Raw genomic sequence first — 144,179 nt, 5'->3', positions numbered from 1 at the left:
CCCCAGGTCCCTTTCAGATGTGGTGCTAGCACCACCAAGCCTGTAAGTTTGTTGTGGATTTTTCCTCCCCAGATGGAGCACTTTATACTGCTCAGTGTTTTACATGCACCTAAACTTAATGCGCATTTGCCTAATGAACATTAAACTGATTTAGACATGCATCTAGAAGTGCATGCACTAAGGCACATTAACACAGTGTAAGGACCGACTTGGGACTAAAATTAGTCCCAAGTCAGTCAACATACACAGAAGGTATGTCTACACATGCTTTTACACATGCCTAAATTTAATGCACATTAGCCTAATGTGCATTAAGGCAATTAGGCATGCGTCTATACATGCATGTGCTAAGGTGCATTAGCATGGGTGTGTAGACCAATTTGGGATTAGAGTGAGTCCCCAGTCAATGAACACGTACTGTATTAGTGTGCATTAGCATATCTACACATTCGCTAATGCAACTTAGCTATTTGAGCATAAATTTGAAATCTGCTTTATGCAGGTACCAAATTTAGGCTTGAATAGCCTAAAATCACCATTTTTAAGTCGCATTAAGGAGCGTATATGTAGGTGTGTGCCTTTAACATCCCTTAAATTAGGCTAGTGCACATTTAATGTGCATATGTAGACATGCCCAGCATTAATCACCTTAGCATAGGGGCGGGCAAAATATGGCCTACGGGCCAGATCCATTCCACTGGGCCATTCTATCTGGCTTTCAGGGGCCCTACAAAATTTAGAATATTAATATTAATCTGCATCTGGCTGCCTGTTAAAGATGACAGGAGCCAGCAGAAGTAGGACCTAGGGGAAGCTGGAGGCAGGACTAAGCGACCACAGCAGCAATTCCAGCCCAGCCCAGTTCCCCCACTCCCAACCAGAAGCCCCTGCCTACCAGAGGCTTCTGGCCTGGACCCTGGGGCTGTTCCTGCCTCACTCTGCCCGAAAGAGAAATTCAGATAAGAGTGATGGGGGGGAGGCAGAGGAGGACCATGGGCGATGACCCCAGTCCTCGGGCCTGGCCAGCTCCTGCCGAGTTCTGCAGTCATGGCCATGCAGCCAGGAACTATGTGGTGCGGGAATGCTGCAGTAGCAGGCAGGATGGAGGTGAAACTGGCAGCAAGAGGGGCTGGGGATGGGAAGTGGCAGTGAGTGGGTGTGTGGGAGTGCAGCAACAGCTGGGTGGGAGCACGTGGCCCATATTGGTGTGCTGGGCCAGGGCCGATGGGGCCCAGAGCTGTCAGCAGCGGGAGTGTGGTGGTGGTGGTGGTAAGCGGGGGACTCCCGCAGGCAGCCGCGGTGCTGTCAGCAGTGGGGAGCCGAGTGGTGAGTGCCAACCAGAGGTTGGCAACCAGCCGCAGATGCTGCCAGCAGCATTGGCGGTGGTCAGTGGTGATCACAGACCACCTGCAGACACTACTGGCAGTGTCAGCAGCAAGGGGAGGAGGGTGGTAAGCAGCAACCACCCGCAGGCACCGCTGGCAGTGTCACCTTTTCACAGGGGGTACACCGCCACTCAGGGTGCACGTGCACCCCCTATGCATCACCAATGCTCAGAAACACTTTCAAACAATCTAGGAGAGGAGATGAAGAATAATGCCATATCCAAGTACAACAGCCAGAGGATTTGGTAAGACAATGTGATTGTCTTTGTTGGAGATTGGCCAGGCTGTCAAAGGTTAGTTTTATAAAGGTTTTTATGGCCTATCAAGCAATGATAAGGAGGAATTACAAAATGCACGAGAGGAGAATACACTGGGCCAAATTGTCTGCTGACAAAACTCCACTTAAGTCACTGGGATTACCCCAGTAGGGAATATGCCCCACAGCCCCTTTTAAATACAAGTCAGTTTAAAAGCTTCTATTGATGGAGAAAATGAAATTAGAGGGAGCAATTAAATATTATATGTTCTACAGCCAACTGGAAATTGTCTTTGATATCAGAATCCAGCTGTGCCAATAAATAAAACATTAATGGGAAGAATATGAAATAAAAATATTTTTTTAAAAAGCTCCTGCTCACTGATGGAAAACTAGATGAATTTCACCACTCAGCTTCTTTCACTTGCAAATCAAGCTCCATCACCTCTGCCAGACCTATTGGAATGAAAGCTTCCCAAAGTTTGAGGGATATACTGGTTGCTTTGGTGTTGTTTTAGAGATTCTCCCCTGACAATAGAACCTGATGCCTTTTTCTTCCATGGGGACTTCTCTTCACCATCTGTAATTTAATTTCTATTTATTAAGCATTATCTACTGTGCTTGTCAGTGCAGCACCTGAATATCTGGAGTTGTGTCAATTAGCACACTAACTGGGTATATTGGAATTATCCCACCTATGCTACCAATTCTAATCTATGATAATGATATTCCTCCAAGTCAAATTTACTAATTGTCATGATTCTAGAGAAAAGCCTAAACAGAATCCCAATGCCATGTGCCCTTGGATTTATATCACTGGCATCTGGATCTGGATTTTCTGGCCTGAAACCATTGCTATTATATTATGAAGTAGGGACTCTTGCAGCGACCTAATAAAAGTGTCTACCTAGATGTTATGGCCTCCAAATTCTTTTGAAAAATGACAAGATCGGAATTTCAAAATGTCAACTGCATTTTGTAAGATAAAAAATAAAATAAACCTCTTCTCCACTATAATGAGGTACCATTTTTTCATCTCTCTTCCTCCCCCTCCCCCCACAACAAAACACTTTAACCTATGCTAATAATTAGAAAAATATTCAGCTTGCTGGATCACTTGGATGGAGAGTCATCACAAATTTGGCATCAAGAAATGTACAGAGAATGAACTAAAACGCAAGGTTTCCATTCAATATATCATAGGAAAAATGTTTTATTAAGAAAGTAGATTATTAAATTTGAGGGAGTTTTGGTGGTAGAGATTTTTTCAAGACAGCAAAAGGTTTTCTAAGCTCATTTTAGGAATGGAATGGAAATTGGTGAAATGCTCATACAAACAGATTCAGTCTAGTTGTCTTGTGTCAGATCAGGAGTAAGAGTTTAGGAAATGAGTACTTAAAAAATTAATCTCCTTCATCTATATCTTGAAGCCTAAATTCAGGACTTGAAATTTTCCAGCATAGTTAGCATCCAGCAGCACACAGAGAAAGGACCTATATTTTAAAGCCTGGGCTAGAAACTGCTAGGTTCTTCTCCTGATGCTGACATTGACTGTCATCACAGATGGTCCCATCATAAATGTTATTAAAGCTGCTAATCTGCCTTACAACATTTTGTGGTTTAATTAGATAATGTTTGTGAAACCAGGCTGCCAAAAAAAACCCACTATAGAGCTTGCAGAGAGAGAAAAAGGGTGGCTATATATGTGCTCCAGGGTAGGGGCCAGCATTTTAATTACAACAGCTCTCAGGGGCTGCTGTAATTAAAATGCCAGCAGCATCTCATGTGTTCAGTGTCCCATGTTTCAAAACGGTCATGGGAGTGCTTTTACTAAAGTAGTAGCCCACATAGCTCAGTGTCCTACCCAGCATTCAAAATGTTCCATAAGTAACAGACCTTGACCTTTATCCAGGTCTCAAACCCCACTCCGAGTCTAGATCAGGGCTGTTCTGAACCCAGCAGGTGGCTCAACATGGTGGCCCATAGTGGCTTGTGAGTGGCCTACACATGAGAATGCTGCCCCAAACTCTTTGCAGGACTTCCCATACTCTCTGCTTCATGGAACTGCTCTAGGGCATGGCATTGCTGTTGGCAGTCACCTCCTTTCTCTTCTGGGTCCAGGATGGCTCAGACAAATGTTGGCAGACCCTCAGCATGTTCTGTCTTACATCTCTACACCCCAAAATCGCTCCTTTCCCAGCTAAAAGACATCAACTGCCAAACCCTACCCATGCCCCTCCCACCAGCCTCTCCTCTTTTGGCTAGAGAGTGTCACGAGAGCCCTGAGCTCCCCTATACACCTCTATAGTGTAATGACTGAAGTTGTAATTTAAAGATGTTTCCTTCTTAAGGAGACTGAGAAAGTTGATAACATTAGTAGCTAGTTAGTGAAAGACAGACTATGGGTCTGCAGAGGTTGCTCCACAATAAAGTTCATTGTTTCTTCCCATTTCCATATACCTGTGTTTATTAAACCTGGTGACCACTACATGGGGTTAGCAGTGGCAAATGAGACAGAATATGAAAGAATTTGAGTTCCAAAGTAAAGAAGTTGGAAAGTGAGAAGAAGTAGAGTGATACAGCCACTCGTAAAGACAAAGGCCACTGTAAATGATCTTCCTGAAAGTTATAGTCAAAAGATAGTTAGTCACAAAATTTTTGCAACTTCCACCTGCCCTTCTGGTGTTGGGCAATGCAGCAGAGAACTGGAGGGCATTCAGACAAGGGTTTGAGTAGTACCTAGTAGCCACATGTGACAGCTGAAATTATGTCTGTGTGATAAAGGTGCTTGCTGAAGGCTCTGTGAAGATTAGATTAAGTGTTTTTCTATATTTGTTTAAATATTAAGCTATATGTTGTTGCTAAAAGCCTAATTAAAGTTTAAGATGTAGTGAGGCCTTGTAGAAAGTAAGGTCTAGTAAATTTAGCAAAGCCTAGAAGTAGTAAGGCCCTGTGGCGCAGTTAAAATTACCTGATCAAAGGAATGCAAGGCTTGTACTGCTATTGGTCAGTCTAAGGACAGTTAAAGTAAAAGGAATCTGAGTGGTTGTACATTATCAGTACCATTCAGAAGCTATAAATTAGCTGAAATATCTGGAAACCACACAGAAGAAAGATACAACTCTGTGAAAAGGATTAGTTAGCTGTTGCCTGGATCAGTGGGCCCGTGGACCTCGAGGAGTCCAAGAACTGAATTCCGGGGTCCTTCCCGGTACCTCTCGGACAGTGCTAATCAGAGACACCCGACTTCACTGAACTTTGTGGAAAGAGAAACTTCCTGTGCATCAGAGGAGACTGACGATAAGTTGCCGATGCGAAATGTTTGTCTGTCATTATTTGTCTTGTTACTATGCATAGTAGTGTTTTTGTTAAATCAATGAACCTTTCTTACCTTTCTAACCCCAATTATACTCTCAATCCCGAACCCTCTGCAGGCAGCTGGAACAGCACATAAAGAATGTGGCCAGAGAAAGCCACCACACAGGATGCAATTTTGAATGGTAAAAAGCCATCTCAGAAAGTGGAAGTTTCCACTGGCAAAAAGAATGCAGCAAGAGAGCAAGCAATTAAACAGATGTGTGGTCGGTGTTAATGACATCATGGTTTCAAATGTTGTGCTGCATTTGGAAAGCTTTGTTCTGTCACAAGAGGGACTAATTCCAGGTGCTGCAGCTCCCAAACATAGAAACCTCAAGAGCATACAGTTAAGAATATACCAATAAAATGTATGTAGATATGGTTGAATCAAGCAAAATCAATGAGAGGAACTGGAATTTGCCAGTGGAAGTAGAAGGAACAATGGTTTAATTCAAATTGGATGCTGGAGCTCAAGTTAGTACTTTACCAGAGCATGAATGTAGAAAATTCAAGTTGAGACCAAAAGCAAGTCAAACAATCATCAAAATAACCTTGTATTCAAAAACAAACATACTAGCAAAAGGATAGATGCATTGCTAGCACCCAGTATAAAAATAGAGTTTACAAACTCTCACTCATTGTGGTACCTAGGGAGGTGACACCAGTTTGTGTCTGGCAGCTTGTGGGAAACTAAATCTATTTAAATGTGTGCTTGCAGCACCAGAAGATGCAATACTCATGCCTTATGATGATCCTCTTGGCTGTCACAGACCAAATCTCAACAGTTTTCTTAGGAAGAAACCAGTTGTTCCAGAATGCAAGAAATAACTGTATCCTTATGGAAAGAAATGTACCTATGGATACAAATGCAAATACTATCAGACAGAAAGAGAAAATTAGCCTCAGTGACCTGCAGGCATCCTGGTTTTTTCCAATTTAAAAAAATCCCTAAATTTTGGTTTAAAAAAAAAAAGTAACCCCAAATCCAGAGTTTTCCATGATTAAAATGAAACACTACTACGTAGTGAAACATGATGTTTCACCAGGATCCCTGGTGATCTGTAGCCAATGACCTTTGTCCTGTGTGCATAAGGAAGTTAAGCAGATCCCAGCATAAGGACTCAGATGTATCAGGACTTAAATGACAAACTTCCAGAAACTTGATCTGATACTTTGTCAGTCTGCAAAGAAAAAGAAGCTTCCTGACTTGTTAAAGGAGTTGCAGAAAAGGAAGACTAGGAAAGTGAATGGCCTACTAGCATGTCACTCTGAAACTTTTCCTCTGCAGATGGGCGTTAATTGACTTTTGTACGTAGTTTTGAGAGAGAACATATAATGATAGAAGTTAAAACTTAGAGATGCTCCCTAACTACAGAGACTGAGCAAATTGGTAATTGGGAGATGGTCCCTCAGTTAAATAGTCAATTAATTAGAGAGAGACCAAGGGTTGCCTACCGCTCCACAATAAAGTTTGTTGTTTAGTTCTTCTCGTGCACTTATGTGTTTATTGAACCTGGTGATCATGACATAGGGGCAGGACCTGTTGCTGTCCTGCAGCCTTTGGTGGATTCGAAGTTGGACAGTTCTGGTCCAGATCACCAAGTAAAAATGTTAGGCCTCCCCAAACCATTTGGCTGTCTTCTCTTAAGACCCTAGCAGAGAGTCATTAGTCTCTTGCCACAAAGTTGTCCTTATGCTTTTTATCTTAAAGTCCTCACAGGAGGGGAGCCAAGAACACTTAAGACACCTGAGAAGATTTTTCTAGGTGTTCAGGAATGAGTACTTTAATGAGTAAGTAAAAACTTTTTCCCCTTCCTTCCCTGAACCCTAAAATAACAATTCATATATAGCTATCATTCATACCAACATGTCACTAAAAGATTTGTATATAGGTAGCCCATGCAAATGAAGTTCTTTATGGCACCTGGCTGACATTACATTTTTCATTCATTATATGTGAATATTATATCACAAATCATAACATGCCAGCTGGTCACATGTTAAAATTATTGGAAATACTGCCACACCATGAAGAAGTTATTGTTTCAATGAGCAATTCTTTGTGGTTAATCCTCCAATTTTATCCATGGATAAACTGATTTAAAGTCTGGCATGTTACAATTTGCCATGTATAAAGTGTGATGAATATAATATCTGCCAGGAGCCTACAGCAATTTTTTTTTTTCACCTATAGAGTACTACTTTTCCCTCCTGGCCATAGGATTTACATATATTTATTATTTACCAATTGGTCAGTAACATGAAGGTCCTTTGAAATAAATAAAGGCTGGAATTGTTAACTGCTTGAGCATTTCCTGGTCTGACATTTGGAAAAGGATGTACAAGTACTTTGCATACTCTGTACTTTGTAGCCCGCTATGAGCTATGCTGCAGATGTTCATTTCCATGGTGGAAAAATAGTAGTGCAATGCCACAGTTTAAGTTGCAATGGCAAACTCATTCAAACTCTCTCCTTCCCCCCATTAGTAGCTTTTCATAACCTTTCCAAACTACCATTTAAGTGGAAATATCAAACTGATTTCTAGCCCCCAAGTGAAGCTTTCTGAAGATCTAAGAACATATTCATAGGAGAACAGGGCTGGAAGGGACCTCAGACAATCATCTAGTCCAAACTGCTATTCAAAGCAGGATTGCTCCTGACTAAATTGTCCCATCAAACTGTTTGCTTAATCTCTTAAAAACTTCCAAGGATGGAGGTTCAATAGCCTCTCTGGGTAGCCTGTTCCAGTGCTTAACTAGCCTCATAATGGGAAAGCTCTTCCTAATATCCAACCTAAATTTCCCTTGCTGCAATTTTGTTCCTTGCCTTTTCCCCTGTAGCCACAGAGAATAATCTATCACCATCCACTTTATAACCACTCTTCAGGTATATGAAGACTGTTATAAGATCCCCTTACAGTTTTTTCTTCTCTGAAATAAATAATACCAATTCCTTATCTTTTCCTGCTAAATCATCTTTCCGAGATCTCTAATGTGGGAAGGAGAATTTCACTGATAAAGAAGGAGCCCTCTGAATGTAAACCAAGGAACAATTTAATCCTAGAAGTGTACCTCAGTTTTATAGTTTGATTTCTCTGAGGACTAATATGGAAACCAGAAGATGACAGAAAAGCAGGAATCTCTAGCAGGGTACATCCTGCAGAGCTGGCATCCTCCATGCTTTTTCCCCACTACGCTACTACGGTTTGTACTCACTCACTCTTACCTTAAAGAAGCAATCCTCTTCATTGCTCTGTGTCCCCACTGAGTCTCAAAAAATATAAGATTTCATGCTGGGAGATGCATCTGGGAATAATGTGAATGAGCCTGTACATGTCTCTGTGCTATAGCTGCACATACCATCAGTTCATTCAATTGCAATGCTGGAGTCTTCCATTGAACTGAACAGGAAGCTGAAAATGACGGCTTATATTCACTGTTTCTTTATGTCCTTGATTTTTGCTTTTGTAAAGGTACTGGTGGAGCAGAAGAGTGGTCACAAAGGAAGGAGAAAAGGGACTGGAATGTGAAAAGGGATGATTAGCTGAAACCAAAGGGAAGCAGAGGCAGGGGCCTATAAACCAGATCTCCAGCCAGTAGGTAAAATCCAGGTCACAGATTCTGTGCAATGCACAGCAATTGCATTCTTGCCAAAAACCCTTCAAGCTATTCCTGGATCTGTTTACCTGAACTTTTGTGTAGCTGTTCAGTCCTTTACAAAAACCTTCAAGCAAAAAGCCCAATTAAAAAAAGCCTGACAAATCCTGATAAATTTGCATACACATTAACCGAACACAAGGCCACAGCTTAGTGTCTATGGTACAATGTGTGATACCAGCTATTCTCTTTTTCCATTTAAGGCATTCTACTATGATCATCTCTATGACCTTTTTAAATGTTTTCTGAATAGTTTTTTTCAGTTGTGCATAAAACATGCTCACCCATTGTTTTGAGCTCATTTGGCTCAAAAGTAATTTACTTTTCAAACTTTAATTTTGGGGCAGCTGTACTTCCCAGTGTTTTGTTGAGTTCTAGCAATGAAAATAAGTTCAAAGAACACATTACAATGAAGTATTTTCCCCAGTGATTTACATGCCTCATGAATGCAATTATTTGGGAATATAAAGACAATAACTGTTGACACTTAAAATTACAGAGCCTTTCCCATGTCCTAGAAAGTCAGGGTTGCTATCAGGAATCAATGCCTAAATGTTCCTAGGCTATGGACACACAAAAAACAATACAGGCCCTGCCCCAAATGCTTCATAGTCTAAACACGAGCTGTCTTCCCAGACTCATGGCTCACAGAATGTCTTGACTTGCTGTGATTAATATCTGGGTCTTAAAAGATGTTTTGCACTGAATTTCTAGCACTATAATAGACAGTTATGACAGGGAGCAAAATACAGTTCAAACCTTTCCTCCTTGAAATTCATATGTCCTTTCATAGTAGCAAATTATCTGTTTTGTAATAGCTGCCACAGATTAAAAATAACTTTAGTGGCTATTTCAGTATACAACAGTTTAGCAAAGTTTCAAAGGTTAGATGTAAAGGCAGATGTTCTGAATATGTCATTCTTTAATTGCAAATATAAATTTTCTTGTGAAAACCCTCAAAGATTGAACAGTGACCCTTTGACCACCACAGGCTTTCTGAGCACATTATCTCACTTGTCCATACAATTTACTACAAGAAACTACAGATAAACCATTTTGACTCTCAAGGCAAGGTGATCAATGCATTATAAGCATTAATTAAGACATTCAGAATGCGTTACTTCCACTGATCTTAAACTTTGTAAGAAAATTTCACCTTGAATTTCTTGAATTAGTTTTACTGCTGTCCCTGTCCATGGATTCAATAACGCTAGGTCAGAAGGGACCTCAACAGATCATCGAGTCCTACCCCCTGCCCTGGGCAGGAAAGAGTGCTGGGGTCAGATGACCCCAGCCAGATGCCTATCCAGCCTTCTCTTAAAGACCCCCAAGGTAAGGGACAGCACCACCTCCGCTGGAAGCCCATTCCAGATTTTGGCCACCCTTACCATGAAGAAGTTTTTCCTGATGTCTAGCTTAAATCTGCTCTCTGTCAGTTTGTGATCATTGTTCCTTGTTACCCCAAGAGGCACCCTGGTGAACAGAGCATCTCCAATCCCTTGCTGCATCCCCCTAATGAATTTTCAGGGGACCACAAGATCACCTCTTAGCCTTCTTTTTCAGAAGCTGAAGAGGTCCAGGTCCCTCAGTCTCTCCTCATGCTCTGTTTTAGTCCTTCACTTTCCGCAAACTTCAAGATAATTGGTTGGAATGTGTTCCCAAGCATGAACACTAAAAAAGTTTCTAATAATATGGAGTAAAAACACAGCAAACAAAACAGGAGAGTGAGACTGAATTATTCCCCAGAAATAAACAATGTCTTGATACCTGTATTCAGGCTTTGTTTGGGCCCACTGTGGCTTTGCCGGGTCTCTGAGAGAGTCCTTCAAAACCAGCCCAGGCTCCCTCCCACTAGCAAAACCTGGCCTTCCAGTTCCTCACACTCTCTGGTTCTCTGTGGCCCTGACTCAAGGAGCTAGCATCCGGTTCTGCCCCAAGAGGAGTTTGTCTTGATGGGGAGACCCAGCCTAGCCCAAAGCTTCAAGCAGAAAACAGACAACTCAGCTTCAATAAAGACATTTACTGGGGCAAAGGCTACTTAGCCAGATTTTCTCTGCTCCCTTCCAGGGTGAAACAGTTCCTTTATCCCCAATCCAGCCCATATAGCTCAGAGTACACCCAGATTACTCTGTTGTTCTGTTCCCAGCAGGCACATCTACATGAGATGCTATGTCACCATAGCAACATAATTTGTCACTACGGTGACGTAGCATCAGTGGGTATGAACCATGATGCCGACACTGCTGCACAGAAGAGTCGGAAATGACCCATGTGCTGCTGGGACTGCACAGTAATGGCTGTTACAGTGCAGTCATTTAGTCATTTAAAGCACTTGCTTTTACCAGTACTAAATGACTCTGCAGTAACAACTGTATAGTCAGGGGCACATGTAGATGCACCCAGTATCTCCAGCTCTCCTCCTGGGTTTCCAGTGGAGCTCCCTCTCCATTGTTATGTTCATCTTATTCAACTTTCCCCTTAGAGCCCTTAGCCTTTAGACTCTTATTCTAATTCTATTTCCAATCCCAGTCCCAAGTACAGAAGAGGAACTTGGGCAGGGCTGAGAAATAATATAAACACCTCTGCAGCTTGCTAAAAGCCAACATGAGTTGGGGAAAAGAAGGAACTGATTGCTGGTGATGAAAACAATATGGCATGTTTATTAGCAGTAATAGCCTTTGAGCTATGTTCTACATTTGTCTCAGAAGGAAGTCAGGCTTCAAGAGGGAAGAGACTTGAGGGTGGAGAGATGTGATAGCCAATGGTTACCCACAGACCATGATTCTGCTGATTCACCAGCCAAATTCTTCACATGTACTGGGCTCAGCTGCCTAAGAGGCTGCTGCAGAACTGAGGCTGCAGAAGCAAATGCAGACTGGCTTTTCTCACATCACTGCAGATTTGGCCCTGTGGATCTTGATTTTCTTAAGCAGGAATATATTGAAAATAAAAATATCCATTTGGCTCTGGGAAACTAAATCAAGGTTTAGAACCATTCATTAGGTCATTTTACAGCTGCCTGTTCAACATATTTATTGTCAACCAAACAACAGACCACATTTCATCTGTAATGTATTAGCCATGCCCTAAAGCAACAGTGATACGGCAACTGTAAAAAACTTATTAGAGCTTGACTTGGAGGAAAGGATTTTTCATGCCAAACATGGTTCATAAATTTTGGAAGTTTGTGACTCCAACCTGAAAAATGCCAATCACTTTTTGAGAAGTATTGAGCACAAAAATAGAGGAGAGTTAAGGTGTTCAGTGGCCCAGAAGTATTCAGTATCTGAGTTGGTTGAGCCTTTAATTAGATGCAAGCATGGAAATATACTGATTTCATCACTACTTTTGACCCCCCGTAGTTATAGACTATGATGTACCAAGGATTCAAAGGTAAAGGCTCAGAGGGACCTAATAGCTAATAGTCTAGAGTGGCTAATGCATACCAGACTTTGTGGTTAACTGTACACCAAGGAGTGATATGGTTAGTATTACATCCAACTACCTTTAACTCCCTAGCCCAAATGACTGGATACCCAGTCATAGCTTTGGAATGAAATCAGAACAGGGCTTGAACTCATGCCTCTAGAACCAATAGCAACATACCTTGACCACTTTGCTATCACACCCCATACTAATAAATAAAAGCTCAAAGTTTCTAGTCTATATGCTTCCTCACTTCAGGATTAAACTATTACAAAAGGTCCTTTTTTCTAAGCTGGACGTAAGTATTGGGCATTGAAAACTGAGGTGTAATGTTGGCTGCCTTCTTAGGGTGCACAATGGATAATGCTAAACAGTCTACAACTCAATAATGCTGAACTGTCCTTTGGACCTCATGGCCAATGGTCATGAAGACAAATGAATATCAACAGAATTTTGCAGAGGTTTTAGACCTGTAATATCAGGACCTCGCTATGCATCTGCCAACTCAATACTGATGGGATAAGCAGAGCCAGAAGTAAATGTTTATCCAAAATTTTGACAAAATGTCATTGATGACCTTGCCCTTCAAGAAACTCATACTGCCAATGATCATCAGCTACAAAATTGAGGTGAAATCTCTGGATTCAGGCTGGCAATAGTGGGGGGGGGGGGGGAATCTCTGGATTCAGGCTGGCAGAATCTATTAATCATTACACCTATGGTGAGGCAATTTAAAAATAGCACTGACAGCTATTGTATCAACAAGTCATATGAACAAGCTGCACTGAAAACATTTACATAGTTTGTCCACATTTCTGACTTGACAATAATTAATGTGTACAAACCACCTGCCACTGTATGGCCAACTCCTGTCTTACCTCCTTTACCTCACCCAAGCATCATCATAGGTGACTTTAACAGTCAACATAGTCTATGGGGATATCACCACAATGACCAAAATGGGATTAAACTTCTGGATTGGATGAAGGGAGAAGACCTTGTATTAGTCCATGATGCAAAAGATAGCACTACTTTCTACTCAGCCTGCTGGCAACAAGACTATACACCTGATTTGTGTTTCACAGTGCAGAACTACCAACAATACAACCCTTGTATACACCACAAGGTTCTTTACAACTTTTCACGTGGTCAGCATAGGCTGATTTTATATTCAGTTGAAATTCAAATTTCAATCAAATCAATTCCAAAGCCCAGATGGAACTTTAATAAAGCTGACTGGATCTCCTTTGCTAAACAAACTGACTTTAATATAAGATGGATAAAACCCACAAGCGAAAATTATGTGAGATTTGTGGGAGTAATAAAAGGAGCAGCTGAGAGATGTATCCCAAGAGGCTTTAGAAAAAAAATACATACCAGGGTGAAATAAAGACTGCCATCATCTTTATAAGAAATTTAAAGAAAATGGCGATTCTACAACTGCCACTGAGATCTTACAATCTCTGGACAAGGCTCAAAGAGAAAAATGAATACACACAACAGAAAATCTTAATGTCACCCATTCAAGTAGGAAGGCCTGGGTTGTATTACATCAATCAGGCTCAAGCACTGAAGTTTCAAGACCCAAAATCCATATTAGATTGAAAGCAATAGCCAATCATATCATTTCTCTATCTAAGGCTCTAACTGACAAGCTTTTTACAAGACAAAGTGAAAAGCAAAGAAACACTACATTGCATCATCCTCTTCCTTCTCCTAACCGTTTACTGTACATGAGATGCAAAAGGCCCATAAAGGAAGGTGAAGCTGCAGGCATGGATGAGATATTCCCAGAATTCTTAAAATTCTGTGGCCCAAAAACTATTCAATGGCTAGTGAAGTTTTTGTTTGTTTGTTTGTTTGGTTTTGGGGGGGAGGGGTTTAACCAATGTTTTGAAAACTGGAAGATTACCAGCTTTATTTAAGAGGACAAAAAATAATAGCTATAGGAAAACCTGGTAAGGATCCCAATAAAACTGAGAACTATCACCCACTAGCTTTATTAAGTGTAACTTACAAATTAGAAAGAGTGATAAATAATAGAATTTTTCAGACTATAAATGAACATAGTCCCCCTGAGCAAGCAGGGTTAGCACCAAACAGAGGAAGCTGAAATCAAATCATGGCCCTAAGTACAAAGACAGAAAATGGCTTTGAAAAGTCACTAAAAACTATAGCTAGCTTCCTTAATCTCTTGGCTGCATATGATACAGTCTGGAGACAAAAACTCATCTTAAAGTTTTTGGACATCATACCTTGTCTTAAAATTGCTAATTTATTAGACAACATGCTTAGCAATAGATGGTTCCAGATTTTTTCTGATAGCCTTAAGAGTAGACCACATAAATTGAACAATGGACTCCCACAGGGATCAGCCCTTGTGCCTCTGCTGTTTAATCTTTATACTCATGGCCTCCCAGGAAGCTCCTCAAGAAAATTCACATATGCTGATTAGGGGTACGCTAACAAAGATTTACTTGGCTGATACCGATAGTCAATTATTAACTAGCCATATCAGCTGATATCAATCCAATAGCTGATTTACAGAAATGCAGCCCAGCAATATGGAAAGCATCACCTTGCCAGTAAGTCTGTGGTGGGGAAAGGCATGGGGGAGGGAAAGGAGAGGGGCAGATTGAGGCCTCCATGGTGAGGGAGTGGGGCTGGAGCTGGGCAGGTGCTGCCCAGCCAGGGTGGTGAATGTGACCCTGGGGTGGGGAGTGGGACAGAGCAATGGGTGGCTCATCCAGGGGGCACAGGGAGGGTGGGAGGCTCCCTGCCACTGTATGCACCCCCAGGGGAGGCATGGGGAGCATGTGCCCCACCCCCCAGATTTATGTGCAGGGTGAGGGCAGGCTGCCCGCTGCAGGCTCAGAACCAGGGGCTGTGCCAACATCTTCCCAGCAGGGGCAGGCCAGGCTCAGCTATGCAGGGTGAGTAGTGGTGGTGGCAGTGCTGGGAAGGGTGTCTATGTGGGGGCTATGGGGAATTTTGGGGTGGCTTTAGTCCTCCAAGTCCCCTCCAGTGCCACCCCTGCTTGAAGCACTCTGGTCTGCTGCCTTTTCCTCACAAGCCACACCACACAAGGGAAAGGCAGCAGACCAGAGTGCCCCAAGCAGGGGTAGCACTAAGGGGGAGTTTGGGGGGCTAGAGCCATCCCAAAATTCCCCATAGCCCCCACATAGACACCCCTCCCAGTGTTTCTACCACCACCACTCACCCCGTGCAGCTGAGCCCACACTGCTTCTACCAGGAAGAGGCTGGTGCAGCCCTGGCCCTGAGTCTAGAGTGGGCAGCCCACCCTCAGCCCATGCACAAATCCAGGGGGGCACGTGCCCCCTTGTCTCCCCCAGGGGTGCATGCAGCTGCAGGCAAAGAGCTCCCCCCCCCCCCCATCTCCCCCTGCCAGAGAGCTGCCCATGACTCCGTCCCGTTCCTGGCTCCAGGGGCATATTCACTGCCCTGGCTGGGCAGGCAGCACCTGTCCCAACCCCCCTCCCTCCCTCACTGTGGTGTTGGCTACAAATATCCAACTCGGGATCCTTAAAATTCTGGTTTATTAGGTGGATTGAAACACTGTAATGAAGTTAAATCATAAACCTTGGGGCTGGTCCCCCTCCCCACACACATGCACGCACACAGTAGTGAGCTACAAGAGTCAGGTATACCTATCCCACAGGTGCTGGAGTCTGCCATCGATGGCCAGTCGAGGCTTCTTTCAGCGTGCTGTTATCCTCCAGAAGGGGGTCGCTGGCTGGTCCTTCTGGCTGGACAGGTCGGATGCTGGTCAAGTTGGAGATCAAGAGAGCGCCGCTGAGGGTCACTTTTCACTGCTTTTTATCTGTCCTTGGCAGACTTTGGTGACTCCCCAGTTTTCAGGTTTGCCCAATCCAGGGGTCATTGACCCTCGTGAGACTTCCCCCTTGGTGGCTACTGGATGGCATCTGTCAGCCCCAGGGGTCGCCCGCATGTGCATGCAGGTTTGGGAGTCTGTTGATGAATTTTGAATAGGGCTCTGGGAACAGTCAAACTGGAGACATTCAGCCCAGAAGTTGGTCCCCAGAGTTGATTAACTCAGACCAGGGCTTCTAGTCCTTGAACAGTGATGTTTAGAGATTTCCCGGTTGCTACATTGTCTCCTATTGTCTTCTGTTGGTTGCTCTGCAGTTTTCCTAGGTGTTTGCTGCCTGCTACTGTGTTACACATTCAATCACTGATTCACTCGCTCTTTCAGGGGCCTGCCTGATACAGGGAAGTGGCACTTTGATTCCTGCCCTTGTTAACTTTGTTACAATGTATAACTTACTTCTGAAACTAAACACATTTAGTTGAAAGGTGAAGAGTATAAAATATAAGCTACAAAAGTAATGCCATGGCACACAAATAGATAAAAATACCAAAATACAAGGGGAGATACAAAATGCACACATACAAACTTTAAAACACAATTCCGTATCTTATACTGAAAGGAAGAGGAAGGAAGAAAAGGTAGAAGAAGAGAAACATATCCACAGAGGGGAGAGCAAATGCAGGCAAGAGGAAAAGGGGGCTTTCTGCTACAGTGGGGGCCTTGATCTGTCCCAGTATGCCGCTTCCCCCCACAGACTTACTGGCCAGATGCTGCTCTCTATGCTGTGGGGCTACATTCCTGGTCATGTGCATGCTGCAGCTGTGCACATGCATGCAGCATTTATTGGTGACATTATCAACTACACTTGCCAAAAAAAAGCCAATATCCGATAATGTTAATTTTTCTTTTATTGAGGCCAATCCAATATGCCACTGATATATTGGTGCACCTCTAATGCTGATGACATAGCCCTGGTTATGCAACAAGTTTGTTTATCCAGAACAGAAATAATACTCACATGTGATCTGACTACTTTAGATACCTACTTTAAACAATGGTATCTGCACCCAAACCCTGGGAAAACAGAAGTGGCTACATTTAACTTGAACAATAAACAAGCTAATTATAAACCCATTTTTGTTTTCAGAAACCAGCTCCTACATTATAATATTTCTAAATATGTAGGAATCACCTTAGATAGAACACTGTCCTATAAAAATCACTTAACTATGACAGAAGCTAAAACAATATGCTGTGACAGAATCTTAAAAATCCAAATAATTTGCTTCAGAAACTCACTGGGACTTTTGGGGACCTGATGCTGATGCACTAAGAACAACAGTTTTACTGTTGGTCTACTCTTCAGCAGAATACCATACCCCAGTCCGGTTAAGCAGCATTTATACTGATAAAGTTGACATACAACAGCCAAGTAATGCCAATTGTTACCAGAACAATCTGATCCACTCCTCTTCAATGGTTCCCTATTCTTAGTAACATATCATCCACCATTAAGAAGAAAAAATGCCTTAACTAAATTATGGACTAAAATAAAAAATAACCCACAGCTGCTTATACACGAATATCTGTAATTAAGCCTGCCACATCCAAGATTAAAATCTAGACATCTCACTTGGAGAACAACAATTCAACTTGAGCAAAACTCATTTAGCATCCAAGACGCCTGGACACAAGAGTGGCTCAATTCACCCCTTAATATAGAAATTATTATTACAAATCCCATCGTTAGACCATCTGGCTTTGATCTCCCTAGACATCTGTGGTCTTCTCTAAACTGAATAAGGACAAGAGACTGCAGATGTAGATTCCTGTTACATCAATGGGACTGGATTAGCTCACCAAACTGTGGTTGTGGTGACCCTTCTCAGACTTTGAACCACATTACCTCTAAATGCCCTCTCTGTGCATTTAATGGAACTCTATTGGATTTGACAATACTACACCTGAGGTAATGAGCTGGCTGCAACACTGAGACATAAAATTGTGAATATGTTTTTCCGTGCTTTCTGATCATTGTATCGTATGTTAAAAGAAAAAATGAAAACTGGAAAAGAAAAGCAATGTTGAAATGGAATTATAGTGAAAATGCTTGAAAAATATACACTTAACTATTGTGTATGCAGCAAGCAGTCACTGTCATCACAGGCATATTTAATGTGTGCATTTCTGCCTGCCAACTGATCTGGAGCATCATTGCCAGGTTTGAAGGAAACCATACAAGTTTTTTAATAGTACAATAATGCATCCAATAACTCATTTTTCCATAATAAAGCATGCTTTACCATTCTATGCACAAATATTAATATAGCATGCAGCTAGCAAAAACTCCAACAAAAGGAAAGAACAAGTAGCAGCCTATAATCCTGACATTTCTATTTTCCAGTATATGCCTTATTTTTCATGACCTACTTAGGGACTTATTACATAGTAATTTTGGGCAGCTCCTGGAGCTCTTAGTACCTGCATTATCCACATATTAACACCTGAAACTAGTTTGAAGCACTCATTAGGTGACTCAAAGTTGTGCCATTTCACAGCATGATAATCTCTGATGCGTGTTACCTAGCTCATTTTACACTAAGGTGTAGCCACTCTAGGCTAAACCTTAGTATAAACACCCTACCTGCCTCCCTCCCCTACTGATTTGGATTGGGCCCACTGCCTCTGCCCACCCTGTCCAGAACCCAAGATCCCTGCTCACTGCCCCTCCCCTCCACCTCCCCCCCTTATGAGTGGCTACCCACACTGTTTGCCCCAGGGAAGCAGGCAGGGAAGGGTTAACCTGCCTGCCTGCCGCTATTGCTCTGGACCAGATTCATGCCAGAGAATAGTCCAGCAATGGTGGTGATGGAGGGGAGAGGGAAGGCAGCCAGGTTAACCCTTCTCTGCCTGCTTCCCTGGGGCAGACAGTACAGGCAGTCACATGTAAGCAGCTTCAGGGGGAACCCCAAGGGACAGGGGGAGCCCTAGAGGCAGGGGGAACTAAGGGAGCTCTAAGGGGCAGAGGGGAAGCCTGGAATGGAGTTGTGGGGGAGGGGGATATTCTTATATTTCAGTCCTCCAGGCCCCTTCTGACCTGAAGTGTGACTAGGGTGGCCATCCTAGAGGACAGTCTGGTTGTCCTCTGTCCTCCATTGATATGAAACCGGGCACCTTTATGGCCTCTGTTTATCTTGAAGAGAAAAATAGAGGACATAAAGGCATTGGGTTTCATATCAATAGAGGACAGAGTAGCAGAACTTGAATGTCCTCTATGATAGCCACCCTAAGTGTGACTGCTCCAAACTTAAGATAGCACTAACTCTGATCAACATTCATGCAGCTCACAGAGTACCATGTAACAAGGACTTTACCGTGCTTGGACTGTGTGCTGAGTGTGCCATAAGTAGGAATAGAGAAAGTGTGCAAAGATCACCCAAGTCTACCAAGGATGCATGTGATCTAGGTATTTGTATCCATGTGTATAGATATCTAAGTACCTATGCACGTGGATATTATATGAACACTGCCTTGTTGCGAGGCAGTTTTTCTTGCTTGCTGGCTGTGTCTACATGAGACATTGACTGCAAAGTAGCCTAATACTACTGTGCAGCAGTGTTGCTTCATGGTTTTGCCATATGACGCAACTGCGCAGTAGCATCATGTGGCAAAAACTGTGAACTAACACTGCTGCACAGTAGTATTAGGCTATTGCGCAGTAACATCACTAAAAAGCCATTTATCAGCACTATTGAATAGTAACTTGGGTTACTGCATGTTATGCACAAGTACTAAATGATTGTGCAGTCAATATTATAGTACAGATTTACTGTAGGAGACTTTAAACTGAAAATTCCACAGGGATAAGTAAGCACTTTGATCCCAATGGATTTGTGCACAAATAATCAGGAAAGGAATTGATTCTGGAGTTTAGATATACTGGTTAATAGGACTGTGCAAAACAGCTTGTTTCATTTCTATTTTGGATTCAGCCATTTCGGAGGGACAGTGATGTCTTTCGGTGTTTTGGATAACTGTTCCGTTTCAATTTGGCCAAGTCCGTTTTGGAGTTTCGATGCTGTTTTGGCACTGATTGAGGGATTCAGATCAGCCGGGGTGAGACAGGCACAGCTGGGATCCCCCCTCCCCCCCATGCTTGGCACCCATGCAGCAGCTGTCTCATCACGCAGGCTCAGCAGGGCTCTGCACGCTGTCTGGGAGCTGGAGCGGCTCCACCAGTCAGCTGAAGGTCAGCACCACTCAGCCCCAGTGGTCCCAGCTCCCAGACAGTGCACAGTGCCCTGCTGAGCCAAGTTGCACCCGAGCCACAGGATAGTTGCTGCATGGGTGCCAGGTAGGGCAGCAATCCCTGCTGCCCCCCACTGCCCCATTCTGCATGGGGGAGGCTCTGCCATGAGCCCCCAGAGGTCCCGATCACTGCTGCTGCAGCTGGTGAGTGAGGGGCTTTTTTTAAGTACTCAGAGGCTGGGGTCAGGTGGAGGATGGGGCTGGGCAAGGCAGCCATGGGGGCTTCTCCTGTGGCTCCTCCAACTGTGCCTGCCTCTACCCTGGTGGGGGAGCCACAGAAGAAGCTCCCATGGCTGCCCCATTCCCCACCCAGCCCTAGCCTCCTAGCACTTTAAAGGAGGGCTGCGGGGCTGTGCTGGACTCTTCCCAGGGGGCCAGGCCCCCAGATCTGCGCACATGATGACAGCAGGCTGCCATCCCCCCAGAGCACTGGGATTGGAAGGGACCTCAGGGGCAGATCACAGTCACTGGCCAACTACAGATGTCAATATCAAGGCAGTCCTCCCCCCTCTTCCCCCTCTCTCTTCTGAGTTTCTGTTTCCCTGCAAGCCCACCTCCAAAATATTCTGAAACATCCAAAACACTTTGGATGGTTTTGTTTAGTTTTGGAGACTTCCGTTTCATTTCAGATTCAGTGTTTCGGGTGCTGAAACACCTCCAAAATGAAATGGCTACCGAAATTTTGTGCAGCCCTACTGGTTAACTAACTAGTTTAGATAAACTAGATATATAGTTAGATATAGTTTAGAGAGAGAGACTTTATAGAGTATAGTTTAGATATACTGGTTAACTAACTTCCCACATTCCAGGTTCTTTGCACTGAACCCTCTCCTGAAGATAGGTGCCCATGCTCTTTCTTTCAAAAATGGAGAAGTCAGTACTTTCTCTCAAATGAGAACTGCTGGAGTCTCCCTTCTGCCCAGCAGCTTGGTGGTTAGAGCACCTACTCAGAATGTGTCACCTACTGCATTCATTTCCAAGTATTCATACTGTTCAGTTTCCACCTCTGACTAAGGAGGTCCTAGTTAATTTTTGAAGTAGTAGAGCTACATATCATGTTCATTTTCACAAGGAAAGGAAAGTCTATCTGAGCATAACAGCTCATCAGGCTGGGATGATTAGGTCAGCAGTTTTCATAGCCAACAGCACACAAGGAAATGATATGTCCAGCACCACATCTGGCCATCGTTTATACCTAAATCTGAATGACCAGGTACAACGATGCATGGGGGAACACAGCCCTTGGCATGAAGCCATAGCAGGGCTTTAACTCTAGCATCCAGAATCATAGCAATACAGCTTAACCACTCTGTCTTCACCCTGCTTCAGAACAGCCATGTAAAATCTCTGTTTTCAATGTGTTCTTCCCTCTCAGATGAAAGGGAGAATAAAGCTAAATCAGGGTTTACTCTGAATTTAATAAGGAAATCTAATTAATGAATACAAAACTTAGGGACCATCTTTGAAGCTGCTGTTGTCTGGAAGGTAGCTTCAATTGTGCAATTAGCCCAGGTTACAAGTAGTAATGGTACATAAAGATAAGCTGCTGTCATGTCTTTCTCCAGTGTTCTAGTGACTGTCAGATTTTTTCCCCTTCACCATTTGCCTCATAGAGCTTTTTTAACATTTTTCCTTGTTTTTCCTTTAATAACCATATTTAGGGATAAATCCTGTCTTCAGTTGCATATACAGAACTTGCACAGCATCTGATGAAAATTGACTGCATATTTGAGGGCAGTGGATACTGCTAGGAAATTTCTTTGGTTCATTTGATGTTCAGAATTTGAGTAGCTCCCTTATATGGTCACAAAGGGGAAATGTCTGTTCTCTTTATCTTAAATCCACAGAGTCACTCAGTTCACCAAATGTCAATGCACAAATAACATGCTACCAGTTAGGGAATCCACCATGCTTTATGACAAACTACTTAGAAAAAAAATACATTAATAGATATAGTGCTATCAGGACACAGTAGTGGTTTGGGTGTGTGAGGTATGGACATTTTTTTTGTTGGGTCACTGAGCTAACTCAGCTGATTCTTTCTGAACTAACAATACGGTACTCCCTTGTGTGTTATTCCTTAATTCTACAGAAAGTAGAGGAAGTATTGTTCAAGGGTTAGAGGAGGGTCCTGGGCACTGGAATACATGGCTCAGTGATTGCAGTAATATTGAAGGAATTAATCCCCTTATAGGAAGTATGAGGAAGAATGGGCCAACGGTTAGGGCATTAACCTAACACTTAAGAGTAGTACCTCTAGTCCAATCTGCTGGCATCAGCTTGAGGATCTGGTCATTTTTCTCACTTTGCAGAAGTAGGAGCTGCTGCCAACGCAAGCACTGGGACTGAAGGTTAGAGACTCACTCATCATGATTAATGAAATACAGCTCTAGTACTTGAGTGTGATAGGAGGTGTCGTTCATACACACCCCCTCCCCCTGCCGGGCTGACTTTAACCACGGAACAGCCCCTAAGCCAACCTCCACAGCCTACTCAAGAGGCTAGCATTTTCAATCTAGACCTTGCCCCTAGTGTGTACAAAATTCAAACCATTCAGCATCAATTTGAATTACACCAATACTGTCGGAAACTTGCACTCCAGCAGCTCTGTCTAATTTCAGACAAACTAGACTTGTCCTGGTATACTCAAGCTATCATTGAGCACATCTACACAATAATTACAGCACATTAAGTTTAGTACCTGTCATAACAGGTACTAACTTGATGCGCCATAATTGGTGCTACTGCACAGCAGTGCCAATGCATGGTTTTTACATGACACTAATATGCAGTAGATTAATTCTGCTGCACATTAGCATGGCTTTCACTGTGACATGCTAATGTGGAGTAGAATTAGTCTACTGTAGATATGCTGTAGATGGTTCTTCTGCTAGACCTAGATGGTCATGCCCCAAAAACCTGGTGAGATGCACCTCACCTCACTTCAGGTTCTCACTACTGAGCCCTCTCTTGGAAGTAAGTGTCTACACTCTTTCTTTCAAGAATGGAGATATCCATCATTTCTCTCAAATGATAGCTGCTGGAGTCCCACCAATAGCTTGGTGATTAGAGCACTTACTCAGAACTTGTCACTTACTGCATTCACATAGGAGAATTCATCCTCTTCCATTTCTACCCTTGCCTAAGAAGGAACACCTTTAGCCTCCCGGGATAGTGTTTTACTCACCATCCTGTTGGCTATGCTGAGGTGAGAAGCACTCTCATTCTTTCTTGTTGATTCTGATCTGTGCTAAATAGAATAATTCAGTATTTATTGATCCAGAAAGAGAGTGAGAATGTATGAATGAGCATTACTTTCTAGGCTGATGGGCCAGACATGCACATAGAGAAAAATGCAAATACAGTCATTAATCTCTGGAACAGGGACTGCAATCCTAGTCTCTCTTCCTTGCCTTCCCTCCCTCTCCACCCACCCTGAATGCTTTCACCATTACTGTATTTATTTATAGCCCAAACCCGTAGGCATGCTGTGAGAATACCTACTAAGTAGGACCTCTCAAGTAAATTAGACAGGGGAACATCTAATTTGTGGATCTTCACAGGGCCTATATATGATGTCAGAGGAATAAAAGATGAGGTGGTTATGCACATGCCCAGAAGCAGAATGTTAAGCAGCTGGGGAACTTATTCCAAAATTTGACAGTAATCCACAGAGTTTGGGCACCAGACTTAGGCAGCAGTTTAGCAGTTAGGCAGGTTTTCAGCACCTAAGTCTACTTGGGGATATAGCCCTTACCCTTTCTATCTCTCATCTGTACAATGGGCATGATAGTGTTTCTCTGTCTCACAAAGGCACTGTGAGGTTAAATACATTAAAGGTCATGAGGTATTCATATACTATGGTAACAGAAGTGATATTAAGAACAGAAAATAGAAAATAGCAGGTGCAAAGTAAAGCAACACAATTCAGCAAAGGGCTCTAAATTACAGGTACAAAAAGTCATATAATTTCCAACTGTTAACTTAGCATGATACAGTAGAATCCATAATGCTGCATATCACTTGACCTAGAAGTTGTACTGAAACATTTCTTTTTTCACTCACAAGAAACACCCTTTAATAAATATAATACATTGCTGGGAATGCGAATTCACATTAAAATCACCCTTTTGTAAAAGCAGCCTACCTAAAGTGATGAGCTATCTGTAGTTAACCTTTTCCTAACCTTTGCTGTTATACAGCACATGCAGATTACTGCATTAATGTACAAGATATTCAGTAAAATTCAGGCTTATCGTGCAAGACTGGAGAGCTGCATTATATTAGATACTAAACATAAAACAGTTCAGGCTTTCAGTCCCAAAGAACCTAGGAAGAAGAATCATCTTTAAAACTTACCTTATTAATTTGTCATTTGAAAATTGAGTTGCATTCCCAGTGCACATCCTCACATGCAGGTGCATGGGCTTGCAGTGGAAAAAAAAGTTGTGGCACAAATTTGTGCCGGTTCTTTTTGCCATTGTGCATGCACTTGCACATAAGTTTTGGTGCAGGGCAAAGTGCCCTGCTTTAGGGAAACTGCCATTTCCCCGCTCCTTCCATCTCCTGGCATGCTGGAGGAGCCAGAGAGGATCTAGAGGAGGGGAGATGCTCTGGCCAGAAGTCAGAGCATCTCCCAGAAGGACTGAGCCTCCACGTCTGCTGGTGCACACTCCAATGGTATATGCCGCTTTTTTGCAGCAGCAGTTTTTTTTTTTTTTGCTACCAGGATTTCCTGGTAGCAACTTTTGCCCCCGAGCTGCAAATTTCCAGTGTGGGGCACATCTCAATGTGCCAGGCATGCAGTTTATAGCAGTACAAAAAGGTGTGCAGTGCCACAAACCACACATGGCTGCATGTCTGGATCTGGCCCCCATTTCCAGAAAAAGTGATATTAAATTGCGTATCAGGCCTGACTCTTACTGGCTAGAAACTATGATTCCTGTTTCATGGGAAATTTTAAAAATTGGAAAGAAGAGAAGAGAAGAGCAGCTCATTTACACATGCCTATTAATGCACAGCAATAAGCTCTGGAGTGCAAGGTGTACATCTGCACGTGTCCAGGATCGCAGCATGCCGAGCCAAGGCAGAGCAGCTCCAGATGGTAAGTGGCCCCTGTGGTCAGCTTGCCAGCCTGGGGCTGCTCCCCAGGGCTCAACGTGCTGGGGGGGGGGGGGGGTTAGGGCACAAGGGTACCCCAGTCTAAGGCTAGCCAGCAGGCAGCCCCCACACTGAAGCACTCACATGCTCTGGCCAGCCCCTGCAGTGTCTACACACGTGCTGCTGCAGAGTTTTTTACTCCACAGCAGGAGAATACTTGTATTTACAAGTAATACTTTGCTGTGGAGTAAATTAGTTTACTCCAGCCTAGTAGGGGTGCACATGTAGACACCAAGATGTTTACTGCGCACCTAACTATTTTACTCAGCAGTAAATATTTTGTGTAGACATACCCAAGAAAGAGCTTTTGTTCCAAACTGGCATGGCATTTCAGAATTTCCTGTGGACTGGAAATTCCAAAAATGTCATTCAAAAAACGTCAACATGTTCTGTGTTTTGGCTTTTGCCAAGCGTTTTCAAACCTCCCAATGCTTAAGGAGCCAGGGCAGCTTGCCAGACAGGAAGGTGGACTGGGAGCTCTGGGATGCCTTGTTTTGAGTGTACTCCACATGGGCCATTTGTAGACGACACTTTAAAGAGGGTTTAAAGCGGATTAAATGCCTTTGGCACCACTTTAATGACATTGCTGTTTGCACATTTGGCGGCGTATTGTGCATTAATTCCAGCCACTGTAGCACATTCGGCCATGTAATATGCCTTAAATGACTTAAATGACTTTGGGGTGCTGCAAAGTAAAACACCTCCAAGGAGTTTTAGTTTCCTACCGTACAGCCATAGAGGGAAACACTGGGCTCCGTGTGGCTCAGGGACTGTGCAGGCAGCCTGGCAGCAGCCAGAAAAGGCAGACTCCACAGAAGGAAAAATTTTAAAAAAGCAACAAGCCTGATCTCCCCCTCCCTTGCCTCTTCCCCTCGCTGGAGCCTTCTTGCCCCGTATGCAGGGGCCCGGTGCTTCCCTCCACAGCTGCGATGCCCCCCAGGACTGCCTGAGGAAGCACCAGCCCCCCCCCCCCTCCTCACAGCTCAGAGACTGCTCTGCCCACCAGCAGCTCGCTCTCCCTTCCCTGCCACTGAAGAGGCAGGTAAGGATTGGGCTTCAACAAGGTGTACACAACACAGGGGTTTACTTCACCCTAAATTAAAGCAGTGTTTTTAGAAAACTACTGCTTCAATTTAGGGAGAATTAAACCCCCGTGTCATCTACAAATGGCCATAGTGAGCTGCCTCAAAGCTGGGAGTATGGAAACAAGCACAGCTCTGCAGATAACACTTAAATATTCTTGTAGAGTGCTTAGACTTTGTCAAACTGGCATTTTCTAGTGGATAAAAAAAAATACAGAAACCTTCCTGCCAACTGTACCTTTAATTTTGTTGCTAAAACTGTGAGATGTAAATATATTAAATCTGCATTTGTGAATCTAAAGTTATTTTCTGCTGAATCTGCTACTGCCAATGCAGGTATAGTTTTACCTTATATTTACTATATATTCTGTGCCTATCAGCCTGGAAACCCTTTTTCCTACACTACGGCTGGTGTCAAAGCCCTGGGACAAACGTAACAAAACCAATTCACAGTTTCTGATATACCAAGAAGCAAAAAACATCTCTGATTTTTGTCTAGTTAGCTAACTAAATGTCTCCAGAGATGGACATTAGTATAAAAAACAAACACCAGTCTCCTTGAGCCCACATGCACAAATATACATCCTTAAAATCTTATTCAAAACACAAATGTGTAACAGTGATAACAATTTACTATAATCTAATAAGTACCAATAGCAACATTATGGGCCCTTAGCAGCATTATGGATCCTGCAAAATAGTTATAAATCCCAGCACAGTATCTGAGTTGCTCACAAAAAACTCATGAATTTGTCTTTGCAATATACCATGAAGTGTTATGGAAGTGTTATCAATATTTTACTGATGGACCCAGAAGTATACCAAGTGAAGCACAGCAAGTTTGTACCGAGTCTCAAATCTACATTTATGAGCATTTTGGGGCAGGGATGGTCATTTTGTTTTCTGTTTGTACAGCTTCTAGTACTATGGGTTCTTAATCCATGTTTGGGATTCCTAGGTGCTCTGATAATACAAATAAATAAGGCAAGGAATATTAATTACCTAGGTTTCCTGAGTTTAATTCAATTCTTTAACCGCTGTTCCATCCCTACCCCCTTACTGGCCTTTCTTCTTATTCTCACTGGACTAATAATAAATTACTGTTAAAATCACCAGGAAGGTGGTATGATCTAATGGCTATGTAGGTGGTGAACAGAAAATACTGCCCAATATGCAAACCTTACTCGTTTTACTAAACCTTGTCCTTCCACCTCCCTTCCCTTTCCTATCTCTCTGCTTCATCCTTTATCCCACAGTTTCATCTTATTGCAGTTCTAATTTCAAAACATCTATCCCACTGGGATCTTGATTAGGGGTCTTTCTGCTACTGTAAAAAGATGACTCAGGAGTCAGGGAGTTGGTTTTACTCATTCTGCCCCTGAGTTGGTTTGCAAGTAACTTCTGAATCTCAGCTTACCTGCTTGCAGAGTTATGTATCTGTTAGATCTCTACATAAAATGTACCACACTGTAATCCCAAGCACCCAAAGCCATAAAGGTGAAATCCTGACATTGATAGAAGCATTGTTATTGACTTATATGGAGCCAAGATTTCACTTGCAGTTACTAGTGCAAAACAACAAAACACAAAAAATGATACAGTTAAAGAAAAAAACAAACTTTCTGCTCTAAGGAACGTTAAAGGGTTAAAGAGGAATCCCATAAAAAGGTATGAATATTTATCCCCTGCTGGAAACAATGTCACTGTTTTTATTACTGCTACTTCAGCCATGAAATCAAAAACCAGGCTTCCTAAATGTTCTGGCACCCAGTCCAGGTCCTAGTGAAGAAAATGAGAGTTTTCCCACTGACTTTGATAGGTTATGGGACTGCTAATTTAACAAGCTACTTATCTTTTTGCCCCACTCAGAAAAACTTGGCTAACAGGTTGGTTAGTTTGAGCTACATCCTACAAGGACTTAGGCAGAATGCAAGTGCCTACATCCAAAATAGCAATCCCAAAAGCCCCCACACATCCGTCACCTAACCCTGAAGGTGCCAAGTCTCCATAGGTCTTTTCACTCCTCCGGGGATCATTGAGCTGTTTCTCTGCATATGCCCAGAAGTGTTGCAGTCTGATGAGTAGCTCAGTGTCTTTCTCATGCTTAAGTTCAGTCAGGATGCAGGCATTAGGAGTTTCTTCTGTCTGGAGCCTGATCCTATAGGCACCTCCAGACCTAGGAAGAGACTTTTGGGATTACAAATTTATACACTGAAATCCTGCCTAAAAAGGCACACTTAAAGGTAACAAACAGGGCAAAACTTCCACTGAAATTAGTTGAAATTGAGGTGCCTGACCCCTTTGTGGGTCTCCCCTATCTTTTATTGGATCTCCTTCCCAAGTCCCAGAAAAGGACAGACTTCAGACCATCTCTTGTCCTCAGTGTTTCCTGTTGGCTAGTTTTAGATGGCTCTGTGCTCAGTGTGTTCACTGTTTTGAATCCCGTTCTTAGGCACCCCATTTTCTCCATGAATTGTGTTGGGAATCTGGTTGCCTCATTCATGTTTCTAGCTACTATTACCAGAAACTAGAGTTACACAGTTAAGAGAGCAAAGTTAGCTAAGAAAAAGTGTCTCATTTTAGATACCCAAGTCCGTTATTGGATCTGTTTCTTGCTGAATTAACATCATGGAACAACTTCAACAAGGCCGTTCCCTCAGTCTGAAAACAAATATATGCTAAGCACTGAGGCCCCCATGATAAACTCTGAATTACTAAATTGATTTTCATTTTAAAGTGCAATCCATAATACTATGGCATTTCTTAATTAAATGAAGATTCCTAATACTTATATAACAGCTGTAGAAGTGCCAGGGCTATTAAGTGGGTGGGTTTTTTTTTTTTTTTGGTTTCTCTGGACAATATTCACCAAGAACTGCTTGCAATATAATTTATTAGTGGCAGATGCAACAGAATTGATTTAGGAAAATAAAAATCTTCATTTTCAGTTCTCATCATCAGTGGATGATATCTGCTATCAGATGAGGGTATCATAAAAAACAAATTGCTGTTCATAAAAGTGCTGACAATGTTTATGACTAATTGATTTGAATGCAAAAGAAAGAGAAATTCTTTTGCTGCTATATTTTATATTTTGGGCCCTTCAAAAAAAAACAACACTTTTTTTTGCTAAAATATATTAAGACAAATTAACTACGCATTCTTGTTACTTTTCTTATATATTTCAGAACAGTAAAATAGAGAAAATTGTCTTAGAGCCAGTTATTGCATGGCGCTCCAATAGAAACCATGGCATAAATGTAATAAAGAGGAAAAAGTCTGCTATTTTGTGTCAATTTCACTTGATTTAAATATGTAAATACGTAAAACCTGAAAAAATTAAAGAAAAGCTGATTCTGAGGAGGGGCAAGAAGCCAGTTCTCAATACACTGCAATTACCGATATCATCTGTGCCTCAGTTTCCATTTCTGTAAGAGGGAAAATATTTTCCTGCCTCCTATGGCTGTTGTGATGATAAATCCATAAACATCTGGGAAGTGCTCAAATACTATGGTAATGGAGGCCTAAACCATGCCTCATAAACCTTACTGTAAACCATGCCTCATAAAACTTAGTGTAAATGCCTTAAAAGTTCTTTGTTGTAATCTAAGGACTTTATTTAATCACATGGATAACCAAGCTTGCATTAGCTCTAAATTTAAACTTAAGCCAAAGCATGAAAAACTCACTGAAAGCATATGTTGTGACCATTTGAAACTGCAGCTCTCTGGGGATTTTCAGGGAGGTCCAGTGCTTCCTGCATCTTTGTTAGCACCGTACTTAGACTCCTAGCAGACTGGGGAGAACATTTTGTATAAGGCCCCCCTTCACCAGCAATAATGATAATAATAATAATCATTATTTTCACCATTTTGGGCCCCCCTTTCTGTCTGGGCCCTGGGTGGCCGCCTGTTTTGCCCATGCCTGTGTCCAACCCTGGTCTTTGTTGCTCCATATATCTTCTAGTGATAACCTTGCTCCATCAAAAGATGTGCTTCCATTGCTTTCTTACCTGTGATGTCCCCCAGTCTTTCTTGTTTGTCTGGAAGAGCACAAAGGCAAAGCAGATATAGTCAACCTTATCTTACATGTAGAAGTGTCTACAGATTGGCAGGGTATAATGCTCTAGAGAGCAGCTTTCCTCTAATCTTTCCTCAACTTGCCATGCCCCCTCTTTCAAACTGTAGAAAGAAACCTGGTTCCTCTCTCTGGCAGCATTTAGCTTATTTGGAGGAATTTCTTCTATTTTCTGTGTCTTAGTAGAAATTTTACAAGATGTATGAAGAGGATTGCTGATCTGTTTGTAAAAAAAGAGGCCTCATTTGGCTTCACTGGAACATCACTGATAACACTGGGATTGTGACAGGAACATCCAGACATCAAATGGGCTTTTTTGTCTTATTTTCGAAAACAAAGGGCAAGCTTGTTATGCAGGGGAGTCAACTAAATAAGTTCCCCTCACCCAAATATAGTATGACCTACTTGCACCAGGAACCTGGGTGCAAGCAAGGATCAGCAGATTTTATCAGGATACCCTCTCCCCCATAAGCTAGTGGGCAAAGCAGAAAGAGAAGTGAACAGAGCTTCACTAGAGGTGAGTTGGTACAAAGAGGAGGAAGTGAGCTTCAATCTATACAGGGCTTCAATAATTTACTCCCCGTAGTAGGGTTCCTTCTTGGAGCAACTCAGTTATTTGCTACTTCAAATGGTGTCACACTCCACCCCTAGAGAGCATTACAAATACCGATTGTGTCTACATGCGACATTTACTGTGAAGTTGACTAACTGCACAGTAAACGTCTCAGTGTCTATACATACACCTCTATTAGGGCGCACAAAACTAATAAACTCCGCAGCAGGGTAGGACTTGTAAACACCAATCTGGCTATGCTTCAGTGCAGAGGCTGCCTGCTGGCTAGTTTATAATAAGCTCTGCATGTTAATGCCGCATGTTGCTTCATTAATGATTGCTGCATTAATAGTTGCTGCAATAATAATTGCTGCATGTTAATGACATGTGTAGACATGCCCACTGTGTAGCACTCGCTTTGCACAGCTTATGCATATACTTTCCTCCTTTAATGGAACTGATACATAGCCACAGTTTAAGGTTATTAAAAATAGAGAGAAAACTCAAAATAACATAGTCGGTCTTAATACATATGCTGCTGGCATGCATGCCAACAGAATGTCTGACTTTACCAAAAGCTACCTACAAATGGAATAAAAGAGCCCTCTATACAGGGCATTGTGGGCATGTCTACATGTGTGCTTTAATGTGCGGTAGCCTACTTTACTGCACGTTAAAGCAATATGTAAAAAAAAAGTGCTAATTAGCTACTGCACATTAAGCATCATTACAAAAGTGTGCGCTTGCACTACTGAGCATTAGCACAGCGTAATATGCATTTATTTAGTACCTCAGGTTGGAGGTGCTAGATTTAATGCACATTAGTAAATGTGCATTAATGCACATGTAGACACATCCATTTATATGCAATACCAAGTGCCATAAAGCAGGGATAAACAGCATCCTACTTCCCTGAACCAGAGATAATCAAGTGATATTCTTCAGACAGCTTACTGACTAAAGTACAGTGGAGTTTGTTATTCAACTTAAGCAATATATCTTTTTTACATCATTTGACCTGCTTTGTGGAAGGGCTGAACAGTTGCTACTGAGTGAAATATTTGAGGAATTAATTGCATGAGCAACTATTCATAAGGTACTCTTTATATATTTCAATTGTATCTATTGAAAAAAAAAGGAACCTAAAGCCAGGTTCTTATAGCCTTACTCATACTGAGTAGCTCCATCAACCACAAGTAAAGTCAAGGGGGTTATTCACAAAATGAGACGTTAAATCAGTGGGAGTAAGGTTACTGGAGGTTGGTCTTCATTTTAATTTATAATCCAATACTTAAGTTTTGGATCAAATCCCAAATGGAAATTACCCACACGCACAAAGGGATCAACTCTTATTTTAGATAATCTAAGAGCATGATACTGCTTGACCCAAATACAGATCTATGCATTCATTAATGGACTTTTGCTAATGCACATTAAATTTAGTACCTCCATTGTGAGATACCAGAAAAAGGTACATTAGCCTGTTTTAATGTGCATTAGCAAAAAACACACTTGTTGTGATGCTTTAATGTGTATTAAAATAGCTAAGGCGCATTAAAGCACATGTGTAGATGTGCCTACAAACTAGAAGCTGATTCTGAAGTTCTTACTCAGGCAGTGCTCTCCGCTCTCTGCCATGAAGTGAGTGAAAATCTTTTCTGACTAAGGACTGCAAGACTAGTTCCAGCTAGGTTTGTCTAATTTGATAGTTGCACTGGTATTTCACTTCTCTGCAATTACTGTGTGGTTTAGGAATCTGCTTCTTAAAAGCATCATATTCACTTCTCATCATACACTAGAAAGGACTCTTCTGCCCAGTGAAAATGAGCAAGTATAACGTTACAGATTAGATGCTTGTTGTTTAGATCAATTAGGTTTTTTGGTAATATTTCATTCTTTTGGAGTAACTGAGCGTGAATATCTTAACCAGCTCACAAGAATTGATCAAAGATACATTTGGACAAAAATGAAGCTTAAAAAGCCCTTTTCCTTCCTTCTTTAAGTCAGGCTACCTTGACTTTTTTTCTGTGTACACCTTTAGGTAATTTACAGTGGAAGCAAACCACAAAGTGAATTGTAAAGCCATAAAACTTTTACTTTTTATGACGTATTAACGACACACAATATGTTATAAACAGGCTTACTCCAGTCTTCAACATTATAACAAACAATAATAGAATCCTGTTCTTAAAAATTAATTGGTCCTAATTTAATTATTTGAAGCACATTACATTCAAAAGTATTTTTATAGAAATCACCTGCCTCCATTAATTTAGAGGAAAATATACTTACAAGTGGATTTTTGCTGTGCATCTTTAAACCAGTCAGGGTGAGTATTTGTTTATATCTAATTCGGAGGAAAAGAATTAATACTCTTGTGAAGCATACAATCAGCTAAATAATTGTGAATAGAGGTAAAATCAAATCATAGGGAAATAGCCTGTTTTCAAGTACAGTGCTATACAAATCAGATGTTTAGTCCCTTCATGGATCCTTTCTTGGTCCATTAGGAAAAAGTAAAAAATAAAGCTACTCTTTCTTCCATGTTTGTATCATTACAGAACAATTTTAAGGCAAAGAAATTACTTTTAAGGCACATGTCAGCTCTTCCATACAAACATTACCAACACTAAAATGTAACAATTAATAACCTCTTCATTTTCAGACTGCCAGTTTCATAAAGAAAAATAAAGGGAAAGGACTGTATTTACTGCAAACTAATCTAATTTAAAAAGCAGTGCAATAGTGAAATGTACATTCATGTACTAGGAAACCATTCCAAGCTGAGCACAAAGCATCAAATACAGACTTTTATGTTGGTGAAAAAAGATCACTTTAAATGAAGCTGTCCAATATCTCTGAGGTAGCCTGTGTACTATGTCTTCCTTTGGTTGCTCTGGAAAGTATAGTTTGTTCAGATTTAAAAAAAAACAACGTATTTAGCTTCACTGCAATCTCATACAAACCACCAGAGCTCGTCTCACTTCCTTATATATCATTTTAAAAATCAATTCTCCATTTTGCAGAAAACTATTTGAATTGTTCTCACCTCACCTATTTGTATTATTTTCTAATATTTGGGTGTGCATTGAACCAAGAGGGTTATTTACAAACTATCAGTGGTTTACACAGCTTGAAAATGAGTCTTAATACCTCTTCTTTAAATAGTGTAAACCTCCAAACCTGTTCATAATTTGAAACCTTCTTTCATCAAAATAAAAAAAATAAAGGCAGTTAAGGAGTGTGAATTTAAAAATATCCATAAAAAAAAATGCTCACATTCATAATGGGTTACATGAAGTAGTCTAGTTCTTTCTTTTCACAACTCCCATTTGAGTGGACCCTAAAAGTAAATTGTTTATTTAATCAACACCAAAACTTTAACCACTAAAGACCTGCTTGATTCATTGGCGAGGGTGGGTTTAAATGAGCAGAGAATTATCAAAAGTAGATTAAACAATTTAAGAGGTTATTACTTGTACTTGTGCCATAGAGATATCAAGTGAGGAAGGTCTCTGGGCACCTTCTTTATAGAACAGAGAACATTAAAAAAAAAAAAAATAGGTATCTGCTGATTCAAAGCTATAGATTCAATTTGGCTGCTTCAAGATGCCTGCAATATTAGATTAGTTTTCATCCCATTTCAAAGAGTTGTTTACTATGGAAAGGTTTGAGAGGCAGATGCCAAATCCTACTGCCTATGGAGGGGGCGATATGCACAATAAGATGGAACAGCATTTCCCCCCCCACAGACAAGCACACTTTGCAGCGCGCAGTGGGGTAGGGGGGAGAGGGGGAGGACAGGACTGTTTGATTCTGCAAATGTTTGGCTGGGCTTTACATGCAATTGGGATTTTTTTTGTCTATTGATGAATGCATGGAGGCCCCACAGTCTTTCAACCTGCCCATCAAATAGTTATTAGATTTTGTAAATCCACTGGGGGAAAATTGTTTTAATCGTTCCTTAAAAAAAGAATATTAAATCTTAATCCAGAAGTACAAATACCAAAAAGAAAGAAAGAAATGCTAATATTGGAGCAGATCTACTTTCATCGTATTCACGTCTATCAGTGAAAAATCGGCTGTGTAGGTTTCTCTTTAAAAATAAATGCAAAAGACTTAGTTGCCCTAAGACTGTAACATTGAGGGATTTAGAGACCACCGTGATGGGGCGATCCCTGTTCCTTTGAACATCTGCATGGCAGTGTGCATTCAACTGCACGTGGGAATTGGAGGCACCCTGAGACCAACACCCAAACCAGCCCCTGAGAAAAGCCCCTCTGTCAGGTACTGAGAGAGAGGGGAAAAGAAAATCCCAAGGGCACATGCAGTAGAGCTGGCAGGGGATTTTTTTAATAGTAAATTGGTTGGAAAATGTTGATTCACTGGAACTGAAACTTTTGGTGGGAATGTGCCAGGACTTTGAGCCCGGGTTCCCGACAACAGAAGCAAATGTTCTCACCACCACATTATCCTGTAGAGGGTGGTGTGCTCTTCCTTTTTTGTGAAAAACTTCCAAAGGTCTAGGTTCATCCTGATGGGGAAAACTGGAAGACAAGAAAACCATTTCCTGCTCAGCTCTATATACAAGAAGGACTGTGAGGGAAAGGAAGCCCCTAAGCCCCTGCTTTCACTTAAGCCCTGCGTAAAATCACCATTGAGAAGGGTTTAGAATAACAAAGGTTTATTTAGAAAAGAGTTTGGATTGTTCTCTAGGATTTTTTTTTTTTGGCAAACACGTAAATCCTCTCAGCTATCAAAGATGGTCAGTGCCTGTTTGCTGGCATCTTCTTCATGTCTCTCCCCACATCTCACCAGTAAAATCTGTTTGCCTCTTGGGAGGAGCACGCCACATGTCCCAGCTGCTCTCACTGCAAATAAATACCCAAATCTCCCAGTGCCGAACTCCAGCAGCTAGTCCCCTCTTTTGACCTCCAGCAAACTTCACAACCCCTGACAGGTCATCCTCCCCCAAACACAATGCCCCACCCTGACCCTTCCCTGTTCCTCCAGGGTCACTACAGCTTCTCCTCACTCCCCTTCCTCACTGCAGCAACAATTAACTGCACTTCTTTCCCCTTCACTTCAGGGTCAGTGCACACACACGGCACCCCCCACGCTGCTTCCTTTTTATTTTTCACTTTCCATCCCTGCTCCAGTGCTCAGACCCTCCCTTCCTTTTCACTCCAGCCCAGCCCAGACCTCTCACTTCACTCCAGCTCATCTAGTGTAGCCTCCACCTCCTCTCCTCTCCACTTCGATCCAGCTTAGTGCAGATCCCCCTCCCCACAGCTCTCTAGCCTGTACAAAGCTCTCTGTTCAAACTGAACGCAAACTCCTCTCTCACCATCCCCACCATCCCCTCAACTCCAGCTCAGAGTGCACATCCCTTCCTCCCTTTCCAGTCTGCCCAGTGCAAAGCCTTCCCAACCCCCTTCTTTGGTTCACTCTAACACAGTGCAGATCCTTCATCTCCATGCCATGCCTGCTCAGTGCAGGCTCCTTCCCCCTTTCACTCCACTCTGTCTCCGGGCAAACCTGTTCCCCTCCCTGCTCTGGCTCAGTGCAGACCTCTCCTCCATCTGCACCACCCCAACCTAATGCCTGAAGTTTTTCTTCTTCTTTTTGAAAAGGATGTGTTTGAAGGACCTGCGGAAGTCCTGGTTGAAGATGGTGTAGATGACCGGGTTGAGGGAGCTATTGCAGTACCCAATCCAGAAGAAGAATTTGAAGAGAGTCTCAGGGACCGCACACGCATCTCGACAAATGCCGTAGAGGCTATAACTGAAGAAGAAGGGGAACCAGCACACCACAAAGACCCCCATGACCACTGCCAGCACAAAAGTGAAGCGTTTCTCCCGGGCCTGAGTGACCTTCTTGCGGCAGATGCTGCTGCGCTTCCTGCGGCGGTGGGAAGAGAAGAAGTCCACGGAGCGACTGCTGGTGCGGGACAGGCGGCTGGAGTGCTTGGAGGAGTAGGAGCAGGAGAAGGACTGGCTCTTGCTGCTCTTGCGGGGGTGCTCTTCCCTGCTCCGTCTCCTCCTGCTCTCCGAGGTGCTGCTCTCCTCCAGCTCAATGTCCTCCAGCTCGGAGGCCTTGCGCCACTGGTGCACTGAGTAATGGCCGTTCTCACCGGGCTGCATCCTCAGAGAGGTGCAGCCCCCGGTGGCCCGGCTCAGCCCATTCTCAGTCTGGGACGAGCCCTCGGGCATCGTGCGCTTCTCCGAGAGGGTCCTGGTCCTCAGCTTGGCCACACGATAGATGCGGACGTAGACCAGCACCATGATGAGACAGGGCGCGAAGAAGGAGCCGATGCACGAGGAGAGGATGTACCAGGTCTCGTCGTTGAGCTTGCACTGGGGGAAGACGTCCCCGTCGGGGTCCCGGTACATGGAGATCAACGGGGGGAAGGAGATGACGGCCGAGATGAGCCACACGGTGACGATGACGCCCTTGATCCGGCGGGGCGTCCGCTTGAGGTTGTACTCCACGGCCTGGGTGACGGACCAGTACCGGTCCAGGCTGATGGCGCACAGGTGCACGATGGAGGAGGTGCAGAACAGCACGTCCAGCGCCAGGTAGATGTTGCACCACGCCTTGCCGAAGTACCAGTAGTCCATGAGCTCGTTGGCCAAGGAGAAGGGCATCACCAAGGTGGCCACCAGGATGTCGGCGCTGGCCAGGGACACCAGGAAGAGGTTCTGGGGGGCCCGCAGCGCCCGGCTGGTCAGCACCGCGATCACCACCAGCACGTTGCCCACCACGGTGAAGACGATGAGGAAGCCCACCACGGCGGCCAGCGCGGCCACGGCGGCGGGCGAGTAGGGGGCCGGCGCCGGGCGCAGCGGCGAGGCGGAGGGCGCGGCGGAGGCGGAGGCGTCGGGGGGCCCCGCGCTGGCGTTGAGCGGCGGCAGCACATCCATGGTGGGGCGGCGGGCGAGCGGGCGGGCAGACTGCTACGCCCCGCAGCCCGAGCCCCAGCCGCCGGGGCCGCCCCGCCAGGGCGGCGGCGGCTGCTGCATCCCCGCGCCGCGAGCCCCGGCCCCGCTCCGCTCCGCTCCCCGCCTGTCCGCCCGTCCCTAGCTCGGGCGGTGCCGCTGCTCCGCGTCTAAGTCGCCGCCGTCCTCCCGCTCCTGGTTAAATGAACGTCCCGGCGCCGCTCCCCGCTAGAGGTCAGTGTGGCCGCGCCCGGAGCCGAGCCGCCAGCCCTCCTCGCCCCGCCTCTCCTCTTCCCTCCCGCAGCCGGGGGACTCCGCCGTGCCCGCACCCGGGACGGGCTTTGCGGGAAGCGGGATGGGGCTGCTGTGCTGGGGGATGCTGGCGCCGGGACGGCAGCCCTGGCGGAGTCCAGAAGTCGCGCTGGTGGAAGGCGCGGGCGGCCGGGGGCGAGGCGGTAGCACAGAAGCAAGGGCGGCGGCAGCGTCGTTGTCTGTCCGGAGCAGCCCTCTCCGCTGTGCCCGACTCCTACACGCTCTTTAAGGCAGGACTCCTCTCCCTTTTTTCTGTTGGCTGTGCGTGGCGTGCGGTGCTGGAGACTTTGTCAGTGCTTTAAGGACAATATCGCCGTAGGCGACTGGTAGGAGGTGCATGTTTCCCCCCCCCCGGCAGGGCCGGTGCCTCCCCTGACGCCGGTGGCAGGGCTGGTGCCCCTGCTGCCGGGGCCGCTGCTGCTGGCGGCTTCTGCAATTGCCCCCCTAGATGCAGGAGGCCCCCGTCGCTCACACATATAGCCTTCCCCGCGCTCGTCTCACGGACTTCATGTGAGCCAGCCTTTGAGCTCCGTCCGCGCTACCATTTAGGGCAATGGTGGCTGAATTCGGAACAAGATCTAGCTTAAGAGTCAGCCGGGGTGACAGCCTGTACAGATGTATTAGCTGATAGCATCATGCCTGACCTCTTCCCAGGGATTAGAGCCAGATCCAGGAAAAGGCTCTGGTGTCTAAAGCAGGATGTAGGTGGAACTGAGGTGCCAAAGTCTAAAATTGCAATGCAAAAAACCCTTCCATTAAGCCTCAGAGTAAACCAGGAGACATCTGAACTCACCTGTTCTTCCTCAAGATCTGTTTCTGTGTATACCCTGAACTGCCTTCAGTCCAAATAGCTCAGTACCCGTCTCCAAGTAAGCACTGGCAGGCTCCAAAAAACAAAGCATTCCTCTACTTAAGTCCCCTGGGGGATCAGTAGATGGGCTCTGAAGCACACCCTGCCAGGACTGGATGCTGTAATAGTGGCCACTCTTATTGCAAACCCAGATGGAGGGAAGTGAGCTCATGAAAGCTTATGTTATACCCATCTCTAATTTAATTAATCTGAAAGGTACACATTTAACATGGCTAACTATGTCTCTGTCATCATTCTGCCCATCACAGAACTACAGAAATGGCTCTGGTTGGTCCCTAGGTGTTATTGTAACATAAATAGTAATAAATCAGGTGAACTCCCATCTTTATATATAAGCTCTTAGTGGTTAGAGCTCTCCTACACCCAATCCTGTTCTAACCCCACATCTCCCACTTCCCAAGGGAGTGTCCTGGTCACAGTCAGGCCCTGGCTTGGGCTCTGCATGAGGCACGGGGGACATTGCCCGCAATTCCTGTTGAGGCCCCGCCATCATGCAGAAAAGTATTCAAAATTCCTTGGGCCAGAGACTGGCTCTGTTGGGAGGTGTGAGAGATGGATTCTGGCCTCTCCTCTCTGGCCTGTTTAGGCATTTTATCCACCGACTGATGCATATAAAATACCATGTCCATGTCTAGGGAAATGCCCTTGTTTTTCAACTCTTGTCCAGTTCAAAACATAAATCCTACAATCAGAATCTGCAGTCTCACCCAATTGCCCTGGGCACAGCTTCAGTGCTGAGGGAGATGGGAGAAAGAAAACAGGGCTATTACTTACCTCTCTGGATCCTGGAGTGAATTTTAGGTATAAGTTAGAACAGGCCTATGCTCCACTGTCAAGAGTTGTAGCAGGCTGTTCTTCCAAATGAGGATAGTCAAACACACGGGCAGGTCCCACAGGAGCAGAAGAGAGGGTCTTGCTCAGTGTGTTCTGCATATTGGACCCCAATTCCTCCACCCACAACTAAAAGTAAAATTAGATATTTATGAAACATCCTAAGCTGATAGCTGGGGTCATGACATCCACCAAGCCAATGAAGAATTGCCAAAGTCAGTTCTCCCAGTCTCTTTTAAGTGAAATCTCAAAGGTAGCAATTAGTGTCAGATCTTTGGGCCCATTCCCACCTGTCCCCAATCTTCAAATCCTGCTCAGCCCACTGTGACAATAATCCTATTAACTTCAGTTGAACTGCTAAGGTGGGTAAGACACACAAGCAAGATCTCCATTTGGTTTAGAATCCGAGGACTATTAGCATGCCAAACAGGCTCAGTTAGCAACATGAACCTGTTTGCTTCTAGAAATTTTTCAAATGAGTTGTGAAAACAGTGCTCTACGCTGTTAATTTTATTATGGTATTTTTCACTTAAGCCATTTGGGTGGGCCTTGCTTGAAATCTTTGATAGACTGTAGTGCATGTGCTAATAAGCCCACTATGGAAAACTTTTTGGCTAAGATCAGATGTGACTGGTTTGGGACTCAGGGCACCAGGGTTCTCAGTTCCTATCTTTGTCACAGGCTTTCTGTGTGATCGGGCACAAGTTACTTAGGGCCACATCCTTTTAGCCACTGCCACTTAAGTATGGTCTTCTTCCACCCTGCTCAGATCCCTGCAAAACCAGTCTGGCAAAAATATGGGTGGGTTGTCTTCTTCACTGCTTTTTTGTAACTTAGTCTTAAGGCTAAGTTGGAGATAAGTTACAAAGGTGGTCATGCTAACACTTTTCCAGGGACTCAAGCAAGGTAGAATCATGCTGAAGTACCTCAGTGATACTTGGAAGCCTACTAGAAGGGCCTAGATAGAATAGGATCTGGTCCTTGCTCTGTCAGTATTTGAGTCCTGTAAAATGGAGATAGAAGCATTTTCTCCATTTTATGGTGAGTTAGTGAGGATAAAGGCATTAAAGATTCAGAAGCACCTGGTTACTACATTAAGTACCTAAGATATCTGGGGGTTGGAAGGGTCAAGCAAAAAAAGCAGTATATGAAAATCTACTGCTAGCTTCAAAAGAAACTAGAAAAAAATTTCAAAAGCTCAACATTAGGATGAAACTTTTGAAACAGAAATAAGTGAAAATTAAAATTATTGATTCAGTCTTAAAGTCTTACTTTATCATACTTTGGGGACCATGAAGCAAAGAAATTTCAAGATCCTTATAAAACAACTTGAAGAAATTAGATTAGAAAAGCATGAAAAGACTTCTGAAAAGGCAAAACAAGAAGTATCACGGTAGAGAGAACATTTAAGTATCTGCTTAATATTAAGTATGTTAGCCCCATTGGCTTCAACTGGCACTACATATGTGCTTAATTTTAAGCATGATTTGCTGAAGCAGGTTTGAATTATACACATGAATTATATATCATGTTCTTAAGTACCCCTGGGAATCAGGGCCAGCTTTCCCTGGAGATGAAAATGGCTCAGCGTGAGAGTTTATTTGCAATTTTCCAATAAAGTTTTTTTTGGAAACAAATATAAATTTAGCAAAACTGAAACTGTTGCAAAGAACCAGTTGGTTTTGACTCTAAACATTTTGAAAAATAAAGTATTGAAATCGTGGGGAAGTTGTTTTGGCATTTTCTAAATGAAAAACTTGTTTTCTAGTTTCAAAATGATGTCTCATTTTAAAATTTAAGATGATGGCAATACATCTTTAAAAATGGTTAAAATACCAGTGAAACATTCCCAAATTATTAAAACAAAGTGTTTCAAGCAATATAAATACAAGCTTTTTTTTTTTTTTTTTTGTTGGTTTTTGAACATTTTAAAGATTTTGACTTTTTGTCCCAATTCAGGACAGAAAACTCTTGATTTTTCCATTTGAAGTCAAGGCAAGGACATTTTTCACTGCCTTGGAATTTTTCCTGAGATGAGAGAACCGCTTGCTTCTTGGTTCTGCTCAGCTCCAGCGAGGGAGTCACAGCACCTAGAAGAGAGGAGCTTTTATGGGTGATTTTCAGATATACTGTGCACCCTGCATAGATCAGTGAGTGTGCTAGGTGCACACAGTACCTCTGAAAAGGCAGACCTTTAAGAATTACATTAAAACCCCTAAGGTTTCCGTTACTAGTAAGATTCAAGGTTTCTATTTTAAATCCCTAATTACATGGATTCAGGGTTTTGGTCTGTGTCTGCCTCTCTCTAATCCATAAGCTTTTAAGCAAGAAGCTTGTTAAACACAGCATGAACCTTAAGGTACCATATCCTGAGAGCCATTCCCATTACGAGTTGTTTTAGGTATACAGCAGTCGGTTCAGGAGCATAAAGTGTGACTGCATGTCTTATTCTATCAATTTGGAAAGAAAACATTGTCTGCTTCACTTGCCATATATAGTCACAGTAGATTGTTTCACTTTTTTTTCTTAGGTATGCTTTTTACATACAGAAGAGGTCCTGGGGAAGCCAACAAGGGAAGCTGCAAGTAAGGATTACTCATGTGAATTAAAGTTGAAGAATCAGGCTCCACTTTGCTCTTGGGGACATTGCATGACTAGTCATCCAAGCTGAGGCTTGTGATTTATTATTATGTATGTTCAATAACACCTAGGGACGAACCAGAACCATTTCTATAGTGCTGTGGTGGGCAGAATGATGAGACATAGTTAGCTATGTTAGATGTGGATCTTTTAGACTAATTAAATTAGAGAAAGGTATAGCATAAGCTTTCATGAGCTCACTTCATCAGATGTTATGAAATGACATGGACAAAGCAGTGTATAGAATGGAGAGAATGATTTGTATACAAATGGTAGGAAGGGAAGGGGGAATGGGACTGGGCAGAAGATGCCAAAGACCCATCATTTCTAGGTGCTGTTGAAACGCACATCCTAAGCTGAAGTGCTTTCAGACTTAACAGAGCAGACATAGAAAGGGGGGAAGAAAGAAGATATTTCCATTTTAAGGGCACAGAGACTGATTTGTCCAAAGTCACACAAGGGCAGAGCCAGGACTTACTACTTGAGACCAGAACTTTATGGTCCCGGACCAGTGGCTTGACAACCCAAACCTTTTTTACTCTGTTTTTTACTCCTTTTTTATGTTATTCAAGTGCTTTTATCTTTTCTTTGGCTGGAAAATGTGCCTCAGATTAAATTGTGTCTTTTTAAAGGTATATTCAGTCTCTAGCATCTCATTTCAAATCCCCAAATGCAGTAGATAACTGTGAAATATCTGGGTTTTTATATCTAGACAGAATGGTTTTTATTGATTTAAAAAATGATTGGCAAGTTATTTTTTTAATTTTCCAAACCTGACACTTGACCTCCCATTTGATCTAACAATTTTTTCTTTAAATTGCCATTTTGGAGATATGGAAGTTGCTTTTTATGATGGTTGTACAGCAAAAGCTTTGTTACCTGGCACCCATGAGGAATCGGGGGTGCCAGATAACAAAATATGCTGGTGGCATACCATGGCTGGTGCCATGGTGGGCACTTCCAGTTTTCCTTTTACCTTTCAAGCTAGTATGCCGGTTAATAGAGCGTGCCAACTTGTAAAGTGCCGGATAACACGGCTTTTACTATATATGCTAAAGTGATTGTACTGTGTGTGTGTGTGTGTGTGTGTGTGTGAGATTTAACTAGTTGCTTATGTATATAATACCTTAGAGTTCCTACCTCTTACTAATACTGTCAGCTATGATTTATCGGATGAGATACTTGAATTAATGGTCCTTTGGTTTGAATGAAAAAGAACTGATAGCACACTGATTTTAGAGAAGCTTTGGCTTTGGAACACAGTATCTGTACACATTTGGTACACTTTGGTCCTCAGAGGTTTAGGGAACACTTTCATGTCTGGGATGTGGGGTGGGGTTATTCTGACCACTGAGTTAGGGACAGACATTACACATAAACTGGTTTAAGTGATCAGAAACTGGTTTAAACCTGTAACAGAACATAAGTTCAGTGCACACAAACCAGTTTCAAAATGGCTGTAATTGTTTTAAGATAAACCTGGTTGAATGTAGTATCAGACTTAACTGATTTGGGTCAAGCCGGTTTATGCAATATCTGTCCCAGACCCCTTCCTGGTCTCAGTTAAACCAGAGTCCCCTAGCATCCCAGATGTTTTGCAGCCTTGGACTGTCTGCTCCAGAGAACAGGGCTGACCCCACCCCTCTGCCCCCTAGCCAGAGCTTCGGTGGAGACTGCGGGCACAGCAGGGTCTGCCTTGCTCCCCCCCGCTCCCCCCATTGCTTGCTGCTCAAGCAGGGATTCCCCCCTCCCTCTCTCCATCCATCCCATCCCCCATAGCACAGACCCCAGCCCCAAAAACCCTGGGCATATGGTATGCTAGCTAATGCAGAGAGATGTCTATATGTGTGTGTGTCTCCAATTTCACTGGAACAGGCAGACAAAACAGTGTCCACTTAGTGCTTTTTGGAGCTAATCAACAGAGAAGCTGGTAATGTCCCTTTGTTCCTTCCTTGGAACTAATGAGAGAGGCTTTTGTTTTGTTGATGAGCTGATAAAAGCTGTGTTATCAGCCCCCTGCTGGCTCTCTCACCTGTCAGGTTTGCAGACAGCATGAAGAAGCAGAGAGAGGAAGATTGAAAAGCTCAGTATCATCAACAGATGCATGCACTGCACACCCCACTTTGCCTCAGAGTGCTAGCTGGGGGCTGCAGTCTGGCAACACTCCTGCCCCTTCAGGAACAAGCCTGGAAAAGCCTGGGATTGTGCAGGAAGGGTGGGGGGTAAACCCCTCCCTCATCATAGCATCCTGCCAGGGCCTGGCCACGCTGCCCCTCAGCTCAGCTCTGTGGAAGGGATGGGAGGGCTGCTTTAACACCCCCCAGGTTTTAGCTTGAGCCACTGCAGCCATGTGCCTGCATTTTTTCAGTCCAGAGGGAGTGTTGGTGTGATTACAAACTGATTCAGCCTAGCCAGGTTAGATTAACCTGCAAAGATTGAATCAATTCAGGCTCAGTCTTTTTGAATGTCTGTCCCTAGCCCTGACAGAGCTCTCCTCACTCTGACTGCAGCTACTTTGCTGCAGTTGCTTCAGCAGCAGCATGGGCTTATATTGCTGCTGCTAAGAAACATGTAGCAGCACAGGCTCCCTGGGGCCCTTCCTGGTGCCCTATTCTCTCCTCTCTCCAACCCCTGGGCACAAAGCTGTGCCTCCAGTGGCAAAGCCTCCACTGTGGGGCATCATTCCACCCCTCTGGCTGCCAGATGCGCTGTTGAGTGCAGGATTGCACTTACACAGCTCCTATGGCTGGGTGGGGACAGTGTAAAATGGTACCCACCATGGCAAAGACTCCTGGGGTAAGTGCCATATTAGCACCCCCTCTAAGTTGGCACCTGCAGCTGGACCCCCCCATCTCTCCCACCAGAGTTATGCTACCAATGGTTTTGATTTGCTGACTTTTGAGGCAGGCTGGAAGGCCTCTATGTTCTCTCAGAATTTCAAAGAAGGTCTGGGTTGAATAGAGTATAAAAGAGTATGGAGTATAAGATAGGGGTATAACATTTCTTACAAAAAACTACTTGATTCAGAGAATACTAGTATTACTACTTGATTCAGAGACTACTACTTGTTCAGAGACTTTGAATTCACATACAGGAGATAAGATACAATTTGGAGGAATGCAACAAAGGCTTACACTAGTCAGGTAACACAGTACACATGGAAGCAGTTGAAAACTGCAGTTATCTCAGTGACCAAGAGTGACCCATTGAACAAAAGTAGATAACCTTCTGGCCCCCTGAATAATAGTCATTGATATTAGAGGGCTCTTTAAATTATCAGACAAAGACACAAAAAGACTGTGTGTCTGGAAATCGAAGTCAACAAAGTTTATCTTGTAGTTGTACATTTTTAACAGCTTACTAATATTGTAGTGAATTCAGCTTTTTTAAAATCTTTCTTTCTGAAAAAATGGTTGGGATGTAGAAAGCAGTGGGCCAAATTCTGAGGCCTGTATTACACAGGAAATCAGAGTGTATGATCATAAATGATTTCATATGCCCTTACTATCTGTGAAATAAAAATCTATGAAATCACATGACTGTATGGTCCCCAGCCTCCTAAGACTAACTATATGACCCAGAGTCAGATACTACTGTTTTCTTGTACTGAGAGTGAATGTTATAACACCTTAACCCTGGGCAGTTTCCAGCATTGAATTTCACAGGCAAGTCGTGACAAAGTCACACAAGCTGGAATTTGAAACAATCAATCTTGCTTGCATTTCAGCCTAGAAACAGATGTAATAATTTCATTCTCTCTGTATTAGCTTGCCTTGACTTAAAATAAGCTGGTATAAAATGTTCATATCAATAAAAACTGAAGTATGCAAATACCTAAGACAGTCAAGTTATATGAGAACATGCTCCACTAGCAGTAGCATTTATACATTTGTATATGCATGTGCATACACACACATGCGCACACTTGATACATTTGAACTAGAGTTGTAAGATCTGGAAAAGCATTGCACTGAGTTACCTCCAGGCATAACTTTAATCAGCATGATAGTTCTACTTAGAAAAATTAAAACCCCAGGAAGACTCCCAGACAACAAAGTTCCTATCTCTCTAGGAAGAGATGCATCCCCTTTCTTAATAAATAAAGTGGAGCTGTTTGACTTTCAATGGGAATTGGATTCCTAACTATCTTTTGTGTTTTTGAAAATGTCTCCTAGAAAAACAAAAAAGGATTATAGGGCAATCTTACTTATTAAACATCTGGAAGTGCTCTTTAATCTCTAAACATAAGCTCTTCATCAATACAGAAAATTATGCAGTCTCACCAGCTGGATAAGAAACTGTCTGCTGACAAAACATTCTGAATAACTATATACTTTTATGAGACAGGATTTGCATTATACATCTGCTACAGAGCACTGGGATCAAATAGAATGGGTTAGCTGGAAACTCTTTTTTAGTAGTTGAGGAGATAAGCTGCAATATAAATCATATGATAACAAAATGGGATAAAAGGCACAGAACAACTAGCCTGTCCTGAAAAAAGGAGTGAAATATAAAAAAACATGGAATGACTTAGGAGGGGTTCCAAGTATTTTATAACATGGCCATAGGCTTCAGTAGAAAAATTAGATATTAAATAACACTGTTCAAAAGAGCTCAACACCAACCTTCTCCCACTGTGATGCTTATGACTAGATTAGCTGAATCCTTTAGAAAACCTGGCCCTTCAGGGCATGGCTGGAGTACATCCTTGTTGAGTCCAAGATCCCTACTGGGATTCAGTCTCCAGCTACTTGCTCCTCCTGCTCTGTATACAGCCAAGTTTGGTCATTTGGCAGAGTAGATCTGAGTGCATGCCCTACCGCTCTCCCAAGATGGAGAAGCTGAGAATGGCTTTGGGACATGGACTCAGGCATACTCTAAGCCATCAATGCTGTCTAATTGCAGGGCTTGAGTATGCATAGTGACTTGCTAAGGTCAGATTCACAGCACCAGTCCCAGGCTCAGCAGGGGAACACTATGGATATACCCTAATTTTGATACTAAATATAAACTCTTGTAACTCTTGTGTATACAAGAAAGGTTCCAATTGTGTGATGTGAGGTCTTTAGAAAATCGAATTCCTAATGTTGTCACTAAAACACTGCAACATAAGAAATATACATGTTTTCAGTACACTTCCTATTCAGAAAACACTTGTTTAATTTTAACAGCATGCTAAGTCCCATTGATTTAATCTAGACATTGAAAGAGAAGCAGCTTTTTTTTTCTATAGCAGGGGTAGGCAGCGCCTGGCATGGGTGCCAGAGCATGTCACTCAAAGGCATTTTGCTTGGCATGTGTACCTCAGGGCAGATGGAAGGGGCCAAGGTTGTGCTGCCACTAACAAGGATCAGGCCCCTGCCATCTGCCCCTGGCACACCAACATATTAGAAGCTGAGGTTGCAGGTGTTTTTGGCACTATGCCCAAAAATGTTGGCAATCCCTTTTCTATAGGAATATTTCAAGTTTTTTTAACCCCCACAAAAAATATTTCAGCTAAAAACTCCAAAAAATATCCCCACAGATTCAGGTGATCATTATCAAAGATAGAAAACATTCTGAGCAAAGCCCATGTTCCCCAAATTTATGTCATCTACTAAAAAAAGAGGAATTCTGTTTAGGAAAGCAGAAATTTTATTTAAAAATTCCAAAAAAAAAATTGAAAAACGAGTTTTTCATCAGCAACAACATTTCAGTGAAAAGTATTCTCCTAGCCCTAGTTTTATCCCACTAATCATCTTGTTATCTCATTAAATATCATGATGATAATGATGATAATCACCATAGTGCTTCTTCCTGCACCTTTTTAAGCCAGAAGTGAAACAGTAGCAGCCATCCCTATCCTGGGCTCATTTTTTAAGACTTTTATAGACACAGGATGTTTTATCTTAATGACAAATTTTTATAGTGGCACAAAGGCCAAGCAAACAGACGTCCATGCCCCTTGTCAACCCACAAATGCCAAGTTTTGTGATAGTGACAATTTACTCAATACTCCACCCCCAGTTCAACATAGGGAGAAAGGCCTCATCTTGGATTTGAGTAAAAGGCAGTGGGGTTTGGGGAGCGGGGGGTGGTACATAGCTGCTCTTGCTGCAGCCCCAATCTGGGCTTGGGATCACAGTCAGAGCTGCAGCCTTTGTCCCCTGCCACCTACCTGCCTTCTCCCCTCCCCCAAACACACACACTGCTGCTTACCCATTGTTGTAACTCCAGTTTTGGCCCGCCCTAGCCCATGTCATAGTCAGCCATCACCAAACTATGGATTATGCCTCTGGGTCATTCTCTTTCTCTGGCCTGCCAAAGCCATTCTTATTTCGGTAGTTTATTATTAGGCATTCTTAAAATATGTGAAAATATCTCTTCTTCTATACTGCTTGTACTAGTGCGGGTAGTTGTGCCTATTCTAGGACCTCTTCATTACTCATTCAATCAGTCTGTGTTACTTAAAATATTCTACATGGACAATTTCATTTGTAAGCTGTTTAACATGGATTGAATAAACTTAATTTTCCAGAACTCTGCTCTATATTAGTCATTGACTCTGAAGATCTTAGTTTTGGTGGTGTTGCTAATCACATTGGATTTTCATATGGCATTGAGCTTTTGAAATACAAAACTTACTTTGTCCGTTCTGAAGCTTACATCAAACATTTATTTAACAATATCGATGCTACCCAGGCATGTAAATGAATTAATAGTTCTTAAGGTTTCATTTTCCAAATAGAAAAAAATCTGTATTAAATTAACTTTCATAATTTCCATCCTTGATTTATTAATAATAAAACTGATTTGCTTGGAAGGATTTGCAAGACTATCTGTTTTTATTACGTATCTTCAACTGATTTAGTTATGGGACAGATGTTATCTAGAAAGTCTCTGATCTCACCATTTATTTGGGCAATACCTGGTTCCACACTGACAATCTGTCACATAACAAAATCAATAGCAACTCTGGACAAGATACATTTCTTGCCTGACACCTGTCTTAATATAAATCAGTGCATTACCTTATGTTTATTTTTACCTCACCTTTTGCATTCTGATAGAGATGTTTAATAGTTTGAATTATTATGCAGAAGACTTTATAGAGTCTACTGCCTGCCTCTCTGAGTGGCTTTCCACACTATCAAATGCCTTTTGGAAATTTCCAAAATTCATGACTACTGGTAGCGGTCATTCATTACTTTTTATTACAGAATTGTGCAAAACCACAGGGGATGTTACTGCAGAAAGAAAGCAAACTAAATTAAATTGACTTAATGCCTTTTCATGAAAACCTGGTCTGCATAGGACCAGTTTGGGCAAAAACCTGTTTGTTGCTCTTTAACTCTGCTATCCATGGCATCTCTAAATCTATTCAGGATGGATGCACAGAACACTTGCTCTGGGACTGAAGGCAGTGTAATTCTGTGTCAGTTGTTGCAGTCCTTCAAATCTCCATTTTTAGGCACTTGATAATGAGATACAGTCCTTCTCAGATCAAATTGAAGAGGTGCATCAGGATTTCCATATTATCTTCCCCAGTTGCCATAAGCACTTCTGCTGTGATTTGCTTTTCATCTGGTGATTTACTGTTCTTCAGTCTTTCACTGCATTCTTTAAGTATATCCAGAGTAATTTATTCACAGTGGGCACTTCTACATGTGCCCCTCTGGCACCATTTACTGCACTGTCATTTAGTACTCCAAAAATAAGTACTAAATGACGGTGAAGTGGCACGCCGTACTGCACCATGTGTGCAACACATGGTTATTTTTAGCTGCTACGTCGCTGTAGTGGTGAGCTATACTTTGGGAGCATGTAGCAACAGTGACATAGCTGCAGCATCAAGGTTTTTGCCTGTAGACGCTACGTCACCATAGTGCATTGCTACAGGAACATCATATGTAGACACTAAGCATCAATATGCCATCTTCCATACATTAGCACATTTAAATATTATTTGAGGGGAGAGGGGATTTTCTAAAGGATGACATGGAGTTGTTCTGTCCATCTTTTTTTTTGCTTATTTAAGATAGTATGTTTTCCCTTGTTGACTTTCCCTGCTATAGCTAACAACCTCTAGCAAGTTCTTTAGTAGTTTGATCAAGTGTTTGCATGTCTCCCTTCGTTGCTGCCATTCCTGCTTCTAAAGCTGAACCCCCATTATATGCTCTTTTATCCTTCAGACTGATCTTTCTACTGCTTTATCTTTATCCTTATATTCCTCTTTTCATTGTTTAGCTTTCTCTGCCCCTAAGGCATCAAGTTGATTAATTTAGCCTGCTCTCTTTCTGCAAATCCCATATGGTGTTGCTAATCTGCTTGTCTTTCCTACCTTTACTAAAACAAGGATGGTCTCTGCTCCAGTAATATAAGATTTTACAATGGTTGTCCGTGCTTTTAAAAAAAAAAAAAAATCACCAAATACACTTTATACCAGAGCATTTATTTGGAAGCTGGAATTCAAAATGCTTCCATTATGAAAATAGTGTTGTTTATTGTTTATTACTACTTACAGCTGCTGCCCCCCGCCCACCACCGCCATGTGTGAATGTCATAGACTTCATAGATTTCATAGACATTAGGGCTGGAAGGGAGCTCAGAAGATCATCGAGTCCAGCGCCACGCCCTAAGGGCAGGAAGTCAGCTGGGGTCATAGGATCCCAGCAAGATAAGCATCCAATTTACTCTTGAAGGTGTTCAATGTAGGTGTTTGAATCACCTCTGATGGAAGGCTATTCCAGATCTTGGAGGGTCGGACAGTAAAGAAATTCTTCCTTATGTCCAGCCTGAAACGGTCTTGCTGGAGTTTATAACTGTTTGACCTCGACATCCCGTGGGGCGCTCTGGTGAACAAACGTTCCCCCAGATACTGGTGGTCACTCCTGATAAACTTATAGGTGGCCATCAGATCACCCCTGAGCCTGCGCTTTTCCAGGCTAAAGAGCCCCATGGCTCTCAACCTGTCGTCGTAAGGTCTGTTTTCCTGACCTCTGATCATGCATGTGGCTCTTCTCTGTACTCTCTCAAGCTTCTCCACATCCTTTTTGAATTGTGGGGACCAAAACTGGATGCAGTACTCCAGCTGCGGCCTCACCAAAACCAAGTACAAGGGTAGAATGACGTCCTGGGATTTGCTTGAGAAGCATCTATGGATGCAAGCCAGCATTTTGGTCGCTTTACTAGCCGCAGCATCACATTGCAGGCTCATGTTCATCTTGTGGTCAATGATGACCCCTGAGTCTCTTTCTTCCACAGTGCTAGCCAGTGTAGCACTGCCAAGCCTATAAGGATTCTGCAGGTTTTTCCTCCCTCATGATGTGGCAATCAAAATCTTTCAGTACATAAAAGTGATCTATTTAATTTAATAATACCCTATTTTCTTACATACAATTTACTTTTTTTCTAAAAAAGCAGGTGTTGGACACTGCTCTTACCATATTTCTTGCATGTAATGCACACAGTTTCTCCTGGTTACTGGAAAATGGCATTCAATACGGATGTAAACCAGGTGGTGGCCCAATAGTTGCCACCCCTGCCCAATATCAGGGATGGTGGGTTGAGAGTGGGGCAGGGCTTCAGCCAGCACCAATTTACTTTCCAGCCGGCCCCTGCTTCCCACAGAGCAGGCCGTGGTCCCAAGAAGGTCCAACACTTAACTGGTTTAACTATTTACACTTTATTTACAAAACAAGAATAATAGGAAAGGTTATTAACAAGTGAACTTAAATGGCATAACCAGGATCACAAAACAAACCAGAATGCATTAGTCAACCGTTGACTCAAGAACCACTGCTGAGATGCTACCACAAGGAAGCAAGGTGGTCACTTCCTGCAGCTCCAATAGGCTTCCCAATAAGCGACAGACTGCAACAGGTTAAGCTCTTCTGGTCTGCAGCAATCAAATTGTATCAAACAATTGAGGAGGCAGTGAGCTGCTGGGAAGGGACAGCTTCCCCCTCTATCCACTGGGGAGGAGGCTCTTCTCAGCCAGACTGGCTGACCTGCTCCACTGGTCTTTAAACTAAGCCCGCTGGGGGATGAGGGGACTACCACCACTACTGGCCCGCTGAGCAACCCTTGCAAAGCCAGCAGACCAAGACACTTAAGGGAGCCCACCCCTGCCTTAGCCCTGGAATAAACTGTAGGCAAGGCAAGGGCCCCCAAGGGTACACTTGCATGCCTATACACAAATGCCAGGAGGTTGGGGAATAAACAGGAGGAACTTGTCCTCCTGCTAAACTCAAATAACTATGATGTCATAGGGATAATGGCGACCTGGTAGGACTTCACCCATGACTGGGTGTGGCAGGGCACTGTTTGTCCCTGCCACTTTAAGGGCCTGAAGACAGCAGCCGGCAGGTGCCTGATTAGGGCAGCCATTTTGGATTCAGGGCTGCCCATATAAACAGGGCATTTTGCTGGAACAACATCGCCTGGCTACAGGGCTGCTGGTATCATCTGGAGGTAAGGGAGGAGATGTAGGGGATGGTCAGAAGGCTCCTGGTCCTGGGCATGACCTAAAACTGCACCCTACTGGGAGTGGGTGGCTACGCATCCCTGCAAGCCAACATTGGCACCCATGGTGGACTTGAGACCCTTTGGGTTAAAATCTGTGGAGAACATGGCACAGTGGATACTATGGTGGGAGTCTACTACAGACCCCCTACCCAGGGTCAAGATGTTGACCAGGAGTTTGCTAGGGACCTGGCTAAGGCCACGCACTCCTAGTGTATGGTTGTCATGGGAGACTAACTACCCAGGTATCTCGTGGAAGGAGCGCTCAGCCAAATCTTAGCGGGCGCAAAGCTTTCTCTTGTGCATGGATGACCTCTATCTGACACAAAAAGTCTGCGGCCCGACGAGAGGTAAAGTGCTGCTCAACCTGGTACTAGCAACCAGGGATGACCTAATCAGCAACCTAATGATTGTAGGGAAGCTGGGTGACAGTGACCATGAACTGATCACCTTCACCATCCACTGTAAAGCTGGCAAGTCAGTCAGTAATACAGAAGTCCTCAACTTCAGGAAAGCTGACTTTGCAACCTCAGGAAGCTTGTCAGTGAGGCCCTAAAGGGCCACAACCCAAAGGGGAGGGGAGTTCAGGACAAGTGGTTGATCCTAAAGGGAGCGATCCTGGATGCGCAAGCAAAGTCTATCTCGTTTTGGAGAAAAGGCAGCAAAAGGGCACAACAGCCCCCTTGGCTCTCCAGGGAACTAGTGGACCTCCTGTGTCTTAAAAGGAAGACCTATAAAGGATGGAGAACTGGAACCACCACCAAGGAGGAATACTCTGCTCCGGTCTGGAGCTGCAGAGAGCAAACCAAGGCTGCGATGGAACTCCAGCTAGCTACAAATAGCAAGGACAACGAAAAGTCCTCTCTCAGATATGTGGGGAGGAAAAGCAAGGGCAACACTGGACCCCTGCTAAACCAGATGGGACGACTGACAACCGATGCACATGAAAAAGCAAACTTGTTAAATGGGCACTTTGCATCAGTTTTTCACCAGTCCCATGGGACAACCCTGCCCACTGCAGGGCAGGGAGGCCTGGGTGAGGGAGATTCCTTACCATCCATCAAAGCTGACCTTGTGAAGGAACACCTTGACAGGCTGGATACCTTCAAGTTAGCCGGCCCTGTCGGTTTACCCCCAAGGGTACTAAAAAGAGCTGGCAGACATCATAGCTCAGCCCCTGGCATGGATCTTTGAGAACTCCTGGTGCTCTGGTGAAGTGCCCAATAATTGGAAGAAGGCCAATGTGGTGCCTATCTTCAAAAAAGGGAGGAAAGTGGATCCAGAAAACTACAGACCCATCAGCCTGACCTCTATCCCGGGGAAGGTCTTTGAAAAAATCATCAAGGAGGCCATTCTTAACGGACTGGCCGATGGCAACACCCTGAGGGATAGCCAGCATGGATTTATTGTGGGTAGGTCTTGCTTGACCAATCTCATTTCCTTTTACAACCACATGACCTATCACCTGGAAAAGGGGGAAGAGATTGATGTCATATATCTTGACTTTAAAAAAGCCTTCGATCTGGTATCTCACGATCACCTCTTGGCAAAACTGGCTAACTGTGGCCTCGACCGCACCATGATCTGCTGGCTGGGGAATTGGCTCTGTGGCAGGACACAGAGGCTGGTGGTTGACAGAAGTCAATTGTCATGGTGCCCTGTGACCAGTTGGGTCCCTCAGGGCTCTGTCCTAGGGCCTTTACTTTTTAACATCTTCATCAATAATGTAGACATTGGTGTCAGAGTGGGCTGGCTAGGTTTGCCGATGACATCAAATTCTGGGTTGAAGCATCCACACCTGAGGACAAGAGGGTGATCCAGGCAGATCTTGACAGGCTCAGTAAATGGGCAGACAAGAACCTGATGGTGTTTAACACTGAAAAATGCAAGGTTCTCCACCTTGGGAAGAAAAACCTGCAGCATCCTTATAGGCTCGGCAGCGCTACACTGGCTAGCACTACAGATGAAAGGGACTTGGGGGTCATGACTGACCACAAGATGAACATGAGCCTTCAATGTGATGCTGTGGCTAGTAAAGCGACCAAAATGCTGGCTTGCATCCATAGATGCTTCTCAAGCAAATCCCTGGACGTCATTCTCCCGTTGTACTCAGCCTTGGTGAGGCCACAGCTGGAGTACTGCGTCCAGTTTTGGGCTCCACAATTCAAAAAGGATGTGGAGAAGCTTGAGAGAGTTCAGAGAAGAGCCACACGCATGATCAGAGGTCAGGATAACAGACCTTATGACAAGAGGCTGAAAGCCATGGGACTTTTCAGCCTGGAAAAGCGCAGGCTCAGGGGCGATCTGGTGGCCCCCTATATGTTTATTAGGAGTATTCAACAGGATCTGGGGGAACGTCTGTTCACCAGAGAGCCACAAGGAATGACAAGATCGAATGGTCACAAACTCCTCTGGGACCGTTTCAGGCTGGACATAAGGAAGAACTTGTTTACTGTCCAAGGCCCCAAGGTTTGGAATAGACTGCCGCCGGAGGTGGTTCAAGCACCACTTTGAATGCCTTCAAGACACTTTTGGATGTTTATCTTCCTGAGATCCTATGATCCCTGCTGACTTCCTGCCCCATGGCAGGAGGCTGGACTCAATGATCCTCCAGGGTCCCTTCCAGCATGAATGTCTATGAAATCTATGAAACCCCAACCCCCCCAAAGATGCTGAAGGGTGACCCTCCATGGCAACCAAAAAGGTAAGCAACAAGGTAGGCTCCTGCAGCAATCAGCACGACCCAAGCACAAAGCTCAGGGACTCCATCCGATGGCAATCAGCTGCAGAATAAGGGACAGGACTGAGTCCCCTCTGAGGCAGTCAGTGGCAGAGGGTCAGCAGCACAGGCAGCTCCCAGGGGTCGTTGCTCTAAACCCCTTCTCCAGATGACTGGCCGGGCACTCAACACACCTCATGGCTCGCTAATCCCGCTCCGAGCACCGGCCTGCTCCCCAAGCTCCCAGGGACCCTCGTCCTGATGCTCTGATGCTCCTCAGGATCCCAATGCCTTGCCCGCTGCTGTCCTGCTTCCCCAGGAAAAGTAAGGGGTTTCCTCAACTCACCGGACCAGCTCCCTGCTTCGGATAAGGATGCCGCCTGTGCTCCTGACCCCTGCTTCTTCTCTGCAGTGGAGTGGGGGGCCAACTGCCACCCCTAGCCTCCGGGACACCCGGCATGTCCAGCACACTGTGATGGGGCCTTGTGGCACCAGCTCTCTGCCCCAAGCCTTGGCCGCTGCTCTCTCTCTGCTGCAGGGCTGGAAGCACAGCCGACCGCTGATGCCTTCTTCTCCCAGGGCCTTCAAGGCTCTTCAGAGGGGTCTCTCTGCTCCTTCTGCTGGGTCAGCTCACCCCAGCTCTTCTTAAGCCTCCTGCATCATTCCCTGGAGTCACTGTCAGCAGCCCCCCATGCCAGTTCAGCTGCTGCTTTTATCCCCTCTGGCAGTCCCTCCCTGGCTTGCAAACCAGCCAACCAGGGCTCAGGATGGCCATCCCCCTTCCATGCAAATGAGGGGATTGAAAACCCCTTCTTTCGATTGGCTTCTCCTTTTCCACAGGGCAGGGCTCCCTTGCTCCACCCTTGGGGTCACTCAGAGTTCACCGGCACTGTTTCTAGCCCAGGGTAAGTATCTCGAGCAAATCTGGTAAGCCCACATTGGCAGTCTGTTACACAGAGAAATGCAAGGTGCTCCATCATGGGGGAACCCCCCCTCCCCACATCACACTTATAGGCTCGGCAATGCTACATTTGCTAGCACCATGACTGAAAGAGACCTGGGAGTCATGACTGACCACAAGATGAACATGAGCCACCAATGTGATGCTGCAGCTGGCAGAGCAAACAAAACTCTGGCTTGCATCTACTGATGCATCTTATGCAAGACCCAGGATGTCATTCTTCCACTGTACTCATACTTGGTGAGGCCACGGTTAGAGTACTGCATCCAATTCTGGGCTCCACAATTCAAGGACATGGAGAAGCTTGAGAGAGTACAGAGGAGAGCCATGCGAGTGATCAGAGGGCGGGAGAACAGATCTTATGAAAAGAGGCTGCAAGTTTGGGACTCTTCAGCCTGAAGATGTACAGGCTCAGGGGTGACCTGTTGGCACCCCATAAGTACAAAAGGGGTGTGCACCAGGATCCGGGGGAATAACTGTTCAACAGAGCACCCCAGGGGATGACAAGGTCCAACGGTCATGAACTCCCAGAAGACCGTTTTAGGTTGAACATGAGGAAAAACTTCTTTACTGTCTGAGCCCCCCAACGCCTGGAACAGACTCCCCCCAGAAATGGTCCAAGCACCTACGCTGGACACTTTTAAGAAACATTTAGATGCTTATGTTGCTGGGGTCCTTTGACCTTAGCTGACTTCCTGCCCCTTGGACAGGGGGCTGGACCCGATGATCTTACGAGGGCCTTTCCAGCCTTAATGTCTATGAAATCTATGAAAGCAAAAGTAAAACCTTCACGCCACTCACAGGGAACTGAACAGTGAGAAGGCTTGGCTTCCTAGCTGCTGCTACTCAATTACTTAATACATGAAAAGATCTCTTTTAATTCATTCTGGCTGCATCTACACACAATGGTGATTGAGCAGTTGTTACGATGCAGTGATTTACTACTTGTGTAAACCTGAGTTACTGCACAGTAGCACTGTGAACATTTTTTTTGTGATGCTACTTCACAGTAGCCTAATACTACTGCACAGTACTGTCGCATCACGGTTTTTGCCACATGACGCTACAGCACAGTAATATGGGGCTGCTGAGCAGTCAGCATCTCATGTAGATGTGGCCTTTGTCTTTCAAAACAAGATGTATATTTTATTCCAGGATATATGGTATTATCAGGTGAGATCCACTTTATGGATCTCATTATAAGGAAAGTGTGTCCCTACATCAATTAGATAGTTCCATTGACTTAATTCCTGAATGCACTCACCATTACTGTAAAGTGACCCACTTCTATGTGTTCCCAGTATAGCCCTCTTCCCCATGAGGGAATTCATACCTCAGATTGAGACTTTCATGTACTGGGGCTATACTGATGAGGTCCTGCAGAAGGTTATAAAAAGTATTCTTTCCCTCATTACATTTAAGGCACAGCATTGAATGATGGCCTGTTTCAAATAGTGTAGTTGAAATCTGGCTCAAAGAATTCTACTGTTATGTGATTCCTAGTTAAAATGTTTCTACAGCATCATGTAGGATCAGTCAAATTTCTTCTCTTCCTAATCTAGGGTTGCTGAATAAATCATAGTTTTATTGTTTCTCATTTTGAATAAATCTGGACAGATGCATATATATTTATTAGGAAGTCTATGTTACATTGTCCATGTTTCTATTTCAGTGTATGATTCCATTTCTTTAACAGGTTCTGGCTATTTACTGATCAATTTTCTGATCAATTATCTGTATTTTGCATCTTATTGGATCTTTTTAGATTCAGACTTAAGCATGTATATAATTAAATATGTGCTTAAATATTTTGTGAAATACCTTGGGATTTATGTAAAGAAATGAAATACCTGTAAAACAGTGTCTGTCTTTCATTCTGTCCAGCCAGCCAGTCATCTCTCCAGACCTTGTTGCTGTAACATCTGAGTGCCAGAAAATATTTTAAAGGACAATTGGCTATCTAGTAAAACAAAAATAAAGCAAACTACCATAGAATTCTGGGTAAATCATAGCATCATAGAAAGTTAGGGTTGGAAGGGACCTCAGGAGGTCATCTAGTCCAACCCCCTGCACAAAGCAGGACCAGCCCCACCTACATCATCCCAACCAAAGCTTTGTCTAGCCAGGTTTTGAAAACCTCCAAGAATGGAACTCCCACCACCCCTCTGGGTAACCTGTTCCACTGCTTTGCTACCCTCCTAATGAGAAAATTCTTCCTAATATCTAGCCTAACCTTCCCTGGTGGCAACGTGAGACTGTTGCTCCTTGTTCTATCGTCTGCCACCACTGAGAACAGTCCAGCTCCATCTTCTTTCACACCCCCCTTCAGGTAATTGAAGGCTGCTATTAAGTCCCCCTCATTTTCCTTTTCTCTAAACTATATAAGCCCAGTTCTCTCAGACTTTCCTCATAAGTCATGTGCCCTAGGCCCCTCACCATTTTTTGCTACCCTCCACTTGATTCTCTCCAATTTGTCCACATCCTTTCTGCAGTGGGAGGCCAAAAACTGAACACAATACTCCAGAAATTACTGCCAGTGTCAGTACTGACCAGAAAAAAAAAAAAGAAAAAGAAGAAAGAAATGACTTTAGCCACCTTAAAGCATTTTTGGAAAGGTGAGGGGGAGGTAAGCACTATACTTTTTATCATCATATTCATGTAATTACTCTTTTTCTAGCTTCATTCAGAGAGCTGTCATGTATAATGCTTTATACTATATGCCCTAAACCTAACTTCTAGGACAGCTTCCAGGAGAATTATTAAAGTATATCCAAAAGTGCATACCTTTGTAGCCATTCACTTCAGCTGCTATATGTGTTAAGTAGTTTCTTGCAAAGAAGTGTGGAGGCAGAGGGGGGATCGAGGATCAGGAGTCCTCAGGAACGCTAGCTGGGGTTGCGGCTGCGATCCCGTAACGGGCCGATGGGTACTCTCTATCACCGGAGCGGAATTAGGCACAGACGAGACACGTATCAATTGGAAAAACAGAGGTAGCTTTACTTACACTGTAGGGTCATATACAGCACAGGCAATCGTAGTTGCAACAATTCTACTTTTTAATCATTAATTGAGGAGCTCTTGTAGCTCGGGTCTAACTCGGGCATGCAACACGGACGATACGTCGCAAGGCTTCGCCGACGGGGAGTCATTGACAGGTGATCAAGCTGCCAGAGTTCCACTCCAGGGGGAATCGCAGAGTTCTCCAACTAGGGCGGAAACACCCCTAACCTTTTATACGGCTAGCGAGCCAATTGCCAGCTGCCACGTGGGAATAATTTAACTTCAGCCAATCATATTATGCAAATCTGCATTTCCTCGGCAGGAACTCTATCCACGCCGGAACTCTTCACCATGCCGAGACTTCCCCTGCCTTACCGTGCCTTGTGCTGGAAAGTTCCACTGTGTCGAGGCACTGATCCAAATCAGCTCTGACAAGAAGTACAGTTCAGCTTGCAGTCTTGCAAAGGCCCAGGAGGGGAAGCTCTGCAGATGGCAGATCCTTCTTATGCTAGGGGAACATAGCCACTGCTACTCCTTTTGAGAGGATACAGAAACCTGCTGTCTCTGTTGCACTATTCTGCCCAGTGCAGAAGACCATGAGAAACATGTCTGCCCCTCTCCCCCTACCTCCTTTGTCCTTTTTGGAGATGGCACCATTGTATGAATAGTTAAAACTCTCAAGAAAAGGCAAAGCCTCCAGTAATGCCTGGTCCTTACAGTGGAGACCCTTGGATCCCTCCCTTGTGTATTAGCTATTCATTATTAACCAACACATCCTCAAGAAAAAAATAATTGAAGGGAATTAAAAAATTCAAACAGAATCCAAGATGGGGCTATGATTTTACAGAGAAAGAAGGGGAAAATCGCCTTTTTGTTTTATACAAAATGGTCATAAAGCCGGGTCATTACTGATCTCTCCTTTGATGACCTTAGTTAAACTGTTCAATGATCATTTCCTGGCTTCATGGCAGTGAAGCTACTGTAGGTTATGTTACCGGACGGCTTTGCCAGCTTCATTCACGCACTGCTAACAAATTCAGCAGACAGTCTCAGTCGGCAACCAACAGATAAACAGCCACTCAGACTGATTTTTGTGACTTTAATTTAAATCAAAGGTTCTTGGGCAAGCGCCCTAACCAGTCTCTTTTCCCTCCTGCAGCTCACATTCTGCTGTTCATCCTTGATATAACCTAAATGACAAAACCCTTTGTGCATCAAACTTGTACCTTATGCTGCTCCATAAAAAAAAGTCTGCAATTAAACTGTGCAGCACTTGATGAGCAGTACGTTTCGCTGGCCCTTCTGAGGTAATTATATGCCAATAGGTACTGAGCACAATGAGAGGTGTAATATTAGGTAAGTACTTCCATACACTGCAAAGTATAAATCACAGGCAGTGCAAATACAGTATGATGAACTATCATGAGAGTTACATATTTCCAGAGTGTAAGTGCAACTATATAGCTCTGTCTCTCTATATTGAGAATAGCTCTAAAGTGAATGGGCTTGAATATACTGTCATTCATTCCAGCTGAACACCAATATAAGTCAGTTGCTTTTGATTTGCACTGGTGTAAGCGACAGAAGAATCAAGCCCTGTATATGATTCCAGGTAGGTATAGACTGCTAAAATAGCATGTAATGGCCTTTTAAGAACAAAAAAAATCCCATGGATTTTAAAAGCTACGTGGTTCTTAGGTGTTCCTCTAGTTTGCTGGGGGGTGAATGCTTTCAAATCACTTCTTGTGGGTTCTGCACAACAGCTGGAAACAGTTGCAGCCCATGCAGTGCCCCAAGAATAAGGATGGTTTCTTTCTGGCTCCTCCTCTAAGCTTTTGGGGAGGAGAAAGAGCTATAACTCCCTGTGACAGCATGTGTATGGAAGTGTGCTGCTGCATAAGAAGGGGCATAGCATGAGGGGCACTCCTGCTCAGTGCTGGACAGCCACAGTAGGACTTCTGACCATGAGACGGTGACTTCTTTTACCACATGAGCTTCACATTTCCCTGGCACAGGTCAGTGCCCAAAAAGTATAACCCAGCCTTAAAATAGCAAACTCTATTTCCTCCTAGAGCAGTGCCAGAGTCCAATTTCCTTTTTGATTTCCTTTCTTTCTTTCATTGTTTTTTTTTTTGTGAAAGATGCACAGAATCATAGAAAATAGGGCTGGAAGGGAAACTGAGAGATCATTTAGCTCACCCCTCTACCCCAAGACTGGCTCAACTCTACCCAAACAATTCTGCCTGATGGTTTTTTTAACCTGATCATAAAAACCTCCAATGACAGTGAAATATTAAGTGATGGTAATGTTAGAATGTGTTGTGAACAACCACATGTTAAGGGTTCATACTGTTTCTTGCCTGCCTAGCTCTGTCTTGCCACTGGAGGGCTGTAAGAGGCATGGCTAGGAGTCAAGACACCTGGGATGCTGGAGGACTGCAAAATTGTGTTTCCATGGAGAAGGCTGAAGTTACCCTAGCACAAGCTAGGTAGCACAGCCTAGAGCTAACTGTTGCCTGAAGCTGCAAAACTTTGAGACAGTCAGAGGGCCCTTAGCATGAGTTATTAAGTTTTAACATGTATGCAGACGCTTGCTTTTTAAGTGCCCTTAGTCTGGTCTAAGTATAACATGTAACTTCATCCTTACAATTAGAGAGTTTTGCCTTAAGTCCAAACTAAATCTTCCCAGGTGGAATTCAATCCATTCTTTGTCCTATCCCCACTGGACATGAAGACTGGTTTATAACCTTTCTCCCAGCAGTAACATTTACATATTAGAAGAGTTACCATATTTATTTTCAGTGTTCTCTTGCCTAGATTGAAGAAACCCAAATGTACAAATTTACCTTGCATTTTCTAAACTGCTGATTTTTTATTTATTTATTTATTTATGTTGGTTTTCCTCTTCTCTGGATGCTTTTTAGTTGGCCCACATATTTTTTGAAGTGTGGTTTCCAAAACTGGATACTGTATTACAATTGAGGAAAATGGAAGGATTACTTCCTGTGTCTTACACAGTCTCCTTCTCCTTCTCATGCCCAGAGATATGATCTTTGGGGGTTTTTTCATAACAGTGTGATATTGTTGACTCACATTATGTTTCTGATCCACTGTAATCCCACGTCCTTTTGCACAGAACTTCTACCTGAGCAGTTGTTCCCTATTTACTATATGTGCAGCTAATTATTCCTTCATTCCTAAGGGTATGTCTACACATGCATATAAGCATGACTAAATTTAATGCACATTTAAATAATATGCATTAAATGATTTTTGGCAGGTGTTTACACATGCAGGGACTTGGACTTGGGACTAAAGTTAGTCCCAAATCCCTCCAGCACTTGGCAGCCGTGTTGAAGCTGGAGCCAGCTGCCAGCACTTGACAACTATTTTGGAAACTCTGATCGCTGACCAGCCCCTTCCCTGACCAGGAGCCACACGCTGAGCACAGGAGCAGCACACACCAACTGCTTCCTTTCCCACCCTGCCTCCCCATGTTGGGGCTGCCCCTGCCCCTGCCAGCAATGCCCAGCACCCCAGTGTTCCAGCCCAGCCCAGCCCCTGCCAGTGACAACCAGAACCCAGCACTCCTGCTGGCCCCAGGACAGCTGCGCACTCGCCAATGGGGATCAGGACACTGGCTGTGAAAGGCCCTGGATGACCCCCTCCTCCAGCCGGCCTGCCCTGCTGCCCACATACTCCCTACCCTCTGCTCATCCCCAGCTTCATCCTCAGGCCAGGCACATGTTTGAAACAAAAAAAAGTTATTATCCTCACAACAAACAGAACACTCTCTTCACCTCCCTCCTCAACCAACAGTGTCCCTCCACCACTCTCCCCACCCAACAACAATAAAAAACCCACTTACAAATGGAAAACTATATGCAAGTGGGAAACCATATACAATAATTTGGGTGTTCAAGCCCAGAGAGCCATGAGGAAGTCTAGGGGGCAGAGCCCCGGGGCAGGTGTCCAACACCACAGCCCCTGGATGTTCCCCCATGGGTCCAGGGGCTGTGGTGACCCCAGTGCATGGCAGACTCATGCACAGCCAGGTCTTCAGCTGCATGGTACAGGGAGAGTGACAGGTCTGGGCCCAGATGGGTGGCGACAGGTCTGGGGTGGGGTCTGAGCCAGGGGGTCTAGCAGGCAGGAGATGCCAAAGAACCTCCTCCCAGGACCAGGAAGGGGCCTGCTGTGGGGCAGTGGGTGGGACCCAGGGGTCCTGTAGGGCCGTGGGCAGGGGATGGGCAGTGGGGGACATGTACACAGCTGCCAGGGCCAGGAGGGTGTCCATGGCCTGGCAGTTGGAACCCTTCTGCTGCTGGAGCGGCTCCAGGTGCTTCTGCTCCAGGTCCTCCATGCAGACCCAGTGGTCCCAATGCACCTAGTCCCTGTCTCCACCTGGGCAATGTCCTCTGCCCACCAGGCCTGCTCTCCTGCCTCCTGTGCCTGCTCCAACACATCCTGCTCCCCTGTCACTGCCACCAGCTGCTGAAGCAGAAATGTCTAGTCCCTAGTGCACCACTGATGCAGCTGGCACATCTGAGTGACTCCAGCAGTGGGTGGCAGCAACCCAGAGCCCACATCCCCGCTGGGGCTTGTGGGCTCTCCCCTGTGGCTAGATGTTGACTCTGCAGAGGCAAGAGACAGAAAGCCTTTTGTGAGCATTTGCAACATTACAGAGATAAGATGCTCTGCATCAGAAGCCAAACACTGCCCGGCCTCAGATTGGGGGTTGGCTGGGTATGGTTGCCCAGGGACCATGATAAACTGGCCCAGCAGGTCTGGACCCAGGCAGCTGCTGCCTGAGCCCCACGTCTTCACATGCTCCCCTGGAACTATTGGCCCACTGGGAGCTGGCTGCAGGCAGCCTGCCTCCTCCAGCCCCTTCCCAGGGGGAGACAGGCCATGCTACTGGCAGCACCTGTTGCTGATGCTCCAGACCCTGCTCCCCCTTCTCTCCCTGCATTTCAGTCACCCTGCTGCACTGCCTGGGGTCAGGGCACACAGAACTCCCTGAAAACTGGGGTGAGGGGCTGGCTGCAGCCTCCCGTCCCCGCCGTGGGCCTCTTTAGGGAGGCACCATGGGTCTGGCCCCTGCCATGCTGCTGCTGCACCCTGAGCATGCCCCTGCTGTGTGTGCCCTGGGCAGTGCACAATGAGCTGTTTCTGCAGGTGTGTGGGGGGGGGGTGCCCAAGCCACTCAGCCCTTCTAATGCTGATCCTCCTGGTGCCCTGGGCACACCTGCGCCCTGAGCTATAACAGTGTGGGGACAAGCCTGGGATGCCCTACAACCTCTGCCACTGTTAGGAGGGCTACCTGTGGCAGTGCTACACATCCCTGCTCCCTGTTGCCAAGGAGGACATCACCGCCAGCATCAACACCTTTCTTGGCATGTGAGAGGCCTGTGCACACCTAGCTACGGGGACACAGGCTGCCGAATAAAGTTCTGAACTGTGTCATGACTGTCTATGTGCTGGAGAGGAGGGGGGCAGGAAAACCGGGGCCAGCCCTGGATGCCTGCCAGCAGCACTTAGAACAGGAGTGTGGCCAGAGACTGGGAGCTGCGCAGCAGAGGCACTTCACCACAACACCTGCAAAGATACAGTGTTGAGGGTGAGCAGCAGCAGAAAGCCAGGCAGCAGGCCTGGGGTGTTTTCAGGGCTAGGCAAGGCATGCAGCAAACTGCAGCCCTTTTCAGCACTCACCTGTGGCCAGGTAGCAGCTCTGGAAGGGGATAGTCGAGGCAGAGATAGCCTGCGGCCTATCTAAGGGGTACATGAGATCTGCTGGGCTCACAACAATAGGCTTGTCCAGACTCCTGCTGTGTGTGCCCCAAGGCACAAAATGGCTGCAGGCTTTTATACCCTGCAGCTAGGGATTGCCAGAGAGCAGATCAGGCCTGGAGCAGGAGAGGTGGCCAGCCAGAAGCCTTGAGGCTGGCCTCAGGCTGGCCCCTTAATTGCAGGGCAGACTCAGCACTAAAATTAGTGCTGGGTTGTGTCTACAGGTGCATTACTACGCATTAACTAATCATGACTAAATTTGATACCTACACTTGCAGGTACCAAATTTAAGTGTGATTAGCCTAAGTTAATGCACAATAAACATGTGCATGCGTAGACACGTGCCTATACTGTGCATTAATTCAGGCTAATGTACATTAACAAGTAGAATAAAACAGTCTACATGCCTCTTGAACAATAGCAAAGAATATTGCACTACCTGTCTGGGAGGATGTAAATTTTTCTTTGATATAATTGTAATCAGGGATAATGCCTGGCCTGACAGACAAATGCATATCTGAGGGGAGAAGTCATCTATATATCGTACACATGTTCCCTTAGCACTGAATAGAAAAATGTAGCTGGATAGATATGATTATGGTGATAAAGGCATGCCTTGGAGAAGACTCTTTATCCAAAAAAAGTCCCAGGTCTTAGGGAATTTGTCTAGACCCCTAGTTAAGGAAAGACTATGCCAGTAATCTGGCAGCTACAGGTGCTTGCTGAGAATACAAGTGAAGAAATCCTGTGGGGACTACTGCCTAGTAAAGGAAAGCAGTTGTGTCTATTGTGTCTGTTTATTTCTTGTATTCTGCTTTCTTAACTTACAATTACTCCTTGTATGATTTTTTCTGATTATGTAATAAATCTTTTTGCTATTTGTTATACCTTACTAGTGGTCTGTGCTGAGTGTGTTTTCGGGGCAGTTGACAACTACAGGCTTGTCACTTCCTTGGGGGTGAAGAAGTATTATTTCTGGTTTTAACTGAAGACCCATGAACTGGAAAGCATGTAACCCATAAATTAGCTCATCAAGGTCATTTTGAATCCTAATTTAAATTCCAAGGGTAAGTGCAGACAGTCAAAAAGTCTGAGGCTGAATCGATTAAAATCTTCACAGGTTTGTTTAAACTGCATCAATTGAACCAATAAGCAAGTGAACAGACATTCAGTTTTGATTCCAGAAATGCAGCCACATGCTTTCTGGCTCAGGCCAGAAGCCAAGGGGCACTAGAGCAAGTCTCCCTGTTCATCTAGAGCAGACAGCTGGGGCCAAAACTAGCCCATCCATCCTGTGAGTGGGCCATTATGGCAGAGGTGTCAAGCATCCTGGGATTTTGGGGGACTGTGAGTTAAGTTGAATCTGGAGGGGATCTCGGACAGAAGTTCAATAACCCCATTTAACCTAAATTAGTAAAGTCTGACACTACATCCATCCAGGTTTCTCTTAAACCTGTTTCAGCCATTTTGAAAGTGGTTTATGTGCACTGAACTTCTGTTGAGTTACAGATTCAAACTGATTTCCAATCACTTATGAGATTTGTGTGTAATTTCTATCCCTAGCCAAGGTGTCTTCTACCCGATCCACCTGCAGATTTACTAAATGTACCATCAATTCCATTCCCCAACTCATTTAATTAAGATATTGAACAATATCAGACCCAGGTAAAACCTATGCAGAACTCCTCTTTTACCTCCTCTCAGTTTGACCTTAAACCATTAATGATGCCTCTTTGTTGTGTTTGACTTCAGTGACTTGAGAAGGGAAGGAATGATTATAAGGATAAAGAGTAAATCTAAGTATTGTTTTCTTAGTGGAAAATAACATTTCAGGGACCAATTTTGGAGAAAGCTTAGTAAGTAGTTTTGCCAAAAAAGAGATTTTTCTAAAAGGTTTCTCATTGAACACTTTGTTTTGAAAATGTCAATGTTTTCCTTTAATTTTTCATTTTGAAATTGACTAAAAATTTTAAAAGGGAGCTAAAAAAAAGAGGGAGAGGTAACCCAAAATGAAATACAACACTTTATTCTGGGCTGAATGAAATATATGAGTCAACCCAAACATTTTTCTGTTTGTTTTACTAAAAATACCCAAGTATATTCTTTTCCATTTCTATATCTGTTTCCAAATAGATTTTTGTATCAAGATCTTTTCAACTTGGCAACCATCCCAAAACAAAATCCATTATTTGCCTAGTGCTAGTAAATATTTAGGAGTGCTCATTGGGGTGAAGTGAGAAGATGACACATGACCTAATAAGAGCCAGAAAACAGGCTGTAGGCCACATACATGGTCAGTGACTGAGACACCATGATAAAAAGTGCAAACTCTGCAGTTAGAATAAGCCTAAATTATGATAGTGTGTGTTTAAGCATTATTACCATAAGCAGTAGCATAGGAAAGTAAAATAAAGTCTATTCATCAAGGCCAGTAGTATTGGACCAGGGCAAGTGCGAATAGTTGCTTTTTGAGGAACACTAACAGTAGTTAGAAGTAGCAGCTGTAATAACTTGATGCTTTATCACGTGTTGATAGTGTGTAAGGCAGATACGTATAATCACTTCTTGCTGGCCTTGGCCATTTCAGGGGGCCTAGGACAAGCTGCAGAAGTATGGCTAAGCAAAAAGACCCAAAGCCTCTTGCTGAGTGACTAGGCAGTGAACCTTGGCAGATGTGGCAATCAGCTTGGTCAGCAAAGTAAAGGAAGCCATATCCATATGTCTAGCTACACCCATAATGGGATCAAATTAAACAGAGCACACGGCCTTAAAATAGATTATACAATTATATATACTATGTACATTTATCTAATTAGTCATGCACACAATTTAGAGTAATTTTATCTAGACTAGTTCCTTAGGTTATTAATGAGAATGTAATTTGGAAACAGTGTCAAATGTTAAAGTTGAGATATATCACATCCACTGGATCTACACAGCTTTTCACTTTGTCATAGAAGGAAATCAGATTAGTTAAGCATGACTTGGTTTTGACAAATCCATGCGGGCTGTTCCCAATCACCTTGTTATCCTCCATGACAATGATTTTCAATGAGGGTTTGGCAGCACCCTGGGGTGCCTACAGATCCTGTCAAGCTGCAGGGTGCCAATCACTATTACCATTGCCAGGATAACAAACATAATTCATAAGATATACCCAGAGATTTCAAAAAGGAATCCTTAGTGTTAAATCATTCTGACTTACTGTGGTTTTTCTGAGTTCTCTGCAGCAGAAGAATTTCTCTCTTATTTTTCTGTAGTTAAAAAATGAGTTAAAAGTAATAGCTGGTATTTTCTGTGGGGTGCCTTGAGTCTAAAACAAGTTGAGAACCGCTGCTCTGTGATGTGCTTGTGGGTATGAACACATCAGGGTAAACATCACGGACGGAAAGGGTTATACAATTTTGGGACAATGCTGGTGTAAACTGACCATGAATAAATTTAGGGTGGAAATTAGAAAGTTTCTAATCTCCACAAGAGTCAGGTACTGGAACAGCTTCCCAATAGGAAAAGTGGGAGCAAAAAGATGTAACTAGCTTTAAAATGGAGCATAGCTGTTGTAGGTGAGGGCTTAAGTGATGCTGTTGAATGTGACTGCAGGGGAATGGACTGCATGATGCAAGTGGTTCCTTCCCATATACTCTCTTACTCAGGTCTCCAGAGTCCCGACCCAGTGCTCTGTACTAGGTCATGCTGTCTTCCATTAGGCCAGAAGGAATAAGTGCTACTACGACAGATGAATTGGTAAATCATTCCTGAGCCTGGGATTCCAGGGATGACCTCCTGGATATGTAAATCTACTACATTAAGAATATTTTAGGGAACCACATGGGGGCAATATCTGGTTGAAATTGTAAGTAGGAGCCTCTTCTTGGTTTAGTCTTTTCACTGGCTGTGTATGCTTATCGTTAAATAAACCCAAAATTTTCTATTGGAACAGTTTTCTGTCAGGAAATGTTGATTAGATGGAACTGAAATGGGAACATGCTGATTGCATCAACACCTTGAGTAGAATCCAGGCTGGTTTGCTTTCCTGCCAGTTTGCGTGCCAGCCAGCCAGCTCATTTGCAGGCAAGTTGCTTGGCTGGTAGGCTCCCTACCTTCTGGTTCCCTAGGCTTCTTGGCTGGTGGACTTCCCAGCTGTTTGGGTTCATCAGGTCCCAGGCTGACCAGGCCCCAAGCTGGTTTGCCAACTGTTTGCCCAGAATTTGTTTTCTAATTCTGCTTTGGTTTTCAGTTCAGCATGAACACAATTTTGGATGAGCAAACTTTTCTGGCCCACTTTCCAGAGCCTTTTTGCTACAGCAGGAAGTTTGACTCTTACAGCTTAGAAGACCAGGTGACTGACAGCATTTAGACACGCTCCCATTTTCCAAGAATTCCCTAACCCGCTCTTTATCAGGAACCCTCAACACACAGATTTCATGGGACCGTCTTTGTCCAGAGTTCTTCTCTTAAATGGTTCTTGATGAATATACATTTTAATAAGTTCGGTATTGTGCTTGTCATTAATGAGACATCCTTAATAATGTTTTATACCAGCGGTGCTCACTTCTGGCTCATGGGCCAGATGCAGCCCACAGAGTCATGTCATCCAGCTCCTGGGGCTTCCCACAAGTCTAGAAATTTGGTAGTAGAAGAACAGTGACATTTACAACTGCCACTGTTCCCCTGCCACCAAGTTTCCAAGTCCTGCAAGCCTGACATGGACCTGTGTGACCTGGCACAGGGCCCAATCCAATGTCTGGGGCCAGAGTTGCACTGGATCAGGCTCATGCTCCACACTGGATTGGGCCCCAGCCCTGTTCTGGGATGTCCCTAGGCATCAGATCCTCTGGGCCAGCTTTGGGCCTAACAGGCTGGGCACCTCTGTTTTATACTCCTGCTCATTTGTTAGTAGTCTGTTTTTCTTTAGCATCTATTTTTCTCTGTTATTTTGTAGAAATCCTTTGGCTAGCATATATTCTGCTACCTTTTCAGACCCTTTCCTATTTTCTCAAATTTTTATTTCCCCTGTTAACATCTTGGCTTGGCTTCTCTGCTTTTTATTGAAAGTGTAGATCATCCTATTCAGTTAACACTGAAATAGGAATAGAGTTAGTAAGCTTTCATCTACTTGGTCTATTTCTTCTGTGACCTCTTATGGAAAGTGAATTTAGCTAATATTAACAGCACTCTCGACACAGAGGAAATACATTTTTCAGGGAGGACTGGGGACCATTTCTATAGGAGGGGTGGGCAATTATTTTGGTGGGAAGGCCACTTAATGATTTTTCATGAGTTGTCCAGGTCTACATAAATAAAATCTTTCAGAAGGTATTATTTTAACAAACTATAGATAAAAAAAAGGAATCATAGACTAAAATCAAACATCTACCATAAGTTAATTTTATTTAAAAAAATATTTTTGTCCTGATTTATGTTGAGTAGTGTGTATAAAGGCGATTACATAATAGCTCATAATAAAGTCTTTCTCTTGTATATTGTTTAGAGGGGTGGGGTGTGGGGGTATGTGTGAGGGGGTGTATTTGTGGGGTTAGGTGTGTGGGTGTGTGTGAGGGGTGTGGGTGTGAGGGAGGTGTTCAGGGTAGGTGTGTGAGTTGTGTGTGGGGAGTGTGCAGGGGTGTGGGCAGGTGTGTGTGTGGGGGGGGCTGCCTGTGTACTAAGTTGTGGGAGCCTGCCAGGGGTTCAGGTCAGGAGAGGGAGGGAGGAGGAGGGGGTAGAGGGTGCATACAGCAGAGCTTCCTGGGTGATGTGGAGGTGTGGTTTGCCCCCTGCTCCTCTGGCTTGCGGCTGCCCCCACAGTGCTCCACATGGAGCTGAGGTCACGCCTGCAGAGCAGCCTGCACTACTCTCCTGCCCACACTGACCCTGCACCATCCAAAGGGCACTGCCCCAGCCCCAGTCAACATGCACAGCTTCCTGGTAGGGCTGCTGACACAGGTGCCTGGGTAGCTCTTGGCTCCCTCCTGCCTCCAGTGGGCTCCTTCTGCCCCTGTTGCACCGCTCCAGGCAGCAGGTAGTGTGAGGAAGCTGTGGGGACACATGCCGAAGAGCAGATGCCCAGCCAGGCAGGGGGGAAGCTGCAGCTGGGAGGCTCCTGCCCCCAGCTCCCAGCCTCTTTCCACTGGGTGGCTGAGTGGGTGGAAGATGGCCAGGAGCTGGCGCTGGAGCCAGGGCCAGAGCCCAACACACTGGGTCAGGAGCCTCCCAGCTGCAGCTTCCCCCCTGCCTGGAGCAGCACAGCAGAGGCAAGAGGAGGAGAAGGAGCCACAGGAGGCAAGGGGATCTGAGTAGTACCAGGGCAGGTTTGACAGCAGCTCTACCAAGAAGCTGTATGCACTGGCTGGGGCTGAGGCCAGGGCCAAGGTGGTGCTGTCTGGTGGGCATGGCCAGGAGCGGGCAGGGCTCAACTCCATATAGAAAACTACAGGGGCAGCTGCAGGCCAGATAAAATCAGTTGGTGGGCTAGATCCAGCCTGTGGGCCATATTTTGCACATCCCTAGTCTATAATGTTGCTTGCCATTAATGTTGTAATGTTTCAAGTCACAATGTTCTGGCATCCTGCATAATGCCCAGGCTCATCCGACATGCTGCATTTATGCTGGGCCAGACTTTTCAGAAGAACCTCACACCTACTGACAGCGTGGCAGAGGCTTATCATACTACACTGCTGTAGTTGAGAAGATGTTTGAAACAAAGGCCTAGAAAAAGAGGATGACTATCACTGTGCATAACATCCATATATCTGAAAAAAAGGTTTTGCCTTTTCATGAAACTGGCACCTCTGTGCCAATGCGAACTGAACATGTTTGCCTTGCTTATGTAAAATGTCCTGCGATCTATTTCTTAAAGAGTTTATCTAGACTTTTTCTTTCTCTTTAAAATTCCCTTCGCTTTCCCATTTGGGGTTTTGCTTGTTTTGTGCAGGGTGCAGTATGAGTGACTGTGATGCAGCTGAAGTGCATTCAACTTGACTCCCTTCCCTTCCCTCCTCTTCCCCTTAAGCAGCATTCTTTCTTTCTTTTTTCTTTTCTAGGCAAGTAGAAAAAGGGGAAATAAGCAAATGCATGGATTTGAATAGGTAGGCAAGGTTCTTTGAGTAGATGTGATATATTTTATTAAACCAATTGAGTAGTAGGAAAAAAAAGTTCTTAACAAGCTTTTGGGCACAATCACCCTTCTTCAGGCTTAGGGAATGTAGATAGTTACAGGACTGTTAAAAACTGGAGATGTCAAATGAACCAAATGCTGTTGGAGGCACAGGTGCAGGTGGTTAGTAAATGGGAACCTCAGGCATGGGATTAAAAAAAACAACACAGCTGGGTAGAAGGCAAAATTCACTGACAAAAGCTTGCAGGAGGGATGCTGGTGAGTTTTCTATGATTTATGAACTAGGACTTTTACCTCATTATTTATTGCAACCCTTATCATGCAGGTTTCTCATTTTGCTTATTTAATTTTGGTTCTTTTCTCTATAAAGGGGAAGACTAATGTGGGGGGGTTGTTGTTTTTTTTTTTACCTTGAGTGCACTAAAGCACCCTTATCTGTGTAAGATAACTCAGCTGCTTGTTTTCTGTAACTGCTCTGTGTTGCTCCATTTACACAGGGTATGTTCGAAGGACTGGTGTCTGTTCTTATAGCAGAAAGCTTTCCACTTTACATCTAAATCAGTATTCTTCCTTCTGTTTTACAGTGAAGGCTTTCTCTTGTTATAATAGCAGTATATGAAATTTGAAACTAATCAGCTTTTATGTGGACATCCAGTATGCCTTGCTTGTTTTGTCTGTAAGGAGAAAGAAAGGTTTCCCTTGGTATTACAATATGTATGCAACTGCCTGATGGTAACCTGGATTGCTTTAATATATAGGCAGTTTCTACATTGTGGCACTTGGGAATAGGTAGACAACAGAATGAAGCCAAAACTGTGTGTGAACTTTAAAACATGGCAGTTGTGTCGAGTGGGGTGGGGGTTAGAGAGCATGCTTTCAAAGATATGCAAAGTAATGCAATATTTTTCAGGATGTTTCTGTCTGCTATATATATGGGCTCCCTAGCATTTGAGCAATTCAGAAAATTAATGCTCCCATTCTTGCAACAGTCCCTTAGCAAAGTGTTATTCCCATTATATAGATGGGGATCTGATGCATAAAAGGAAAAAGGTCAAAGGGCAAACAAGAAGCTTGTGACCAAGCTGGACATTCATTGCTTGTCTTTTTAAATCCTAGCCTGATACCTTGAGTTCAAAGCTGTGGCTAAGGCAAGTTGGAGATGTTCAGTGCATTTTACAAACAAATGTTTGCAAATTTACACTATGCTTTCAAAGCAAGTGAGAATTTGTTTCAACTTTCCAGTTTCCTATTATAAAAAGGAAAGAGAAAAGGGGAAAAAAATAAAATGAAAAAAGCTTTTTTTTTTTATCTCTCATTGATGTGTTCACTTGCCACTTATCCTTTTTAACTTTTGTTGCTGAAGAAAAGAAATAAGTTTATATATTTTTCAGGTTTGGGTTTGTTCCCTCCTCAAAATCCAATTTAAAAAAAAATCTGAATTCCCCCCTACCTCCTTTTTTTTTTTTCCTCCTTTAAAAGGAGAGCAAACAAAAGTTTTGTCCCATTTTGTTTTAAATGGGAAAGGTTGAGAAAAGTGGTTTGTTTTTTTTTCCTTTTTTTCTAATTGCCTTCATTTACATATATATCATGGCTATATTCAACGCTGACTAATACACTGTGCAGCACCAATAACAAAATCAGATTCTGATTATGTTAACCCCAGCATAAATAAGTGTTGAAAACCACTAAAGTTAAAGGAGATACATCAGCATAAGTGGATACATCTATATGAGACATTAACTGTGGAGTACGCTACCTAGCTCTGTAGTAAAGTCTCAGCTTCTCCATGTGCATGCAGCCCTATTAGGCTGCAGTAAACTAATAAATGCCACCATAGGTTAATACTTGTCCACACAAGTACTATCCTATGGCAGAGTTATTAAGTGTGCCACAGCACACTTGCAGCTAGCCAGCTGGCTACTCCGCACTGAAGCACACTCGTGCCCTAGCCAGCCCACCATGGCACACTGAGCCGGAGTCCCTGGGCCCCCCCCGCCAGCTGGGGTTGCTCCAAACGGCTCAACATATTGTTGTCCTGGGCACATGTGTAAACGTTGTGCCCAGAAGCAATAAACTCTGGCACAAACTGCACCAGAGTTTATTTGTTAACGTTAAATGCATGTGTAAACATGCCCGGTGAAATCAGAATTAGGTCTGTAATGTTTGTGCCAGAATCTCTGAAAGGATATATAGCAAGGGGGTAAGGGTAGGTTCCCTCTGCACCTGCCAGGGGGCTGTGGCTGGGCTCGCCTGGCCTCCTCGGTGCATCCAGGGTATGCACTGAGGTGAAGGTGTCCCCAACCCTGGCTCAGCCTGGCCCCTCTGCTGGGCAGGTGTTGTGCAGCTGGGGCTACAGTTCCCCAGTGCCATGGGATGGGCCGGGGCCAGGATTAGGTGTGGGGGCAGGGGCTCTCTGCCACCCCCAGCTGCTCACCCACCCCTCTGCTGGTCCCAGTGGGGTGAGGCTTTCCCATTCTGTCCTGTCCCAGCAATGCTGGTGCCAGTGGCCACCCACAGACAGCAAGGAGATGGAGTGGGGCTGTCTATGGGGCCTCCTGGAAACAGATGGCCCCAGAAAGCTGCTGCTGCCTGCACGGAGCCTCACATCTGCCCCTAATCCCTGGCCCTGGCCTGGCTGAAGGGGAGGAGGTGTGCACTGCCTGCCACAGTGCCCATGGCCAGGATGCCCACCTGGGCTGTGCTGTCCCTGGCACCCCAGAAGCCCCTGATTGGCAGGGGCCCCTGGGCCCAGGCATTAATCTGCCCCTGAATTTGAGTACATATTATCTAGCATACTTGCAGATTATGCTGGCTAGTGAACATGCAAAAGTGCCGAATATGTGCACCTGTTTACAAACTATTTTGTGTGGATCTTCACATTTTTATTTTCACTACTTCTCCACTAATTTTAGACTATCCTTTAGTGGAAAGCACACCAGAGGTGCTAACTGAACATAAATGGACATAAAAAAACTATTAAACTTTGATTGTAAGAATCCACACAATCCAGGTGCTTATTTTCCAGATCTCTTTGATGTAGATTCACAATCTCTTCAAAGCAGAATTTCTCTCCTCAGAATTTCATATATCATTGCTTTCAAAGTAATCTGGTTACATTAATAGGAATTTTGACTTAACTTAGATGAAACTTCATACTATTGTATGCGGTGCCACATCTCTTAAAATGGGCATGTGTCCAAGGATTGTGAGGTGGGCAAGAAATCAGCAAACGGGGAGAGGATAATGAGTTATATTGAACAGGGAGTTTTTGCTCAAAGAACAGATTTGGGACCAATCTTATTTAATATTTTCATTACTACTACTTCTGTGCCAAAAGTCATTAGACTCATAAAATCTGAAGATGACCCAGTGTTGGGGGATGTTATCAGAATGGGGAAGGATTGGAAAATCTGACAGAGGGAATTGGATAACCATAAGGACAGGATGAATAAATATGAGATGAGATTTAATAGCACAAGGTACAAGGTCACTCACTTAGGAGACTAAAATTAAGAATGCATTAACATCTTTCTTTTGTTGGAAATGACAAGGGTGAGAGAGACCAGCATGTACTAGTTGATCACAGGAGAACTATAAGCCATCAATTTGGGGCAGCTCTGGAAAAAGGCAAATGTGATTTTAGGATTTAATAAGTGTTGTATTACCCATAGAAATAGAGAATATGAATGCCATTGTACAAGCTACTATTGAGACCACACCTGAAAGAGTGTCCAGTTCTGGTCACCCACATTCAAGAAAGATGAACTCAGATTGTAGAGGCAGAGAAGGGCTTCTAGAATATCTGGGAGAAAACAGCTTATTTTATGAGAGGTGACTAGAAGCTTGATTTGTTTAGCCTGGCAAGGTTAAGATTGACAGGGTTATGATTGCTCTCTGTAAATACATTAAGGAGCTAATATCACTAGGAGAGAGGATCAACTTAAGCAAAACAATGGTGTTGGCCCAAGAAGAAAAGGGTTTAAACTATCCAGGAATAAATTTAGGCTGGAAATCAGGTTTCCAACTATCCACATCAGCGATCCCTCGCAGTTGAGGATGATCACTCCCATGGGTCAAGTAAAGGGTTGTAGATGTGTCCGTTGATGGCTAAGAGGGCCAGTCCTAGAGCCACAGACTCTCTGGCAGACACCACAGGTGCTAGTTAAAGGGAGGGTTGAACCATGGATTTTTTAGCCTTGTTTCCTTTCCTTGCTTCAGTCATTTTTCTGCCACCAGTGCAAGACAGTTTTCCTCAAAGTAAGATGTACTTTCTCTCACTAATTATCTTCATGTAGCCCTGACCTGGGCTAGTTTTTCCCAGTTTGTGGTGTCAATGCAATGCTGCTTACTGTTCACCTTGAGGGTGTCTTTAAAACATTTCCTCTAGCCCCCTCGTGTCCTTTGTCCTTGGCCGAGCTTGAAGTGTAGCAGTTGTTCCGGTAAACATAACCAGGCATGTGCACACAATGCCCAGTCCACCACAGCTGATGTTGAATAATCAAGGCTTCCATTCTGGTGGTGTTAGCATAGTTGAGGACACTGGCATTTATGTGGTGATCCTCCCACTTTATGCCAAGGATCTTCCAGAACTAGTGCTGGTGAAGGTGTCAAGCAGGGCTGCATGATCACACCAATTCCATTTTCCACCTTTCTTGGGATCATCAAGATGCTCACCCATGACCACCTGCCACCTGGCATCAGCACTGAGAACAGGATGGATAGGAATCTTTTCAATCTTTCCCTCCTCTGAGCTAAAACCAAAGTTATGTTAGCCTCGATTATGGAACTTCAGTACACTAATGATTGTGCTGTCATTGCAAATAGTGAGGAGGACCTAAAAATGGCCCTCAACTGCTTCTCTCAAGCATACAGGGCCTTGGACTGACCCTTAACATCAGAAAAACAAAGGTGTTTCACCAGCCTGCTCTGGGCCAATCAATTCCCTCAGCAAAGATCTTCACTGACGGACAGGAGCTCGAGACATCCATCTCTCAGAGAAGACCAACATTGACAAGGAGATCCAGGGTAGGATCTGATGTGCCAGCTCTTCATTTGGAAGACTGTATCATTATGTGTTCAATGATCACAACATCAGGACTCAAACAAAGTTCCTATTATATAAGGTTGTGGTAACCCCAACTCTCCTCGACAGCTGTGAAACTTGGGTGACCTACAGGAACCACCTGAAGAGCCTGGAACACCTTCACCACTGCTGTCCAACTATCAGAGGAGTGAGGGTAAGGAGCAAGCTTCCAATAGGAGTAGTGGGGACAAATACTAACTTATTTAAGATGGTGCTTGGTTAGCCATTGAGAGAAATTAGGAAGTGGTTGCTTACAGCAGTAACAGGCTAGAACACATGACCCTAGAGTCTATGTTTCACTTAATTAAAGATGGCATCCTTGGGTGTTTATACATATGGTCTGGCAGGGGGCAGTCTTTAATTAGAGTGGCTCCAACAGTCACTCTAATAAAGCACCTGGAGCATCACGTATATCAGTATCCCTGCACTGAAAAATGGTAGTGGGGGTGCTGTAACTAAATCTCATTAGATGAGCTTAAATTAAAGCACCCCTACCTCCACTTTTCAGTGCAGGGACACTGATACACATGACTGGAGTCTGCTGGAGCATAGTAATTACCATGCTCTAGCAGACTTGATTAATCAAGTCTGTTCTGATGTGCTGTAATTACGGCTCATTGGAGCAGCCTCACTCTCTGTATATAGGTGCTGTAAGATTTTGAGCCACTTTAATATCACTCACTGTAAGCAGGGACTATGCAGTATTTAGGTCACTGTCTATAAAATCTACCACTTATTTGGAGATCTTTAAAAGTAACTCATAAAACAAGAGTATGGAATAGTTTTGGGCCCTTTTTTCTGTTCTGTGAAAGCTTTGAAGGAAAAAAAAAAAGGGTGGGGGAGGAGATGTAGAAGGCTCATTGTACTGTATATCCAATGCATATTAAAATCCATGCCTTTTCTAAACTGACACTCCATGCCTTTTCTAAACTGATGTCTGGAGAGCTAGTCAAATGATAACATCATAAGTCAAAAGGAAGAAAGTTGATTGGTCAAGGGAACACTTTTTTTTAATTAGACTGCTTAGAGTTCTATTATATAACATCAAAAGCTAGTTAACATCATTGAGAAAAGATGTCTTGATTAAGCATTCAACAACCTCACTACTGCTGTTACAGTGAAGATTTTGAGATTTTTTTTTCCCACTATTTCAGAAGACTAAGCAGTACTCCTGCAGAAAATTGGGGAAGGTTAGCGTGGCATCTCTAAATCTTAATATTTCTCAGATGAAAACAAGGCCATTTTTCAAGCTCCATGTACATATCCAAGATGTACAAATGAAAAAGGAATCTAAAGAGTATTTTATTTATTTAAGTCACATTTTAAAGATTCAAGAAATTTTAGTGATATTACACAGTGGCTTCATTTAAAATTTATATCACTTGAATTTTAATTTTTGGCTTTATACAGATAGGTGTGTAGCCCTTGCTGGTTATATGAATCATAAGATAATTTTAATCATGGCTGTCCAACTTCTTAGCAGTCAGGGCCCACAGACTCGGGGGCCTGGGTCACAGTCCTGGGGCCCACGTGCGGTGTGGGCTGGAGACCAAGGGCTGCTTGCCCCCCGTGGCCCCACCCTGATCTCTTCTCTGCCAGACAGGCAGCCTAGTGCTTCTCTACTACCGCCTTGCTACATGCACAGCCCAGCTTCCTGCCCCTCCCCCTGCACCCTCTCCCCAGCTGTGTGTGCTACACAGATAGCATAGCTTCCCTACCCCTTATCTGTGTGGGCAGCCCAGTTTCCCCCCTCTCCCCCTTGCCCACCTGTGTTTTGTGGGCAACCTGGCTCTCCCCTCTCCTCCTAGTTGCTTGGGTAGCCCATCCTCTGCAGTACAGGCAGCCTAGCTCCCTCTTGCCGTGCATGCAGCATGCCCCTTCCCTCCTAGCCCGATGTCCTTCCCCACCACATATGCAGTACAGGAAATCTGGCCCCCTGCCACATGTGCAGCTTCAGCATCTTAGCCCCTTCCTATTGTGCTGCATAGCTGGGAGAAGGGAAGTCACATAAGTAGGGGAGGGAGGGAGAAGCCAGAGCAGTGTGGGGGAGCCTGAAGAACCTGGCTGTCATGCCAGAAGTAACAACTTGTTCAGTGGGGAGGGCAATGGTAGCCATGCCAGGAGCCCTTTGGGGGCCACAGTTGGACAGCTCTGTGTTAGTCAGGTGGTAATAATACAGGCTTGACTGAAATAATTAGGATACAATTAGGGCACAGGTTCTAGTACACCAAAAACACTGCTGCCTCCAAGGCCCCTGCTTCACAATTCATATATTATGCAATTACCTGGTTGATTGCACAATAAGTTCAGACTGGCCACACATGTAAAGTAATTATCACATAATTAACTGGTTAATGATGCATTAAATTAAACCAGCCACATGTGCAAAGAAATTATCGCATGATAAAAATGACTGGACAGTCGTAAAAAGAGCCAACCAGCTATAAAGTTAGTGCTTGAAAATTGTGTAACAGATCTATAGCTGGGTTCTATCTAGATTTAATTTGAATGTGTTGCAGGGCCCCAAATGTACTACATAATGCTTTTATTTAATACTTCATAATACAAAGTGATTTCTTACTGTATTATGGGAGAAATCCTGAAAGATCACATTTTATTCTATTCAATGAATTGTATTCACAGATGTATAGATTTATCAGTCTGTAATGTTTAATGATTATGACTACATCATCATTTGCGCCCAGGGTAGCAATGACATCTGCATCACTCGAGCTATGCTAGGAGCTGACAATTGCTGGACCTATCACTGACTCAACCACTCAATTTTTGTTACTTAAACTGGCTTCCAAATGATAGCTGTAGCAGGAGCAATGCTAATGGAAGGTCAGCATTCAAGAATTCAAGGACCCAATCAAATGTCAGCAGTGCTTGGGATGCTTTCAAGTCCACTGTCCTCAGTGACTGTGAAGAGACATTGGATTCTCTACCAGGAAACACCAAGAGACTGGCTTGATGAAAATGACCAGGAGATCCAAGAGTTGATTAACCTCAAAGACAAGGACTTTTGTGTTTGTCAGAGCAACATCAACTCCAAGCAAAAGAAACTGAATCGTCAACAAGCCAAGGCAGAGGTCCAAAAAGGACCACACCATGAAGAATAGATGGGAAGACAAGGTGAAGGAGATTCAATACCTCGCTGATATCCATGATTATGTGTAGCTTTTTCAATGTCACCAAAGCCATCTACTGTCCGAGCACTTGGGGACCAGCCCACTTGAAACCTAAGGATGGAGGAGATCTGTCAAGGGAAGGGTGGCCATCAACGCCCATTGAAAGAATCATTTTGAATATGCAGTCAACATTCTTAGTCAAGACTCTGTTGATCAGTGTTCTCAACTCCATTCTGAAACACTCAATCTGAGATGATTTTGATGAGATGAGAAAAGCCATCAAGCAGGTAAGGGATGGCAAGGGATCTGAAGCTGATGGAATACCTGCCAAAATTTTCAAGCAGGCAGGAAAGGAGCTCACATAGCTTCATACCTTCATCTTAAGGATCTGGAATGATGAGGAAATTGTGGGGACACCATGATCATGACAATCTTCAACAAAGGGGACATATCCAACTGTGGAAATTACAGAGGGATTGCTTTGCTGTTCATCACAGGAAAGATCATTGCAAGAACTGTCCTGAACCATCTTCTTCCACCTACTCAAGAACTTCTCCCATAATCTCAGTGTAGGTTTAGGACACCAAGAGGCACAACTGACATGATCTTTATGGCTTGCCAGCTGCAAGAAAAATGATAGGAACAACATAAACCTCTCTCTATCGCCTTCTTTGAGCTTGTGAAAGGGGCTTTTCTGTCAACCGAGAAGCACTGTGAAAGATTCTTCTGAGGTATAAATGCCCACTGAAATTCATCACCATTCTTTGCCTGCTCCATGGGGGTAGTTCAGTGGTGGTTCTCAATAACAAATCTATCCCAGATCTCTTTGAGGTTAACTCTGGATTTAAGCAAGGCTGTGTCATCACTCCATCATGTCTCAATGTCTTACGTCTGACCACCAACAAGCTTCCAGTCACAGTGGAGCCATTCCAGTCACAATGGTAAACTGTTTAATCTCAGCTGACACCAAGACCACCCAACCTAGAGCACTGAGTTCCAGTACACTGATGATGCTATAGTGTATGCTCACTTGGAACAGACATTCAGGTAATTGTCGACACCTTTACCGAGGCATATAAGAAAATGGGACTGCCATTTAATATTCAGAAGACTAATGCCTTCCATCAACATGCTCGTAATGAGCAGTCCCCAGTTCTTGTAATTCGGATTCATGGTGAGACTCTGGGGAACACTGAGTATTTTCTGTACCTCAGTAACCATCTTACAAACAGCTGACATTGATGAAGAAATCCAATATTGCCTCAAATGTGCAAGTGCAGACTGAGAAAACTGGTGTTTGAAGATTGTGGCATCAGATTTGAAACCATGGTCATAGTTTATCAAGCAGTTTTGAACTCTACCTTACATTGTCCATGTCTCAGCTCCATATAGCATAAGATACACCTCAAGCCACTAGAGAAGTCAATGCTGCATGCAGAAGATCCTTCAAGTCTAGTGGGAAGACAGATGCACCAGCATTAGCATCTTCTCACAAACAAACACCATGAGCATTAAGGCAATGATCATCTGATTTCAACTTAGCTGGGCTAGTTATGTCATCTAGATGTCCAACTCTAGACTACTAAAGTAAGTTTTATTCTCACCGATTAGTCAAGGTGTACACCCAAGAGGAGGGCAGAGAAACTACTTCAAGGACGTCCTCCAGGCCAACTTGAAAAATTCAACATTGACATCAACTTGTGGGAGACTCTTCCTCCATTTTAGATGGTCTTGGCCAATAGTCTGCTGCAAGGATCTCAGTACTTTGAAACCTCAGAATGACAACAGGAGAGGGAAAAGCAGGAGTTGCAGACCAAATCAAGAATCCAGAGCCATCCACCCTGGTCAGAAACACATACCCGAGGTTGCAGTAGAACCTGTCAATCCCAGATCGCCCTTGTTAGCTATCTTTGGAGGACAATCAGCCTCGACTACGAAGGATTTTGGATGATGAATGTTTAATGTTAGTGATCCCACTTAACTCTCCAAATACACTTGGAATATGTGTATGCTTACTTGCTTGTCAAATTTGGAATGTTGATCTGTATGAAATGTTGAAATTTCAGTATTTGGGTTCCTCCTGAATTAAGACAAAAAAAGGTGAAATTTTGGAAGTCTCTTTTTTCAGCAAAATGAAATATTCCAAAAAATATTTTTGATTGTATTGAAACTTGTTTTTCGTTAAAATGGTACACTTCATTTCCATTGTATCATTTAAACTTTGTAATATAAAAGTCAAACAGAACTATGTTAGCCTCTGAAATCTTTCTTTTAACAGTTTCCCACAAAAAAATATATCTTCCAACTGAATGGTTTGATTTCATTGAATTGGTATTCTTCAACGCAACAGTTTTTTCTGTCAGAAATTATTTGAAAAACTCAACTTAGTTGTACGTGATAATGGGATATTGACCTAGGTTAGAATCAATGGTTGTTAGTACATTTCCTGCTCATGGCTTGAAAACTTTTATGTGAGGAACTCTCTCTCAGGCAGGAGGTTTGTTTGACTCTCCAAGGAAGCCACTTCCTTGTCAAAATATTAACCTTTTTGTCACCCTATAGCACAGTGGTTCAACTTTTGTCCAGAAGAAGGGAGGTACTGGGTATTGAATCTTCCTCTAAGATTCCTTTATGTATTTTTATCCAATGACTATTTAGTATGACATGGATAAATGGTCCTTAGAGCAAGGACTGGAACCAAGATTACCCCTCTACCACCAGCTGTAAGATTAGAGAGCTGTGCTCATGCTTGTTCCTTTCTCTAGCCTGATGGCTCTCTTGTTTCATTTTGGATAAAATAATTAACTTCAGTAGGAAGGTATGAGAATGCCCTCCACAATAGCCTGTGGTCTGAGACACAGGACCCTCTCCTAAGGAATAGGATTTGTGGGTTTGAACTGCCCTGTACAGAGGAGTGCTGAGAACCCAAGTTTCCCACTTATAGAATAACTACTCTAACCACAGAGCTCCTCTTACAGGACTATGAAAGATGATGACAACTGCTGCATTTTGGGTACAGCCCAAAGTTAGTAAACGTGCTCTGAGAACACCTACCAGATGAAGGTTTTAGGAGACGGAAACAGAGAAACACCTAGTTTCCAGATTGCAGAGAGGAAGGAGTTACTCTCCATGAGCAAATAAACACAATTTTAAGCCACAGCAGTAGCTCTGTGGACCAGCCACAGCAGCCCTCCTCCTTCCAGGCACTTAACCTTCCAGGGTTTTTTCAGTGAAGAATTTGCCCTTCCTCATCTCCTCAAAGGGCAAATGCCTGTGTGTGCACGCATTTGTGCTGCCACTTTTCTAAAAAGAAAAAGGCATGGGGGCAGGGGCACAGGGCAAAGAAATAAAATGTTAAAATGTTTCTTGAGCTGGAGATTCCTCAGGAACAGAAGGGGGGGTTGGCTTTTTTTTTTTTTTAACGTAGTCTCCCCAAACTAATTCACAACAATGCCAGAGACCTCTCAGCAAGGGATCACTGCAACCAAGGCTGTGAACGTAATATCAAAGATATTACAGTTTTTCCATCACATTTGAAATTGTAAGGAATTTAGCTAATCCAATAGCCTTTGTTGCAAGGTAATTTGCATCATCGCAGATCCTCACAGGAGGTGAGAGACTCCGTACCAGCTATGAACTGACTGCCCAGAGGGTGTTTCCATCTATTGACTCCTCTCTGAAATCCTATGAAATATGAACTTTCATGTCTACTCAGGAGAACTTTTACAATCTTTTCTCCAATGCCTGATGAAGGGGGTTTGTGCCTGAAAGCTTGCAATTCAATTATTTTGCAAAAATCTTGTTGGTCTAATAAAAAAAATCATCTCTACTATGAGTCTTTTTAAAAAGCAGCTCATATAATCCATTCCAAATTATACCCATTCATTTCAATATTGCAGTGTAGCATAGATATCTATAAAAACTCACCTTTTGGTCCTTAATACCAATGATTTAATTGTTTTTGCCAGATGTCAAAAAGAATAGAGATACCCCATGTGCTTTGTGATAATTAACCATATAGCCATTGATCATCTTTAGCAAATAAAAGAGAGACTTTGGCAGAGATGTATTGGATTCCATTCCCCTGTATTATTATTTTATGGTTTCTCTTTGACAAATATATATATTTATTTAATAATGTGCTAGAAATTAGAATGAATAAAAATATCAAGAAGTTCATATCCAAATACACATTTTAAAGATTTGATTTTTTTTATTCAAATGATTCTCCAAATATTGTGCTAACACAATTTGGGGAGAGAAGTGAAATAACAAAAGTGAATTAAGTATCCTCATTTACATTGTTTTTGATTACTTAAAACAGACATGGAGCTAGCTTTGTGTTCTTCCTCAGCTGATGATTTTCAGCAAATTCAAAGATGAGGGAAAATATTCACATTGTGCACTGAGCAGGGAAATGGGAGGTGGGAATCACTAAGTTCATTTTTTCCTAAATGGTCAGGTATTTGAGTGTGACGATGGCACTAGTAAAGAATTGCCAGATTCTTGTTTTTGTTGATAACAGAGTACAGTAAAAAAATACTTTGCATGCAAACGGAATGACCAAAAAAAAAAAAATCAGGATATGAGCTATTCCTCTCTAGTTTTCCTTCTCTGAATCACTGCACATTTTAACTCTGAATCTTTATTTTAGCAGTCATGCTACATCTATCATTACTTCAGACCAGATTCCAAGCACTGTTACAGTCAGTAGTGGGAAGGAGCATATATTTTTTTTCTCCAGTAACTGGACCAGACCTCTGCATTATTATATTGAATCAACATAAAATGATGAGGTTAATAAAAGCTTAACACATGCTTATAAATGATCATGTATTTTTGAAACAAATTAAATGTAGGATGATACAGCCACAGCTCACTCAGAAAAAAATTGCTTCCTCTCAAATCAAGTTAAATTAATCCTAATTAAAACCTGAATTATATAGGATAAAACCTCATTCAAAATAAGTATAATGGGCCTGATTTGCCACTATGCACACTGTGATTTGTCATTTACTTTTATGTAAAATGAATATAGAATACTACCTGCTTAGAAATTGTAATTATTTATTATTTTAAAAGCTTGTAATAACACCCACCTCGCCTGTTCTTTGGAAAAGTAAATTTGTTGATATGCCATAAACAGTGTTCAATTTCTAGAGCAGGAATTATGAATTATTGCCAGAGGACAGAAAATTCCATGAGAAGTTTAAATAGTTCAGTCAGTATCACCTCATTTTTCTAAGTAGTAGAGCAAAGTAGTTGCAGAATACAGGATTTGGTTTGAGCCAATAACTGTCAAGAAAAAAATTAAAAGATTAAGGGACTTTCCTTCCCCTATAGAGCAGAGCCAGACCACCACTGGGGACTTACCCATATACCTTTTAATGAGAGAACAGTACTGGGAATATAACCAGTATAAAGCAGGGGGTATAGGGGATGCTACAATGCCCTGAGGGGGCAGGATTCAACAAAGGTTAGACACTTACGATCATAGATATATTCATCTAGTTGACAAAAGACAGGGTTAACCAAAACATAAAACACAAACAGCAGAGCAAAAAACAAATACTGGTTGGTGAAATATAAAAGGCACAAAATACAAAATGTCAAATGACAAGGAATATAAGGCCAAGGTACCAGGGGGGAAACACAATGGCCCCTTTCCCCTGCAACAAGAACTTCTTGTTTGCTTACTCATCTCAGCTGGGATTTGAACTTGGATCTCCTATGTGATAAACATAAACTCTACCACTCAGCTACCAGTGCTGGTACTGCTCCAAGCTGCGAGGGGTCTTGACCTTCCAGGACCTCCGGCCTCACATCAAGCTGCCTGGCCTCTTTATTGGAGGAGCTGGAAGCAGGGCTGGGAACCTCTCAGGTCACTGCTCAGATTCTTGCTGGAGCTGGGGATGGGGAGCCTCTCCTGCTGGCTGCAGCCTCTCATAGGGGATCCTGAAGCCCAGCAGGGAGCCTCTCCTGCTGACCACACGCTGCGCTACTGAAGACCCCAGTGCTGCCTGCAGGTCCCACTCCTTCAGGTGCTTCTGGGGCAACTGCTCACACCCCGCTGGCCCAGTTCTTTGAAACTCCTTCCTTGTGGTCCCTCACTGGTCTCCCCTGAGTCAGCTGTGCTCTGCCCCTTCTATCCCCCTCCAGGTGACCCAAGGGGCCAATCAGGGGACATGAAGAGTGAGTCTCTGGGGCCTGATTGATGAGGAAAGGGAATCCCAAGTCCTTCAATCATCTTTTACCCTTTCAGCTAGCCTGTCTCACATATTTCTGCTTTTAAAAAATCTGATCTTATGTTAGAGAGATCCCTTTCTAAAAGAAGTGTGAATAATCAATAGGGCAATGAAATACACTTGCATCATTGCCAAAGATAGAAGTCTCTTCCTCAGCTTGCAGTATGAGGGGGAAATACCAAAAATTCATTTGCCAGTGTTACATATCTCCCCTATTTATCCTGTAATGGGAAAATATTTACTCAGAAATTATCTATTTTTACTGTCATCAACTGTATATAAAACTGTGATCCTGGCTTCGTAGTCTCATTTTAGTGCAATGTACTCATCCTGGCAATTGTTTCTGAATAGCTAAAACAGAAGTTGTCAACATTTTTCAGACTCAAGGCATCCCTTGTTAGATTCAAGGCACCCTGGTACTATGAGCTTTCACTTGGTTTTTTGACTCTGGGAAAATAGAGCAATTCTGCTCTTGCAAGGAATTCAGAAAGATTACAACAGGTCAGAATGTTTTTAACACTACAGATTCATATTTAAAATCTCTGTTTTTATCTTGTGAATCATGTGTAGGTATTTGCACACCTAAAAGTACAAACATTGTGTAGCATCTCATAGCACCCCTGGGTACCACAGCACCATGGTTGAGAACCACTGGTCCAAAAGTTGTTTTGTTTTAATACAACTCACACCTGTTTGAAATCAAGGCTCATATTCTTTCCCAATAAAGTTATCATTATCTTTACAGGCCTGAGTTAATGACCTGTTGAGTACTTATAAAATTGTCAGCTTTTGGATAGCTTTGGGCATGGAGAAACTAAATCAGAATGTTTTTATGGTCCTAAGTGTTTGTGATGCTTTGGCACCTCCTTCCAGACAGACAGCTCAGCAGAAAGGATGTGGAGTAAAATGTAGACATGAAAACTAATTAAAAAAACCAAAACATTATCTTCTATTCTCCCCTTCTTCACCCCCTCCTTCTTTCTTTCCAAATTTAAAATCTGTCATCTACCAGGAAGGTGTAGCAGGGCCCTACTTTGGTTCCCATTACAAGAAGGGATGGAAAAAGGGGAATTGCCATTTAATAAGGACCACACAGGCTGGAAAGCCCCTACCTTATGGGAATATAAGGGGGTACTCCAGTAGGAAAGGGCAAAAGTGGTTCAGAAGCAGAGTGGAGCCAGGAGGCAAACACTGAAAGTACACTTGGGGAAAAAGGTGGACCGGAGTAAGGCCAAGGTGGCCAGAACAAAAGCTAGTTTAATGAAAGCTTTTTAGGGGTCTAAGGAAAGGCCAGTGCTGGGAGGATCCCAGCAGAGATTGAATAGAGGTAATAGACTGGAATGAGTCCTGACAGCACTGAGTAGCAAACTCATCCCCCATTGTCAGGTGCAGCTGTTGAGAAGTCACAGAAGGCTACAGAAAGGCCCCATACAGACATTAAAAAGCTGGAGGAGGACTTAATCCAAGTTTTATACAGTTTTCCCTAAGCATCCCAGTTCAGATTGGTAGGGAATAATATTAATGTTTGCCCTTGGGGGTGGAGGGGAGGTTGTGTGCAAGCAAGCCTGCACTGGCCATGACCTGCAGGTGTGGGGCATTCCTGCAAACCTCCCCAATTTGCCCTGTGGGCTCCCTGGGCTTCTGGAGACTGCAAAGCACAGCCAAGCCCCCAAGTCACCCTGATTGGCTGCTGGGCAGGGGCAACCATGCCCCCAACCTCCCACTGCCTCGCTATAGACCCTCCTCCACATCCCACCCTGAGGCTTCAGGAAGAGCCCAAGACCAAGTGCCCTCCCGTGTGAATTGCACATGCCCCCATGTCCTGGCCTTCCTGCAATCTGCTATGGAGTCCCACCATCCATGCCAAACACACAGACCCAGAAGCTGTGCTGTGTCCAGCTTGTCAATCTGCATGACTCTTGAAGGAGGCTGTAGGGCATCATGTGTGGCCATCTTGGCATGATGCTGCAGCTCATCATCATGGGATGCAGCTTCCTACCCTCAAGCCAGCTACCAGATGTCCTGCATGGGGCTACTTTCTGCATCCTGTGCCTGCCAAGCATCCTGGACTAGGCCAATGACTTCCAAGTAGCTTATGAGGACACAGCCATCCAGGATGCCATGAATGCAACAGTGCTCTGGCACCACCTTCAGACCATCTACATACTGGTTCTGGGCCCACACCACCAGCAGTGACTGATCAGAGTGGATTGTCCTGCATGCCTGGGGTGACAAACAGTGGATCCAGACCTTATGAATGTGCTGGGCCACCCTCATGGATATCATTACCTAGGTGGCCCCTGACATTGCATGGCAGGACAACAGCATGCAGTCACACCTCACTCTGGAGAAATGAGTAGCCATTGCCATCATAAAATTGGCCACCCCCAGCAGCATAGGCACTGACTCTCTGGGTGTTCCAGGACGCAAGCGCTGACTGAAAATAATTAAGAGTGCTTAGCATCCATGAGCCATGGCTATGTCCTGTTTATAGACATTAAGGAAAACCCCCGAAAAACACACTTTGCTGGAAGAAGCAGTGCATTACTTCAATCCAGCCCTGCAGCATCTGTAAAGAATGAGCACATCAGCAGGGCTTTTTGGCACTTTTAGCTAAAGCTGATTCAATCAGCTATTAGATAAAAGTGCCAAAAAGCCCCGCTAAAGTTCCAATCTTTACAGATACTACAGGGAGCCAAGTTGAAGTAATGTGCTGCCTCTTCTGTGTGTGTGGGGCTTGGCATGGGAGTGCAACAAATTTAAAGTGCCAGTTTTTGGGGGGCAAGCATTCAACAGCAAAAACTAAAGTCAGCACCTATGCCCAGCAGTCTCTCCTATGTCACCAACCAGTTCAGTGTAGACAAGTCCACAGCTGGAGTAGTCATACAGGAGGTCTTCCAGGTCATCCAGAACATCTTGGCTAACTGCTTCATCTGCCTTATTAACCCACAGGAGGAGGTAGCTAAGTTTCACCTCATGGGCCTCCCCAACTGCATGGAAGCCACAGATGGCACCCATATACCCATCTTCTACCCAAGGCACCTGAGCATTCATCAAGTAAAGAGGCTACTTCTCCATCATCCTGCAGGGCAGTGTCAACCACCTAGGCTGCTTCACCCACTTCTTCACCAGTTGGGCAGACTGGACCTATGATGCCTGCATCCTTCACAACTCCTCCATCCCCCAGATGATGGAGAATGGGTGCTATGCTTCAGGAAGCCCGTTTTATCATTGGTGCCATCATCATCCCACTCCTCTTCATTGGAGACTTGGCTTACCCACTCCTACCCTGGCTAAGGAAGCCCTAATGGGGGCAGCTTGACTGCTGAAAGGAGCACTTCAACCACTGCCTGAGCAGGTGTCACATGACTTTGGAGTGTGGTTTCAGCCACTCAGGCACACTGACAGGCTCTCAGCATGCATCGCAAGGTGGAGGAGCACCTGCCATGCCTCATCGTCACCACATGCATCCTCTACGACCTCTGCAAGACTTGGGGGGAGGTCTTCTGGGTGGCCTGGGCAAGGATACATAGTACAGAGATCAGACATGCATGATACAGGGAGGTTGGGAAGGGAGAGCCCCCCACTGATGTTGGGGGCACTGACCCTGCATACCAGAAGGGAGTCAGGACCCATGAAACCCTGGCCAACCATCTCTAGGCCCTAAGGGATGTGGGATGCTTCCTGGATGAGGAAGGCTAGAGGGCTTTGAGTCCCTGAGTACCCATGCCTTGGCACAGGGCAGTGGATTATCTGGCCTGAGGTCCTTTGGCCCTGTGTCCCCAGAAGCACCACCCACAACCGTGGCTGCCTGGACACTATTTTCTTCCCTTCTCCTCTCCCCATCTCCTCTGAGGGGCACACATTGGGATGCAGGGGAATGTGGTACGAAGAAGAGATATGATTCAGTTTACAATGTTGCATTTGCCCAACTTTCTTCTTTTTAATAAAGAAAATCAATTTAATGTTGGCTGTGTCATAATGTTTCCTGCCTCCTCAACCCACCAGTGGTGAGCCCCTTGCATGGGCTCCTGCTTAGGAGCAGGGGTTCCTATGCTGGGGTCCAGGGTCATAGGATGCCTGGTTCTGGACTCTGAAATGTGGTATGTAGGTGCCAGAGTTGGGGCCTGTAGAGCTGTGCCCAAGTGCAAGGGCATGGGGGTCTCTGACTGGGAGTATAGGTGCTAGGGTTGGGGTTATAGGGGCTGGGCCTGAATATAGGGGGGGGGGGTCTCCTGAGCTAAGTGTTGGGGTCTGTTTGTACACTGTGGGGTGCTCCATGATGGAGTGTTGGGGGTGCAGAGGCATAGCCTGGGAACTTAGATGACCAAGTTCTGGGGCACATACAGGGGACAAAGATGCTTTGCTTGTCCCAACTGCCTGTCTGTGGGGAAAAAGGCTGTGTTTGCTTGGTGCTGGGACAGCTCAGGGTGGGACCTGCTGAGAGCTTGGCTGAAGCAGTTAGCATAGTTAGCATGCCTCCCCACCAGTTTAAGCTTTTCTGCTATAAAGTCACACCCGTTCATTTCACATTCTTTTAAATGCTGTTATAACTGCTCTTTCTCAAGCTCCAGTCCCTGCTTCCCCTTTAACATTTTGATTATTTCCAAACATGCATAAAACAATGCCCAGGAAGCAGCTGCATCTTTTGCACTATCACGTGGCTTAGGAGTGGTGCAATACTGTTCAAAACTCAAACCTGCCTCAGTCAGGGGATTTTCCCCCTTAAATCACCCTCTTTCCCTGGGGCATTTCCCCTTCTTCTTTACCCATCTCTCTAATGTCCAGGGTTTCTCCTACCTCAGGCAAGCATCTAAAGGTTTTTTTTCCAGACATCTCCATTTCCCTTATCACACTAATGATCACTATCAAAAAACCCCCTTTACAGTCACTCAAATCTCACCCTGACACAGTATTACTCCAAAATTTTAGTTCTAAAGCACAACACTTAACTATTTATGGCACGGTCCTAAAGTTATTCCAGCACAGTTCTTAACTTGAAAGTTGCAGGAGGTTACCAAATACTCTATGAAAGAGGAACCTCACTGAAGGAGCTTGGTCTGTTAAGAAAGAAAAGAGAAAAAAGAAAAAAAGGAAGTGAAAGCTTTCAGGTCTGTGCCTCAGTTTCCCACTCTGCATTAACTACTCAACAATTACTACGCAATATGGATCACGTGCTGCCCGCATTCTCCACCAACTTGTTACCAGATTCGCTTATCACTTTGGGGTATGCTCATTTATTAGGGGTACATTTTTAGGGTCTTTGTAATTCTATCAATGTTCTGCTTGTGTTACTTGTGTTTCTATATGAAGCTGTATCTCTTCCTTCTGCAAGTCCTCACCCCAAATGGAGTCTTTCAGGACTCATTTTCAATGGGGCTGGGTTCCTCCAGCTACCAAATTAATCAAATACATACACACACACAGATTAATGTGACATGCCTGACCTGGACAGGTTGATTAGCATGTACAGGCTGATACCCTCATATGCCAGGAATTAGTTCATCAGGGCAATGATAAAATGCAGTCAGACACAAGCGCCCAGGTGAACAGAATCCCTTTGAATCCGGCTGGGTGTCTAGCTGACACCCTCATGGGCCAGGATTCAGTTAATTAGGGCACATCTGAGCCAAACTGGGTCAATCAGCCTATACAAGTTGATCCCCTTATGTGTCTCAAACTCAGCACGTCCTAATCCTTTGCCCTAACTGTCCTAGTAGTGGTAGCCTCTTGATGAGTGGACACCACAGTATTTTTGAGCTTTAAAGGGATCTTTGGATTAGGTAAAAGAAGCGTTGCTGCAGAGCAAGTGGGGAAGGGGAAGTAGAGAAGGAATAATTCACTCGGTTACCACCACTTTGACTATAAAAGTTATTTATTTCTAAGTATATGAAATTTATGATGGTACTAGTAGTAATAGACATGCGAGGAAAAACAAACAAAAAATTACAATATTACTCTGGTTTAATTTAGTATTTGGGAAAACCTAGCTCAAGCTTAACTAATAAAATTTAGGTTCAGAAAGCTATGTCTAGAGAGAAAAAGAGAAAGAGAAAGTGAATGCTGGGATTTCATCATTCTAAGGCACTTGGGTGGTTTGTTGACAGACAAAGTTCCTAGCACCATAGCTGAAGGTTAAACAGGCGACCGAAAGAGATGGTCTGTTTATACCAACTTCTCGAGAACAACAGCAGATGGTATCAGAGAGATTTTTCCATCTTGAAGCACACTGTTTTCTGCTTTACAGCTTTATTATACTCTTAGTGCAGCCTCTTCAAAGCATTCTTTTAATTGTGTAAATCAAGAGGGTCCCAAGCGGTAATGGACAGAGAAAATTCTGTTATATAAACAGTTTCAATTTAAATGAATTACATTTTCAATGACAAGGGGTTATCTGGTTTGGAACATCTCAAGAAATTGATTAACAACCAGGAAAAACAAAGTTTTAAGGAGTAACCAGACACCTAGGAGCCAGCTTGAAATTATTATGAATATAGAAGATAAACTGGAAGGGATACCACATTGTTTCTGCTCAGATGACCTAGCTATGCTTGCACTGTGAAGTCAGCATCAGTGTTTTGTATTTTATCTGTTGCGAACAAGCCTCAGCTTGGCATGACTTTCAGATCTTACTGTTGTCTTTTAACAGACTTAAGGGGATTACTTGGAATGTTCATAAACTTTGTGGGAAGGACTTCTACCAGTCATCCCAGGAAAAGTATGACAGCATTTGTGGTCAGGGCTCCAATGGGCTGGACATTGTGATGAACCCCTAACCATTGTTCAAATGTTGCCCATACCCGCTCTGACTCGGTCTCTTGCCTCAGCATTCCCTAACTCGGCAACTAAGTTTTAGTCAATGAAGTTTAAATAGACCTTCCATACTGGGACCAGGGAATGTATGGCCTGAGATGCTTATTAAACTTTTCATCTGCTTAGTTTTGGTTAGATGAGGTGTGTTTGTGTGGTGTGGGGGGGAGGGGGAGATAGAAAAAGTGCTTTGTAAGTCGAGCAAACTGGGTGACGGCTCCCTCAGGAACACAAAGCTGAAAGGTAATAAATGAATTAACCATAAGGTGAATCAGATGGGTAGCTGAGGGACAGGGAGAGACCATTGCAACTGACAGCCTTTGTATAATTTTGGGGGTCAGAAAGCAACTGATTTGCAGCACCAAAGGATGTGGCCCAGGCTTTATAAATATTAAAAGTTACAGTTTTTGTTTTTAGTTTTTTAAACAGGTCATCTGCGGCATAAATTGAAGCTCACTGACATCAGTGGGATTTTTCCATTGGTTTTAGTGAGCTTTGATTTAGTCCTTTGCAGATCTATTTTATACCGGATGTCCAATGCTATCTGGATGTGCTACCCCTTTTGGGGTCTCTGGCGCACCAGTTGGAGGCACTCTAGGCCACAGTCCAGGGACTACGTGCCATCAGAGACTGCGAGCAAGAGATAGATTCCTACTGCCAGGCCCTTCTCCCCTGGGAGCCGGAGGGTAGACCACCATCTACCTCCAGGGCAAGGGAGATCTCTGGGACCTCCCATTCTGTCCAGTCAAGGGGATAGACCAAGGTGGTCAAGGGCCCTAAGGCCTGCCACACCAAGGCCCCTGCCCTGCTGGAGCTCAGCAACAGATACGAACCTCTTGTACCCCAGCAGAGCCTGCTGAGTTGCCAACTCCTGCAGGCAACACAGGATCTACTGTAGCTACTGCCCCCACTCTCCCCAAGACAAAACTCAAAGTGTTTGTTGTGGGAGACTCCATCCTGAGGGGAACGGAGGGGGTAATCTACCGCCCTGACCCGTTAGCCCAGGAAGTCTGTTGCTTCCCAGGGGCCTGCATCTGAGACATTGAAGAGAAGATCCCTAAGCTCCTCCAGCCCACTGAACACTATCCCATGCTCCTTATTCATGTGGGCACCAATGACATGGCTCAGAGCGCTCCCAGCCACGTCATGAGATGCTACAGGGATTTGGGAGCAGAATTAAAGGGTCTGGGGGCACAGATGGTGTTTTCTTCAATCCTCCCAGTCTCTGGGTATGGGCTGAGCAGGGAGAGGAGGATCCAGGTAATGAACCAAAGACTGTAGCACTGGTGTCATCGGGAAGGCTCTGGCTTCCATGACCACAGCCTGTTCTTTGGTGAGACAGGCAGTGAGCTGCTGGGAAGAGATGGCCTCCATCTGTCTCCGATGTGGAGGAGGCTCTTCTCAGCCTGACTGGCTGACCTGCCCCACTGGGCTTTAAACTAAGCTCGCTGGGGGACGGGGGGACTACTGTCACTGCTGGCCCACTAAGCAATCCTTGCAAAGCGAGCAGGCCAAGGCACTTAAGGGAGCCCACCGCTGCCCCAGCCCTGGTACAATCTGTGGGCAAAGCAAGAGCTTCCAAGGGGACACTTGCCTGCCTGTACACAAATGCCAGGAGCTTGGGGAATAAACAGGAGGAACTCATCCTCCTGCTTAACACAAATAATTACAATGTCATAGGGATAACAGAGACCTGGTGGGACTCCACCCATGACTGGACCACGGGTATAGAAGGCTATACCCTGTACAGGAGAGATCAAGTAGATAAAAGGGGCGGGGGTATAGCGCTCTATGTTAAGGAAAGCTACACATCCCTGCAAGCTGATATTGGTGATCACGGTGGATGACTGAAGACCCTCTGGGTTAAAATCCATGGGGAACATGGCACAGGGGAAACAACGGTGGGAGTCTACTACAGACCTCCCACCGAAAGTCAAGAGCTTGACCAGGAGTTAGCCCGGGAATTGGCTGAGGCCACATGCTCCAGGACCATGGTTGCCATGGGTGACTTCAACTACCCAGACATCCCGTGGGAGGATCACTCAGCAAAATCTGAATAGTCACAAAGTTTCCTACTGTGCATGGATGACCTCTACCTGACTCAAGAAGTCTATGGGCCAATGAGAGGTAAAGTGCTGCTCAACCTGCTACTGGCTACTGGGGATGACCTAATCGGTGACCTAGTGATCGATGGGAAGCTGGGTGACAGTGACCATGAGCTGATAGCCTTCACCATCCACCGTAAAGCTGGCAAGTCAGTCAGCAACACTGAAGTCCTTGACTTTAGGAAAGCCGACTTTGACAAGCTCAGGAGGCTTGTTAGTGAGGCCCTAAGGGACCACAACCCCGGGGGGGGGGGTGGGGAATGAAGTTCAAGAAGAGTGGTTGCTCCTCAAAGGAGCAATCCTCAATGCACAAGCTAATTCTATTCCATCTCAGAGGAAAGGCAGCAAGAGGGCACAGCAGCCCCCCTGGCTCTCCAGGGATCTAGCAGATGTCCTGAGGCTAAAAAGAAAGGCCTACAAAGGATGGAAGATGGGATTCACCTCCAAGAAGGAATATTCTGCACTAGTCCGGTCCTGTAGGGAGCAAATCAGGAAAGCCAAGGCTGAAACTGAGCTCCGACTAGCTCTGAGTATCAAGCACAATAAAAAGTCCTTTTTCAGATATGTGGGAAGCCGGAGAAAAAACAAGGACAACATTGGACCCCTGCTAAACCAGATGAGAAAACTGACAACTGATGGCCAGGAAAAATTCAACCTATTAAATGTGTACTTTGTGTCGGTCTTTCATCAGTCCCAAGGGACGCCCATGCCCACTACAGGACAGAGAGATCCGGGTGAGGGAGATCTCCTGCCCTCCATCAATGCTGACCTCATGAAGGAACACCTTGAGAGGCTGAATACCTTCAAGTCAGCCGGCCCTGACAGTCTACACCCCAGGGTATTCAAGGAGCTGGTGAGCATCATATCCCAGCCCCTGGCACGGATCTATGAGAATTCCTGCCACTCTGGTATAGTGCCCAAAGCATGGAAGAAGGCCAATGTGGTGCCTATCTTCAAGAAAGGGAGGAAAGTGGATCCGGCTAACTATAAGCCCATCAGCCTGACTTCTATCCCAGGGAAGGTCTTAGAAAAGTTTATTAAAGAGGCCATCCTTAACGGACTGGCTGACGCCAACATCCTGAGACATAGCCAGCACGGGTTTGTTGTGGGTAGGTCTTGCTTGACCAATCTCATTTCCTTTTATGACCAGGTGACCTATCACCTGGACAAGGGAGAAGAGATTGATGCCATATATTTTCACTTAAAAAAAGCCTTCAATCTGGTATCCCATGATCACCTCTTGGCGAAACTGGCCAATTGTGGCCTTGGGCCCACCACAATCCACTGGCTGGGAAATTGGCTCTAAGGTTGGACCCAGAGGGTGGTAACTGATGGAAGTCAATTGTCATGGTGCCCTGTGACCATTAGGGTCCCCCAAGGCTCTGTCCTTGGACCCATATTGTTCAACATATTCATTAACGATGTGGACATTGGAGTCAGAAGCAGACTGGCCAAGTTTCATAGGTTTCATAGTTTCATAGGCATTAGGGCTGGAGGGGACCTCGGAAGATCATCGAGTCCAGCCCCCTGCCCAAAGGGCAGGACGTCAGCTGGGGTCATAGGATCCCAGCAAGATAAGCATCCAGTTTCATCTTGAAGGTGTTCAATGAAGGCGCTTGAACAACCTCCGGTGGCAGGCTGTTCCAGACCTTGGGGGCTCGGACAGTAAAGAAATTCTTCCTTATGTCCAGCCTGAAACGATCTTGTAGTAGTTTGTGACCATTTGTCCTCGTCATCCCTTGGGGCACTCTGGTGAACAAACGTTCCCCTAGATACTGGTGGTCACCCCTGATAAACTTGTAGGTGGCCATCAGATCACCCCTGAGCCTGCGCTTTTCCAGGCTAAAGAGCCCCAGGGCTCTCAGCCTGTCGTCGTAGGGTCTGCTTCCCTGACCTCTGATCATGCGCGTGGCTCTTCTCTGCACTCTCTCAAGCTTCTCCACATCCTTTTTGAATTGTGGAGCCCAAAACTGGACGCAGTACTCCAGCTGCGGCCTCACTAAGGCCGAGTACAGGGGGAGAATGACGTCCCGGGATTTGCTTGAGAAGCATCTATGGATGCAAGCCAGCGTTTTGGTCGCTTTACTAGCCGCAGCATCGCATTGCAGGCTCATGTTCATCTTGTGGTCAATGATGACCCCCAAGTCTCTTTCTTCCATAGTGCTAACCAACATAGCACTGCCGAGCCTATAAGGATGCTGCGGGGTTTTTTTTCCCAGGGGGAGAACCTTGCATTTATCGGTGTTGAACACCATCAGATTCTCATCCGCCCACTTGCTAAGCCTGTCCAGGTCAGCCTGGATCATCCGCCTGTCTTCTGGTGTGGATGCTTTGCCCCAAAGTTTGGTGTCATCGGCGAACTTGGCCAGTCCGCTTCTGACTCCAGTGTCCACATCATTAATGAAGATGTTGAACAGTATGGGTCCAAGGACAGAGCCCTGGGGGACCCCACTGGTCACAGGACACCACGATGAGTGACTTCCATCAATTACTACCCTCTGGGTCCGACCCTGGAGCCAATTTTCCAGCCAGTGGATCGTGGGGGACCCAAGGCGACAATTGGCCAGTTTCTCCAAGAGACGATCATGGGACACCAGATCAAAGGCTTTTTTGAAGTCAAGATATATGACATCAATCTCATCTCCCTTGTCCAGGTGATAGGTCACCTGGTCGTAGAAGGAAATGAGATTGGTCAAGCAAGACCTACCCGCAACAAACCCGTGCTGGCTATCCCTTAAGATGTTGGCATCGGCCAGTCCATTAAGGATGGCCTCCTTAATAAACTTTTCTAAGATCTTCCCCGGGATAGAAGTCAGGCTGATGGGCCTATAGTTAGCCGGATCCACTTTCCTCCCTTTCTAGAAGATAGGCACCACGTTGGCCTTCCAGTCTTCGGGCACTACACCAGAGCGCCAAGAGTTTTCAAAGATCCGCACTAGAGGCTGGGCTATGATGCTTGCCAGCTCCTTGAGTACCCTGGGGTGAAGATTGTCAGGGCCGGCTGACTTGAAGGTATCCAGCTTCTCAAGATGTTCCTTCACAAAGTCAGCATTAATGGAGGGCAGGGGATCACCCTCACCCGGACTTCCCGGCCCTGTAGCAGGCACGGGCGTCCCATGGGGCTGATGAAAGACCGGCGCAAAGTACCTATTTAATAGGTTGGCTTTTTCCTGGGCGTCAGTTGTCAGTTGCCCCATCTGGTTCAGCAGGGGTCCAACGTTGCCCCTGCTTTTCCTCCGGCTCCCCACATATCTGAAAAAGGACTTTTTATTGTCCTTGATGCTCAAAGCTAGCTGGAGTTCAGTTGCAGCCTTGGCTTTCCTGGTCTGCTCCCTACAGGACCGGACCAGTGCAGAATAATCCTCCTTGGAGGTGACTCCCATCCTCCATCCTTTGTAGGCCTTTCTTTTTAGCCTCAGGAGGTCTGCTAGATCCCTGGAGAGCCAGGGGGGCTGCTGTGCCCTCTTGCTGCCTGTCCTCCGAGATGGAATAGACTTAGTTTGTGCATTGAGGATCGCTCCCTTGAGGAGCAACCACTCTTCTTTAACTCCCCTCTCCCTGTGTTCACAGTCCCTTAGGGCCTCACTGACAAGCCTCCTGAGCTTGTCAAAGTCGGCTTTCCTGAAGTCAAGGACTTGCGTGTTGCTGACTGACTTGCCAGCTTTTCGGCGGATGGTGAAGGTGATCAGCTCGTGGTCGCTGTCACCCAGCTTCCCATCGATCACTAGGTCGCCGACTAGGTCCTCCCCAGTAGCCAGCACCAGGTCGAGCAGCGCTTTGCCTCTCGTTGGCCCATAGACTTCTTCATAGTTCGCTGATGACACCAAACTTTGGGGCAAAGCATTCACACCTGAGGACAGGAGGCCAATCCAGGCTGATCTGGACAGACTCAGCAAATGGGCGGATGAGAACCTGATAGTGTTTAACACTGAAAAATGCAAGGTTCTCCAACTTGGGAGGAAAAACCTGCAGCATCCTCATAGGCTTGGCAGTGCTACGCTGGCTAGCACTATGGAAGAAAGAGACTTGGGGGTCATCATTGACCATAAGATGAACATGAGCATTCAATGCGACGCTGCAGCTAGTAAAGCAACCAAAATGCTGGTTTGTATCCATAGATGCTTCTCAAGCAAATCCCAGCACATCATTCTCCCCTTGTACTCAGCCTTGGTGAGGCCGCAGCTGGAGTACTGCATCCAGTTTTGCTCCCCACAATTCAAGAAGGATGTGGAGAAGCTTGAGAGAGTCCACAGAGAAGAGCCACACGCATGATCAGAGGTCAGGAAAACAGACCTTACAACGACAAGCTGAGAGCTATGGGGCTCTTTAGCCTGGAAAAGCGCAGGCTCAGGGGTGATCTGATGGCCACCTATAAGTTTATCAGGGGTGACCACCTGTATCTGGGGGAATGTTTGTTCACCAGAGCGCCCCAAGGGATCACGAGGTCGAATGGTTATAAACTCCAGCAAGACCGTTTCAGGCTGGACATAAGGAAGAATTTCTTTACTGTCCAAACCCCCAAGCTCTGGAATAGCCTGCCATTGGAGGTGGTTCAAGCACCTATACTGAACACCTTCAAGAGAAGATTGGATGCTTATCTTGCTGGGATCCTATGTCCCCGGCTGACTTCTTGCCCTTCGGGTGGGGGGCTGGACTCGATGATCTTTTGAGCTCCCTTCCAGCCCTAATGTTTATGAAATTTATGAAAACCTACATCTTGTTGGTAAAGCTCTAGGTAGAGGTTAGTTGCAGTTTAATGAATCACAGCCATCTATTTACTCTCTTATTCTGTCCCCATGTGTTGGAGAACATATAGAATTTCATTATCTTCAATAGACTGACAATATAAATGCTTAAACTGGTATTGTGGAAGTAGACATCTACAAGAACAAAAATACAGGTGTTACAGTAATGTTCTTGATATTAGCTCATAGAAATAGTATCACATTACTCCATTGTTCATGAAAGCACTTATGCATTTGAATAATTCCAATCAATTCAGTGGAAGAACTCACATGTATAAAGTTAATCTCATGTGTATTTGAAGAATTAGGGCTGGGGGGGAAGGGTTTGGAAGAAAACCCTAATTTAGCGCATGCAATATTAATTATACCCTACCATATAAATGGCCCCCTAGCTAGCTGTTATTAATTTAGATTAAATTAAATATTATTTAAAGTAAAATTATCAAATGCTATTGCTGCACTGGAGCTATTTTTCAATTAAAGAAATATTCAAGCCATTAAAGTGAATAATACATGTGCTATGGATATTATAAATGCACAGCAATATACTCTAAAGCAGTTCCAGAAAGTGAAGGCTCACTTTCAACTCTGGAAGATTTAGTATTATTCACTTAGCAAGCTGTTTACTGAAGTACAGAAAATAATTGGTTTTGTTTCAAATTCCTTTTCTTGTAACCTTTACTGGGCACACCTGTATGAGATGCTTAATTCATAGAAGACTAATTCTACTGCGCATTTAGCGTGGCTGGCAAAAACAATGCTAACGCACTGATGTACAGTAGATTTGGTCTAATGAGTATTAATATCACTTAAAAAGCATTCATTTACTCTGATGAATAGCCTAAAGCCGATGAATTCACAGTAGCTCCAATTATGGAACGTTAAGTTAATACCTGTTATTACAGGTACTAAACTTAATGTGCCATAATTACGACACATTAATAAACGTGCATATGTGCCCACTGTAGCCTTCCTGTAAATCCTGTAGAGCAACATTTATGCTATAATAAAAATTCAGGGAGCCATTTGGACTAAGCTGCTAAAGAACAAGGGACAGCTTTGCAAAAATGAGGTATAATTTTTCAGTCTCCCTGTACCCTCTTCCTCCATAAATCTGTATACCAAGCAAAAGAAGAAAATATGTAGGAGCAGGATCTGGGTCTAAGTGGATGAAAAGCCACCTCAAGAGGGATATAAGAAATAGGCAGAAGAATGGAAAGATTAGCAAAGAAGACACACCTTAGAGGTCAAAATATATAGATAAAGTGATTGTGAAGTCAAGCTCATTTAGAATATGTGAAGGCTATTAAAAGAAACAGCAACTTTTCTTCATCATTGTGGTGGTTCCAGGTATGGAACCTCAAAATGTTCTTTCTTTGGCTAAAGGAACCTCCCTTCAAACCTTTCCCACTATTTTCAATACATAACTTTGCTGTCAAGATGGTCTTCATAGTTTCTACTACATCAACACAAAAAGCCAGCAACATCCAACTCCTTATGGCTGGACTGCTGTATACAACCTTTCAGGGGGGCAAGCTGGTGATGGAAATGCATCCTAAGTTTATGCATAAAATATTTTTAGAGTTTTGCCTGCAGCTGTCCACTGCATATCAATTCTGCTGCCTTTTGAACCTTTCCTGCCAAACAGCAAGGCACACTATATTAGGGCACGGGTAACATCTTTGACCTACTTCAGAAATGTGCCAGCCATTGAGAACTGTTGGCATGCATTTGGGGTGGATGTTAAGTTAACAAAATCAGTATTGTAATTTTTCTTTGACACAGTAAAAACTCCTCAACCTTGCTATACTGATTCTAATGCTTCTTAGTCACCTACAGTGACAGACAAATATATGTCCTATAATAAGTGTGGTTCTTCAAAATACATTTACTGCAGTAGGTCCCTTGACCTACTCTCCATCAGTGCTTTTTTGGAATAATCAGTGATGTGTGCTATTAAAATATGAAGTAATTGTGGTATTTCATGGCTGCCTCACTTTTGATACCCTGGTAAATCAGTACAAGAAAGCATAGGGTATAAAAATGGTTATTGATAATTTAACATTTATAATTCAAAGAATCTGGTCATCTGTCTTCATGGCTCAAGAGAACCTAGAGGTGGGATCCACAATGACCACACTCTTGTGAAGTTAATAGAATGGTAACTGGTTCTTCAGTTTTAGCCAAAATGCACTACTAGAAAGGCATTTGGGTACTATATGGAAAATTGAAACTTCTGTAGACTACAGAAGAATAGAATTTTCTAGTTAAATCAGTGCTGGAACATGGTGCATCCTTTTTAAACTCCACTGATATCTTACCAGGCTGTTCTACAATATCCTTTCTGATTGACAGCACTGAAAAGAGTAGTCATATATCTCATGAGTGTTGTTATTTTTAAATCTAGTGTTTAATTCTATGGAAAAAGGAAGTAGTCAGACTGGAGGGAAGGGATTTGCCAAAATAAATTACGGAAAATTAAATCTACATTAAATTATATTTTAACACGTCCAAAAATATTTAACCATGAAAACATTCCTAAATGGAATGTGAATTTCAGTGACACGCTGGAGTTATGGGAATTAGACAGAGGGTTATAAAAGAAAGACTCTCATTCTAGCTTTTGACATCGGACCTCACTGAATACTGTTGTTTAGTGCAGCCACTGAAAATTTATGGTATGTAATGCTTTGACTACACAGAAAGTCAGTATTAATCTTATTCTGCTTTTAAATCCTTGGGTCAGAAGGTGCATTATACCTATTTTAATATTGTAATCTATTTAATAGATTGGTTGACACTTAGAATTATCAATTGAGGTAATTGCCCACTTTTATACCCCAATCCTGAAATTGAATTTGTACTAGAAATTGACTTCAGTGGAGTTCCATAAAGGGACAGGGTTATTATAGCCAAATACAGGATCAGATCCTTAGGTGGTGAGATCTTCAAGGAAGAGGTTATCTTTTTTTGTGTGTACATACTGCTGTCTGTATAGTGGTGTCTTGACCAAGGTAGTTTTCCTAGGAGTGTTTATTATCACACAAATGTTAATAAAACTCTTAGTAATAAGGCTAACATTAATGGACCTAATTTTTAATCTTCGTTAAAACAGCCTAAATAAGGAATAAGTCAAGTAAACTCTGTGGTACAGTTGGGGACTGGATGCAGGAACCAACTGAAGCTAAATCCAGACATGACAGAGGTAAGGGTGGCTTTTAGACCTCATTACTTGTTGGGGGACAATATCTATTATTTTAGGTTTTGGTGGTGGCTAGGAGTATGTCTGGTGAGTAGGCTGCAAGTCTCTCTTTCATATTTGGTCCTGTCCTGTCCACCATCATCCATAACCTCAAGTTTAGACAACTGCACTGCAATCTGCATGGTGATGCCCTTGATGACTGACCGTAAGCTATAGTTGGGGTAAAATGTAGTGGCCCATCTTCTGAGAGGGATGGGATACCAGCAGCCATAACTCCAGTGTTTCAGAGTGGCTCCCAATAGCTTTCCAAATGCAATTCAAGATGCTAGTTTTGACATATAAGACCCTAAATAGTCTAAACTCTATGTACCTAAGGAGTTTCCTCCTCCCTTATGTCATGTAATCTCTAAGGTCATCTGTGAGCAACCTTCTGCAAGTACCAGCAATGTGCCAATTTTGCTAGGCAAAACCCATAGGACATGGCTTTCGGTAGTAGCTTCTCTACTCTGGAACTCCATTTTCTTTGTTGTCTGCCAGAGCCCAAACCTAAACATCTTCCAGAAACACTGTAAAGACCCTTTTATTTGGGCAAGGATTTAGAAAGCAAGGTTAGATAGGGGTATTTTTGGGGGAGTTTTTGTTATATATGTATATACTTACATACATACATACACATATACATACATATACATATATATATATATATTAACATATATGTACATATGTATGTATGTAAGAATATATTTAGTAAATTATTCTGCATTATGTTGTAAGCTGCCACAAGCCTTTCTCTAGGAAAGTAAGGATGAGAAATAAACAAAAGAAGAATAAATGAAATCTGATTCACACCTGTAGTGTCTTAGTTCACACAAAACACTTTGGGAAGGCATATGAAAAGGAATGATCTGGGCTCTAATAAAATCAAAATAATCTGCTTGAAGCGACCATCAGTAAATGAAATATGATGAACTGATATATGATTCTTGGAATAGAATTAATTTTTTCAGGTTTTTACATGTTAAGGAAAGTAGTTGTTTTGGCACCAGTGTAATGTGTAAGGCAATGTGTTTTCAATAAAGGTCATATAGAATGGCTCTCCTTGTTCAAGGATTAATGCATTAAGATTATTTTTATATTCAGACTACTGATGACAAACACATTTTCACCAAAACTTTTCTCTAATGTAAAATGCTGATTCAAAGTAGAAACTTGAACCTGAATGGTCTAAGCACTAGATTGCAGGCTGTCTTACCTTTTCAGTTTTTCATTAAAAAAATTACATTTATAATGTATTTTACCTCATTTGAAGAAAATCATTTTTTATAAACCAAATCTTGAATTTAACCTTTTTTGTTAAATGGAATTACATTTTCCAGTCAGCCATAACTGAAACATCAGGCATCTAATATAACGACAATTTGAATTGCAGGAACAAACCATCTGGATGTGCAAGAAGTATGGTAGAAGACCAGCTTGGCTTAACAGGGAACTCTTCAGTGAGCTAAAACACAAAATGGAAGCTTACAGGAAATGGAAACTTGGACAGATAACTTGGAAGGAGTATAAGGATATTGCTTGGGCATACAGGGCTGAAATCAGGAAGGCCAAAGCACAATTGCAGATATTGGGACATGAAGAGTAACAAGAAGGCTTTCTACAAGTATGTGAGCAACAAGAGGAAGATCAAAGAAAGTGTGGGTCCTTTACTAAATAGGAGAGGCAGCCTAGTGACACATGATATGGAAAAGGCTGAAGTATTCCATGCCTTTTTCATCTCAGTCTTCACAGGCAAGTTCAGCTCCCAGATTACTGCACCTGACAGCACAGTCTGGGGAGGAGGTGAGCAGCCAACAGTGGCAAAAGAACAAGTCCATGGGGCTGGACAGTATGCACCCAAGGTGCAACGGATGTTGGCCAATGTGATTGTAGAGCCACTGGCCAACATCTTTGAAAACTCATGGCAATTGGGAAAAGTCCCAGATGATTGGGAAAAGGCAAAAACAGTGCCCATCTTGAAGAAAGGCAAGAAGGAGGATCCGGGGAACTACAGACTGATCAGCCTTACCTCAGTCTCTGAACAAATCATGGAGCAGGTCCTCAAAGATTCCATTTCTAAGCACTTGGAGGAGGAGAAGAAGGTGAGGAGGAACAGTCAGCATGGATTCACCAAAGACAAGTCATGCCTGACCAACCTGATTGCCTTCTATGATAAGCTGACTGGTTTTGTGGATGCAGGAAGTGCAGCGGATGTGACATAACTTGACTTTAGTAAGGCATTTGATATGGTCTCCCACAATATTCTCACAAGCAAGCTAAGGAAATACAGATTGGATGAATGGAATATAAGGTGGATAGCCTCATCAGGCTTAGAGGATAGTAGTCAATGGATAGTAGTCATAGAAATACCACAGGTCCCAGCAGCAAGAGGCCTCCCTGAGGCTCCTCCAGCAAGCTAAATCGGAAAACACCTGTGACAGCTCAGGGAGGCAGGTGGCCAGCATGAGGCAGGGGTGGATAGCCATATAAACACAGACTGTGAGCCAGGGAGGGGCAGTCTGGGCCTGGAAGCTGCACAGGAGAACCTGGCTAATAGCAGAGCTGCCTAGGGATAGCTAGCAAGGTACTAATGGTTTACAGGGAACTACAGCCCTGAATAGGAGGAAGCCTGGTTATACAGCCTATAGGCTAGGGTTTAGATATGAATCAAGTGTAAAAATAGTTTGTGTTATATCCAGGGGGCTTATTTTTTGGTTATAAGTTAAAACTGGTGCTTTGCAGATGGGACTGTAAGGGGTGGTCTAAAAGTCCCATTAATGTCCTAGGGGCATGTGGTTTCCTTCAGCCCCATGAGGGGCAGGCTCAAGGAATTCCAGGAGAGCAGAGCTCAGGGTAAGGAAGTGTTTGGGGCAGGGGGCCCAGAGTGGGGCAGATTGTGGGGACTAAAAGGCCCAGAGCCCAGAGCAGGGCATTGTGTGAGGGCCAGAGGGCCCAGGGCCTAGAGCAGGGTAGTGTTTTGGGCCAGGGCTCCTGAGCTCAGAGCAGGGTAAGGCTTGGGGCCTGAGAGCTCAGAGCCCAGAGGAGGGCAGAGTTCAGAGTCAGAGAGTCCAGGGCCCAGAGCTGGGTGGAGACAGGACCCAATGAAGTCCAGGAGAAGGCTGGAACCCAGAAGCCAGGTATGATGTAGTGGCTCTAGGCTACAGGAAGCATCCAAAAAGCAAAGGAGGCTGAGGCCGGGAAAGCCAAGTCTCAACAACGACATAAGACCCAGGGGTGGCGGGGGCTGTGTTAGGGACAGGTAACTGCTCCCCCCCCCCCCCCGCCCCTGCACCAAGACATGTAATTAGCTGTCAAGCCACAGAGTGAGACTAGGCTTGGAAAGCTCTGGCACAGCCTCCCTTTCTTCAAAGGACTATAACATCAAGGCATGGTAGGCAAGTAAATGGGAGAGTTCCCAAGTAGGGCAGACTAAGCAAGGGCTGAATAACCACCAGGGGGTGTTGCAGCCACCCCCTAGGACAGACATCTTGTTACAGCCCCTGATTACAGAAAGAATGTAGACAAATTGGAGAGTATCAAGTGGAGGGTGTCACAAGCCAATTATAATAGTGCCCATGTCACAAGCAAGTGAAACCATTCAAAGCAGTTTTATTTTACACTAGGTTAACTAAGGGTTAACTAACAAGATGATAGTAACAGTTTTTTTGCTGCGCATGTCAAAAAGAGATTTATAACAACAACACTAACTAGAAATGAAACTTAGCCTTCTGTGCTTTACATAAATCATTATAACTGGTCAGAGAAAACAGGGAGTAGCCCTGTGAAATAACACCATAGCAAAGACCGCTAGATAATTGGCGATTCTAATTAAATTTATGACGTGGCGAAAAGCAATTGGCTATTATACAAACAAAACCCCACTGCACTTCCGCAAAGAGGAAGAAGAGGACGAAGAAGGGGAGACCTCCGCACACACCTTAGACACCTCTGAACGTACGTGTCAGAGTAACTGACAAATTGATCACTTGTCAGTTTCCCCACATCTCGACCCAAGTTCAGACATAAATCAACAACCTGCCAGCCCAACCATTTTTCTGCCCGACCACCAAACTCTTATGCAGACCAACCTATGAACCCTAAGCTGTAACTAACCAAGTATCTCTGACCTCCGTCTTTCACCACCTTGACGGCATGAGTAAATAATCTTGCTTTGCAACCGATAAGCGTCCGCCTAATTAATTCCACTCCAAGCATCACAAGTACCCACCTGACGGCCTTCTAAGGCCCCCGGACCGACCCTCTGCCAACCACTGCCCGGGTGGGAGTCAGGGAGAGCTGCTGGCTGGCTGCCCTGGGTCCCGACATGGCGTCACGAACAGGATCAAGGGGAAATGTGATGAAGGTGGAATTAATTAAGAACTGCCCCTGGTGTAGTGGGGGGTGTCGTGTAGATAATGCGGATGAATTATGGGCCCACGTTGCTTATCACCAAGCGAGCGGAGCGGAGACAGGGTGCGTCAGCGGCTACTTCTCGCTGAGAGGAGAGGAGGGAGTTGGAAAGGAGTGGGGAGGCTCCGAGTGGGACAAAGGGAAGATGATTAACGTGCTGCTCTGCGCAGTGTCACTCCTGCTGCGTGAAAATGCAAACTTAAAAACCCAGTTAGCTACGGTCAGCAAAGCTGCTGCAGAGATGGCAGCGTGCCAAAACCCTCCATCGCCACCAGAAAATGGCACCGAGAAAAATATGAGCTGCCCGGAGGACCCAGAAAAGAAGGGCGGAGCCACAGAAAAACAAGCGGGACTCCACCCAGCAAGTCCGCCCCCTGAGATGCCGTCGCTCCCAACAGCCCCACCTCCGTACCACAGGGAGGGGGCAACGAGCGAAAATCCGATCCTCCCACCAGACACAGTAACAACTACCACTGCTGCTCACCCTGTAACTATAACCATCTTTCACCACCTTGACGGCGTGAATAAATAATCTTGCTTTGCAACCGATAAGCGTCCGCCTAATTAATTCCACTCCAAGCATTACAAGTACCCACCTGACGGCCTTCTAAGGCTCCCGGACCAACCCTCTGCCGACCACTACCCGGGTGGGAGTCAGGGAGAGCTGCTGGCCGGCTGCCCTGGGTCCCAACAGAGGGTAACAAAAATGGTTAGGGGTCCTGCACCCCTCTAAAGGGAGGCTGAGGGAATTTGGCTTGTTTAGTAAAGAGAAGAGTGAGCCAAGATTTAATAGAAAGTTTAAACTCCATGAAGAGTTGTTCCAAAGAGGATGAAGCTAGACTGTTCTCAGTGGTAGCAGATAATAGCATAAGGACCAATGGTCTCAAGTTGTAGAAAGGGAAGTTTAGGTTAGATACTAGGAAGAACTTTCTTGGGTAGTAAAGCACGGGAAAAGTTTACTCAGAGAGGTGGTAGAATCTCCATCCTTGGAGTTTTTTAAGACCTGGCTTGACAAAGTCTTGGGTGATATAATATAGTTTGGGACGTTCCTGCTTTGAGTAGGGGTTGGACTGGATGACAACCTGAAGCCACTTCCAACCCTGATTTTTTGTATAATTCTATTAATTGCCACAAAGAGCTTCAATAGTAGTCTTGGCCCCCATTGATTACACAATGCCAAACACAATAGAACAGAAAACATGAACGCTTCCACCAAAATTAGATTCTAAGCATAAGACAACTTCCACTAGATGGATGTGGACAGGTGCGTGGTATACAAGTAAACAACAGGATAGTTTTAGTCAGCCTGATGCATAGTGGTCACAGCACAATAGCATCCTTCCTGTTACTGAGATGTTAGGCATTGTTAGGTTGTTGAATTAGATAACTATAAAAGGACCGCTGGCCAATATAAAAGGAATATAATGGCCGCGTCCAGACAAGCGTGGACTTCTGGTTCCCTGGGGAGCAGTGCACCTTGCCCTACAGCTACCTGTCCCCAGGGAATGCCCATGCCACATTTGCTTTGGCACATGGCAAGTTACCCTGGGGGTGATAGGGAAGGCTGGGGCCAGCACTGTGCTGGCCCCAGTAGCCACACCTGGGGTCCCAAAGGCCTCCTGGGGCTGCAGTCATGGTGATCCGGCTGTGCAAAGCCTGGCTGGCTGGCAGTGGCAGCATGGCTCCAGGCAGCCTGGCTCTCCTTTTCAGCAGGATGTGCTGCTCATGAGTGCGCTGCTCCATTTTTTTTCGATATCCGGGGGGGGAAACTGGAGCAGTGCATGCACAGGCAGCGTGCCCTTGCAGTGCAGAGAGAACACCTCAGTGTGCAGTATGTGGTGCTGCAGACATGTTTGCAGTGCCACGTACTGCACGGTCGTGCTCATCTGGACACACCCAACATGATCAGGGTGGTTGTATTTAACTTCCATCCTTGTAAAAAATACAAAATTTGAAGAAATTTGCCACTTGTAGAGTATGGCTGAAGTCTGCCCCTAAGTTCTAGAAAGTCTTTGCTACCAGTTGTCTATAAAGTATGCAGAGCTCTCCATTTTCTCAACGGGCATCCTCAGCACTGCCTTCAACGTGCCCAATGGTGTTGACCACACTTGCAAGCATGTGCACTTGCAGCAGATCAAATAGAAGCAGTGCAAATTTGAGCCGGGGCTCTTTGCTTCAGCGCACATGCTCGGACATGCACTTTGTTGTGAAGCAAATTGTGCCACTTGGCGCAAAATAACCCTGCCTGGCTCCTCCTGGATCTTCATCCAGGGGGAACTAGAGCCCAAGGCCAGCACCTGTGCTGTCCTCAGCAGTATAAAAAGCTGCCCTGGCAAGTAGCTCTGGACTACTAGCTCTCAGAAGCTTCTGGGGCCCAACTAATTGGTACCTGGGGACGCTACCACTTGTGCCAGCTGGACTGCTGAAGCAGCCCTGAGAGTTCCCTGCACTCTCTACCCACTGCAGCAGTCTGGCACTGGGGGCTGCTGTCTGGCTGTGACCTGCTGTGCACCTGCCAGACCCGGATGGGGACTGCATAGCTAGTAGAGGCATCTGCCTCTCTGGCCCAGCTGCCAGTGGGCTGTGGCTACAGGGTTGGCTTCTGTGCAGCACTACTGCCATGTGTGCCCCCTGCCCGGCCATCTGGGCAGCTATGGCCCGGAAGATGTTCCAGATGTGGTATGCTGCTTTGAACTGTAGAAGCATGTCCTCCTAGGCCCATTTGGCCAGGAGGTCAGCCAGCTGGGTCCAAGGTGCCAGCTCTGAGCAGGCAGGGTCCTGCCACTGGCCTCCCTAGCAGGAATTCTGGTGTTCCCTACTGGAAAACTGAAAAATCCCTGATAAAAGAAATCCTGAAGTCACTCCGTATAATACCCACAAATCCATGTTCCTACACAAGTAAAACAAAAGACCACTATACAGAGAGAGAGAGAGACAGAGACAGAGACAGCGGTCAGTTGGACAATGTTTTATTGATATATCTACAGTGTTAAAGCAAGTCTCTTATCGTAATAATAAAGTGAACTCTAAATACATGTTTCATGAATACATATTTTCCTGCCCTCCCACAGGGCGATGGTCCCCCCAACAGGGGATTCAGCCCCCACACAATGGGTACGGCCACTCAACAGGGGCCAAATGGCTCCCGCAGGGGCTACCATCCCCCCTGCAAGGCCCACATGCCCCACCCCAGCCCCCTAATTGCTGCCCTACTGGGCCCCATCCCCCACCAGCTGCTGTAGCCCCCCCAAATGGCTGGCCCACCCAGCCCATCCCCCAAATGGCTGCCTCACCCAGCCTCACCTCCCAACTTGCACCCCCAAGCCCCTAAGGCTACCCCCACAACCCTAGGCACCATCACTTAACAAAAAGAAAACTAAAGAAAAAACTGAAAAAATATGGGAATAAAAGCCTTTGCTTATCTTAGAAGGGGTGGGCGGGCTCCAGGGCCTCCTGGCAGAGCCCCCCTGGGCAGCACAGGACAACTGGGGGCAGCAGAGCCTGAGCTGGGGCTGCTGGGGCTGTCAGCCTGCCCTGCACTGTGCGGGCAGGGCCCCAGTCAGCCACACAGCAGTTGGTAAGTGCCGGGGGGGGTTGTTTGTTTTTCTAAACTATGGGGCAGGGGAGCAGGGATGGGGGGGCTTGAGGGGATTGGGCTGGCCAGGGCAGGGGTCAGGGGGTTGGGGGGGCTGTTGAGGGTAGGGGCTGGCCACAGCAGGGGTTGAGGGGCTGGTGGGGGCTGCTGGGGGGAGAGGCAGGTCAGGGCAGGTGTCGGGGGCTCAGAGGGGCTGGTGGGGGAGGGGCCAGCCACAGCAGGAGTCGCAGTCTTGGGGGGGCTAGTGGGGGGAGGGGCTAGCTGCGGCAGGAGTCAGGGTCCTCAGGGGGGCTGGAAGAGGGAGGGGCCAGCCGTGGCAGGGGTCGGGGGCTTCAGGGGGCTGGTGGGGGAGGGCCAGCCACAGCAGAGGTCGGGGGAGCTGGGGAAGTGGGTGGGGCTGTCAGTGGTCCCCCCATAGTCCCCTCCCCCTTCCTCCAGCCCCCCCGACCCCTTACTCACCAGCACCAGAACCCTGGTGCTGAAACATGCGGCCCGGCTCGCTGCGTGTTTCAGCACCAGGGTGAGGGGCCAACCATAGAAATGCTCTGGCAGCCAGAGTGTCTCCATGGAGGACCCAGCCTCTGGTTGTCTCAGGGCACATGCCCTGCCCTGCTTTTTTAAACTTCATTGTTTTTAGACCCCTGGATATCCAGGGGTCTAATTTTCTCCCCGCACTGCAAACTTGCAGTGCAGGGAACATTTTTTCATTCCCACACCTGCCTATTGCCCTGCCTCAAAAGGCATGTGAGCTGTAGTCTGGATGTGCCCATTGTGTCTGGATGAGCCCATTGTGCTTGGATCCAACGCAATATTCTGACATAAGCTCTCATAGCATCCTAGAGGGATTCAGAAAGGAAAAATCTAACCTGGCTAACATATTTAAAACACTGACCTTCCCTCCCTAGGGAGGTGGGGGACAACCACACCTTTTGTGCCCAGGTGAAGTAAAAAGGATTCTTCTCCTTCCTCTTGCATCATGTTGGTGTCCTCCTTTTGGTCAGTAACCTGGTAATTATATCACTTTTCTAGAGAATGAGAGGCTAAGGTTTAGGCCCTGAAGGAGTATGAATGCATATCACCAATTAAAGAGAAGGATTTATCTGTTTTCCCAGAAAGAAGAGACTTGCAAAAGAGTGTAAGTGAAGTTAGAAGTCAAAGTGGCCATATTAGATACTTTCTGATTGTCAGCATTAGGTAAACTCTAGATAGTCACTTTTCTGGATAAGATAGAAATATTTAAAGAATCTACATGACTTAGTAGCATTTTGACTGTTGTGTGATTTGGTGTGGACTGGGAACACATTTACTTATGTAGCAGGCTTATCTTTTCAGAGCTTGGGTTGAGTCCCAGGATCGAGAGTCTGCTGTTTGATTGGTGGAGCCTGCCTACCAGTCTGGAGGCAGCACAAGGGAAGCAATGCCCCACCCTTTTCTGAAGAGAGTGGGCAAGGAGCAGCTGGACTTGGATCGGAACTGCACCAGCCAGGTCCAGAGAACTTTGGGGATAGAGCCCCTAAAGAGTATAAAAGGGGAGCATGCTCAGCAAGCTCAGGGAGACATGCAGTGAGGGACTTAAGAAGAGTGGAATGAGGAAAGCTGGGGAACTCTTCCCCAGCAGGCAATAGGCCCAAGGCTCCTGCAACCACTACTAGAGGAGCAGCCTTGGGACCAGTGTGAGACCGGTCGGGCTGTGAACAGTGCCTGGGGACAGTGTACAGAGACCTGGTCCTGGGACCAGTGTGAGACCGCTCAGGCCCATCATGGTGCATGGTTCAGTGCACAAAGTCCAAGCTTTGGGAGTCACAAGTGGCAGTTCAAGCCTGCAACCCTGGGGGTGGCCAAGCATCACAGTGTGCGTTTCAGCGCGTGGAGCTAGGGCTCTGGTAGCCATGAGCAGTAGCTCGAGCCTGCAACCCCAGAGGGCTGGTGGGTCCCATGGTGCACAGGGCAGCACACAGGCCGGGGCCTTGGGAGCCACAGCAGGGAGGCTCAGGCTCATAACTCTGGCAGGTGGCTGGGCGGGGAGGTACACGAGTGGTGCATGGAAAGTCAGCCCTGGGAGCAGCTCAAGACTGCTCAGGAACCACACGGTGTGCAGGTCAGTGCATGGAGAGTCAGCCCTGGGAGCAGCTCGAGGCTGCTCACGTTAGCCCCGACTCTAGGCCAGATAACCAGAGCCCTGCAGTGTGGCTCAGCATTAAACTAAAAGAGCTCCAGTGCCTTGAGCAGGGCCTGGGAAGGGGAAAGTCCCCTGGCATAAGGCTGGGGAACCAGAGCCAGTGAGGGCTCAGCTCCCATAGGAGCTCCCTAGGTGCCCAATGCAGGGCCCAGAGCCCAGAGGGAAGAACCCTCAACTCGAGGCCAACAGCTCCAGGAGGCCTGAGACAGTGTGGGGACCCAGAGGCCAGATAGGCAGCCCCCAGAGGAAGGACTGTGAGTTATCGGGAACCCTGGTCCTGCAGGGGAGGTGACCTCAGGCAAGGGACCCTGGGGGAGTGGGCCTAGGGGGAAAAGACCCTATCCCATTTGAGGGACCAAGTGGTTGGAACCCAGATAGGGTATGTTTAATATCTGGTACAGTTATGTTTCCTATTCGGTATCTATTGTTATTGTTGGTGTTATAAATAGTTGGGTGTATTCATTCTGTATAATGGGCTCTGTAAGGATGTCTTTATTAGCTAACCCACTTGTGGTGTAAACTTGCTGGATTGACTGTCCTGGACGCCATCCCTCTTCTGGGCCTGAGGCACAGGTACTTACCCGAATGCCCTCCCTAGGGCGAACTTCCTCCAGCTAACAGACCTCTATATGTATATTTGTATTTTTATCTGTAATTATATCTATCTTAAAGAGTTATATATATATATATATGTTGGTAACTCAATAAATTGTATATCGTTAAGAAATTTGGGCTTGGGTTAATTCTATAAATGTTTTACAAATGGAGTAGGATCTGAGTCTACATATATTTCAGAGCAGAAAACAAGATAGTGCCAAAACTCAATTGCCTTATGTTTACAAGTACCTCACAGTATGTGGTGGGACAGTTTACATGAGCAGGGGCAAGAGGATTGGACTCCAGGGGCACGTCCAGATGAACATGCACATGCATTTCCTTGGGAACAATAGCAATGGCACATAGTTGTGCCACTGCTGCTTGTGCCTGGGGAGTGCTTGTGCATGCACAATCTGGCATGCGGTAAGTTGCCCCAGTGGGATAGGGAGGCTGGTCCCAGCAGCCTTATCTCAGGTCCTTGGGGCCTCCTGGTGGCAATCTGACACACAGAGCCTGGCCAGCAGCTGGAGCGTGGTTCCAGTCAGCCAGGCTCCAGTTTCAGGTGGTGCATGCTGCCACCATGTGCACTGCCCTGTATTTTTCAGGTGTGGGGGTATTTTATGACACTGGGATCTCCCAGTGTCAAAGAAACTCTGCCACACTGCAAATTAGCAGCATGGCAAATGTCTGCATATGTGGCGCATGCTGTCTGCAGCACTGTAGACAGGTCTGCAATGACATATACCTCATGTACACATTCATCTGAATGATCCCCTGAAGGCTAAGACAATTTTAAGCAAGACTTGGTTGGCATCTGTTGAAGTAGGCTGCCACCTATGAAACCAGTTAGGCTCCAAGGTGCTATTTCCTCCTGCTTTCAGTGTTATGAATGTGATTATTAATATGAGGCCAAATTGTGACTCCTTTACTCCAATGTCTCAAAAGCTACTTGCATGAAAAATCCCAGTTAAGTCAATAGAACTACTTGTAAATGATCACCAACAAATTGTCAAATAATTTAAGAATCTGAGTCTGAAGTAATAGTAATAGTAGCTAGTGTAATTGCCATGTAGACAGAATATTAGAATAAATCAGCTACTTGTAAATAGGAAGTATCAGGCTTTGCACCTGCATGCACAAGACATTAAAATTTGAATTAAAAAATACATGCAAAAGGAACTGTGAGTGTATCCAGCAAATAAAAGATACTTCTGTTTATAATGTTAGCTGCATTTACACCTCAATGGCAATCAATCAACATATGTCTGGAACTGCTTAAAACACATTTTGTATATGCAGTGAGCAGACGCTGTCTATTAGTTGACTAAATATCTTTATGAGTTCAAAATGTTAGATTACATTCATTTCTATGTTTTGTTCCCTAAAAATGTGTAAAAGAGTTGCCCTTAGATTTTTCTTAGGCTTTAAAGGATGGCCAACATTTTGATAGCAAAGAATCTCATTTTATGCCCAGAATATGTTTGGGGGTAAATCAGGAAAATTTTGGTTTCTAAAAGAGAACAATGTTAAAGGGTTTTATCAGGCTATCCTTCTTTTGTACTAGACCATTTATCTACAGTATTACAATTGGAATCTGAGTTGCTACTAAGATTGCCGTGCTTTTTAAAAAGTTGCCATTTTGTTCTGACTAAAACTATGGAAGACACTAACAGGGAGCCAGGAACTCCCATTACTTTAAGGGAGAAGCAGCTGCAGGGAGGTCCCCAGTTAGGGGAAGATTACTCATCATGGGCTTCCTGTGGGAGAATAAGCAGCCGGGGCACATGCTGTTAAGTTCAAGTGCCTATTGGAGGGCTAGGCTGCCCAGTGACTGGCCAGTAAAGCAAAGCCCTGCTTGAGCAGCCAGAGTACTGCTATGGCAAGTACAGTAGCTGCAGTAAACTGCCCGTTAGGATTAGAGAGGAACAGCTATGCTGGGGACTATAGAAGCACCTGACCTAAGAGAGATTAAGCTCCAAGGGGCTTAAAAAGCTGGCACCTGCAGAAAGGCAGGGAAGGCCAGTGCTCCACAAGGCATGGAGCTCATGTTGACAGGCACTAAACACTGCAGATAAGGAGATGAAAGCCTGTGGGAGGATGGCTGGGAAATAGTTGTTAACCCCAAGTGCAGGGGAAGGTTTTAATTGGCTTCTTGGGTTTGAGGGTTTGTTTTCTCAAGTTTAAACTGCTGGCTGGGGCAGGGGCACAAGCCACAGGGCTGTCTAAGGGACATGTTCCTGGTTAGGTACAGGGCTGAAAACACAGACAGGCAGAAGTCAGGAGGGTTAAAACCTGACCTGGAAAGGTGATAGCAGTGGCCTGAAGCCAGGAGGGCTAGGACCAGAGCCCAAGAAGAGCAAAACCAGGGCCAGAGGGTTGGAGCCCAAGAGGAATGAGCTAGGGGCTAGAGCCCATAACATGAGACCCAGTATAGTGGGCCTAGGCTAAGGAGCCCAGCTAGAGCAAAGGGGTGGACTCCAGGAAGACTGAGGCCCAACAAGGGCCTGTAAGCCTCAGGAGATCTGACATTGGACTGGGGCAGAGTGCCCCAGTGAAATGATAACCAGTAACATCCATGAGGCATAGGCATAGCTGTAAGGGTGGAAGGAGGCCATGATAGCCCTAAAGTTACCAGGTGCCCTAGGGGCAGGGACAGGCCAGGGAGGCCAACTTAGTGCTTGAGGGGCATGATTGGGACCAGTGGAGTCCAGGAAAGATCTACTGGCCAAAAGACAGATGAGGGCTAACGGTGAAACCCTTAGGCAGCCTCCCTTTTTTGCAAATCAACGAAGTACATCAAGGCATGGCAGGAGAGAGAAAAGGGAGGGTACCAAGGGAACTGGAGCAGAACAGGAGCCACATGGCCACTGGGGGCATCATGGCCACCCCTGGGGCCCAGTCCTCTCAAAAAGACAGAGTTGTCTTCACTGCTTGGTAATACTGCCCTCTTGGAAAAAAGTGTATATTGTAAATTGCCCTTGTTTCTAGACTTCACCTTCCAAGTACTAAAAGCCATTCTGTCAACATCAACAGGTTCAGATCAGGCCCTCATCTCCTACAGCAGCGGTTCCCAATCTGTAGTCTGTGTACCACTAGTGGTAAGCGTTAACAGGTTTCTTATAATTACTGTATATGACAAAATTTTGCTGGTGATAGTTAAGATTGAACTGAAAAAATCGCTGGTGGTACTTACGGTTGTATCATTTTAAATTGGTGGTGCATAATCTGTCAGAGTTTGGGAACTGCTGCCCTAGAGGAAGGAATCTATGAGACTATCCTTATCTCCAGACTATAGAAGACAAATAACAATATATAAGAACATTAGATCCTTTCTCCTAGGTAGACACTCAGCTTTGGACAGAATGGGGAGGGGAGGCTAAGAAAAATATGGGAAACTGATAGTAGCTAACGCTATTCTACATCCCAACAACCCAACCTCCTGTGCAGTTCTTTTTATACGTATGTAGCAGCTGCCATGAAGTCAATTTAAATATTAAGTCTATTCTCTCTGTGAAATGTAGGTAATTTCCATTAGACTTAATGGGAGTTATTCATGAATCAAGGAAACATCATGCCTTAATGTTTCTCCATTTCCATTCTTTTTTTTCTTTTCAGTACGGTTTCTAAAGATTGTTTCTACACTGTTTTTTCAAATTGGATTGGTGAGTTTGATATCTTTTGATAATTTATTCTAAAAATGCTTTTTTTTATCACTTCTGCTGATCAGTCTTCTTGTTCAACCAGACCAAGTTCCAGTCTCTGCCTCCATAGTACTAAGCCTCAGTCTCCATTCACCCTCCCCTACCAGTCACAGTTTCTCTCTCCAGTTTCCTTGTCCCAATTTGTCTTCTTTCTGTCCTCCTCTCTTCCCCCATTTGGCTCTCAACCCACTATATTCAAGCCAGGCAGCTCCCTTCTTCAACAGCCTGTGCGCCAGCAGGGGGTTCTGGGAACATGGGAAGCAACCTCCAAGCTCTCACCTCCAGTGGCTTCTTCCTGCTTGGAACTGCTATTGGCAGCAATTACAAGGGAAAGTCTGGCTAAGTTCCTGTAGCACTGGGCTGCAGCACGCTCAGTCACTCTGAGGATGACGCATGTGTAGTCCTCCAAGCACTCAGAGTTGTGAAAAGCTCAAGCGTGCTCAGTACGAACTGAATCTTCAGCTAGTTTAACTGGTAAAAACAGATTCATGACTTTAATTAGTCATAAGTTTATAACTTCAATACAGGGGTGTAGGTTGTACCAATGTTGGTCTAAGGACACAGGCAGAGAAAGTCCTTTGGGTAAATCTGATATCTTTTATTAGACCAACTCAAATAGTTGGTCTAATAAAAGTCTAATAAAAATCTGAAGAATTTTCCCAACTATTTGAGTTGGTCTAATAAAAGATATCAAATTTACCCAAAGAACCTTGTCTGCCTATAACTTGGATAGATATCCTCAGGAAGGGGGTAAAAACACATTCACACATCAGTGAACTGACATGTAGTACCATATTTTTTAAAGGTACTGAAGAACCTAAAAATGCAGATAGGAACCTAGTGGGATTTTTTTAAGTGACACATTGGTCTTCATCTTTGGAGCTGGAGCACTTTTGCTTACTGCCTTGGGAGGCGAGGAACATGGGGTGGGGGAAGGTGGAGGAGGAAGCTTGTTTTTTATTTTGTTTTTTCTCTTCTTGTTCCTTGTTTTTCATTGTTTGTAATTCCTTGCATTTGGTAACATGAGAGTATGTTTGGAAAATGGTGAATTTTGCAGTGCAAGTAAAAATTAGATGGGGGTCAGTTTTATATCTCCCTAGAGTTCATTCCATAATCAGGAATGCTCAGTCAAGATCACCTTCTCTGGCTTCCATGAACTTTCTTCTAGACACACTGCATTGCATTGTATGAAGGTCCTTGGAACACCAGCCTTAGATATAGTCGAGTAAAGATATGTTAAGGGTCTTTAAACATTTAGGGACCAGTTCAAGAAAGCACTTAAACACATGTGCACCTCTTTCACACTTTGACTATTTTGGAAATAATGACCCTATTCACAGGCATCGAATTGGCACTGGAAGTAGGCTGGGAGTTCATGGAAGATGAACTAGTGATTGTTCTTAACAGCTTTACATTTGAAGGGGGCTTCATTTAAAATTTTCGGGTGATAGAAAATCCATCACAACCTGTAGTAATTTCAGTGGAGAATTTCTGCCGCTGTTCCAAATGTTGCAGTTGCTTTCTAGTCTTAGTTGAGTTTAGCTTGAGCTTCCAGCCATTGGATCTCATTATGCCTTAGTCTGTCACATCACAGAGATCCCTATTATCAGTCTTCTGTCCTTCAGGAAGAAGAGTACATTAGCGTACAATCAAGTTGCACTCTCAACCTTCTCTTTGGTAAACTAAGCACATTAAGCTCCAATCTACCATTTTCCATTCTTTAATCAATCTTGTGGCTCTTTTTTGAACCATCTTCAGTTTATCAACATCCTTTTTGAATTGTGGTAACTATATCTGGATGGTGTGCCACTAGAGGTAGCAGCAGTGCCAAATAGAGAGGAAGAAAACCTCCTTTTTCCTACTCCAGATAGTGTCTTGTTTCTAAATTAATAGTTTCATGCTGGAGTTCATGTGCAAATGATTATATACTGCTACCTCCTGAATCCTCTTAAGGACCTGTGCATCTCAGGTAAAGTCCACCTTTCTATAACTACAGCCACCCTTCTTTTTCCCTAGATGTATCACATGACATTCCTGCATATTAGAATTGTTTGCATGAAATTGTGTCCCCTCCTTATCATTCACTCTTTTAATCTTGTAGCATCAGTAAACCTTATTAGGAAAAATGCTGTTTATTTCCAAGTCATTGATAAAAATATTAAATAGCAGAGGACAAGAATTAGGATGCTACCAGAGACACACTTGCTGATGATGTTTCCCTGTTTACAGTTAGACCATTAGATAGCTGAATTTGAATCCATTTAACTTTTGCTATAGTGATTTGTGTTTAATATCTGTATCAAAATGTTGTGCAGTAAGTTAAATATCTTAATGAAGTCTCCATGCATTACATCACCATTATTAACAATGTTATCAATCAGACATGTAATTTCATTTTTTTTTTTTAAATTAAGATATTATATGACAGGACCTATTTCCCATAATTTCATGTTGATTGACAGTAATTATATTTTCCTCCTTTAATTCTTTATTAATTTAATCCTATATCAGCCATTCCAGTATTTTGCCTGATGTCAGGCTGACAGACCTATAATTATCTAGGTTGTCCTGTTTATCCTTTTCTATCACAATATTAGGTCCCCCCGCCCATTTTCTGAAATGAATCCAGTGTTGTACTACTTACTGAAAATCAGCATTAGGAGTCAGAAGAGCTGCCCAGCCTGCTCTTCTAAAACTCTCAGGTCTGCTGATTTTTAAAGAGGTAGCTGCTGTCTAACATCTTCTTTAGAAGGAAAAGTATTTCATATCAACAGAAATTATGTCTGTTGCTTCCTTAAACAAAATAAAAATGCAGACTTCTGTCTTTTTCTGCACTATTCTTGACAATGCCACCTTTTCCATTTAGTAATGGGTGCCCCTCATGTACTTAAAAAAAATCTTTAATCTTTAACTTTGCTGGCCCAATTTTTTTTCTCATGTCCTTTTGTTTCTCTTATCGACTTACTTTCTATCTTCTGTTTTATATTCGTTGCAATCAACATCTCTTTTCTTCCATCTGTTGTTAGTAGTCTTAGTTATTTTGTTCTGGTTTTTACTGCTCAGTAACTCAGAGCTGAGTTTTTTTTAGCTAGCCTAACCATTTCTCTCAGTTGTGACTTTTGAGGCATCTAGAGAAATGCATTTGAATGAATCTCAGTTGTCTCATGTAATTTTACATTTTTCTATTTGGATTGTTTCTCTCAACTGATTTATCTCAGAATTGTTTTTTGGCTTTGTGAAATTAGCCCTTCTCAAGCACAAGTGTATATATTACTGATTTAGACTTTTATGCTTTGTACATATCAAATACGAAATATGATCAAGTTAAGATCATTTATACCTAAGGTATCACTAATTTTTAGATTTTTATCCATTCCTCCTTATCTGGCAAGATGACATCTAACACTGAATTCCCATGTTCGATGTGACAGTTCTTGAGTTATGAATTGTCATTTATAAAATATAAAAATGCTGAGGGTGTCTTAATACTGGTAACATGAGACCTCCAACTTATGTCTTGAAGACTGATGTCCTCTGTGATCATGCAGATTTTTTTCTAAATGTTGTAGATATGTGCTCAGAGCAAGTCATCCTGTCCTCAGGTGGGATTTGGTGGTATGCAGCATGAACCAAATAGTCCCTCCTTTTCTGCTTGAACTGTTCAGACATTCATTAATAGGAATTCATCATCATTTCCTTCCAAGTTATCAGTGACTCTAACATTCTGACAGAATTCTCTTTCCCTTCCCCTCATTCCTTAGCCCACTCATTCCTTCCCAAATAGGTTATAACTAATGATTTTAACATACCTATCATGTGAATCCTCCCACCAGGTTTAAATACCATCTAGGTTGAAATTATGTTCATAAATGTACTTCAGTTCCTCTTATTGCCCAAACCTCAGCATTGGTGCACAGGCAATTAAAGTGTTATCTGAGTGGTACTCGTATAAGTACCCCCTCTTCAAATGAAGGGGTGGTAGCAGATGCTGATGTGCTGTGGGAGGCAAAACTGCCTGCTGTATGCAGTTTTCCTCCTCTCCCTATCGAGCCAGGCCAGGACATAAGTTACACTTAACTATGTACACGTTTAATAAGATATAAAAGTTATAATATTAACATATATATTCATATAATACAAGAAATTTAAGTAATATATGTTATATACCTATACAAACACTCTATGCACAGGTGAGGGATCACGTAGTCAAAACAGGGGGTCTCATTAAATGTTATGCAGTCTTACACTCTAATAGGGCACAAAGTTTACAAAGCATATGACACAGGGTTCACACAGCATGAGTTGCAGAGGTCACAAAATATGAGGCTCAGAGTTTAGGGGAGAACGGACAAAGCAATAAGCTGTGTTAAAGCAATGTTGATACTCTGGGGGAGGATGGCCCCAGATGAGGTGAATGGGAGCCCCAATATCCCAGCTGCACCCTTTGACCCATTCAAATAACCCAGCAAGCTGGGCCTCAACCTGAGATTCCTCTTTCCCTTAGAGGGCTCCTCCCACCTGTTTGCCATCAAGTAGGAGGGCCCTCCTCCCCTGTGGGAATCCCTTTCCCTGGCAACTCATGACTCTCTGGAGCCTGATGACGCTGTATGCATTTTCCCAGGTGAGGTGCTTCCTCCCTCGGCAGGAGTCCTCAGCTGCTCAAGGCTCTCCTGGCCTTTGGCCCTTTCTTGGCCCTGTGCACCATCCCATGCACTGGTGGCCCCTCTTGCCCTGTGCACTGCCCCATGCACCTCTAGCCCCTCCCCTCCCGTGCAAGGGGGGAAGGGGTTGAAGACCTGAGCCACCTGGCGCAGGGCCCAGACCCTCTGCTCCCAGACCCTCCATGCACTGATCCGTGCACTGGGTGCCCTGCCTCATGCCTCATGCCGGGGGTTGGAGGCCCAAGCTGCCACGTGCAGCTACGGGGTCTTGGTCCGCTCCTGGACACTCTGTGTACTGACCTGTACACTGTGTGAGTGGCCCTGTGCTGGGGTCAGAGACCTGAGCTGCTGCATGCAGCTCTGAGGTTTGGGTCCGCTCCCCGGACCCTGCATGTACGGACCGGTCCACCACATGCTCGGCCTCATGCCGGGGTTGGAGACCCAAGCTGCCACGTGCATCTCCAGGGTCTCAGTCCACTCCCAGACCCTCTGTGCACCAACCTGTGCACCAACGCCCACTTCCTCATGGCGGGGCTACAGAGTGCAGCTGCTTGCCACTCCCCATCTGATAAGGTATCTTCCAGGCTCTTCTGAAACAACCACTCCACCACGCTTGCCAGCTCTGCCAGCTCTTCTTAGCCCTTTTCTTTGTCCCTTGCCACAGCTGCCCGTGTGCTAGACATGCTGCCTTTTTATTCTTTTCAGAGGCTCCGCCCCCAGAATGGGAATGGACAAGTTAGAGAGGGAGGGTGTTAGTCCCCTCTCTGTTCTGGCTCTTTGCCTTGCCCCTGGGTAGGGATGGGACAAGCCTCTCCCTTGCCATCACCTGATTGGTGGGGAAGGGGAAGTGCCTCACCAATCACTTCAAGCCTCCTCAAAGCCAGTGTCCCGGGCTGCCGCCAGCAAGCCTGCCACAAAAGAAGTCCTTTTCTTCAGGTCCCTTGGTACCATGATTAATTTTGTTCTTAACTTTTTGTTTTTGTACTAATTGAGTGTTCGTTTTCTCTTGTCGTTTTCTTCTTTTGTTATTAGTTTAATGCCCTTCTGTCTAGTCTAACTTCATGTCCCCTAGATTATTTTACTACTGAGATGGAAGCCATATAATTGGGGCAGTCCCTCCCTGGGCTTTAGTCTGATAGAAAATGGACAATTATTGCAAAAAAACCAACAAATTTCCACCATATACTGTTTACATAGTTAGTAATTAGTTTCCAAATCTTTTGCCATCTTCCACTTACATTTGCATGGAGAAGGGATGTTTCAAAAGATCCTTGGACATTCTCCTCTTTCAGAACCCTTCAAGGTTCCTGGAAGTTATCAAATAGCTGTGAGATGCTTAATTATACACTGTCTTTAGTTTAAAGATGCACTATCACTTGTGGATCCTTGTCTACCCACATAGGACTATCCACTGGAGAACGTTTCTTTTATTCTTCTTACAATGATATCTTCGCAAATGATTGCCCATCCCTGTTAGACAGCTAGATATCTTTTTATGGTCCACTTGTCTTTCAAAGGCATTGTCCCATATATCTTTCTATTTCCTTTGATCAGCTAGTTCCTCAGGGATATGTTCTGCAGTTTCTGTACTGATATCCTGGTGATAACTGGAAAGTTCTACTTTATGGAATTCTGCATAGACTTTGTTTCACTGACGTTCACGGACTATCCAACATTTTACCTCGGCCTCATGCCCCTGGCAATTATGAAGTGTCAAGTCTCCTCTCAGATTTCCTTTCTTTCTTATTCCTTGTGATCAGTTTGGTTTTTCCTGCAGTCTGGGGTGGGAATGCTTCCCAAATCTAGATGTGCAAGAACTCCATACCTTCTCTGATAATGTCTAGTGTCTGGACCTTCCCTTCCAATTTAAAAATCTTTTCTGTTGATACAGTCTTCCTTTATTCACAGGAAGTCTATCCTGTCTTCAAGCAAGAAAGAAAACACTGCATATATGTTGTCCGTCAAAACCATTGATATATTGCTGGCTAACATAGCATATAATGTGCAACTACATTTAGAAAAACCCTTTGCCGCTAATACCTCCCAGCATGATTTACCTTTCAGCTGCTCATGTGGCTGCCAGGCAACTGAATTGCTTACTGCACTTCATTGATCATATCTACCCAGTCACTAATAGTGAAGGATCAAACACAAGGGCTCATCAAAAAGCCAAAGATCACCATAACATTGCTCCTCCCAAGACAGAAGCAAACAGACCTGTCCCATCTGCTCGTAAAGTGGCCCACAACCCACTACATAAAGAACTAACACACATTATCCAAATACACTACTATATGTCTGTCTCTGTATGCAGAATAACAAAAAAGTCCAGAAAGACACAGTGACCCTGCCATATCCCTCTGTCATATCTCTGTTGATTTCCATTGGTCTTCTGGATAGTGTTTTTCCTGCATCTTTTCTCATCACATGAGGTTTGAGCCCTCACATATATATGTTTCAGTATAGTCCATACCCTATATATGCCCGAAACTAGCCCTATTTGTGATTGTGAACTTCCTATTTTAAAGGGTAAAAAGTGCTCCTTGATCTGTTTATAAAGAATCTAAAAAAAAAAGTGTGGGGATTCATTGATGGTTTTTAAAAATGCATGTTAAGTTTCCTTGGAAACTGCCACTACCTCTTTCCAACTGAATCTTGATTAAACATCTCTCTGTCTGGGGGACAAAAATCACTCCTTACCAATAATATTGGATTTTATTTTTCCCCAGTTAATTGCACCTGCATCCCCCATCAGATAATGATAAGATTTCATAAAGACTCTGAGGAAGCTACTTATCCATCACTGTTTTCTTTTAACATTTATACATCACCAGTTCAGTGAGTCTGTTATTTATAGTTTGAGCTGTAAAAAGTTCAATGAGGAGGTCTGCGCTTGTTATTCAAAAATGCCAGAAAAGCTCACAAAGGTTGAACATGAAATAGCTAAACCAGCAGTGTAACAGTGTACTTGGTGAACCTGCTGGACTTTTATCTTGTTCATAAGGTATCCAACCAGCCCCCCAGAACTGTTGGAGGCTCCTCTATAGAATTACAATTGAGTTATCCTGCCGGGTCAAACACAAAAGACAGTGTTCATAAAACATACTCATTTTATATACTTGCTACTGTTTCTGGGAAGTAGCTGCTTTTGTACTCCCCCTATTACAAATACCATTGTGAAGGAGTCATTTGCAAGAGAGGAGAAAATGGTACAGGGCATTCTTTACTCCTGTTGGTGATCAGATACCCACATTGGTAGTTCTATTGATTTTTAACTGGAAAAAGCTTGCCTAATTTTTATTCAAATTTAAACTGCTTAGAGCTGAAATCTTCCATTGGTGTGTGTAGGGGGGAAAAGGTAGGCTGCAGAAATTCTTTTACTGGTTGTCCACAGGAATATTAACATTGCTAGCCGTGCTACACGCTACAAAAAGCATTGTGGCCAGGTGTGGTAAGGGCATGACTGTGGCACCGATTGGCTCAAACACCGAATAGAAATTATATACCAGCTGATCCCCTAAAAGAAAGGTTAAGCTGCTGTTCTTCACAGCAATCCTCGCAAATGCCTCTGCAGAAAAACACCATTAGCCATCACTGCAATACACAGAATGGCTCTGGTTGCAAAACAGCTCTGAAGTGTGGATCCGTGGTTAGTTGAAGTGATTTGGCCAACATCTCTGTGTTGCTCTGACAAGAATGTTTCCCCTTGATTTTCTTCTCTTTCATTTAACTGTTTTCTGGCTACTTTATTGTATTGGATTTTATTGGCAGTGTTTTGTATGCATGGGAAGCTCATGGGCTGCTGGTAGTGCTAATACAGACTGCAAGGTTTGACATAGCAACACAGCAGATTAACTTTGTGTTACAAGAGCAGTAAAATATGCACAGTATGCATACTGCTTCTTTTAGGCATTTTTCCCACCTTATCATCCCTTCACAAGGGAGTGATCCAGCGGTCCTTTTTCAATCAAATTGCCCATTTACTTCCCTGAAAGATTTTTCTGTGCTAGAATAGCAGCAGTGAAACCTACAGAGTAGGACATTGACCATTACGATTTCCATTAGAATTTGTAATTGCTATTTGAATTATGATTAAACATTTTAGGAGTATTCATAGTGGCTTTTTATTCTACTTGGGATCATTTACCTTTGTTACTGCTTCTAACAAACCAATTTCAATTTCTTCCTCGTTGGAAAGGAATTAATCCTTTCTGAATTCAAGTGTTATATCCTGTACCAGTGACCAAAAGTTTCAGCGTGCCAGAACCTCTGTTGATGTAAATCAGGTTCGCTCCATGAAAATTCCTGTAACCGTATGACTGTTGAGAAATCAAAAGAACTTCTCTGACTTTTTTTTTTTTTTACATCACCTGATGATCCAGCTTATTGTTTCCATTGAGTCATACATTCACGGTATGGGAAAGAATACATGAGCTGAAGAAAATGTAGAAAATAGCACAGTTCATTCATATTCTCAAGGTAAATCATTAGCTTTCTCTATGCCTGACAAAGCTCTGAGCTAGCAATGAATTCCTTGTACAGTGTTCTTGTGGGGAGTGTGAATAGCACTGTCCTTATTCATTTTTGTAGGTGTCTTTTTAAAATATCAAGCTGTTTATCTCCTGTTTTCTCAGTCTTTCCCAGGCTTGCCTATATTCTTGACTACTTTCTTCAGGAGCATAATGATGAGTGGGTGAGTAGGGCTCAAGCCTTGGGCACTGCCTAAGGAGGAGGGGGGGCACTGAAATGGAACTGGGGGGGTGACACCTCACCCCTTGTCCCACCCCTGCACCTTCCAGCTCTGGTAGCAGGGAGGGCAGAGAAGCACCAGGACATGTGTTGCATGAGCAGCTGTGGGGTTGTGCGCTGGGGAATATGCCACCTCCTTCTTTTGCTACTGAAAAAAACTTTTTTTTTGGCCACTTGACATGCTTTAGCAGCAAAAAAAAAAAAAAAAGTGACAACTCTCGCAGCAGCAAGGAACCTCCAACTACTGCTCCTGCACCACCACAGCTATTCTGCCCTTCTTGCTGTCAGAGCCAGAGTGACTGCAGGGTGCAGGTGACACCGCACTGCCCAGTGTGCAGTACTGCCCAGTTACACCTCTGACTTCCCTTCTGAATTGAAGCATTAGTAACAGTTTGTACTAATCACCATTAATATCAATAGATATTGACCCCTGCTGTGTGACAGGAGTTAATATCATTGTTACCTTGACCGTTAACCTGAATAGGGTGCTCGAGGACTAGAGAAAAAATAATCTCTTATTTTGATTCCCTTTCAAACTCTCGTATTTAATGGTGTAATGGACAGTAACTTCAATCTTAGAAATTCTATGTTCAGTCTTAGAGCTAAAAATGGGCAATCACTGTGTGGGCAAATGAAGTGCATCATTGCTTATAGTTTTAACAAAAATCAGTGACACAGATTTCTGTCAGATATACCCAGCTCTCAAATCCAAGAAAGCTGAACTGTGGGCAAATGAAGTGCATCATTGCTTACAGTTTTAACAAAAATCAGTGACACAGATTTCTGTCAGATATACCCAGCTCTCAAATCCAAGAAAGCTGAACTGTGGGCAAATGAAGTGCATCATTGCTTACAGTTTTAACAAAAATCAGTGACACAGATTTCTGTCAGATATACCCAGCTCTCAAATCCAAGAAAGCTGAACTGTGGGCAAATGAAGTGCATCATTGCTTACAGTTTTAACAAAAATCAGACACACAGATTTCTGTCAGATATACCCAGCTCTCAAATCCAAGAAAGCTGAACTGTTTAATAACTTGCAAGATTGGGATTTTAGTACAGAATTCTCCTCCCAAATGAAAACAAGGTTTGTATCTATGTGTTTAGCATTAGACTTCTTAAGCACCTATTTCTGCAACACAACCAGTACTGAGCTCTGTTCTAAGAACTCAATGAGACTTAAAGAACCAAATCTACAAAAGGACACTGATGTCATAGTGCTGAGCATTGTGATGCTTGACTTTCTAGTACTGTAATAAAAGCTACAGCCTGGAGTGAGGCATATAGGCTTTTATACAACTGGAAAGAGTTAGACACCTAAACTAACCAATAGGAAATGTTACAAAGAGGGTTGAGATTTAAATCCTGCCTCTCTCTTTTCTCAGCCTAAAGAGAGATGTCTCCCTCTTATAGGGATTCCTTTTCCAAGGTGAGTTACCCAATTCTTTTCTTTCCAAACCTAAGCATGTATCTTCCCTCCTTTCAAAGCCTGGTCAAAGCAGGAGGCAGACTTGGGCTCAGGCATGTGTGAATCAGGCGGTTGCCCAAGGCTAATTATTATTATCATTATCTCTGGCGAAGGGGGGTCTGATACTAAAAGTTCACCCAGGGCTGCCAGGAATCTAGGTATAGTGCTGGCAGGAGTATTCAAGGGCCCTTCTTTTCATTTAACAGCTCAGTATTTAGAAGATTCACCCAGGGTGGCAAGAGCTGGGTTCACTTGCCTCTTCTGCCTAGCAAGATTCAAACTCACATGCCTCTCTACCCATTAGAAAGTCTCAGTCACCAGGTTACTACGGTCCTATTCTTTGGCATAATTAGATTTACCAGTCACAAGTTGTTTGGTGTGTAAATAATTCTGATAACTTTTTTGCTCCATAGGTTTACTCACCACATTAAGTAATTACTTTTACTAACATAAAGCAGAAAACTGTGCAGCCAGGTACCTTAGGCTGCCTATACATGTGCTTGTGGGTGGGGACAGTGAGGTATTTTAATTAGAGTGGTTCCCAGACAGCTGCTTTAACTAAAACAGCTCACCATCATATGTATAAAGCCCCATGCACATTTCCTTCCTGGATCAAGTTAAATCACAGTCCCCCAGCATGCTTTGCAGCCCTGGGCTAGGCTGTGCTATCTGTTCCAGGGAGCGGAGCTGGCCACCCTCCTCTGTTTCCTAGCTGGAGCGGTGAGGGCTGCCTGACAAGGGGAGGGGTGGGGAAGCCCAACTGGAGATGCAGCCTAGTCTGCAGGGGGGAACCGCTCCCCTCCACGCAAACTCTGGCTGGGGGCTGGGGCAAGGGATGGGGTTAAACACCCATTTCCCAGCTCAAACTTACTGCTGGCTGCAACAGTGAACTACAAATCCCGGAGGTACCTGGAAGCAGGAAGAGGAAGTGATGAGCAACCCTGCAGAGTCCTACTGCTGTAATTCTGGACTGCAAATCCTAGAGTTATCAAGCACAGCAGGAAGAGGCAGTGAACACAGCTGGAGAGGCATTCTCTAGCACCCCTCAGCTTCTGGCCTGAGCCACTGCAGGCATGAGGCTGCATTTCCTGAAACAAACGTAAATGTCTTTCCAGTTGTTTCTCAGTTTAATATTTGTAGCTTAGATGAACCTGCAAAGACTGAATCGATTCAGCCTTGGGCTTTTTGACTGTCTGTGCTTAGCCAAAATGGCTGCAGGATACTTTATCTAAAGCTCATTGTACGAGGTTTAAATAAAGCGCCCCCATGGCCATTTTTTAATGTGTGGGGGCTTAATAAACATGATGGTGAGGCAACACGGGAGCAGTCTAATTCAAACACGGAGCAGATTTGATTAATCAATTATGCTGTGATGCATTCTAATTAGAATGCAAATGAGCATGTCTATAGGCAGCCTTAAGGACTAACTGGTTTAGAAACCTAATGAGATTAACCAAGAGTAATTGTTCCAGCTGGCTTGAGTATGGGTGGTATCTGTTTCGTTCCCAAACCTTGGGAAGAACATTTTGTACCTGAAAGCTTCTCAAGATGTGTCTTGACTATAAAGTTGGTCTAATAAAAGATATTACCAAACATATCTTGTTTCTCACGTGGTGCCTGGACCATCACAGCTACAACAACACCAACAAGTTCCTGTTCTGCATTCTGAGAAAATAAGATGCTCTTCTTTTGCAGCTTCTTTAGGAAGGGTATTGCAATTGAGGGCTTTTTCAACTTTTCTCTGCGTATAAAAGAATGCCAACAGGAAGCTTCTAGAGCCTTTTAATAATAACAGAGTTTCTCAATACACTAACATTGCTTATTCTAAAAATTTCCTAAATATACAATAAAAAAGAAGCAGTCACAAGTTTAGGTTTTAGGACTATCTGAAAACTCTGTGGCTGATTTTGCTCATTAGAAATAGAAATCAATACCTATTTGAGTTAGTTTCCTCATCTTCTCTTGATCACTCTTAGCAGAAGCAGTCCCATTTCCATTTACTTTTCATATCATTTTCTGGTACCTCCTCTGTCCAACAAAATCTGTAAGCATTTTAATTAACCTTGGATGCTACATCCTGTAACCATCTCTGGATATCCCCTTCCTCCTCTACTAACTGTGTCACTGGTCCTAGTATCCCCTTTACCATGCATTTTACCCCTACTTCATCCTTTGTTTTTAACTAGCTAGCACCATTTACTAAATGTAGAGAAAAACCCTGATAGATAAATGTTAGGTATTTTTCCTAGAGGGCTCTTGGGAAGTGTCAGCTCAGTAAAACAAAACTATAACTGATGTCTTAAAAGCAAATCCATTGGAGTCTTCTGAGTAATCGTCTATGGGGTAGAACCATATGTGAAGAGGAGGCTTGCAGTGCCATGTGGCAAGATTCTTCCATCATTTTTGTCTAACACTCATTCTGATATCTGCCTAAATCACTTTGCCTGGTCATTTCATTCTGGATTAAAGGTAGCCATGCTACACATTACCGTAGACATGTCTAAATGTCCTCATAAATAAATTGTGGACTAGCATCTGACACAAAATCCTTAGGCAATTCATAAAAGGTGGCCAAATTAGGGAGTACCTCAGTTGTTTATACAGCAGAGGTATATGGTTGTCAGGTGTGCCATTTAAAATATACATCTCTCATGAATAATGTCCTGAGTTCTTGAAAAAATCAATGTGCAATCATTGCCAAGGCTTCATAGTCCACTTGAGTGGCCAACAGGGGTCTATTTTTTATACGATTCAGTGGCTAATCTTACAAGACATGGAAGCTATTTCCTGTTTCTTTGCTTTGATCTAAAGGTGACCACCAAAATTACATCTGGAAATCCCCTTCTGGTTTTTATTCTCTTTGGGGGCTGTTCATACAATTCTGTTCTTTCCTTTTCCTTTTTCTTTTCCTTTTTTTAAATAAACTTTTTGGTACAAATGACAATTCCAGTTTCCTTTTGGAACAAGGCTTAACTTGTTCTCCCTTTCTGTGATGTGGCCAACCTGAAAATGTATAATAATTACCTGACCAAAATGGGGTCTTCCAAAGCATTTTCCTTAACTGTCATTGGAATGTCATCTAGTAAAAAGTCTATATGCATATTTTCCATCTATAGATCCGCCTTTGTACTGGGATAACTGAGTGAGTGCTTTTGCATTAGCCAGTTTTTCTAGTATAATTTTAATACATGCCATACCAGCAAGCTGCTCTGATTGAGGCTCGTTTCTGCAGCTCGACTTCTGCTAATGGGGGAATGCCTTGCTCAGACATCAGTAGTTTTGCCAGAAGTTTATGATCTTTGATGAAGGCAATTTGTTGTTGCTGTTGTTCTAACAAGGTAGTCGTGGAATGCAAGAACTGCAATCTAATGCCTAAAACTTTTCTTTTTTTTGTTTGACTACTTTCTGAGTGTGCCCCTATGGCACCATTGTTAACTGCACTGTCATTTAGTAGCTTTGTGTAGTGGCAGTATTGTAGCCAATGACACCGAGCTGAGGCGCAATTATTGCTAGTTGAAAACTAGTTTCCTTTTGAAAGTACAAAATGATGGCACAGTAACAGCCTGTACGGCGCAGTCTGCACAGCGCACAGTTACTTTTAGCCACTATGTCTCCATACTGATGCGCTATACCAAGGTAGTGTGTTGCTACAACGACATAGCTGCTACATCAAGGTTTTTGCACCTTGTGTAGATGCGCCCTCTCTTAACTTTCAGTAATGTTATAGAAGCAAATACTCTGGGTTTTTTCACTCTCAACTTTATAAATGTGTGCAATGACAGCTCTCAAATCTTATAGGAAAAGAATCACAGGCAAGTGTTATGGGTAACTCCAGAACAAAATATAGCAACCAGCTAGGATTACTCCCTTGCTGGGACTACCTAATTTCTTTTTTCACTTCCTCAAAAATTAGCTCCTTTTTGTTCCAAGCCTGCGTGTCATTTTTTTTTCATAACAGGGAAGACATAAGACTAATTATAATGGAGAAAATGAGAAGTTCAGTAGCTTTTGTCTTTGCTCTTAATAAGTGTTTCTCTTCTGCATCTCTACATTTCCTCCAATAAGTAACTTGATTTTGGAGAAAATAAAAAATCCACATTTATCTTTATCTTTAGAGTCACATCTTGGCAATCCTTCTAGAACCTCCTCTAGGTTTATAAACAATTCAATTAATTCTTTACAGTTAAGAGATGTTATTTAAAGGGATTTTCCAAAGTGCATGCATGTATTCTCTGGGTGCACTATATAGACCAGAAGCTCCTATTGTGGGACACCTGTCATTAAAGCTACCTGAGTGACTAATAATGAAGAAAGAAAGTATCTAAAATTAGAAACTCCTTTTACTCCTTTTATTATAATAACAAATGGATAATAAATGACAACTGTACAGTGAAAATATTGAGGATCACGATACATATGTTATATTGGTCCTTTGTGGGGAGTACACTGTAAACATAGCCCTTGAGAACTCCTAGTATTCTGACTTCCTGAAAGGGAAACAGGAAAACTGCTGCTTATGGACACCTCCACAATGGTTTCGTGTCTTGATGCTCTATAAACAACAAAGTGAACAGTTAAAGCTTCCTGACATGGTCACTCCCTGGCAGAAAGCTACTCTCCTCTTCACAGAGTCTTCTGGTAGAACTGATCACCGTGGGCCCCAACTGCCACAGTGCTAAAAACTAGTTGCTAGGGTTGTGTTTCCTCCTTGGGCATATGTGCTACAGGCAACCCACACCATTCATGGGGGATACGTTTCTGTGATCCCCGCGAATGACGAAATCCACGAATAGGGCATTGTGTTCATGAACGCAATGCCCCATGCGGCTGGGGGAAGGGCACGGCTCTGGCGATGCTGGTGGGAGCCCAACGGCAGTGGCAGGAGCCCGGCGGCTGCAAGCACATTTAAAACGTGGGTTCAACATTCACGAATACTTGAAACCATTAATGCTGAAACCGTGGTGTACATGCAACATGGCTCCCGGCTGTCACCATTTTCCCACTGAGTAGATTCAAGAGGGTCCTACTGCTTGATGCTTAGATTGCATTTTGAAAAGTCCTACCCCACACCATAGTATAGGGCGGGGAAATGGTTACATCATTGATTCCATTTAGTTAAGCAACAACATCGCTTACCCCTACAGTAATTGAGCAGTTATTCTTCAAAATTCAATGAATCATTGGCTACCTTATAAATAGGGGTCCACCAAACTCGAGGACACAGCCAGCTAATTTCACAGGCAGATCCCAGGGCCAGCTGCTATTTTAGAGGGCTTATTATAGCTGGGCTCTTCCCATGACTCTGATTGGCCAAGGGGTCCCTGGTGGTCCCATCTCGCACCACTGATAGGCTGTGAGGACTGTCCGTCATATGGTCCCACCCCTCACCACTGATTGGTTGCAAGTTGATTGTCCACTATGTAACCCCGCCTTTCTCTGTGTAGACTACTAGCTCCCTCTGGGGAGCCAGCATTTTACTTTTAGTAAGTTTTCTTTCTTTCTTTCTTCATGGAGTTCATGTTTTCCACAAAATCTGCATAATTGCAATTTTGGTAGGTCCCTACTTATAATTTTTCACATCTAAATTACATTGTATATGTTTTCATTGTCCACAGTACTTTTGACAACTTGTCTAAAGTATGCAATGAGCAACAAGTCTGGTTTAGTAAACTCCACTCTCCCTGCCAGGTTTGCAAAAAAATGTTGTGGTATACTGTGAGTCAGAGGCTTATTGTGTCTTTATAGTCCAGGTAGATTTTTACCATGACTGTTTGGAATACACACAGTTGGTGCAGCCCATTCACTGACTTTCACAGGTGAATATACACCTCCTTTTGCAGTTTGTTTCAGGGGTTTTTCACAGGTTCTTGCAGTGACAGACCTGTGGAATGGCCTTGTCAGCTACAACTGCACATTAGACTAATTTACTGCACAGAATTGCTGTGCACATATAGATGATGATGCTTTACTGTGTGTTAGATTTGTCTAATGCAAAGTAAATCATCTCCTGTAGACACACCCATTAGACTAATTTACTGTAGCTAAAAATAACTGTGCACCACACAAACTGCACAGTACAGGTTGTTACTGTGCCATCATTTTATACTTCCAAAAGGAAGTAGTAAATGACTACACAGTTAACAATGGCACCATAGGGGCACACACAGATGCACCCAGAAAGTACTGTCAAACAGAAAAAGGAAGTCTGGGGGGCAGACGAGGTGCTACCTCCCCACTGCAGCATAAACTCCTAGGGTGGGTATGCAGGTATGCAGGGCATGTGCCCCCTCAGATTTGTGTGTGGGGCAGGGGTGGATGCAGGCTGCCCACTGCAGGCTCAGGTTTCCCTGCCCTGCTGCCCTCCCCCCAGGGGCCTCTGTGGCCCAGTGGGTAGGGCCTGGCAGAGTGAGGCAGGCTTGGTACTGCTGCTGGGAGCCCTGTGCAGCTGTGCTGTCATGACAAGGCACCCCCTGCAGTGGGCAGTCTGTATCCATTCCCGTCTCCCGCCCCCCCGCCCATTGCCCCACAGGCTCTGCTCCAGCCATGCCATCTGCAGGGAGGGGAAGCCAGATTCATGTGTAGACAAACCCACTGTGTAGCAACTGAGTAGCAGCAACTAGGGAGCCGAGCATGCTCATTGTTCTGCTCCCTGTGGATCAATTCAGCGGTTTCTACTGTCAGATTCACCTGGTACTTAGCAGAACCTTTTCTTACCATACTCCTCGCATACATATTTCTCATGCATGCTAATTCCCAGCAGCTGGTTTTAGGGGGAAAGGTACATGTTGTATGTGGGAAAATATGGTACTGACACAACATATAGCAGAGAGGTGTGGTTTTGGTTTTGGTCTTTTGTGGCGGGGCGAGATTCAGAGTGACTTTCTTATCTCAGCATGCTTCTAAAATGAAATAGGGAAAAAACAAAAAATTGTGGAAAGGGAAGTGATGTTTTTTTAAACATCTCCACTACATCATTGTACTTAATTTTACCCATTCTTTGTAGAAAACATAGCTCTTCAATCAGTGAAAATGTTTTTTTACAACCATTCTTAGGAAAAACAACCTTTTATTTAGTTGCATCTTCTATAGCATTTGCCTAAAAATTTTGTTCAAGTCCCTGACTATATGTTGCAAATTATTTCTCTTTTTCATTGAATTGGAAGCTGTCCATATTACTAAATGTAGCCATTTTATCTTTGTTCACTTCTTCATTTTCAGTATTGCTTTTCTCTATTATGTTTTTAATTAGGAAAGTTAAATATTGTTGCTGCTTTCTCAGGAAGAGTATCAGAACAGTCAGTAGCAAGGAAGTCAGCACAGTAAGGGGTGGCAGGTGACTTCATGACAAGTCTTCAGAAGTCCTCATGCGTGCCCTTAAAAGGTCAGAAAACTTTTTTAAACTTTATGAAATGAAAATGTGATACAGAAAATATTCAAGCATTCAAAAAAGTCAAAGGTTCAGAAATATGAAAGTATAGATCTTAATGTGAAAGGTGAAGACAATTCATGAAACTACTGTTGAAGTTTTCTTGCATGCTGATGTCTGAATTCTTCCACAAAGTTTTCCAGTTCACTTTCCTAGCACAGGAGAATGAGTTTTCCCTTTTTTCATTTGCTCATCTTTTAGAATCACAGAATCAAAGAACTGGAAGGGATCTGCAAGATCATCAAGTCTGGTCCCTGGCCATGGGCAGGAAGTTAATGGGCTCAAACGAGCTCAACAAGGTGCTTATCCAGCCTCATCTTGAACACCTAATATAAGACTTTGGCCTAATATAAGTCTTTTTGAACAAGAAAAACAATTTTAGCAAGCTGTAATCGATGCACCATACAACAATAGATATTAAAAAAATATGTGGGAAATCCTTTTAAAAATGTTTTGGCAGCACCTACAACTTCAAATTCTTTGCAGTTTCTCTTATCTATCTGTGGTTACAACAGAGCCATTTCAACTTATACCTTCTCAATATCTAATCTATGCAAGTCCATCAAAGCAATTTCAAAAAGGCTAGAAAACTGGTGAACTAGATGGCTATCAAACCTAGTATAACTTTGAGTTGTTCTCAAAAAATGTCCTTGACAATGCAGCACTGGTTTTATGAGTTCATTAGTGAAAAATTTGAGGTTACTGATGTTTATGTATATGTCAAAATCCTGGTAAGGGCTCAGTGACTAATATTTTGAAATTTGGGGAAAAATACCTAGGCTGTTTTGGTACCATATCTTCTTTTTATTTATTTGATTTATAAACCAGAAGATTAACAAGATTTATTCCTAGAAAAGGCCCAGGATGGTTTACAAATAGGAAAACAGAATGGCTAAAAGACAGTTGATGCTTCAATACATGCATCTTTCAATACAGAGAGCCTGGATGGAACCCTTGAAGGGGAAAAAAAAATCGTAAAACTTCTTACTCTTTTGTATGAAGATCTTTGCACATTACAATAACAAATTCAGCCACTTAGCAGGGCACATTAGTTCCTTTTGATGGAAATTATTTATGGGAGCAAAAACTTTCAAAATCATTCTCATAGCATCCTCTAGAACAAGCATTTGGACTATTCTGTAACTTTCTATGGATGTATCCCAACATCCTTTGGCAAAGGTTGACAGAATTCTTCAAATCTCTTCCATATCAGTAAGGATTATTGCAAGGTTTCAGAGTGACCAGTCCAACTTATTCCTGTGGTGTGTATAGATGTGTGTCTTTGTATGGCATATTCATTCGATCCCAATGGAAATTAAATTATACAGTGTTAGTTTCACAGCCTATCTGGCACTGTTGAATTCTTCTCTCACAGATAAGTAACCACGGGATGTAACTGGTGATTCAGGAAGTATGGCTTTGTTTTTCCTTGTAAAAACATTTTTATACTGACCTTGCAGTCTGGCATAACTTCCTCACTATTGATGCAGGAATATTAAGTCTTTTGAAGGTCAGGATTCAGGTGTTGAATGACAAACAAAAGAAGCAAGCAAAGAAGAGGTTCAATATTGACTGCTTGAAAGACTGTGCTAAAAGGAATCAACTCCAGCAGTGTCTCAGTGAGAAACTCTCTGATCTCCCCAGTAATCTTGACACGATTGATGCACTGTTGCTGGGAGAGCCTCAACAACAGCATCTATGAGGTATGAGAAAAATCCTTAGGCTTCTCCACAAAGAAACCTCAAAACTGGTTTAAGAATGATTGGGAAATTCAAATTCAAATTTTCATCGACGCAGAAAGGAGAGACTTGGCAAAATGATGTCAACTCCAAACAGAAGCAAGATGCTTATCTCTACATTTAAAGCCGAGACCCAGAAGAACATTTGAGAGCTAAAAAACAAGCAATGGGAGAACAACACAAAAGAGATCAAAAAGCTGTCTATGGGTCAAACACACAAGGAGCTGTCCTCCTGAGAATCAAGGATGGAACAATACTGTTTAAGGACAGCTCCACTAACAACGCACAGTGGAAGGACCACTTTTGAGCACTCCTGAACTGAGACTCTGATGTTGAAGGCAATATCATCAAAGCCATTCCACAACACTCCAATAAGGACTACCTTGCAGATCCACCAACATATCAAGAGGCCTTCAAAAGTATTAAGCAGACTAAGAAGAACAAGGCATATGGGCCTGGTAGAATACCAGCTAGAATTCATAAGCAAGGTGGAAAAAAGTTCTCTTACCCATTATAATTATGAAAATCTGGAAACATGAATAGAGTCCCAGTGGATAAAGATACAAGAATTATTACCATATTCAAGACAGCTAATATATTGAATTGTAGCATTACTATGGTATTGCATGCCTGTCCATAGCTGGGAAGATCCTCTCCCACATTTACCTCAATCGATTCGCTTTCCTTGGTGTGGAGGATCTACCTGAGATCTAATGTAGTTTCACACCACTCCTAGGTACAATAGATATAATCTGATCTGTTTTTGGACAGATGCAGGAAAAGTGCTTCAAGCAACATTGAGATCCTTACATGGCCTCTATTGACCTGGCTAAGGCCTTTGATTCAGTCAACAGAGAGGCCTTATGGATGATTCTGATGAGATCTGGATGCTCACCATTATGAGATTCCTTCATGATGACAGCAACAATCCTAAGCAATAGCTCAGAAACAGACCCCTTCATTATTAGAACTGCAGTCAAACTGCAGTCAAACAAGGATGTTTCATAGTTTGTAGGGTTGGAAGGGACCTGAGGAGATCATCTAGTCCGACCCCCTGCCGTGGCAGGAAAGAGTGCTGGGGTCAAACGACCCCAGCCAGATGTTCGTCCAGCCTCCTTTTAAAGACCCCCAGGGTAGGAGCTAACACCACTCTTTTGGAAATTGCTTCCAGGTCCTAGCCACCCTGACTGTGAAATAGTGCTTCCTAATGTCTAGCCTGAAACTACTCTCTGCTAGCTTGTGTCCATTGTTTCTTGTAACTCCCAGGATTGCTTGGGGGAACAGGGACTCTCCCAATGCCTGCTGGTCCCCCTTGACTAGTTTGTAGACTGCCACTAGATCCCCTCTCAGCCTTCTCTTTTGGAGGCTGAACAGGTTCAGGTCCCTCAGCCTCTCCTCGTAGGGCCTGCCCTGCTGCCCCCTGATTGCTTCAATTCTTGGAAAATTTAAAAAAAAATATGTAATCTCTTCAGTTGGGCAGCAACGGACTTAGGCCCTTCTAAGGGTAGATGGCAGCTGAGCATGAGTTTTGAAGACTCTGATTTTGGACTTTGAACCTATAGTTAGGTAGGATTTAAATTTCTAACTCCTTTTTTGGATCTAACCCAAGGCATCTCAGAACTAGAATTTGTTGGGGTTTTTTTATACTTGGAAAGTGTTCAGTTGGAAAAAAATGTAATTTTATTGAAACTGAAATAGCTCTGAGGAGTATAACGATTTTTTTAATGGAAATTGTTGATAGTTTGAATTTTTATTCATTTTCAAATTAATGTAATTTTAAATTTGAACTCTCCAGTTAATTTTGAATTTTTGGTTTCACTTTTAAAGGAAAACAAATTTCAACACATTGGAATTTCCCAGGGGACAGGCATTCTAGTTTTTGACCAGCTCCATTTTCAATATTATAAGAGTAATCAGTAGGGCTGTGAGAAGATTCGGTGGCCAAATCTCTGAATCCAAATCAAATCAGAGGACCACTCAATCTCTCTGAATCGAATCAGAACCCACTGAATTGATTCAGAGAAAATCAGAAAGATTTGGCGATTTGGACATAGACACAGCTTTAAATGTTTTTTCTACATACCTCTAGGTACCAGGCGGCTCCTGAATGCTGCAATGCTGGGGCACATGGAGTGTCCCACAGAAGTGCGGGGGGCTCCCTGGCGCACTCCCCAGTGGACCTGGAAGTGGACCACTTCCAGGTTCCTCAGTAAGCATGCGCCACCCCCGCAACCCCTGCCCTTCTGTGGAATGCTCCATCTGCCCCACCATCACAGCATTCGTGAGCTACCTGGTACCTCGAGGCATGTAGAAAAAACATTTAAATCTGTGTCTATGTCCAAATCACTGATTCTCTGAATCAGCATTGAATCTTCAGATTCAAATTCGGCCGAATGAAATCAGGGACAGTGATCTGAATCAATTAATCGAATCACTGTCCCTGATTCAGGCTGAATCTGAATCCAAATTGAATAGGGCCCATTTTGTACACCCCTAGTAATCAGTGTTTTACAGTACTGAACCCTACATTTGGGGGACAGTGGCTAGAAAAGATGCAATTCTTGTGCCAGTATTCAATCAGTTTTTCTAATTGTATTATTTCCTATAAAGTGAAAAAAAATATGAAAGTGAAATTGAGTTTAGTTGGAAACTTTTGAGTTGCATTCATCACAAACCAAAAAATGTGTTTACCATGCCCCCTTTACCCCCATGGGACTGGCTTGAGGCTGGGCCACGCCACCCCCTACAGGGCCCAGCCATGCCCTCTTTTCCCCCACAGGGTTGCATCAAGTTCCTTTCCCCTGTAGGGCCACCTTACTCCACCCACCATGAACAACATATGCCCCCGGCGGCTGGGGGGCATGGCGGCAGTAGGAGCATGGCTGTGGTGGCGGATGCACGGCGGCAATAAGTGGGAGCTCCCACAGACACGGCCAGCACTGTCAGTGGTGGGGGTGGATGGGCGGTAAGCGCCTACCAGGGGTCAGCAACCTCCCAACAAGTGCCACCGGTGGCCAGCGGGGATTGCTAATTGCCCGCCGATGCCGCTGGGAATGTCAGTGGTGGGGAGGGAGCAGGTGGCAAGCAGCGACTGCCAGCAGGCACTGCTGACAGTTTCGGCAGTTTCTTTTTGTAGGGAGTGCACTGCCACACTCAGGGGCTGCACGTGCACCCACGTGCACCCCCTACGTATCGCCCCTGCCACCCACCCCTCCATGTGGCCAGATGGTGCCCACTGCACCTGCCCAGGCATCATATTGGGACCACCAGCTGGATCTGGTTCACAGACAAACTGAGCACTACCCATCTAGCACAATGGGCAATAAGGCTCGGCACCACTGTTTTTTAAAATACAGTAAAAGCTGTGTTATCCAGCACTTTACCATCTGGAATGCTCCATTAACCAGCATGCCAATCAACACAGCAAAAGTGAAACCGGAAGTCCCACCGTGGCACTTCTGGTTTCGCTGAGTCCCACTTTGTTGACTTTGGACCACAGCCCAGGGCAAAGCAGCCTGTGCAGGGCCCTCCTTCCTGTCCCCTGGCACACTGACACCACAGAGTGAAAGCCCTGGTGCACTGGACGTGGCAGGAGGGGTGGCAGCCCAAAGAGCCAAAGATGCCTCTCAGATAACGGGCATATTTGATTAACTGGCACTCCCCATTCCCCATGGATGCCAGATAACACAGCTTTTACTGTATAATCTTAGATTAAAATTATATTGACAAATTTAAGATAAGTATCATAAACAGAAAATCTGGAACACAGAAGCTAGGACTTCAATTTTTATTATCAAAACAGAATCTAAAAATATTATTTGCTAAAAATGCATCAGGGATGTGGAGTTTATATTGGAATGCACGTCCACTATGACATCATTTTGCACGTATATTGGAATGCACATGCATTTTGGAATGCACGTCTATATTGGAATGCAACAAACCTTGGGATTGTCAAACACGGTGTTCTGGATTTTTACATAAATAAGCTAAATCTGTGAATGTGAGATGCTGATTTTCAGTCTGTTTATGTATATGTATGAATGCAGAAATCTGTCTACCTAGTATCTTGCATAAGCCATTCTAACAACCATCTGATTTGTTAATGCAAGTGTTCTCCTTTGGTTTAGATCAATGGTGTTCAACTCATCTGGCTTCATAGGCTACATGAGTGGTGTGGGCTTTGTCCAAGGGCTGGATCCAGTGCACAGGGTCAGATTGTGGGTTGGATGAATAATGCAGGACTGATGTGATATATGGGGCCATGTCATCTGGCCCACAGGGCTCCATAGGTCCAGAAAAATGGCAAAAAGATGAGTGGTAGCAGTATTAATTGCCATGGACCTGGAAACTGCAGCAATTAATGCTACCTCTGGTCCTTGCCACCAAATTTTCATACCTGTGGGGAGTCTCACAGACTGGACAATATGGCTCCCTGTGGGCCATATCTTTGTCAAGCCTGGTTTAGATGATAGAAATGTATGCCTTTAGTGCTTAAGGTTCCAAATTCAGTTCTTACTTACAACTGTGTACACACTGCATGAAGTTCAGATCTAGTTTTCAACTTCCACAGTTCGTGAAGGAAGTGGTTGGGATCTGCTGTTTAACTCTATGGGTGCATCTACATGTGTGCTTTACTGTGGAGTTGACTAATTAGCTCCACATTAAAGCATCACCTTCTACTTGTGCACCCATATTAGGGTTCAGTAAATAACTAACTCCTCTGTAGGATAATACTGTCTGGGATAAGTACTTCCAGCTAGCCTCACACTGTAGCACCCTTGTGACCCAGCCAGCCCCTCCACTGCCTGACACCACCACCAAGGCCTCTGCCAGCCCCATGCTGCTCTGCCCCTGCTCAATGTGCTGCAGACCCAGGCACACATGTAAATGCTGTGCCCAGTAGGGCTGTGTGAAGCTTTGCTAGCTATTTCTTTTCAATGTTGTTTCAACTCATTTTGAGCTCAAAACAGTGAAACCAAAGCAAAATGAAGGGCTTCGAAACAAAACAAGGCCAGTCGAAACGTTTCGAATTTCAAAGCAGCCTGGTGGTGGGAGGCAGGGGAGAACCAGGGCTGCACTCTGACTGGCACCACAGCCCCATGTGGCTTAGCCACGTGGGAAGCACATCCCTAGCTCTCCCCACCTCCCCGGACTGGCTCTGGTGTGGGGCTCAGGGCAAATCAGCTCATGAGTGGACCCGCCGCCGCCCCGATCCTGAAGTGGTGGTGAGTTCCCACCTGAGCTGATTTGCCCCAGGCCCCACACCAGAGCTGACTGGAGGAGGGTGCAGGGCCTGGGGAAAATCAGCTCGTGCAGGGACCACCACCGCCTCAGGCTGGATGCAGCCTGTGCTGGGAAGATCGGTGCTACCACTGGCCCCAGCCAGCATCACCAGCCTTCTGTCATCTGGCAGGCAGGTCAGGGACTCACCCACACTCCTAGGAGGGCTGCAGGGGCTGTGCTGGACTTCTCCCAGGGCTGCAGGCCCCCAATCTGCCTCC

The 144,179-nt window shown here is 44.2% G+C and overlaps 2 protein-coding genes, 1 long non-coding RNA gene and 1 pseudogene across 5 annotated transcripts; 3 read left to right on the top strand and 1 right to left on the bottom strand.

The window, feature by feature from the left end:
• Positions 1-33,181: 33,181 nt before the first annotated feature.
• Positions 33,182-38,306, bottom strand: ADRA2C (adrenoceptor alpha 2C). Its single transcript, XM_006265709.4, has one exon. The coding sequence runs from the start codon at positions 38,032-38,034 to the stop codon at positions 36,709-36,711; it is 1,326 nt and encodes a 441-aa protein (XP_006265771.3). The 5' UTR covers positions 38,035-38,306; the 3' UTR covers positions 33,182-36,708.
• On the top strand, positions 38,253-108,396 carry LOC132248236 (uncharacterized). Its single transcript, XM_059721154.1, has 4 exons — positions 38,253-38,591; positions 42,594-42,648; positions 59,382-59,515; positions 105,544-108,396. Exons 1-4 carry the CDS (start codon positions 38,253-38,255, stop codon positions 105,754-105,756), a joined length of 741 nt encoding a protein of 246 aa, XP_059577137.1. The 3' UTR covers positions 105,757-108,396.
• LOC132248498 (uncharacterized) lies at positions 72,671-83,255 on the top strand. 3 transcript variants are annotated; one of them, XR_009459697.1, is made up of 4 exons: positions 72,671-73,051; positions 77,659-77,818; positions 77,946-78,030; positions 80,582-83,255. It is a non-coding gene; the product is annotated as an uncharacterized LOC132248498 (long non-coding RNA). The 3 variants fall into 3 exon arrangements; XR_009459695.1 differs by having other exon boundaries at positions 72,672-73,051; positions 77,659-78,030; XR_009459696.1 differs by lacking the exon at positions 77,659-77,818 and having other exon boundaries at positions 72,911-73,051.
• A 24,566-nt stretch (positions 108,397-132,962) lies between the features above and the next one.
• Positions 132,963-133,128, top strand: LOC132248906 (U4 spliceosomal RNA; annotated as a pseudogene).
• Positions 133,129-144,179: the final 11,051 nt, after the last annotated feature.

This window comes from Alligator mississippiensis, chromosome 2 (genome assembly GCF_030867095.1).
Source record: "Alligator mississippiensis isolate rAllMis1 chromosome 2, rAllMis1, whole genome shotgun sequence".
Taxonomy (NCBI): domain Eukaryota; kingdom Metazoa; phylum Chordata; order Crocodylia; family Alligatoridae; genus Alligator; species Alligator mississippiensis.
Note: the sequence above shows the minus strand (reverse complement) of the source record. Positions and strands in the feature narration are given on the sequence as shown.

Coding starts and splice junctions, on each gene's coding strand:
- ADRA2C (XM_006265709.4), bottom strand. CDS start 38,034: ATGGATGTGCTGCCGCCGCTCAACGCCAGCGCGGGGCCCCCCGACGCC.
- LOC132248236 (XM_059721154.1), top strand. CDS start 38,253: ATGAACGTCCCGGCGCCGCTCCCCGCTAGAGGTCAGTGTGGCCGCGCC. Junction 42,649..59,381: donor GCCAACAAGGGAAGCTGCAA/GTAAGGATTACT, acceptor TCCTTTCTGCAG/TGGGAGGCCAAAAACTGAAC. Junction 59,516..105,543: donor TTTGGAAAGGTGAGGGGGAG/GTAAGCACTATA, acceptor TTTGAATTGCAG/GAACAAACCATCTGGATGTG.